Below are 144,179 nucleotides of genomic sequence, written 5' to 3'. Positions count from 1 at the left end.
AGGATAAAGATAACTTCGCCCATACCCAGCAGGAAGCAATTTTAGGAATACGACGCCCACATTCCCAAAGAGGTAGTGTGGGGCAGGTGGTTTTTTGGTCTTTTTAATGGGTTTTGGGTCTGGGATAGTTTTCATTGTTTAGGGGGTTGGTTACAAGTTGTTGTCAAGGGTTAGGAAAAAGGCTAAGCAAAGGAGATTAGATTTAAGGTTCTTATTTAAAAAAAAAGAAAGAAAGAAAGAAGAAGAAAAAGACAATTACTAGTTTTAAGTATTTTACATTGGATTGGATTGTTTTATATATTGGAATTGATATTGTTAGAAAATGCTATATGTATATTTCTAATTGTACTTATACTGTTCATTTAACAATGCAATTTTCTGATCCTTGAATGTTATTTCTACCAACTATTAGGATATATAGAAATGAAAGTTAGTTAGTTATAGTTGAAGATTAGTTAGTTATAGTTGAAGATTAATTAGGATAGAAAGTGAATTAGATACATTTTGGACTTAACAAAATAAGATAAATAATGAAATTATTTTCTCTGAATTTGTCAAATACAAATGGACTAGAAATTATTTAAACATTGTATATAGTTATTGTACTTTTGTATGTAGTTTTTCTTTTGTTAGTTATAACCTTTTTCTTTTTTTTCCTTTTTATTAAATTAGAAAAGGGGAAATGTGGTGGTATTTTAAATAAAGTTGCCTGGGGGTCAGAGCTATTAGAGCCATAGCAAGTGCGTGGCAGTGGTGGCGTACGCCTTTAAGGACCTGGAGGGCGGTACATACAGGCACTGACGAGGCAGTCACATGATTGGGTTTACAACCAATCAGAAGCCAGAACAGAGAGATAGAGACAGACACACAGGAAGGAGGGCTCTTCTTTTGGAAAGTTCTCTGGGCTGAGGAGGATCCCTGAATCAGGAAGGGTGAGGCTCTTGGCTCTGACCTCTTGGCTTTCGTCTCTGAATTGGCTCTGTGTTTCTTGTTTAATAAGACCACTGAATTACATCTACAGCTACTTCCAGTATTTTTCAGGCTAGTCTTCAGAGAAGAGACATTCAAGTCTGTTCAATGTTGTCTGTCTGAAGTTTATGGTGTCTTCAGCAATAGAGACACAATCAAGGGCAAAGTAATAGCCTATATTTCTGTAGGGGACTCTTTAGGAGTCCTCTGACCAACAATTCAAAAGGAGGTTTCCCATTTTGCCACTGGAGTTTTGCTAGACAATTGATGGCTCTTTGGAGAACAATGTCACCATATATGTGTGTGTACTTGAAGTAAACATAAAATAATATGATTCCCTATGGCTTTCTGGTCTTGACAGTTTGTTTTTGGGTTCTTTGTATATTTTGGATATTAATCCTCTATTAGATATGTAGTTGGCAAAGGTTCTTTCATACTCTGTGCTTTCTCAGTTGATTGTTTCCTTTGCTGCACAAAAAGACTTTCAGTTTTCTGATATCCCACTTGTCAACTATTGGCTCTAGTTCCTGAGCAGATGGAGTCCTATTCAGATAGTCCTTTCCTTCAACTTTATTTTGTAGGGTACTGCCAGTGTTTTCTTCTAGCAGTTTCAGTGTTTCGGGTTTCACAATGAAATCTTTCTTCAATATGGAGTTGATTTTTGTATAAGATGATAGATATTAGTCCAGTTTTATTTTCAACATGTGGGCATCCAACTTTCCCAGAACCATTTGTTAAAGATTCTGTCTTTTCTACAGTGCATATTTTTGGAATATTTTTGTCAATATCAGATGATTATAGTTATGCGCACTGACGTTTAGGTCTTCTATTTTGTTCCATTGATCTGCATGCCTGTGTTTGTGTCAATACCATGCTGATTCTATTACTATAGCTCCATAATAGGTCTTGAAATGTGGACTGGAAATCACTTGCAGCATTGTTCTTTTTGTTCGGGATTGTTTTGGCTATTTATGCTCTTTTGTATTTCCATAGTAATTGTAGATTTTTTTTCTATTTTTGTAAAGAATATTGTTAGGATTTTGGTTGGGATTGCATTGAATATTTAAATTACTTTGGTAGGATGATCATTTTCACAATATTAATTCTACCAATTCTTGAGCCTGAGAAGTCTTTTCATCTTCTGATATATCCCTAATACCTTTCCTTGGTGATTTTAAAATATTCATTGTATAGGTGTTACACCTCCTTGGTTAGGTTTATTCATAGGTATTGTTAGAGGCAATTGTGAATGGGAGTGTGTCCATGATCTCTTTCTCAGCTTGTTTGGTACTGGTATATAGAAAGTGTTTTGAGACCTTGATAAGAATTGAAATTTTATCTAACTAGGTGATCAGTGAGTCTCCAAGTTAACTTTCTTCTCAGTTTTATTTAGTAACAATGGATATTAAGATTGCTTGTTGATGCCTAGAATTTGTAATACAGTAGGAATAGGGAAACTGGAGCATCCCAGAAGTAAGCAGGATAAGAACTTTTTGAGGACACACACACACACACACACACACACACACACACACACACACTGTCACAATCGAGATTGACCGTTTCCCAAGACCTTTTCTGTAGCTATCAACATGTCCTTGCTTGTCAGTATTGGTGACTCAGCACTATACTTCGACCTTCTCATTTTCTAGGTACCCAGCAAGCATGTGAGATCAATAATGTTTGCAGAATTGATTTCACTTACAAATCCACTTTTCTACGCTTATACCATTCCCTCTGTGTGTGTCTCTCTCTCTTCCCAGCCTGCTTCCTGTTCCATTCATACATTCATTCAGTGTATACTTAGTGCTAACATACTGTCAAGCTCTATGCTAGTCTCTATCGAGTACTCTGATAATGAAAATTAACTTCTCATTTTTTCCAGTCTCTATCACTCTGAGTCAGTCTCAGTCTCTGTTGCTCTGTCTTTCTTTCATAGCTGTTATGTTATACTGTGATTTTTAGTTCCCCCTCTCAACAACAGGCCTAGTAAAGAGTGGGCCTTGCTGGTCATGTGGGTCAAGATGAATTTCCCTAAAATCTTTGCTAAAGGCTTTCTGTCAACTTTCTAGGGTCTCTAGGGAACCACCTGGCCATTGATACTCCCATCCAAACTCATGTCCCAGGCATGCATTATTTTGCTTAAGTAGCCCTGTTTAGAGTTCTCCAGAGCTCCTAAAAAGTGCTCAAACTAATTTTTTATCCATATCTTCACTCAACCAAAGTTTTATAGGCACTCATTTCTCCTAAATATTTCCAATGCAATACCTCCTCTATCCCTCAAAATAATCCCTCCTTAAATCATTAATAATATTCTTATTTACCAATGAAAAAAATAAGCTTAGAGACCTAGAATGTCTATCCAACAGACCCACAGTCAATAAGTGAATAAGTGGCAGATTAGATCCAGAATTTGTATTACTCCATGCTAAATATCTTTCCCCTCCAACCCTCACCTATCAATAGACAATGCATTTTAAAGCTGGGTGGTAAGTACATATCTCAAAAATATTGTCATTTTGAACAAAAATGTTCTAGAGATCTGTCATTACAACTGACATTACATGCCTTATAAGGACCTCAAACTCAATTGCCTCAAACTAAACCCAATATATCCTGATTCCTATACTCAATCCAGTTTGCCCTTCCCTGCTCATGACCCCTTTACTACTTAATTGCTATCACTTGCCTAGTTGTCTGAACTAGAATAATGACTAGAAGGCTTCTTATGTCCTTTCTCTTCCTGCCAAGCTTCAAAAGCCCATGCCTGAGGATTTTATTCTCATGACACCTTGCTAAACTCTGAAATCACCTCTGTATCTCTATGTCCATACTATAACTAACTCAGTATTTCATTATGATTTGCATTATTTTGAAGGAAACTGTTCAGTAATCATTTGTTGCTAGTCACTTTTGTTTTTCCCTTCTGATTAATCTAAATATTTAACATTGAAGCACCTTAGATATCATCTTTGGAGCATTTTGCTATCTTGTAATCTCATCTAGTTTCATATCATATTGTTAAATACCACAATTATTATATCAACTCCTCAGTTCTTATCTCTACATTAAACATCTGACTTAAACTACACAGACATGCATCCAATCGACCATTTGAGCACTTTATTCGTTGTTTTTGCTATGTATTTGCCTAAGAAAGCAACTTAAGGAAGGGTTTAATTTGGCTCATACTTTGAAGATGCATTCCTTCATGGCAGGGTGACAGGAACATGAGGCAGCTAGTCACATTGTGCCAGCAGTCAGGAAGCAGAGAGAGAGAAATAAGGCAGTGCACCGGCTTTCTCCTTTGTATTCAGCCTCATGGTAAGTGCAGGTCTTCTCTCCTCGCTTAAATCTCTCTGGAAACTGTCCCAGGGGACATGGGGGCATGCAATCTAGTTTATTTCAAATCCAGTAAAATTGGCAATGAAGGTAGCCTTTACAGGTACCTTCATGTGGATGGCTAACAAACCTTTTGAACTTATACTATAAACAAGTTCCAGTTCTTCCATAACTCTCAAGCCTGCTTCTATCTCATGACCCCCTGGAGTGGAAAGTGGCAGCTCAGTTATTCTTGTTACTCAAGACTTGGTGATGTTAGAACACAGCAAGTGTGCTCTTGTCACACGGTGCTCTCACTTGTCATTTTCTGCAACTGAAATGTTCTTTTGCTGCCTATATATGTGATCCACACTTTTATTTCACTACATTGTTTGCTTGCTTGACATTTTTGCAGAAAGAACATCCCTTAACACCCCTAGAACATTTTTCAACATCACCCTGCAATTTTTTTCTTAAACAACATTTTAATACCAAAATATTTATTTACTTATTTATTTTTGTGCTATCTTAGTCACCTAGCATGTAAGCTCCTTGAGGACAGGAAATTTCTTTTGTTATATTGCTATAATGAGAGCATGTTATAGGGCACAGAGAACACAAGTGTACAGATAATGTTTACAAAATTAGAAGATAATTGAAATGAATAAGCATATATACATAGATAAGTAATTATGAATATTATGCATTTTAACCTCCCAGGCACCTGCATCTTTCTTTTGCCTAGACTGCCTTTCCCCTACCTGTGGAAATTTAACAATTCTCTTAAGTTCCAGCTCAACTATTACTACTTCTAAAAAGTTCCATCCAACTTGTCTCACCAAGACAGAATTATTCTTCCTTTCTTATGCTGATCTAACTCAATCATTTAATTCTTTGCATTACTCATTATATTCCGCCTTGTGTTGGAATTATCTATGTACTGGACTGATTCCATGACTTAATATTGAGTTCTTTAAACTATGGAATTCCCTGAAGTGTCTAGTGTGGTGTCTGGAACATTGTTAAATTGAATGGAAGAGAACCAAATGCTTATTATCAAAGTAGACAACTCCAATTAAGGATAATTAGCCTTGAGAATGGCAGTGTTACCAGCAACTCAATTAATGAACTCTAATTGCTCTTCCCAGACATGGACATTAGCTGATATTCAGCTTTGGGCTATATAACATGTATGTATCTTCTTGTTCTTAACTGGATTGTAATCTGTCTGGGTTATGGTAATGCTTTCTGAGCCCCCACCACTTGATGGTAGTTGTAAGCATCAGGGAAACCCTGATAGGTCACATGTCTTTCTCATCACCCCCCGGGGGTAGAATTCCTAGAGAGGTACAGTGTCTCTCTCTTTAGGCTGGAAACTGCTTAGAGTAAAAGAATAATGTCACCCTAATCACATTAGGAGATATTTAGAGTAAAGTGATCATTGCTTCTGCGTCACACTGGTGCTATACCAGGGTAGCAAGTTACTTCCAAAATAAGAGTCTGCTCAGGGTAAACAACTTATCTTCCTAAAATATAAGGCATTATTAAAGTAACCACATTACCTCTATCAGTATTGTGTTTCTACAATGTAGCTCGACAATCAATATAAACTAGAAGAACCATCTCTTGATGAATCTAGGTATCATGTCTTAAAATTCTATTTACATGGTGAAAACCTACATTCGTGTCTGTGGTGGTTTGAATAAGAATGACCCCCATAGGCTCATATATTTGAATGCTTGGTCAATAGTAAGTCATACTATATGAAAGGATTAGAAGGTGTGACCTTGTTGGAGTAGGTGTGACCTTGTTAGAGGAAAGGTGTCACTGGGGGTGGACTTTGAACTTTCAAGGGCCCAAGCCACGCCCAGTATCTCTCTCTTCCTGCTGCCTGTGGATTCAGATGTAGAACCCTCAATTTCTCCAATGCCATGTCTGCCTGTGTGCCATCATGCTCCCTGCCATGATGATAACGGACTAGCCTTCTGAAACTGTAAGCCAGTCCCAATTAAATGCTTGATTTCTTTTTTTATTATTTTTTTATTTTTATTTTGCAATACAATTCAGTTCTACATATCAGCCGCGGATTCCCTTGTTCTCCTTCCTCCCGCCCCCCTCACCTTCCCCCCAGCCCACCCCCCATTCCCACCTCCTCCAGGGCAAAGCCTTCCCCGCTGACTGAGATCAACCTGGTAGACTCAGTCCAGGTAGGTCCAGTCCCCTCCTCCCAGGCCAAGCCAAGCGATCCTGCATAGGCCCCAGGTTTCAAACAGCCAACTCATGCAATGAGCACAGGACCCGGTCACACTGCCTGGATGCCTCCCAAACAGATCAAGCCAATCAACTGTCTCACCCATTCAGAGGGCCTGATCCAGTTGGTGACCCCTCAGCCATTGGTTCATAGTTCATGTGTTTCCATTCGTTTGGCTATTTGTCCCTGTGCTTTATCCAACCTTGGTCTCAACAATTCTCGCTCATATAAACCCTCCTCATTCTCACTAATTGGACTCCCAGAGATCCACCCTGGGCCTAGCCATGGATCTCTGCATCCAGATCCCTCAGTAGTTGGATAGGTTTTCTAGCACGACAATTAGGGTGTTTGGCCATCCCATCACCAGAGTAGGTCAGATCGGGCTGTCTCTTGACCATTGCCAGCAGTCTGTTGTGGGGGTATCTTTCTGTGGGCCTCTCTAGCACTTTGCTTCTTCCTATTCTCATGTGGTCTTCATTTACCATGGTCTCCTATCCCTTGTTCTCCCTCTCTGTTGTTGATCCAGCTGGGATCTCCCACTCCCCCAAGCTCTCAATTGCTCAACATCCCTAATCATCAGGGAAATGCAAATCAAAACAACTCTGAAATAACACCTTACGCCTGTCAGAATGGCTAAGATCAAAAACACTGAAGACACCTTATGCTGGAGAGGATGTGGAGCTAGGGGAACTCTCCTCCACTGCTGGTGGGAATGCAAGCTTGTACAACCACTTTGGAAATCAATATGGCGCTTTCTTAGAAAATTGTGAATCCATCTCCCCCAAGATCCACCTATACCACTCTTGGGCATATACCCAAGGAATGCCCAATCATACCACAAGAGCACTTGTTCAGCTATGTTCATATCAGCATTGTTTGTAATAGCCAGAACATGGAAACAACCTAGATGCCCTTCAACTGAAGAATGGATAAACAAAATGTGGTACATATACACAATGGAATACTACTCAGCAGAGAAAAACAATGACATCATGAGGTTTGCAGACAAATGGATGAATCTAGAAAAAATTATCCTGAGTGAGGTAACCCAGACTCAGAAAGACAAACATGGTATGTACTCACTCATAGGAGGATACTAGATGTGGAACAAGGATGACTGGACTGCTACTCACATCACCAGGGAGGCTACCTGGAAAACAGGACCCCAAGAAGGACACAGGGATCACTCAATGGCAGAGAAATGGAATGAGATCTACATGAACAGCCTGGACATGAGTGGGGGTAGTAAATGCTTTCTTTTATAAGAGTTGCTGTAGTCATGGTGTCTCTTCACAGCAATAGAACAGTGACTAAGACAATATCTCTTTCCCAAGCCTTTCCACAAAACTCAGGGCTCCCCATGAACCTGTGTGATTAATATGTATACTTGGGTACCTAATAGGAATTACACTTACAGTCTCCTGAAACAAACAAACAAAACAAAAATACCCCCTAATTTTTTTTGCAAGTATGTTCTTTTTTCATTTGACAGCAACTTCATTCTTTCCCTTGATCACGTATCCTTTGGTCTGGACTTTTTCTGAACCCATGATCTGTTAATGAAAATTGTATCAAGTTTCAGCATAATTTCAATATTTAAAAAATTCTCACCACCACTACCAGTACCACTCTAGTCTAAACCAGAATCTTCTTCCAATTATGCTACTTAAATAGCTTCTAAATGACTTCCCTGCTTTTATTCTTGCCACTCGTTTATCATTATATTCTCAATAGAACAGTCAAAGTGATTATATACACATATATACTATATATTGTATATTTCATGTTTTCATGTATACATATCATATTATGGAAGTCTTCCATTCAAACATTACTTTGGGTTACAGACATGTTCACTGTAGTGTGTAATAATTAATTTTATGAACACATTCACTGTAGTATGTAATAGTTAATTTTATGTGTCAACTTGAAACCTTATAACTTGATTGAGCTAAGGAATGATCAGATAGCTGCTTAAAATACTGTTTATGGCTATGTCTGTGAGAGTATTTCTGGAAGTTATTAGCATTTAATGTGGTAGACTGAGTAAAAAAATAAACATTTTTAATTTAGAGGGCCAGAACAGAAGAAGAAAAGACCAGGGATATATAAATTTAGTTCTTATTTGAGCTTGGAAATCATCTTGTCTTGTTCTCATACACACATCAATAATTATTGTTCCCAAGACTTCCCACTCCAAACTGAATTATAGCACTGAAAATTCGTGGGACATCTCAACTTCCATAATTATCTGAGCCAACTCCAATAATTCATATAGGCATACACATATGCATAAATACATATATATTCCTATGAATTCTGTTTCTCTGAAAAACTCTAATATACAGTATAATAATATAACATTTGTGAGCTAATCATCACCATGTAGTTCTGAAACATTCTCATTAATCCAAAAGGAAAACTCCAGTTTTGAAGCAATCACTCCTCAGTCCTTCCTTTCCTCAGTCCCTGACACTTACTATTATCCTTTCTGCCTCCACAAATTTCCTTTCCTAAACATTCCATATAAATGGACCCATATGATATATGCACTTTATGACTAGCTTTTTTCAGTTGAAATATTGTTTCTAAGGTTCATCCATGTTGCCGCATTCTTAAAGTATGCAGGGATGTACTCCATTGAATTTTGTGCCTGACTAATGCTTTATCATTATATGGATATGTCACATCTTGTTTCTCTAGTTATTCATTGTTAGTCAGTTGAGCTGTTCCCACATTTCTGTTCTCATAGAACCCAAGGCTGAAATTTGACATCAAGCAAGGTTATTTTCTTGTAAGGCATCAGTAGCTATCATCTATGCTTTCACATAGTCTTTTTTTGTGCATATTCATGCTAAAATTTCCTTATAAGGACAGCAGTCATATTGGATTAGTGGTCATCCTAATGACCCCATTTTAAATTAATGAATCCTTTTAGTTTCTCATTTCCAAATATAGTCACATGCTGAGAAACTGAAAGTTAGGGCTTCAATATATAAATGATATAAATATATAAACAATCCATCCTATAACAGCTGCCTTCTATTTTTCCCTAGAATTGTTTTCTATCAAATAAACTACATATTTCACTCACGTATTGCATTTACCATTGCCTTTCTCCTCTGCTAAACCATATGCTGAGTTAATTTAGTTATGTCTCTTTTTGATCAGTTACATACCCTTAGTGCCTAGAACAGTGCCCAGAACACAGTGGGCTCTTAGAAGAGAGATATACATTGATTTATATTTTTTTCCTTATCCTGGGAGCTGCTGAAAACTAGGACTTCTTAGAATATGCAAACAAACTCTCTCCCTCATCAGCCAGGCCTTTCATCATGATTGGGAACCGCATCTCCTCCTGACTAGGCTGTGATTCTTCTCTCATTAAATAGCAAGAGGAGTGTTTGCTTTATATGAAATTACTCATTGTAAGTCCAATGCTAAAAGAAAAAAATCAATGCCCAGTGAATAAATTCTCTTTAATGTGAGTCATGTTAACAAAATTGGAGATTTATGATCCAAGCACCTACCCTCCCTGCTTTGATATTGGGCTTCTGATGGTAATTTGACTCATTTGTCTCTTAGCAGTGGACAAAGACTGCTGAGCTGAGGAACTTTTTGATGCAGTGGAAAAAGTATTGGAGAAAATGCACTCTAGTCCCCAATTTGTGCCTAATTCCTGTGCAATTTACAGTATACTACTTACCCTCTGAAGGACTGGCTTTTCTCACACCCAAAATGAGAAAGTGGAAAAATGTTCTTCAGTGTTCCCAATCTTATTGGATGCCACCATCATTTGCCTTAAGCCCAAATCTTTGAAGAAACCTAGATTTCTCTCTTTCTCTTTAATTCACCCCTTGGATCAAATCCATCAATAAGTTCTGTCCTTCCATGCCAATTCTATCTCCTCACACTATTTTCTATCAGGCATGTACTCACTATTATACTTTGGTATGAGCCAATATCATCTCTAGCATGGACTACTGGTATAATATCTTGTCTATGTGCCCATCCAAGAATTTTTAAAATATTGTGCTGACTAGTTTTATGTGAAGTTGACACAAGTTAGAGTTATCTGAAAGGAGGGAGCCCTAATAGAGATAATGCCTTCATGGTATCTGGCTATAGGGCATTTTTTAAAATCAGGGATTGATGGGGACCCAACTCAATGTGGGTGGTGCTACCCCTGGGCTGGTGGTTCTGAATTCTATAAAAAAAAAAAAAGCAAGCCATGATGAGCAAGCCAGTGAGCAGCACCACTCCATGGACTCTGTATCAGCTCCTGCCTCCAGGATCCAGCCCTCCCTGTGTTCCTGTTCTGATTTCCTTCAGTGATGACTATGATGTGGAAGTGTAAGCCAAATAATTCCTTTCCTCCCCAAGTTGCTTTAGTCATGGTATTTCATCACAGCAATAGTAACCCTAACTAAGTTAAGTATCATTTCCAGGGCTGTCAAGATGGCTCAGTAGGTAAAGGAACTTCCCATACAAGACTAGATACCTGAGGTTAATCTTTAGAATCCACAAAAAAGTGGAAGGAAAGGATAAACTCCATCAAGTTTTCCTCATATCTTCAGATGCATGTCTTGTTATGTGCATGCACATATACACACTCACATACAATATATAATTCTTTTAATTAGTACAATCCAACTGTCTCATTGTTACATTTGAAATCAATCAAATTTCCACATTATTCAGGGGGAAATTACATAGCCTCTAGTCTTATGTCCTGATCCCTAATATTCTAGCTTCATCTCCTACTACATCCCCCACATTCCAACTTATAATATACTCTCCAAACTAGAATCTTACTTGCTCAAGTTCCTGATCGTCACTTATTTACAACTATATACAGTTGTGGAATATTTAACTATGTAAATATATGTTATATTTGTTTATGCTGTGGAATATTACTTTAGTATATGTGCTGCCGAAGCGAGCACAGGAATATTACTTTAACTATGTGAAGATATGTTACATTTGTTTCTGCTGCATTTGTTTAATGATGTAAGGATGTGTTATGTTTGTTTGGCTGCACTTGTTAACTATGAAAAGATGCATTGCTGTTTCACCTTGCCTGCCTAAGGTACCTGATTGGTCTAATAAAAAACTGAATGGCCAATAGCTAGGCAGGAGAGGGATAGGTAGGGCTGGAAGGCATAGAGAATAAGTAGGAGGAGAAATCTGGAGAATGAGAGAGAAAGAGAGGGACACACCCAGGGCAAAAGAAGCCAGGCAGCTGCTAGGCAGACAGACATGAGAAGCAGTGAAAGTAAGATATACAGAAGAAAAGAAAATTGCAAAGCCCTGAGGCAAAAGGTAGATAAAGAGAAACAGGTCAATTTAATTTAAAAGAGCTAGCCAGAAATGAGCCTAAGCTAGGCTGAGCTTTCATAACTTCATAATAAGAAGTCTCCATGTCATGATTTGGGAGCTGGTTTGTGGGCTAAAAGAAAAAGGCTGGTACAATCTACAACTCTCACCAACTACAAACACATCCATACCTCTCCCCTTTACAAAGCTAGTCCCATTCAGCTATCAGAATTCACCTCATATGATATCTTTTGTAGAAATTATCTACTTTACCTCATTTTGAACCAAACTGCCTCTGATCTTGCCTCTAGAGTTTGTCTCCATCAAGAACATCGCTGCTCCTTTACACTGTAATGACCTCTCTGGTCTCAAGTCTCTACCATGTGAGTAACTATGAAATCTGCCTGGGCAAAAATAATGCCTTGCTCATCTTGATACCCCAAGAATTGAACCCCAGTAAATAAAGTAACAAGGAACCTAGAATTCCCTTCTAGAGCTATTAGAAAGATCCATAAATTCATTTAACTGAGTTATAAGACCTTGGTTCATGTCCCAACTCAGTCTTCTATGAATTGAGTGACTGAAGTACATCTATGTGAATTAGACAATAATTGATAATTTTTTACACTTTCATTACATACCAGGAATTCTATTGAGTAATTTACCCAAAACATTTCAATTAATCCTAAATAACCTTCTGAGGTAGGTCTGTTGTTATCATTGTTTTAGAAACAAAGAAATAGACATCATATTGATATGTAAACTAATCAGGGTCACAAAAATTGGGATATTGAAAATTAAAGATTCCCTACGATGTTATAAAGAGGCACAAAGTCACCTTGTCTCCAAGTCTAGGAATTGGTGGTAAACAGTAATAATCAATTATGACATCTGCTATGGTGAAAATAGTGACTAAGGTTAATCTGTATTCTCTTCCATTTTGTTACTTTAACAAATAACTGATCATGTAATATATTTACAAAGAGATTTACTTAGATCACAGTTTGAGAGGCTCATAGTCCAATATCATACAGTTGCATAAGTTTTCTCTTTGGTGGCTACCCCTGTGACTACACAACATCATGGAAAATAGCATAGTGAAAGTGTTCATGAGAAAGAGAGATTACACCATGAGGGAAGCCAAAGAGAAAATGAGGAGGAAGTAGCCTTGTTCTTTTTATAACAACTTGCACTTAAAAACACTAACTCACAGTCTCATGAGAACTACCTAATAACCTACTGAAGTTAAAGTCTCCAATAATTCCCACTACATTCTACCTCTTCAAGGTCCTACCATCTCTTAAGATTGTCACACTGAAAACCAAATTACTAACCAGTACACCTTTGGCAGACACTCATGTATCATGTCTAAAATGTAGAATCTGATTAAAGTCCAAGAAAAACACCAGGATAAAATGCGATGAATCAAGAAGGAGGGGTTTTTTCTTATTCTTATTGGGACTCATATTTTGGATATGCATCTATAAAATGCTGGATAATAGAGTAAATGCTTCTTGTGGTGCTTCCTTTTCCATTTCTTCTCCAGAAACGCGCTCTCTCTCTCTCTCTCTCTCTCTCTCTCTCTGTGTGTGTGTGTGTGTGTGTGTGTGTGTGTGTGTGTGTGCTTGTGTACCACATGCTTGAGGAGAATAGGAAATTGATATATCTAATTAGGACTAAATTAAATACCAAACACATTTATGACATAGAAATATAGTTATTTTCCTTTGCATTTAGTATCATTTTTTTTCTTGCCTCACATTCTTGGCTAATCTGATTAATTCTGAATGTCTTGGGTAGCTTGCTTTCTGAGCCATCAAGAAACTCCAAAAATGATACTGCCTTTTTTATTTTTGCTTGATTTAAAATGTTTCAGGATGCCTACAAGAATGCAAAAGCTTCATACTAATAAAGATCTTAGAAGAAATCTGCAAGTAGTGTCCGGTACTGGACAAGTATTGTTTTTGGAGCTTCATTTCCTGTAGTTCCCTCAAATGAAGTTCCAAAGCAAGGAAAATAATGACCATACTGAGTCTTCTGACAATAATGACTTGTAGAATAAGAACCTTTCTCTAGGAAGAAATGTTTCATCTCCAGAATTTCAACTTGCTTGGCTTCCAAAAACATCCAGCTACAACCGGTATTTTATACTTTTGTTCCCACTGTCTTGAATGCTCTCTCCTTGTTTCTTATCCTGACACACTTCAGCTGGTTATCAATACTTCACTTAAGATAATCTTCTTTTGTGAAACTTTCTTTAACTTTCAGGAAGCTGAAGGGCTTCTTCCTTTGACTTACCATGGCACTGAGTTCAGAATTGTTTTAAAATCACCTTTCACACAAGTCTTGATCAATGAACCTACCATATTTAAAGTTCTTCAAGGGACATCATCCTATCTTACTCAACCTTTTGTATTACCCTAACTCATAATCTCACCTGTATTTGAACTGGTTGCAGTGTAGTTACTCAACAAATGAGGAACTAGTAACAAATATGAGAAAAACTGAAAGACACTGGGTGTCAAGTGACAGGCCACAGAAACAGGACCATGGAATAAAAAAAATCAAATTTCCAAATAGATCTTTAAGTAGGCCCTGCGTGAGCTAGTCTTGGTTATCAACTTAACTACATCTGGAATTAACTAAAACTCAACCACCTGGGTGCATTTGTGAGAAATTTTTTGATTGAATCATTTGTGCTGGGAAAACCCACCCAACCCTGTGCACACCTTCCAGTAACAGCCTGAATAGAAAGATACAGAAGACGGAAGCTTTTTGTTTTTTGTGTGCTTTCCCTGATTATCATTGGCGAAAGAATTCCTTCACTAGTCTTAGATCCCACTTCTTTGGGATTTCAACATAGAAGACCAGCTGAGATATCCAGCTTTGCGGACAACCAATACCAGGTTCTTGGTCTGTCTGTTGGGAGACAGCCATTATTGGAGTAGCTGGATGCCTGATCTTTCAAAGAAATTCTGATTGACCAGTATGAGGTTCTGCATAATACCCCCTTGCATTAATGGGTTCACTTTACTGAAAAAGCGTCACACAGTCTGTAACTCTACTAAATTCCATTTTAACATCTATTCATTCTGTTGTTTCTGTTCCTCTACAGAATCTCCACTAATACACCCTATTATAGACATCCAGTCCCTCCACTAGGTAACAAGGGTCAAATATTCACAAGCTGCAAAAATATTCTTTGAGCCACCACTAAAGAATTCCTTCCCTTAGGTTTTGGGATAAATGACCAAATTCAATATGTGCCTTATTTCCTATCATTTGGATTCCTGCTTTCGTATTTTAGCCCACAGTTGTTGAACACATTTCTTCCTCTGAAAATAGAACCAATCAGCCTGAACATACTTGGAAATGCTTTGTTTCAGTGGCTTCCAGGTGGATACACCAACCCTTCTTGTTATATTCTGAGATCATTGCTGTGGATGTAGAATCAGTTCTAAGGAAATGAAGATCTCTGTGAAGCTGGGTGTGGTAGAAAGACAATGGTCCTCTCAGTTCTGTGATACCCTCTTCCCAGGATCACTGACTATTTAGTGTTATTGAATATGGAAACATTGATTCTACCTGCTCCTGATTATCAAAGCCAATTACATTGGCCAGCATTGTCACTCTTTCTATTTGTTGTACCAGTGGAACAAGACACCTAAACTTCCCAAGAGGCAGCTGGAGCTTTTAGTAAGAATCTTACAGTGTCCCCTAGTGGAAGAAATCACCCTTTAGCAACCACAGCCTCTACAGAGGCAGAGCTGAATGTTTTCAAGTGATGATGACTGAAGCCACTTCGAGTTCCACCATTTCCACACAGATCTGTACATACCTTTTAGACATAAACTACCGTATAACAACATTTGGCTCAATACATAGAATCCCTCATGAAGAACAAAACCCTCAATCATAGGCATCTCCAACACATTACCTTATCTGCTCATCTGTTTTTTTCGAGTGTCATGCTGACACTCTACTAGTGTGGTAGCTTCTGGTAAATGTGGTATGCTGTACATGTCTATGCACCCACCACTATGACTCTTTTTCAGTAAAGTGAACCCATTAATGCAAGGGGGTATTATGCAGAACCTCATACTGGTCAATCAGAATTTCTTTGAAAGATCAGATCACAGAGTTGGCTGATGCATTACAGACAGAAAATTGCAAATCTATATCCTTGATTCAAGTAAATTCTAGTTATAATAAACCACTGTCCATTCAGAGGCAGGGCATAATTAACCATCAAGTGGCTAGTTTGTCTCTTCAAGGACATATTGAAAGTTTAGTACTTATCTCTGGTGAGAAAGATGAGAAAGATTTATTCAAAGTGCGAAATGATAGCAGCTAATCAGCCTTGATAAAAGGAAGCCCACTTTGTTGATCCAGTGTAAAGTCTCTGTCTCTGATATCCTGATTACTCAATTAATAGGTGAACAGCAAAAGCTCATGTGACAAATGCAGACGCTGACTGAACTCTATGGAACAAGATGAACTACTGACCTGTTCTTGATTGCTTATTTAGTCGATAATCTCTCCTAAACATTACTGTGAGGTGTGGAGATCCTCGCTCTGTACAACTTACAATAGATGCGAGGAAAATGCCAATCTATGTACCTTTTGTTTGGCCTTCCAATACTGCTTTTCTCAACACCTTGACCAACAAGTTAAATTATTACTCACTGTACCGGACTTCCATATGTATGACTTTAAGTTCTTATACTTTCACTTAAAGTTTATGACTGGCCAACTCCTTTGCTTCTTGTTCAGTTACCTTTGAATGGGACTGTAGTACCACTGTCATAACTTGTTGGCTTATATTAACACATGAACTTGACTCATTTTCTTTTCTTTTTCTATCAACTGGTCAGGTGGAATATCCTATGAAGACACTGACATGAGCTGAAAGAGAGAGGCCTTAATGGGAACAAGAAAATTGGTCCATTAGTTCATGTAACTTATTCACATCCTCTGGACTAACTTAGATATAATTCCAACTATGCTACTTTTATCATAGTAAGAACTGCTGCTGTGACCTACCTATATCGTGACCTGGTAAGTCTGACAAAACCCAGTTATCGATAGGAAGTCTGCTTGCCTAGAAAACTGATTCCTCTGAACAAGTAGTCTCTATCAGAGCCTAATAGCACATCTGGAACTTATTTTTTGCTTTTCTCCCTTTTTTAAAAATTATATTCATACTTTTGTGATTTGAAGCTATTTAGATCAGTAAAACGGAAGTTTTTCTGTACTTGTGAATTATATACATACCATAACAACTTATAAATACATTTATCCATCACATATTTTTGTACAGTTAAGAACACTATTTTGTACAACACACCAAATCCTGTAGGATGCAATGGCAGCAGTCCTAAGAGAGAAGTATATAACTCTAATTACCAACATTAAGAAATCTGAGAGATCTGATGTAGATGTAACCAATCTTCTTATTTAAATAAGAAACACAGAACCAATGCAAAGAAGAAAGCCAAGAGGTCAGAACTAAGAGCTAAAACCTTACCCTTCCTCCTGCAGTGGTCCTACCTCTCCGAACCAGAGCTACCCCTGTGTTAAAGTCTTTATATAGAGTTCCTGTCCTGCCTTCTCATTGGTTGTAAACCCAACCACATGACCGCCTCCTCACGGCCTGTCTGTATAGGCCTCCAGGTTTTCCATGATTGGTATTGAGATTAAAGGCATGTGTATCCAATAATGGCTGTATCCCTGAACACACAGAGACTTACCCAGCTCTGCCTACCAAGTGCTGGGATTACAAGCGTACGCCACCACTGCCCTGCTTTCCTATGGCTTGTTAATAGCTCTGACCCCCGGGCAACTTTATTTATTAACATACAAATAACATTTTAATACAAATAAAATATCACCATAATCTGAAGTAAATATTTTATTGATTTATCTTTTTAAAACAATGTTTCATGCTGTGTGTAGCAGCCCATATCTGAAATCCCAACATCTGAGAGTGGACACAGTACAATTATGTACTCAATTTATGACTGGATACATAACAATTGGAGAGGAGTGTGTATGTGTATGAACTCAGAGACTACTCTGGGTGTCTGACATTTCTCAGGTACCATCCACTTGTTTTTTCTGTTTCAAAAGAAACTGGTTCACTTTGTTTTGTTTTGTTTTCCTGTTTTTGAGACTGGATTTCTCACTGGCCAGGAATCTGTCAAGTAAGTTAGATTGGTTTGCCAAAGTGCGTCGCAAGGATCTGCCTGTCTCTGTCTCCCTAAGATTATAATCATGTATCATTATTCCTAGTTTTTTTTCTTTTAATGTTTTTTCTAAGGATTGAACAGAGGTCCTCGTGCTTTCCATGTCACAGCATGGAAAGCAGGCTATTTTACTGGAGCATGGGCAACTTGTCAGCAGTTATACTACTGAAGAAAGGGACACTCCTCACCTCAGGGAAGGTGGTGCCTCATGGACACATGGCTTTGGCATGGTGAAATGTTCATGGGCCCAGTCTTCTACAAGTTTTCAGATGACAACTGATGAGTGCAGTGAGCTCACAAGTACATCAACCATGTCATGTGTGTCCAGGAAACAGAGTTTTGTAGCAATTCTCCTCAACCACTGGCTGATTACAAGAGACAGTATTTAGCTTTTTAACAGAATTTATAATCACATTCACACTGTTGTCACATATTATACATTCACTGGAAAGAAGAGTTTTCAGAGAAAGAAAATGAGGAAAAAGAATGAGATGCACTAAACATTCTACTATAAACTGTATCACTTATTAGAGCTAACCTATTTCAGCATTACCATTTTGTTTTTCTCATCTACAAAAGATAAAAGGGATCTTGCTCCGGACGTCCCTTTTGGAACAATCGTGAGTACCCTTCCTTGCCCCAGACCCCATCCCTGGGCACCAGCCACTCCAGGGAAGACCTGCCCAACTCGGCCCCAGGTTCTGGCCACCGGGCAGGTTCCCTGCTAGCCCCACCGGGAAGGATCCCCTTCTCCAAGACCCCTGGCAGACCCTGCAGTCTCCACGCCCTGCCCCCACGCCCATCCCCCTGAGCCCCAAGCCTCTTCCTGAGACTCAGAGGCCGGCCCCCAGCTCCCATCTTGCTCCGGACATCCCTTTTGGAATACTGGTGAGTACCCTTCCTTGCCCCAGACCCCATCCCTGGGCACCAGCCACTCCAGGGAAGACCTGCCCAACTTGGCCCCAGGTTCTGACCACCGGGCAGGTTCCCTGCTAGCCGCACCGGGAAGGATCCCCTTCTCCAAGACCCCTGGCAGACCCTGCAGTCTCCACGCCCTGCCCCCACGCCCATCCGCCTGAGCCCCAAGCCTCTTCCTGAGACTTAGAGGCCGGCCCCCAGCTCCCATCTTGCTCCGGACGTCCCTTTTGGAACAATCGTGAGTACCCTTCCTTGCCCCAGACCCCATTCCTGGGCACCAGCCACTCCAGGGAAGACCTGCCCAACTCGGCCCCAGGTTCTGGCCACCGGGCAGGTTCCCTGCTAACCCCACCGGGAAGGATCCCCTTCTCCAAGACCCCTGGCAGACCCTGCAGTCTCCACGCCCTGCCACCACGCCCATCCGCCTGAGCCCCAAGCCTCTTCCTGAGACTCAGAGGCCGGCCCCCAGCTCCCATCTTGCTCCGGACGTCCCTTTTGGAATACTGGTGAGTACCCTTCCTTGCCCCAGACCCCATCCCTGGGCACCAGCCACTCCAGGGAAGACCTGCCCAAATTGGCCCCAGGTTCTGACCACCGGGCAGGGCCGCACCGGGAAGGATCCCCTTCTCCAAGACCCCTGGCAGACCCTGCAGTCTCCACGCCCTGCCCCCACGCCCATCCGCCTGAGCCCCAAGCCTCTTCCTGAGACTTAGAGGCCGGCCCCCAGCTCCCATCTTGCTCCGGACGTCCCTTTTGGAACAATCGTGAGTACCCTTCCTTGCCCCAGACCCCATTCCTGGGCACCAGCCACTCCAGGGAAGACCTGCCCAACTCGGCCCCAGGTTCTGGCCACCGGGCAGGTTCCCTGCTAACCCCACCGGGAAGGATCCCCTTCTCCAAGACCCCTGGCAGACCCTGCAGTCTCCACGCCCTGCCACCACGCCCATCCGCCTGAGCCCCAAGCCTCTTCCTGAGACTTAGAGGCCGGCCCCCAGCTCCCATCTTGCTCCGGACTTCCCTTTTGGAACACTGACTTCCCTTTTGGAACACTGGTCTGTCTGAACCAAGTGTGCGGATAAGGCCAAGAAGGAACCACAAGGAGATGGGCAGACGTCAAGGCAGAAACATATACAACAAAATGAATAGCAGTACAGCATCACCAGGCCCTAGCCCTCCTCCAACACCTAGACCTGAACATCAGAAATTGGAAGAAGCAGAAGAAAACAGCCTTATGAATGACATCATGAAGAAGCTAGAGGCTTGCGTAGAGGAAAAGACAAAAAAATGTGAAGAACGCTGTAAACAACTAGAGGAAAGGGCAAACAAATTAGAAGAAATCAATAAAGTCCTGGAAGAAAACAATAAAATACTGAGAGAAAATCAAGAAAAATCAATGAAACAAATGAAGGAAACAGTCCAAGACCTGAAAAGGGAAATAGAAAAAATGAAGAAGACACAAACAGAGGGAATGCTGGAAATAGAAAATCTGAGAAAACGATTGGGAACTTCAGATGCAAGTATAACCAACAGAATGCAAGAGATGGAAGAGAGGATCTCTAGCGTTGAAGATACAGTAGAAGAAATACATTCATCAGTCAAAGAAAACACTAAAACCAACAAAGTCATGAACCAAAATGTCCAAGAAATTTGGGACACCATGAAAAGGCCAAACCTAAGAATAATAGGGGTCGAAGAAGGAGAAGAATACCAACTCAAGGACACAGAAAATATATTCAACAAGATCATAGAAGAAAACTTTCCCAACTTAAAGAAGGAAATGCCTATGAAGATACAAGAAGCTTATAGAACACCAAACAGACTAGACCCCCAAAAAAAGTCCCCTCGCCACATAATAGTTAAACAACTAAACGTACAGAATAAAGAAAGAATATTAAGAGCAGCAAAGGAAAAAGGCCAAGTGACATATAAAGGCAAACCCATCAGAATAACACCCGATTTCTCAATGGAGACTTTGAAAGCCAGAAGAACCTGGACAGATGTAATGCAGACACTAAGAGACCATGGATGTCAACCTAGACTAATATACCCAGCAAAACTTTCAATCACCATAGATGGAGTAAACAAGACATTCCATGACAAAGCCAGATTTAAACAATACTTATCCACAAACCCAGCCCTACAGAAAGCACTAGAAGGAAAATTCCAACCTAAGGAAGTCAGATACACCCTCGAAAACACAGGCAACAGATAAAGCCACAGCAGTAAACCCCAACGTATAGAAGTACCCACACATCACCACCAAAAAATAACAGGAATGAACAATCACTGGTCATTAATTTCCCTCAATATCAATGGACTTAATTCACCTATAAAAAGACATAGGCTTACAGAATGGATACGAAAGCAGGACCCATCTTTCTGCTGCATACAAGAAACACATCTCAAATTCAAAGATAGACACTACCTAAAAATAAAAGGCTGGGAAAAGACTTTCCAATCAAACGGTCTTAAGAAACAAGCGGGTGTAGCCATCCTGATATCCAGCAAAATAGACTTCAAACTAAAATCAATCAAAAGAGATCAAGAAGGGCATTACATACTCATCACAGGAAAGATCCACCAAGATGAAGTCTCAATTCTGAATATTTATGCCCCAAACACAAGGGCACCCACATATGTAAAAGAAACATTACTAAAGCTTAAATCACATATAAAACCCCACACGTTAATAGTGGGAGACCTCAACACCCCACTTTCACCACTGGACAGATCTCCCAAATTGAAACTTAACAGAGAAATAAAGGACTTAACTGATGTCATGACTCAAATGGACTTAATCGATATCTACAGAACATTCCATCCTAACAAAAAAGAATAAACCTTCTTCTCAGCACCCCATGGAACCTTCTCTAAAATTGACCACATACTTGGCCACAAAACAAATCTAAACAGATACAAAACAATTGGAATAACCTCCTGTGTTCTATCAGACCACCATGGTCTAAAGTTGGATTTCAACAACAACAAAAACTACAGAAAACCTGCAATCTCATGGAAACTGAATAATACCCAACTGAATCACCAATGGGTTAAGGAAGAAATAAAGAAAGAAATTAAAGACTTCCTAGAGATCAATGAAAATGAAGTCACCACATATCCAAATTTATGGGACACTATGAAAGCAGTACTAAGAGGGAAATTCATAGCACTAAATGCCCACATAAATAAGTTGGAGAAATCTCACACTAGAGACTTAACAGCATACCTGAAAGCTCTAGAACAAGAAGAAGCACAGTCTCCCAGGAAAAATAGACGCCAGGAAATTATCAAAGTGAGAGCTGAAGTCAATAAAATAGAAACAAAGAGAACAATACAAAAAATTAATGAAACAAAGAGTTGGTTCTTTGAGAAAATCAACAAGATAGACAAGCCCTTATCCAAACTAACCAAAAGACAGAGAGAGAGCATCCAAATCAACAAAATCAGAAATGAAAAGGGGGACATAACAACAGACATTGAGGAAATCCAGAGAATCATCAGGTCATACTTCAAAAACCTCTATTCGACAAAACTGGAAAACCTAAAAGAAATGGATAACTTTCTGGATAGGTACCACATACCTAAGTTAAATCAAGACCAGATAAACTATTTAAATAGTCCAATAACCCCTAACGAAATAGAAACAGTCATTAAAAGTCTCCCAACCAAAAAAAGCCCAGGACCAGATGGTTTCAGCGCAGAATTCTACCAGATCTTCAAAGAAGAGTTAATACCAATACTCTCTAAATTGTTCCACACAATAGAAACAGAAGGAACATTACCAAACTCCTTCTACGAGGCTACAATTACCCTAATTCCTAAACCAAACAAGGATACAACAAAGAAAGAGAACTACAGACCGATCTCCCTCATGAACATAGATGCAAAAATACTCAATAAAATACTGGCAAACAGACTCCAAGAACACATCAAAACAATTATCCACCATGATCAAGTAGGATTCATTCCAGGGATGCAAGGGTGGTTCAACATACGAAAGTCCATCAATGTAATACACCATATAAACAAACTCAAAGAAAAAAACCATATGATCATCTCACTGGATGCAGAAAAGGCATTTGACAAAATCCAACACCCCTTCATGATAAAGGTATTGGAGCGATCAGGAATACAGGGAACATACCTAAACATAATAAAGGCAATTTACAGCAAGCCAACAGCCAACATCAAATTAAATGGAGAGAAACTCAAAGCAATTCCACTAAAATCAGGAACGAGGCAAGGCTGTCCACTCTCCCCATACTTATTCAATATAGTACTTGAAGTTCTAGCCAGAGCAATAAGACAACATGAGGAGATTAAGGGGATACAAATTGGAAAGGAAGAAGTCAAGCTTTCCCTATTTGCAGATGACATGATAGTATACTTGAGCGACCCCAAAGATTCCACCAAGGAACTGATACAGCTTATAAACACCTTCAGCAACATAGCAGGATACAAGATCAACTCAAAAAAATCAGTAGCCCTCCTATATACAATGGACAAAGAAGCGGAGAAGGAAATCAGAGATACATCACCCTTTACTATAGCCACAAACGACATAAAATACCTTGGGGTAACACTAACCAAGCAAGTGAAGGACCTATATGACAAGAACTTTAAGTCCCTGAAAAAAGAAATTGAAGAAGATGTCAGAAAATGGAAAGATCTCCCATGCTCATGGATAGGCAGGACTAACATAGTAAAAATGGCAATCTTACCAAAAGCAATCTACAGATTCAATGCAATCCCCATCAAAATACCAACACAATTCTTCACAGACCTGGAAAAAATAATACTCAACTTCATATGGAAAAACAAAAAACCCAGGATAGCCAAAGGAATCCTGTACAATAACACAACTTCTGGAGGCATCACGATCCCTGACTTCAAGCTCTACTATAGAGCTACAGTAATAAAAACAGCTTGGTACTGGCATAAAAACCGACATGTGGACCAATGGAATCGAATTGAAGACCCTGACATTAATCCGCACACCTATGAACATATAATTTTTGACAAAGAAGCCAAAAGCGCACAATGGAAAAAAGAAAGCATCTTCAACAAATGGTGCTGGCAAAACTGGATATCAACATGTAGAAGGCTGCAAATAGATCCATATCTATCACCGTGCACAAAACTTAAGTCCAAGTGGATCAAGGACCTCAACATAAATCCAGCTACTCTGAACCTGCTAGAAGAGAAAGTAGGAAGTAGTCTTGAACGCATTGGCATAGGAGACTACTTCCTAAATAGAACACCAGTAGCACAGACTCTGAGACAAACAATCAATCAATGGGACCTCTTGAAACTGAGAAGCTTTTGTAGAGCAAAGGATACAGTCAACAAGGCAAAGCGACAGCCTACAGAATGGGAAAAGATCTTCACCAACCCCACATCTGACAGAGGACTGATATCCAGAATATATAGGGAATTCAAGAAATTAGACATCAAAATGCCCAACAGTCCAATTAAGAAATGGGCTATAGAACTAAACAGAGAATTCTCAACAGAGGAAACTCAAATGGCCGAAAGACATTTAAGGAACTGCTCAACATCCCTAATCATCAGGGAAATGCAAATCAAAACAACTCTGAGATACCACCTTACGCCTGTCAGAATGGCTAAGATCAAAAACACTGAAGACACCTTATGCTGGAGAGGATGTGGAGCTAGGGGAACTCTCCTCCACTGCTGGTGGGAATGCAAGCTTGTACAACCACTTTGGAAATCAATATGGCGCTTTCTTAGAAAATTGGGAATCAATCTCCCCCAAGATCCAGCTATACCACTCTTGGGCATATACCCAAGAAATGCTCAACCACACCATAAGAGCACTTGTTCAGTTATGTTCATATCAGCATTGTTTGTAATAGCCAGAACATGGAAACAACCCAGATGCCCTTCAACTGAAGAATGGATAAACAAAATGTGGTACATATACACAATGGAATACTACTCAGCAGAGAAAAACAATGGCATCATGAGGTTTGCAGACAAATGGATGGATCTAGAAAAAATCATCCTGAGTGAGGTAACCCAGACTCAGAAAGACAAACATGGTATGTACTCACTCATAGCAGGATACTAGACATGAAACAAGGATGACTTGTCTGCTACTCACATCACCAGGGAGGCTACCTGGAAAACAGGACCCCAAGAAAGACACAGGGATCACCCAATGACAGAGAAATGGAATGAGATCTACATGAACAGCCTGGACATGAGTGGGGGTAATGAAAGGCGAGGGTTGAGGGAAAGAGAGCTTGGGGGAGCGGGAGATCCCAGCTGGATCAACAACAGAGAGGGAGAACAAGGAATAGGAGACCATGGTAAATAAAGACCACATGAGAATAGGAAGAAGCAAAGTGCTAGAGAGGCCCACAGAAATCCACAAAGATACCCACACAACAGACTGCTGGCAGAGGTCGAGAGACAGCCTGAACTGACCTACTCTGGTGATGGGATGGCCAAACACCCTAATTGTTGTGCTAGAAACCTCATCCAACTACTGAGGGATCTGGATGCAGAGATCCATGACTAGGCCCAGGGTGGATCTCTGGGAGTCCAATTAGCGAGAATGAGGAGGGTTTATATGAGCGAGAATTGTTGAGACCAAGGTTGGATAAAGCACAGGGACAAATAGCCAAATGAATGGAAACACATGAACTATGAACCAATGGCTGAGGGGTCCCCACTGGATCAGGCCCTCTGAATGGATGAGACAGTTGATTGGCTTGATCTGTTTGGGAGGCACCCAGGCAGTGGGACCAGATCTTGTGCTCATTGCATGAGTTGACTGTTTGAAACCTGGGGCCTATGCAGGATTGTTTGGCTCGGCCTGGGAGGAGGGGACTAGACCTACCTGGACTGAGTCTACCAGGTTGACCTCAGTCTGTGGGGAAGGCTTTGCCCTGGAGGAGATGGGAATGGGGGGGGGGGGGTTGGGGGGAAGGTGAGGGGGACGGGAGGGGGGAGAACAAGGGAATCCGTGGCTGATATGTAGAACTGAATTGTATTGCAAAATAAATTAAAAAAAAAAAAAAAAAAAAGATAAAAGGAAAAGGAACGTAATCAATGCAGAATGATTTAATATGAATTAAAATCATATGATTTCTGCATCTTTATGTCAGGTTATATTATGATCTCATGTATATAACATTGTTTATTACTAACTAAGGATTAACCTTTAAATTATACTGACTTCTGCAGATTTGTATTGTCAAATTGTCAAATCATCAATGATATGACTATGCGCTGCATGTTACATGGCAATCGTAAAAGATACTTTTGTATAAATTTAATACTCATTCTACTAGTTTTATATATAATCAGAAAAAAATCATTTAACATTTCATTAAACATGCATTTACATTTTTTGCAGGTCACTGTCTATAAAAGATCTCCAAATTAAGCACTTCACACTAGACCAAACTCTCAAAATTTACAAAGAAGCCCTAAGTAGGTGATTATGAGAAAACTTAAGAATACTACAATAAGTTCATGGTATAAAAGAACTTTTCCCCATATGAACAAAGTTTAAGTTTTACTTTTTACTTTGAATAATCATGGTTAATATTTTATTCTTTCTCATACCTGCATCCTGCTCATCCAAGAATCTACATTATTTTTATTTAAAATAATATACCTTGAGTATTACATAAAACAAATAATTATATAATAATGAGTAACATATATCTCAACATACATATGTTAAACATACAACACACATATTGTATATATGTACACATACAATACATACAGTATATATTGTACAATGTTAAAATCAGGATAAAATATCCATTGTTATTTATTTATTTATTTGGTGGGGAGGTGCCTATGTACCATGGAGCATGTGCGCAAAATGACTTGAGAGAATTGGTTCTCTTTTACTACCATGTGGGTCCCAGAGATTGAACTCAAGTATTTAGGTTTTGCAGCAATCATCTTTATCTACTAATCCATCTCACTGGCCGAAGATGAAAACTTTTAAAGTTTTTCTCCCAGGTTTTTTTAAATGTACATACATTACTGTTATTAATAGAGCAACAACACACCAGCATTTCTTACTCTTAACTGTAACTGACTGTCTACTGATCAACCTTTTCTCATTCCTCCTTAGTTCCTGAAGTTTCTTTAATAATGGAATATTCTTCTCTGCTACACACAATATATATTTGCTCCAAAACATTTCTGATTCAGTTCATTAGAGAGTCTGTAAGTATTTGTTTGTAGTTGGAGTTTTCCTGCCTGGCCCACAGTCAGGACAAATCTCTGTCACCCGCCAGTCCCACAGCCACTCAGACCCGACCAAGTAAACACAGAGACTTATACTGGTTACAAACTGTATGGCCACAGCAGGCTTCTTGCTAACTGTTCTTACAGCTTAAATTAATCCATTTCCATTAATCTATACCTTGCCACATGGCTCGTGGCTTACCGGTATCTTCACATTCTGTTTCTCATCGTGGCGGCTGGCAGCGTCTCTCTGACTTAGCCTTCCACTTCCCAGCTTTATTCTCCTCCTTGTCCCGCCTACACTTCCTGCCTAGCCAATGGCCAATCAGTGTTTTATTTATTAACTAATTAGCAACACATTTGCCATACAGAACATCCCACAGCATTTGTTTCTGTTGCAAATACCTCTAGAGCCATGTGATCTACCAAGTTATCTGCCCCATGCATCAGTGATACTTGTACTATAGCCTATACAGTCTTCAGTGCCCTTTCTGGTTTATAGACCCATAAGGAGCTTGAACAACTTAATAGCAAAAAAGCCAAATAATCCAGTTTTACTTATTCTTTAGTGAGGGGTGTTGTGGCGCTGGCACTGATGATCGTGGTGGTCATGGTGGTGACAATGTGTGTATAGATGAGGGGGCAACTTTGAGGAATTGGTTCTCTCTTTCCACTATGTGAGTTCTGGGGACTGAACTCAGGTCATCTGGGGACTGAACTCAAGTCACTCAGCTTGGCAGCAAGTATTTTTTCCTTGCTGAGCTATTTTACTGGGCCCCTAAATAATCAATTTAAAAAGTGAGCAAATAACCTTAATTATTTCTATAAGAAAAACATGCAGATTGCCAAGGTACACACAGGGCAAGGATCAATATTATTAACCATCAAGAAAATGCAAATCAAAATCATTGTTTACTCGCACCTCATCACAGTTAGGAAGGGTGTTATTTAAAAATACAGCAACAGTTTCTGATGAGGAAGTAGAGAAGGAAAAACCCTTAAGCACTGCTGGTGGGAATGTAAATTGGCACAGTCATTACTGACAGTAGTATGGATTTTCTGCACAAGATTCAAAGCAGAAATACCATATAATCCAGCAATCCTACTCCTGAATACATATCCAGAGGAAGTAAATCGGAATGCCAAACACAGATTTGAATTCCCATGTTTATTGCAACAATAGTTACAGTAGAACAGATATGGAATCAGTCAAAATGTTCATTAACACATGAGTGAACTAAAATTACAGCATATACACACTGTGAAAGATTATTCAGCCGGATAAATGATAAAATTCTGTGATTTGAGACAATATGGATAAATTTGTAGGACATTATATAAAGGTTTAAAAAACAGGCATGGAAAAAACAAATGCTGCATAACCCTTTCATATTTAAAATCTAAGAAAGATTGATCTCATAGAAATATAGAGCAGATATGGGGAGGTAGTTGGGGGGAGGGCGGGGGGGGGAAGAGGAAGGAGGATAGGGGAATCCATGGCTGATATGTAAAATTAAATTAAATTATAAAATTAAAAAATTTTAAAAAAGAGATAGAGAGCAGAACATTGGCTACCAGAGGCTGGTAAATGTAGGTGGCAATCAGGGAATAGGGAAGGGTTGTCCAATGGGTATAAATTTATAGTTAAAAAGGAAGAGTCCATTCTGGGGTGGGTTAGAACAGTAGGGTAATTATAGGTAATAATAATGCTTGTTTCAAGATAGCTAAAAGAAAAGATGCTGAGTGCTTTTGGCACAAGGAACTGATAAGGATTAATGGACATTACTAATTGTTCTGAATGATTATTCACAAAACATACATATATCAAGACATTACATTGTAACCCATAAACATGTCTAATTATTTTGTCAAATAAAATACTAAAAAATAATTACACCCTCTCTAAGTTTGAAAATTTCGAAGTTGGCTTATAAATACCTCATAAAAATAGGCAGTATATGCACTCTCCAAAATCCTATGAAAACTACCAAGCACTGTGCTAATTTCTTAGTACTGGGGTTGTTAAGATGCAATAACATGCACTTTAGATCGCATGCTGACATACTTAAATTTTTACCAATACCTCCAAATTACATTTTATATCCTTTGGAGCTAATTAATCTATAATTTTTGCCATTTTTTATTAGACAGTCAATTAAATTTATGTTATTGACATAGTGGTCCAGCATGAGACCAGATAGAAATTCTAGACTGTCACAGTCCCTTTGAACTCTATTATATTAAAGAGTAGGAGAGTTAAAGTAGACCTGTACCAAGACCATGATTATACAGTGAACAATCCACTCAACCAATGGGAAATGGAACTGAAAAGATAATTTGCAAATAAAGAAGTACCAATGGTCAATAAATACATGAAGAAATGTCTAGTATCCTTTAACCCACCAGGAAACACAAATCAAACTACATTGATTGATCATCTAACTCCAGTAAAAATGGCGATCATCAAGAAGGCAAACAACAAATGCTGGCAAAGATTCAGGGGCTGGGAAAGAATCTTATTCATGGCTAGTGGGAACATAAATTACACCAGTCACTCTAGAAATTGGTACAATGTTTCCTCAAACTAAAAATAAAGCTTCCATATGATATGGTATAACACTGCTGGTATAAAAAAAAATCAACATCAGCATGCAATAGAGATTCTATTAATACCATAATATCTACACTGTAATATCAGACTAAGATAAAGAAAAAGTGATGTATATATGAATATGTCTGTACACTGGAGTTGTATTCAATAGGAAGTTAGAATGAAATTGTAACAATTATGGGGATATAGATGGACCTGGATTTATGTCATCATGTGAAATAAGTTAGTCTCACAAAGACAAACATCATGCACTTATCCTCATGTGTACAATCTAAAATAAGAAGGACATGAAAATAAAAGGGGAACTACTACAGCTGTGCAAAAAAGGGGACAAGTGGGGAGGGGAGTAAGTAAGAGTCATATAGAGTGTCGATATGACCAAAGTATATTATATGATTTTATAGAAATGTTAAAATGAAATATATTACTTTGTACAATTAACATATCCCTTTGCAAGGACTCTGTACTGCTACTCACCCTGATGTGAATGTAGTTCATTAATAGAACTATTGCCTAGTAAGCACAAGAACCTGAGTTCAATTCATAACACCAGAAAAAACGAACTGTTAAGACTTTATTCCTTCATTCACTAGTGATTACCTAAGGTACAAGAGGGACATGATTTCTCAGCTTTGTCTGCCTCTTCATACCTATGAGAAAAATTATGATAATATAATAAGTATAATATCCCATTAAAGAAATTCTGATAAGTATAATTATAACCCACCAAAATATTCAAACACCTACTGCTAGAACAAAAAATCACACCAAGGTCAAAAGAGGAACAAAATTATCTGAAGAGATCTAATTGGAGCACTAATGTTGTCTGCCACAAATGGTGATGTTAGAAACTGTATTTTGTTGAAATGGAAATATAAAAGGTTGATTACTAGAGTCTAGGGAATATGCAGGTAGCAATGTAATAAAAAGCATGTATAAATTATTTAACACAAAAGTTGAGTTAGTAAAAACAAGGAAAAAATATTTACTGACAAATTACTCTGCCAGATACTAAGCTATGGCCTGAGAAGTATAGAATATACAGAATTACATTTTTTTAGCACAAAATGTTTTTGGAACAGCTAAAAGAGATACACTACCATATGTCAAGGGCTCTTATGAGCAGACAATAATTAAGATAGTTTGCCAAGATTGACTAATGCTCCAATGGAAGTGAAAAACTAGTCTAGAAATAGACTCGTGCATATAAAGACATTTTATTATGACAACAGTGATGCTGCAGTATAGAGCAGAAAACAATCATTTCATTACATGATGCTCTGTCTATTGACCATCTGTTAGGCCTAAATACTGACCAATTTCTCATATTATATAAAAGAGCAAACAATACAGCTTTCAGAAGAAAATATAGAACTCATCATGACCTTGTGGTTGACAAAGATATTTTTTCATTTTCTCCTTTTATTGAAAACAGATTCTTTTCTCATACAATATATCCTAATTGTAATTTTCCCTCCCTCTACTCTTCCCAGGTCCTCCCCACCTCCTATCCATCTACATCCACTCCCTTTCTGAATCTCATTAGAAAATAATAGGTTTCTAAGAGATAACAACCATATATGACAAAATAAAATATAATAAGATGAAGCAAAAACTATCATACCAAAGTTGCATATGGAAACCCAACAGGAGGAAAAGAGTCCGAATAGGAGGCTTAGCAGAGACCCCAGAGTCCTGCCTCTAGGACCTAGGCCCTGGGACGAAACCAGTTCCCAGGAATCCTCACTCATCACTGCCCCAGTTGACAGCCAGCAAGGAAGTCTCCCACAGGCAGGCTCCCCCACCAACCCCCCCCATTAGACCCTGCAATCTACAAGACCCATGCCCTACCCTAAACACACCCATCCTCCTGCGATCCCAGGGGCTTCCTGAGACATGGAATCTGCCAGCTCTCATTGGACCAAGGGGTGAGTGACTCTTCTCCCACCCAGAGTCCCACCTCTAGGACCTAGGCCCTGGGACACAACCAGTCCCTGGGAACCCCTACCCATCTCTGTCCCAGTTGCCAGCCAGCAGGGAAGACTCCTGTGTGCAGCCTCCCCAACTAAAATCCCCCACTGAACCCTGAAACCTATAAGACCAATGACTTACCCTAAACATACCCATCCCCCTGTCACCCCAGTGGCTTGCTGAGACATGGAATCAGCCAACTCTGACTGGACCACGAGCTCTGATAAGACCAAGAGCAGCTTCCTGAGACACAGAATCAGCCAGCTTGGATTGGACCAAGAGCAGCTCTCTGAGAACCAGAATCCGCCAGTTGAAATTAGACCAAGAGCTAATATTGAACCCAGAGTGGCCCCCTGAGACATAGACACAGCAAGCATAGATTGGACCAAGAGCAGCTCACTCAGACACAGGCACCTCTTGCACCTATTGGAGGAAGAGATAGGAAGATACCAGTGCAAAAATGCATACAACAACATAAAGTGCAATAGGGCATCACCAGAACCTAGTGGTTCTACAACAGCAAGACCTGAACATCACAACATAGAAGAAGCAGAAGAAAGTGACCTTAAAAATAACTTTATGGCTTGACTGTGGTGGTGCACACGTTTAATCCCAGCACTCGGAAGGCAGAGGCAGGTGAATCTCTGTGAATTCAAGGCCAGCCTGGTCTACACAGTAAGTTCCAGGTAAGGCTCCAAAGCTACACAGAGAAACCCTGTCTTGAAAAAATAAATAAATAAATAAATAAATAAATAAATAAATAAATTTATAAAATGATAGAGGCCTTTAAAAGAGGAAATGAAAAATTCCCTTAAAATTTTTGAGAAGACAAACAAAAAATTGGGAGAAATCAATAAATCCCTTAAAGAAAGCCAAGAAAACCAAGAAAAAGCAATTAAACAGGTGAAGGAAACAGTTCAAGACCTGAAAATTGAAATAGAAACAATGAAGAAGACACAAACTGAGGGAATGCTGAAAATAGAAAATCTGAGTAAAAGAATAGGTGTTGCTAGAGTTTTCCTGCCTGGCTCACAGTCAGGACAAATCTCTCTCACCCGCCAGTCCCAAGCCGCTTAAACCCGATCAAATAAACACAGAGACTTATATTGGTTACAAACTGTATGGCCGTGGCAGGCTTCTTGCTAACTGTTCTTACAGCTTAAATTAATCCATTTCTATTAATCTATACCTTGCCACGTGGCTTGTGGCTTACCGGTACTTTACATCTTCCTTATCCTGATGGCGGCTGGCAGTGTCTCCCTCTCCAGCTTCCTGTTCTCTCAATTTTCCTCTGTTAGTCCCGCCTATACTTCCTGCCTGGCCACTGCCAATCAGTGATTTATTCATTAACCAATCAGCAACACATTTGACATACAGACCATCCCACAGCAAATAGGAACTACAGATACAAGCATAACCAACAGAATACAAGAGATAGAAGAGAGAATCTCTGGTGTAGAGTATACAATAGAGGAAATAGATTTGACAGTCAAAGAAAACAACAGAGCCAAAAAAGTCATAACACAAAATGTTCAGGAAATCTGGGACACCATGAAAAGGCCAAACCTAAGAATAATAGGGATAGAAGAAGAAGAAGAATACCAACTCAAAGGCACAGAAAATTATTTTAAAAATCACAGAAATAAACTTTCCCAACTTAAAGAAGGAAATATCAATGAAGATACAAGAAGCTTATATAACACCAAATAGATTAGACTCCCCAAAAAAGTCACCTGGCCACATAATAATTAAACAACTAAACATACAGAATTAAGAAAGAATATTAAGAGCAGAAAAGGAAAAAGGCTAAGTGACTTATAATGGTAGATTCATCAGAATAACACCTAACTTCTCAATGGAGACTCTAAAAGCCAAAAGGTCCTGGACAGATATAACGCAGACATTAAGAGACCACAGGAGCCAGCCTAGACTAATATACCCAGCAAAACTTTCAATCAACATAGATGGAGTGAACAAGACATTCCAAGACAAAACCAGATTTAAACAATACCTATCCACAAATCCAGCCCTACAGAAAGCACTAGAAGAAAAACTCCAACCTAAGGAAGTCAGATGCACCAATGAAAACACAGGCAATAGATAACCCCACAGCAGTAAATCCCAAAGAAGAGAAATACATACACACACTACCACCAAAAGATAACAGGAATTAACAATCACTGGTTATTAAAATCCCTTAATATCAATAGACTCAATTTGCCTATAAAAAGACACAGGCTAACAGAATGGATACAAAAGCAGGATCCATCCTTCTGCTGTATACAGGAAATACACCTCAACTTCAAAGACAGACACTACCACAGAGTAAAAGGCTAGGAAAAGACTTTCCAACCAAATGGACTTAAAAAGCAAGCTGGTGTAGCTATCCTAACGTCTAATAAAATAGACTTCAAATTAAAATCAATCAAAAGAGATTGGGAAGGACATTACATATTCATCAAAGGAAAGATGCGCCAAGATGAAGTCTCAATTCTGAACACTCATGCCATGAAAAAAGGGCACCCTCATATGTTAAAGAAACATTACAAAAGCTTAAATCACACATCAAAACCCACACATTAATAGTGGGAGACTTCAACACCCCACTCTCACCACTGGACAGATCTGCCAGACTGAAACTTAACAGTAAAATAAGGGACCTAACAGATGTTATGACTCAAATGGAATTAATAGATATCTACAGAACATTGCACCTTAACAAAAAAAGAATATACCTTCTTCTCAGCACCCCATGGAACCTTCTCTAAAATCAACTACATATTTGGTCACAAAGAAAATCTCAACAGTTACAAAAAATGGAATAATCTCCTGTATTCTATTGGACCACCATGGCTTAAAGTTAGATTATATCAACAACAAAAATTACAGAAAGCCTACAATCTCATGGAAACTGAATAATGCTCTACTGAATCACCAATGGGTCAAAGAAGAAATAAAGAAAGAAATTAAAGACTTCCTAGAATTCAATGAAAACAACTATACTACATACCCAAAGTTATAGGACACTATGAAAGTAGTGCTAAGAGGAAAATTCATAGTACTAAATGGCCATATAAAGAAGTCGGAGAAATCTCACACTAGAACTTAACAGCATTCCTGAAAGCTCTAGAACAAAAAGAAGCAAACTCACCAAGGAGGAACTGACTCCAGGAAATAATCAAATTGAGAATTGAAATAAATAAAATAGAAACAAAGAGAACAATCCAAAGAATCAATGAAGCAAAGAGTTGGTTCTTTGAGAAAATCAACAAGATAGACAAGCCCTTAGCTAAACTAAAAAAAGGCAGAGAGCATCCAAGTTAACAAAATCAGAAATGAAAAGGGAGAGATAACAACAGACAACGAGGAAATCCAGAGAATCATCAGATCACACTTCAAAACCCTGCACTCCACAAAATTGGAAAATCTAAAAGAAATAAACAATGTTCTGGATAGGAACCACATACCAAAGTTAAATCAAGACCAGATAAACAGTTTAAATAGACCAATAACCCCTAAGGAAATAGAAATAGTCATTAAAAGTCTCCCAACCAAAAAAAAAGAACCCTGGACCAGATGGTTTCAGTGCAGAATTCTACCAGAATTTTAAAGAAGAGTTAATACCAACACTCTCCAAATTGTTTCACACAACAGAAACAGAACGAACATTACCAAACTCCTTTTATGAGGCTACAGTAGCCCTGATACCCAAAAGACACAAAGATGCAACAAAGAAAGAGAATTACAGACCAATCTCCCTCATGAACATTGATGCAAAAATACTCAATGAAATATTGACAGACCAAATCCAAGAACACATCAAAAAAATTATCCACCGTGACCAAGTAGGCTTCATCCCAGAGATGCAAGGATGGTTCAACATATGAAAATCTGTCAATGTAATATACCATATAAACAAATTGAAAGAAAAAAAACCCACATGATCATCTCATTAGATGCTGAAAAAGCCTTTGACAAAATCTAACACCCCCTCATGATAAAGGTCTCAGAGAAATCAGGAATACAAGGAACATACCTAAACATAATAAAGGCAATTTACAGCAAGCCGACAGCCAACATCAAATTAAATGGAGAGAAACTCAAAGTGATTCCACTAAAATCAGGAACAAGACAAAGTTGTCCACTCTCCCCATATGTATTCAATATATTACTTGAAGTTCTAGCTAGAGTAATAAGACAACAAAAGGAGATCGGGGGATACAAATTGGAAAGGAAGAAGTTAAATTTCACTATTTGCACACAATATGATAGTATACATGAGTGACCCCAAAATTTCTACCAGGGAACTCCAACAGCTGATAAACACCTTCAGTAATGTGACAAGATACAAGATTAATGAAAAAAAATCAGTAACCCTTCTATATACAAGTGATAAACGGGCTGAGAAAGAAATCAGAGAAATATCACCCTTTACAATAGCCACAAATAATACAACATATCTTGGGGTAACTCTAATTAAGCAAGTGAAAGACCTACATGACAAGAACTTTAAGTCTCTGAAGAAAGAAATTGAAGAAGATATCAGAAAATGGAAAGAACTCCCATGCTCATGGATAGGTAGGATTAACATAGTAAAAATGGCAAACTTACCAAAAGCAGTCTACAGATTCAATGCAATCCCCATCAAAATCCCAAAACAATTCTTCACAGACCTGGAAAGAACAATACTCAACTTCATATGGAAAAATAAAAAAAAAAAAAACAGGATAGCTAAAACAATTCTGTACAATAAAGTCACCTCTGGAAGCATCATGATCCAGGCCTGACCTCAAGCTCTACTATTGTAGATGTAACCAACTGTCTTATTAAATAAGAAACACAAAACCAATGCAAAGAAGAAAGCCAAGAGGTCAGAGCTAAGAGCTAAAACCTTACCCTTTCTCCTGCGGTGATCCTACCTCTCCAAACGAGAGCTACTTCCTGTGTTAAAGTCTTTATATAGACTTTCTGTTCTGCCTTCTCATTGGTTGTAAACCCAACCACATGACTGCCTCGTCATTGCCTGTCGGTATAGACCTCCAGGTCTTCTATGGTTGGTATTGAGATTAAAGGTGTGTGTATCCAATGCTGGCTGTATCCCTGAACACACAGAGACTTACCTAACTCTGCCTACCAAGTGCTGGGATTACAAGCATATGCCACCACTGCCCGGCTTTCCTATGGCTTGCTAATAGCTCTGACCCCCAGGCAACTTTATTTATTAACATACAAATAACATTTTAATACAAATAAAATATCACCACATACTATAGAGCTATAGTAATAAAAACAGCTTGTAATTTTCATAAAAACTGACATGTGGACCAATAGAATCAAATAGAAGACCCTGACATTAACCCACACACCTATGAAAGCCTGATTTCTGACAAAGAAGCTAAATCTATACAATGGGGGAAAAAGTATCTTCAACAAATGGTGTTGGCTTGTGTAACTAGATGTCAACATGTAGAAGGTTGCAAATAGATCCATATCTGTCGCCATGCACAAAACTCAAGTCCAAGTGGGTCAAAGACCTCAATATAAATCTAGATACACTGAACTTGATAGAAGAGAAAGTAGGAAGTACTGTTGAACACATTGGCACAGGAGACTACTTTCTAAATATAACACCAGTAGCACAGACACTGAGAGCAATAATTAATAAATAGGACCTCCTAAAACTGAGAAGCTTCTGTAAGGCAAAGGACACAGTAAGACAAAACAAAAGCCTACAGAATGGGAAAAGATCTTCACCAACCCTATATGTGACAGAGGGATGATCTCCAAAATATATAAAGAATTCAAGAAACTAGACATCAAAATAATGAACAATCCAATTAAAAAAATAGGCTAAAGAGCTAAACAGAGAATTCTCAACAGAAGAATCTAAAAGGACCGTAAGACATTTTAGGAATTGCTCAACATCCTTAGTCATCAGGGAAATGCAAATCAAAATGGCTCTGAGATACCATCTTATACCTTCCAGAATGGCTAAGATCAAAAACACTGATGACAGCTTGTGTTGGAGAGGATGCAGAACAAGGGGAACACTCCTCCACTGTTAGTGGGAATGCAAACTTGTACAGCTACTTTGGAAGTCAGTATGGCGGTTTCTCAGAAAATTGGGAATCAATCTTCCTCAAGACTCAGCCATACCACTCTTGGGTATATACCCAAGGAATGCTCACCATATCACAAGGACACTTCCTCAATTATGTTCATAGCAACATTATTTGTAATAGCCAGAACCTGGAAACAACCTAGATGCCCCTTGGCCAAAGAATGGATAAAGAAAATGTGGTACATATACACAATGAAGTACTACCTAGAGGTAAATAACAATGACACCATGAAATTTGCAGGCAAATGGATGGAACTAGAAAATACCATGCTGAGTGAGGTAACCCAGACTCAGAAGGACAAACATGGTATGTACTCACTCATAAGTGGATACTAGATTTTATATAAAGCAAAAAATAATCAGACAACAAACCCAGAACTCCAGAGAAGCTAGCTAACAAGGAGGACCCTAAGAGGAATGTGTAAATCACCCTGGGAAGGGGAAGTAGATGGGATCTCCATGAGTAAAGTGGAGATGAGGAGTAGGCAATGCAGTGTAGCGGGTAAGGATGAGAACATAAGGGAAGAGGATGGTTGAGCTAGAACAGAGATGAAGTTGGAAAGCAATGAAAGAGATACCATGATAGAGGGAGACTTTACGGGGATGGTGAAAAACCAGGTGCTAGGAACGTCCCCAGGAATACCCAAGGATGACTCCAGCTTAGACTACTAACAATAGTGGAGAGGGTGCCTGAACTGGCTTACCCCAGTAATCAGATTGGTGAGTACCTTGTTATCATAGAGCCTTTCTCCAGTAACTGATGGAAACAGATGCAGAGATCCACAGCCAAACACCAGACTAAGCTCCAGAAATTCAGTCGAAGAGAATGAAGAGGGATTCTGTGAGTAAGGGCATCAAGATCATGATGGGAAAACCTACAGAGACAACCAAACCAAACTAGTGGGAACTCATGAAATTTAGATCAACAGCTGTAGAGCATGCATTGGACTGGACTAGGCCCTCTAGATAAGCGAGACAGTTGTGTAGCTTGATTTGCTTATGGGGCCCCCTGGCAGTAGGATCAGAATCTATCCATGGTGCATGAACAGGCTTTCTGAATCCCACTACCTATGATGGGACACCTGACACGGCCTTGAGGCAGGGGGAGGAGCTTGGACCTGCCTCTATTAAATGTACCTCCCCATGGGAGGTTTTACCTTCTTGTAGGAGGGAATGGAGGTAGGTTGGGAGGGGGAGGCTAGAGGGGTATGAGGATGGAAGAGGGGGATCTTTGATTGGTATGTAAAATTAATAAATTTTTTTTCTTAATAAAAAGAAGGACAACAACAACAAAAAAAAAGAGTCAGAGACCCACTCATTTTCACAGTCAGGAGTCCCATAAAAATACTAAGCCAACAGATATAATACATATGCAGAGGACCTGATGCAGACCTATGTAGGCCCTTGTGCCTTGTGTTACTCCTTCAGCCTCTGTGAGCTCATATGCACCTTGCTTAGTTAATTCAGAGGGCCTTGTTCTGATGCTTTCCATACCCTCTGACTCTAAAAATCATTTGACCTCTTCTTTCTAGGGATTCCTTGAGTTCTGAGGGGAGGGATTTGAGGGGGGGGGGCTCCCATTTAGACTCTCTCTTCAAGTAATGTCTCGCTATGGGTCTCTGCATCTGTTCCCATCTGCTGCTGGAGGAAGCCTCTCTCAGGACAACTGGATAAGGCACTGGTCTTTGAGTATAGCAGAATATTAGGAGTCACTTTATTGATACTTTTTAGACCAGTAGTATTTGGCTTTACCCTAGGACTCTGGGTTGTCTAGTCTCTGGTTCTTTGTTATCCAAGCAGTGTTGGGTATTGGTTCCTTCTCGTGGAGTGAGCCTTGAGTCAAATCAAACATTGGATACTCCCACAAGTTTTGTGCCACCATTGTCCTAGCATATTTTAAATGTAGGACAGATTGTAGCTCAAAGGTTTTGTGGCTGGGTTGGTGTCCATGTTTCCCTTTTAGAAGCCTGCAGAGACTAGAACATAGAGGTGAAAGCTCCATGTAGGCATCAGCTCCACTTCTCCAAGTTCAATAAGTTGTATGGGTGTTGCCCTCAGCAATAGTGCCCAACTGTCAGTTTGCAGAAAGCAATTCTTTGTCTTAGCAACAGCCTGAGTTGTTTGGGAATTTCAATGTGACCCCTTTGGTGAACAACTCAATTGAATGCAACTCAGTCCCCGCTACTGGAATCTTTTCATAGTGTCAGACAAGAAATGGCTAGTTGAAACTCTGTTTTCTCCATTACTAAGTGTTCCATGGGTGTAATGGTTAGCACCCTGGACTTTGACAAAGATATTTTTAAATGGAACACAAAATTTGCTAACCATAAGAGAATTTTTTGATAAATCTGATTGTTAAAATTAAGAATTTCTATGCATGAGATGATGTACACGTAAATACTCAGCAGAAAAGTACTTCCTGCCAATTATCAGTAAACAAAAACCTTTTGATTTGTAGTCACAGATCAATCATCAAATTTCCCTCCATAATCTGATATTTTGTTTAGTTAATTTTGTTTGTTTGTGTGTGTGTGTTTTGCATTTAAGATCACTAAATTTGACTTAGTTTAGCCAAAATTTTGATTTGTTCTCACAAAATTAAAAAAGTACAAAGCACTCTATAATTAGGAAAAAACAAAAAATACAAAAAAAATGCCAAGAATATATAAAGTTCTGCAAACATTATATGATAGTTAAGAGATGGAATATTTTGGTTGGAAAGGATTGAACAAGGATGAGGATGGCAAAGGTGTGGAAAAGAATGAATAAAGAAGGTTCCAGACCTTTGGACACTTGAAAAATCCAAATGTAAGTTAATTAAAAATACATCTAAGAAAAGAAGTACACACAGGAATGCACTGTATAGCAAGCTAATGCTATTCCCAGACATCATGTGCTATTAAATGAAAATACAAGTATCAAGAGTCTATAGCTGCACTATGAGTTATTGGCTAGGGAGGCTTCAATGCCTCCAAAACAATACATACTAGGGCTATTGCTAATCGGAACTGAATAGTAAGCTCTTACTTGCTAAAGATGTCACATACTTTGGTTCTAGGACATAGACAAGTCAAGCTGAAACTAAGCAATAAAGCTTCGTTATGCTGACTTACACAGTGTCATAAAAGGCTATGCAAGCCACCAATGGTTTCACCCAGCTATAGATTTTGCATGTTATGATACTGATCTGCTAGACAATGTGTGACTACTAGTGCAATAGTAGCAAGACTAGTAATAGTTAATACTGATTGTCAACTTGCCTGGATCTGGAATCACACAGGAGACAGCCATCTAGATACAACTGTTATGGATTATCTGTCTTAGGTTAATTGAGGTGGAAAACTTAATTGTGCACAGCAACATACCTTAGACTAGGATCCTAGATTGAATAAATCCTAGACTGGATAAAAAGGAAAAACTGAGCTGAACATGAGTACTCATCATTTGTTGTTTCCTGACTATGAATGCTAGATGTCTAGCTGACTCATGTTCTTGTCAATTGACTTCCCTGCCATGATGAGCTACACCCTTAAACTCTTAGTCAAAATACCCTTTCTCCATTAAGTTGCTTTTGATTATTATTTTATAACAACAAGAGAAGTAACAAACCATTTCTTGATTGGATTTGAGGCCTTATCTATAAGAATGAGTTCATGCTTGACCATGTAAGTCTAATCAAAAGTCCATGGCTGTGGAGTTCATGGTCATAGGTACTCAGAAAGAACGTACTACTATTGTTTTTGCTAAAAAAATGTTGTCAAGTTGCCTTGTAAGTACTTATGGTTATATCCATATGCTAGTGCTACTATGAGCTTTGGTCAGAGAAGCTCCTCTTTGCATTAGGAAATGGTTAATGAACAGATTCCTAACTGGTCAAAGTGTTTAGAAGAAGTAAGTTTGAGTGTTTAGAATATATGTGGCATTTATATTGCCCACTCAAAGACTGAAGGAATATTACAGAAAGAGGAGAAGAACTAATATAAATGCTGGAAGATGGGAGAGGAGCTCATGGGGATGGGGGAAGCTATTGACAGGTAATGATTGTTGGGAGGAAGGGAAATCACTTTCTTCAGTGGTGTGGCCACTGGTTAGTTTTCCATGCTCCAGTAAATAACCCCCAACTCATTATTATGCAAGCAACCCTGAACCCTGATTAAACTCAGTGGGTTAAAAAAAAGAAAGGAAAATAAAAGGTGATATTTTGAAGAAGGGTTTTGAAGTGGGAGTGGGAGAAGGTAATAGGGATGTATATGATCACATGAAAATGTCAAGGAATAAATAAATAATATATATGATGCCCTAGTATAGATCAGTGAGAAAAAGAAAGAGCATAAAATAGAAAGCAAAGAGTCACCTCACAATAGAGTATATATAAATATTCAATGAGCACACAAAAGATGTACAACTTCATTGGCCATCACACAGATGAAATTAAAATCAAAAGGAATAAACACTCATCAACTTATCTGCACTGTCTAAGAGTGCAGAGAAGCTACAAAACTTAGTTTATCAAATTGGTGAATGTATAAGGTAGGAATATGTTTATATGTTCACCTAAACATGATTATAAGTGTTTTCATGATAGTATACTTTATGATAGATTCAAACCAACCAAATATCTATGAAGAAAAAAACTACTAAATAAATTTTAAAAATAATTTTACTTATTATTTGAAATTTTCATACAAATATACAATGTATCTTTTTTAACTTTTAAAAAATATCTATTTAGTGTGTGTGTGTGTGTGTGTGTGTGTGTGTGTGTGTGTGTGTGTGTGTGTGTGACTGAGTGTATGTATATGCACCATATGCAGGAGGGAACCCATGAGATCAAAAGATAACACTGGATACCCTAAAACTGGAGTTACAGGTGGTTGTGAGTTACTATGTGGGTGTTAGGACCTGAACCCAGGTCCTCTGCAAGAGTAGTAATTGTTCTTATAATTGTTCTTAACCTCTGAGCCATATCTCCAGCCCCATATACAATGTATCTTGATCATATCCAAACTCTGCTCTCCTTCCTGCTCCTACTGGACCTCTCCCAACACATTACCCTCCAAACTTCACATCCTCTTTACCTTATTTTTATGGTACCTAAACCATTTTTAATTAAAATTCATATAATACATTCTTACCACTGTTTCTCTTTCCCCATCTCCTCCCAGATCTTCGCCCACCTCTCCTCCTTGCTCATCCAATGCCACATCTTCTTTCTATCTGTCTAGAAAAAAATAGGCAAATAAAAACAACAACAACAATAAAATAATAAACAGTGAAAAGGCACAAGAAACACACACCCAAAACCCATAAAAACACAAAATTGAAAACCATTAATATATAAACAAAAATACCAGTAAGACAAAAGGCGCCCAACAAAGCAACATGAGACAAAATATCTGCAAAACACTATTGAGTTCATTTTGTGATGGCCATCTACTGTTAGGCTTACCCTTAAACGTGGTTTATATACCCAGTAAAACTCCACTAGAGAAAACCATTTTTTCCTTTAGCAGAGGTTGTCACTTAGAGATAGCTCCTTGGTTAGGGATGGGACCTCACGTTCACTTCCTCCTCTCAGAGCTGGAAACCCATCTGGTTTGAACCTGTGCAGGCCCTGGGCATGCTGCCAAATCTCTGTGAGTTCATATTTGCATCAGTCCTGTTGTGTCTGCAAGACACAGTTTTCTTGATGTCATTCATTTCATCTGGCTCTGACAGTCTTTTCACCTCCTCTACTACATGGCTCCCTGAGCCCCAAGGAGAAAAGTTTGATGCAGACATCCCAGTTAGGACTGAGTGTCTCAAAGTCTCCTCACTCTTTGCACACTGCCCAGTTGTGGGTCTCTGTGTTTGTTCCCATTGACTACAAGAAGAAGCTTCTCTGATGAAGTGAGTAAGACACTGATTTGGGTCACATACTGGTGTAGTCATTATGTCTTTGTCCTTTTAAAAATAACTTTCTGAATCCAATCAGTGCTGCCATATGCACAGGTGTGTGAGGCTGAGGCAATACACTGGGAAATAGGCAAGCTATACATACATACATTTTTTTTTTTCAAAATGGAAAGGACTAGTCTTATGAAAAGCTAAGCAGATACCTCACCAAAGAAGATATTTGAGGACAGATAACAATATTAGAGTCTTAACATCATTTATCATGAGAGACATGAAATTCAATCAACAAAGACACATGGGAGACTGGTTAGAATCCAATAACAGGGACAACAACAGTAGCTTCCTGGCAAGTAAATTATTCAAGGACTCTTAGTCATTACAGGTGAGAATTGGAAAATAGTAGATAGGAAGCTATCTGAGAGGAAGGCAGCAAAATGGATGCCCCCAAGATTACTTTTTTTGGTTCAGGAATGAAAAAGGAACTACTGAAGCAGCTGAAATTTTCAGAATATCTAGGAGGGAAAAAAGATGGAGCACATGTGTGCTTTGGACTGTACTCAGACCCTTTGGAAGAGCACCCTTAACCACTCAGCTATCGCTCTAACCTCTAGACCCTAGTCCTATCATTCATGCACATCCTTAGACATCTGCTTGACTCATGTCTTTCTTATCCCTACTGATACTATTCCACTCTATGCCATTTGAGACCTTATGGGAGCTTTTAACTGCCTTTGCCTTCCACACAAAATAGAATTACATTTGAAAATAATAAATGTGACACTTCTGCTTAAAATCCTTAAAATGCTTCATACTACCTTCAAGATATATTTCAAATATCTATTTTACAATAATGTTCTTTTTTGGGAAAATTTTCTTGAATTCATCTCACTCTTTTGTCCACTTAGAAAATATGTTTTCTCTTTTGTGCATGAGTTCAAGTATCAAGGTTTTTTGTACACCCTACTAGAATAGTTTTTACCATTGTTCCCCAAATGTGTGTAATATGGCTTTCTAGCATAAAACATCTAACAATTTGTTTCACTTACATTTCATGTCTGAAACATCGATTCATGTGTAAATTCTGAAAAATTCAGCATCATGAACTCTGAATGCTTCATCTTTTTAGAACTCAATATTGAACTGTCAATATACTGAACATACATAAATGTTGATTGACTGCATAAATAGCAATTCAAAGGCCATACAGTGTTATATTTTCACTCATTTGTTAAAAATCTCATCAATGTTAATCATCTTAAGCCATTAATATGATCATCTCCTATAGCAACTTTTAAAAGAATCTTGTTTTGTGAATTGCTGCTTTCTGTCTATGAATTTCTTACTGCTATAGGCTATGACTGTTATTTGGGCTAATCAATTAAGCTACCATAGGAATAAGTGAGAGGATAAATGATTTAGACAGAATCGTTAATGTGACATCCTTTACATGAACTGTTTCTTTATTTTACAATGTAGCAGAGCAGAGAAACTAAATAACAGCCACATAGGGTGATCCTGATAATAGCTCTCTTTAGAAACCCCACAGGCTAAACTCATTGCCTTCCCACAGTCTGCTCCTTTCCCTCATTTTCTTTCACAGGAGCAGAGTCACCATTCATGCACATACAAAGTCACACACTGTAGTGCTATCCCCTAATCTGCTATGAAGTTATATTGATATTCATCCATAATATATTCCAAGCATAGCCATTTTCTTTAATTTCCACACCTACCATCTTTGTTCAAGGTAGAATGATCATATACCATTATGTAAACCCTTACCTTAGTAAGCCTGTAGAATTCATTTCTTTTTTTAAAAAAAAAATATTACCAACAGACTGTGAGCTCCTTGAATACAATGCATATGTCTGATGTTTTGTTCACTCAGGAATGTGTTTTACACCAAATATGAAAGTGGATACTAAGAGTTAACATGTTACTTTTACTAAGATATCATACTTACCTTTTTACTGGATCTTGCAAAAGTAAGTTTTTAGGACAATGCTTCCCAAATGGTGGTCTGCAGAATATTTGTTATATATTCCAGTCATAATAACCAGGGAAAACAGCAAACTTTATCTCTTTGAATAATTACAATACTCAGTCATTATATTAAAGATTTTAAAACATACAATAAATTATAAAGTATAGATATTAACATCATGTAGCCTAACATTTTCCACTTATTTGTCCAGAGAACTTCTATTTTATGGCATCCCCATTAAGATCCTGCCATGGATCTTAATGAATAGTTTATTCTGGATGCAGTCCTACAGCATTGACACCTAAGACCAATGTCAGATCCTGCCATTGTCCAATATAGTAAAAGTATAAAGGGAAGGAAGGGTGTTATGTGATATATTGTTTGTGTTCTGACAAATAAACCTTGTCTGAAGATCAAAGGGCAGATCTAGCCACTAGTTAACCACAGAAGCCAGGCAGTGGTGTCACACACCTTTAATCCCAGCACTTGGGAGGAAGAGGCAAGAAGATCAGGAGTTCAAGGACACCCTGGGCTACATGAGTTTGAATCTAAAAGAGAAACAGAGCCAGGCAGTGGTGATGTACACCTTTAATCCCAGCACTAAGGAGGTGGAGGCAGGAATATAAGGCAGGTGGAGACAGGATCTAGGCCCCCTTTTTTGGTCTGAGAATTTGGAGATGTAAGAAGTGACTGTAACTGTATGTTTGCTTCTCTGAACTTTCAGCTTTCACCCTAATATCTGACTCTGGGTTTTATTTAATAAGACTAATTAGGATAGTGCTTCAGAAGGACATAGTTAAGACCTGACGTAATCTTGGAAAGTCACTTTAACAACTTGACAGCTTGGTGTGACTTATTGTCAAAGGATCATGATTTGTCTTCTGGTCTTTTAAGTGTTTTAGCTTAGAGTAACCAAATACCTGGGGTAGCTTTATACAAAGGGTAGTCTTGAGAGTGCCAGGTGATCTGTTTTGTTCTCACAAATTGATGTCTTTTAAAAATTGTATCATTATTTTTCATTAGTGCTATTATTTTTTTCCTTTGATAGACTGAAAGTCTTTTGAGTCAAATTACTTGTCTTTATTGCAAGAAAACATGGTATTCTTTGGGAAAACACATTCCTTACCATAGTAAGAGGGATTTTTTTTTTAAGAATATTCCCTTGCTCTTTCCATATCTATTCAATATGGTACTTGAAGTTCTAGCTAGAGCAATAAGACAACTAAAGGTGATCAATAGGATACAAATTGGAAAGGAAGATATCAAAGTATTGCTATTTGCAGGTGATAGGATAGTATACATAAGCAGTCCCAAATATTCTACAAGGGAACTCCTACAGCTGATAAACACCTTTACTGAAGTGGCTGGATACAAGATAAACTAAAAAAAATTACAGTAGCCCTCTTTTTTTGTTCTTTTTATTTTGTTTGTTTTGTTTTGTTTTGTTTTTTCAAGACAGGGTTTCTCTGTGTAGTTTTTGTGCCTGTCCTGGATCTCACTCTGTAGACCAGGCTGGTCTCAAACTCACAGAGATCTGCCTGACTCTGCATCCTGTGTGCTAGGATTAAAGGCATGTGTCATTGCCACCTGGTAGTAGCCCTCTTATATACAAATGATATATGGACTGAGAAAGAAATAAAAAAAAAACAACTGGTAATGCCACGACCATGTAGCAACATATAGATTAATAGAAATGGGTTAATTTAAGATGAAAGAGCTAGCTAGAAAGAAGCCTGAGCCATAGGCCATACAGTTTGTAATTAATATAAGCCTATGAGTGATTATTTTATATGCAGCTATGGGACTGAGGGTGGGACAGATTCTTCCAGACCATAGGGCCAGGTGGGACTGGAGAAACTACTAGCTACAATTGGCATCCCAATTTGCATCACCTCAGAGTTTCAGAATTATCCATTTGACTTTGGGACCAAGCAGCTGTGGGACTGGACAGGACACAGGAATACTTCTGGCTACATCTGGTGTTCTAACATGGGGCAAGAATTTCCACCTAAAACCTGAAAAGCTTTAAAAAAGGGTTCTAAAATGGAGCCAAGAAGAACTTCCTAGCTTATGTCTCTTATGCAGGCCATGGCACAAAGACGCTGTGGCATTTGAAGCTTGAGCACAGCATGGTGGATTCCTGTTCCCATACACAGATGTGTCTCCAATCCACACAGTGCACTGTGTGGGTGGATTTAGCTTTTGCTAGTACAGACACAAAAAAGGTTTCTGAGCTGAATGCTGCTTGATGGAGGCATAGACCAACTGCTTCCCAGAGTTGGCAGTGAGTATGGCTCCCAGAGCTGGCGGTAAATGTACCTCCGCCATGTTGCGAAGCCAAATGGGACAGAGCCAGCAGCTAGGACTGCCTCTTTGGTCCTAGTCATGCTTAAGTTTAAAGCAATGGTCAGAAAATGATTGCAGATACACAATAAGAACAAATTAAGATGGAAAATACTCTAAACAGGTTACAGTGTGTTTAAAAATATACTTAGGTATGGGAAAATAAAGAGAATGTATAGACAGTCATAAAAAAGAAATATATAGTTTTAAATTAAAAAATAAAGTCCTTAGAAAGGGGAGTAAAGTAATGTAGAGAAAATGAGCCACATGAGGATGGGAAATGCACAGAAAGTCTGAATTATGTGTATTATTGTGTTGCCTTTAAATTGTTTGACTGCTATGAGACATTTGATTATAAAAGCTGCTGAATTAGGCCAACCTACATATTTTAAAAATATCTTCACTCCAAAATTTAAGTCAAAAGGTACACCACTTTGGGGGAGAGTTTATGCTTTTATTTCCACAGGAAATGAGAGGCTGTGGAATCATTCTGTGTTAAGAAAAATCAGATTTGATCAAGGAAGACCCCTTGAAATCCTGATTACAGACATAAAAGCATAAACCTGAAAGAACTGCAAGACACATGGTGTATATTTTACCTGCTCAAACACATAATAAGAAATTATCTTTGGCTGACTTGTATATAATGGGCAGTCTATTCTTGTATTCATGCAAATATATATGTTACCTTTAAAAGTTTATGTATTTTTAGGATAAGGGGACCAGAAACCAATGAAAACAAATGACCTAGATGAATCCAGCATCTCAAAATGCCTCTGTAGCAGTTTGCTCTGAGTTCTACATCCAGAACAGGTTCAAGGCTGCTGGCTGTTGCTGTGGAATGTTCTGTATGGCAAATGTGTTGCTAATTAGTTAATAAATAAAACACTGATTGGCCATTGGCTAGGCAGGAAGTGTAGGCGGGACAAGGAGGAGAATAAAGCTGGGAAGTGGAAGGCTGAGTCAGAGAGACACTGCCAGCCGCCACGATGAGAAACAGCATGTGAAGATGCCGGTAAGCCACGAGCCATGTGGCAAGGTATAGATTAATGGAAATGGATTAATTTAAGCTGTTTAGAACAGTTAGCAAGAAGCCTGCCACGGCCATACAGTTTGTAACCAATATAAGTCTCTGTGTTTACTTGGTCGGGTCTGAGTGGCTGTGGGACTGGCAGGTGACAGAGATTTGTCCTGACTGTGGGCCAGGCAGGAAAACTCCAACTACAGGCTGTAATGATCCAGCCTCATAGACTACTCCAGTCAGGACTTTATTATAATCCTAAATTTTCTGAGGGTCCCCATAAGAATAATAGCACCCACAATCAACAGGAAGTAGCCTAGGAAACTATAACCACATTCCCCCAAAATGGATTGTGGATGTTTGTCTTTGTTTAGGTGTTTGGTTATAAATTGTTATTGATCATAATCAATCTCTTTATAAAAGAAGAAAGGAGGATATGATATAGAAATGATGAGAAAAAGGTAGATTATTGAATCTACTTTAATCCAAAAAACAACGGTTAAACTAAAAATATTTTACATTGGTATGGATTTTGCTTTAGTAATACAGATTTAAAATTAATTTTGTTATACTTTATGCATATTTCTACTCTTACTTAAGGTATTATATTTATGCAGTTCATTTAAAATTGTTATTTATAGTTAAGAAATACAGATAATTAGTCATCTATGATAATCAAACTTACAATCATGTTAGTTAAGTTTTTTAGGTATACAAAGATATATTTCAATTAGTTAGCTAATCTTCAAATACTTCAAAGACCTGCAGAATGTAGTATTTAAAATGTTTGAAAAACTTAGACTTTTCTGTACAGTGAGACACATCTATTCCTGGTGGCGCTAATTTACTTCAAAGAGGATGATGGGCATTGAAGACATTCCATATGGAGTTTATCTTTTTGGTAAACCTGGCCATATGGGCAAGAAAATGCTCTTGCCTGGACTGCTTGACAGTATGTTGTATAAACTGGACATATAGAACCCATAGGAACGTGACCACCAAACTTTGTCAAAACAGGGTGAGATGGTCCTTCAAGTTCCTGCTTCACAGAAGAAACTGCCAGACATTCTGCAGGACACAGAGAAAAGTGATTGATGAATTTTGCCAATAGGCAACACAGTCCTTCAATTTCTTGCTTCACTGAAAAGTATGCCAGAGACTCTAGGCCTTTAGGCAGAAGATAAATGACCCAAATTTACAGAGGAACCTTGGGTAACTGTCCAAGCAGCCAGCTGTCTCTGTCATTTCTAGAATTTTGGAAGTTGCTTACAATGCACTTCCTGTTTACTTAGGTAATAAATCCTTCTGGGGTCTTTGATGGAGTTGAAGACTAGATAGTTATAGTTTTCCTTGGTAATAATAAAAGGTAAATTAGATATGAAAATTAAGACTTATAGGATAGATGATAGAGTATTTTCTTTAATTTCCCAAATACAAATAGTTTAGATACTGTAACTATAATTCTTGTTTGATAACTGTTTTATTATATATAACATATATATATAATATATAATTTATGTTAAAGTTAAAACATTCCTTTTTGATTAGACAGAAAATGGGAAGTGCTTTGGGAGGTATTCCTGTATGCTGTGAATATGTGTTGCTCTCATTGGTTGATAAATAAAGCTGTTTGGCCAGTGGTGAGGTATAATAAGGTTAGGCAGCACATTCAAACTGAACACAGAGATGAAGGGTGGAGTCAGAGAGATGCCAGCCTGCAACTGGGGAACAACAAGATGCCAGCAGACTGGTAATGAATCTATTTCCTCTATTGTATCTTCAACACCAGAGATTGTCTCTTCCATCTCTTTCATTCTGTTGGCTATGCTTGCATCTGTAGTTCCTGCTTTTTTACTCAAACTTTACATTTCCAGCCTTCCCCTCCCTTTTGGATTATGCAAAAGGTGTGGCAAAGTCAAACATTAGACTAAGGAATATAGATCAACAAGGGACAGACAAGGTAATCCTTTGCCTTTGCCATTGGGAAACTCCCTGAGGGACCTCTTGCAGGCCCCCATGTCAATTCTGTTCAGTCCTTTCCTGTCATCATGGAGGAAACTCCTAGTGCAATTAAAGAACCTAATGCCTATTGTAAAAGTCTATATTGCTCTGGATGATAGAACAGCTATGGAAGAAAGAAGAAAAAATTCAGGAGAAACCATAAATCAAAATTGATAAAGATTAGATCTAGAATCTCTGCAAAGTTAGGGCCGGGGAAGGGTTTTTTTTTGTTGTTGTTGTTGTTTTTTTGTTTTTTTGTCTTTTCAGAAAAATAAAAACAACCATCTTGAGGAAGTTAAAGGCCTTTGGACAAATAAGTGCTGTGGATATTGTTCTGTATGCTGTGAATGTGTTTCTCTGATTGGTTAATAAATAAAATGCTGATTGGCCAGTAGCCAGGCAGAAAGTATAGGTGGGACAAGCAGAGAAAAGAATTCTGGGAAGAGAAGAGCTGAATCAGGAGTCATCAGCCAGATACAGAGGAATCAAGATGTGAAGACAAAACTAAAAAAAGGTACCAAGACATGTGGCTAAATATAAATAAGAATTATGGAGCTCCCATCTTGCTCCAGACTTCCCTTTTGCAACACTGGTGAGTGCCCTTCCTTGCCCTGGACCCCATCCCTGGGCACCAGCCACTCCAGGGAAGACCTGCCCAACTTGGCCCCAGGTTCTGGCCACCGGGCAGGTTCCCTGCTAGCCGCACAGGGAAGGATCCCCTTCTCCAAGACCCCTGGCAGACCCTGCAGTCTCCACGCCCTGCCCCCACGCCCATCTGCCTGAGCCCCAAGCCTCTTCCTGAGACTTAGAGGCCGGCCCCCAGCTCCCATCTTGCTCCGGACTTCCCTTTTGGAACACTGGTCTGTCTGAACCAAGTGTGCAGATAAAGCTAAGAACGAACCAAAAGGAGATGGGCAGACGTCAAGGCAGAAACATATACAACAAAATGAATAGCAATACAGCATCACCAGGCCCTAGCCCTCCTCCAACACCTAGACCTGAACATCAGAAATTGGAAGAAGCAGAAGAAAACAGCCTTATGAATGACATCATGAAGAAGCAAGAGGCTTGTGTAGAGGAAAAGACAAAAAAATGTGAAGAACGCTGTAAACAACTAGAGGAAAGGGCAAACAAATTAGAAGAAATCAATAAAGTCCTGGAAGAAAACAATAAAATACTGAGAGAAAATCAAGAAAAATCAATGAAACAAATGAAGGAAACAGTCCAAGACCTGAAAAGGGAAATAGAAAAAATGAAGAAGACACAAACAGAGGGAATGCTGGAAATAGAAAATCTGAGAAAACGATTGGGAACTTCAGATGTAAGTATAATCAACAGAATGCAAGAGATGGAAGAGAGGATCTCTGGTGTTGAAGATACAGTAGAAGAAATACATTCATCAGTCAAAGAAAACACTAAAGCCAACAAAGTCATGAACCAAAATGTCCAAGAAATTTGGGACACCATGAAAAGACCAAACCTAAGAATAATAGGGGTCGAAGAAGGAGAAGAATACCAACTCAAGGGCACAGAAAATATATTCAACAAGATCATAGAAGAAAACTTTCCCAACTTAAAGAAGGAAATGCCTATGAAGATACAAGAAGCTTATAGAACACCAAACAGACTAGACCCCCAAAAAAAGTCCCCTCGCCACATAATAGTTAAACAACTAAACGTACAGAATAAAGAAAGAATATTAAGAGCAGCAAAGGAAAAAGGCCAAGTGACATATAAAGGCAAACCCATCAGAATAACACCCGATTTCTCAATGGAGACTTTGAAAGCCAGAAGAACCTGGACAGATGTAATGCAGACACTAAGAGACCATGGATGTCAGCCTAGACTAATATACCCAGCAAAACTTTCAATCACCATAGATGGAGTGAACAAGACATTCCATGACAAAGCCAGATTTAAACAATACTTATCCACACACCCAGCCCTACAGAAAGCACTAGAAGGAAAATTCCAACCTAAGGAAGTCAGATACACCCTCGAAAACACAGGCAACAGATAAAGCCACAGCAGTAAACCCCAACGTATAGAAGTACCCACACATCACCACCAAAAAATAACAGGAATGAACAATCACTGGTCATTAACTTCCCTCGATATCAATGGACTTAATTCACCTATAAAAAGACATAGGCTTACAGAATGGATACGAAAGCAGGACCCATCTTTCTGCTGCATACAAGAAACACATCTCAAATTCAAAGATAGACACTATCTAAAAATAAAAGGCTGGGAAAAGACTTTCCAATCAAACGGTCTTAAGAAACAAGCGGGTGTAGCTATCCTGATGTCTAGCAAAATAGACTTCAAACTAAAATCAATCAAAAGAGATCAAGAAGGGCATTACATACTCATCACAGGAAAGATCCACCAAGATGAAGTCTCAATTCTGAATATTTATGCCCCAAACACAAGGGCACCCACATATGTAAAAGAAACATTACTAAAGCTTAAATCACATATAAAACCCCACACATTAATAGTGGGAGACCTCAACACCCCACTTTCACCACTGGACAGATCTCCCAAATTGAAACTTAACAGAGAAATAAAGGACTTAACTGATGTCATGACTCAAATGGACTTAATCGATATCTACAGAACATTCCATCCTAACAAAAAAGAACATACCTTCTTTTCATCACCCCATGGAACCTTCTCTAAAATTGACCACATACTTGGCCACAAAACAAATCTAAACAGATACAAAACAATTGGAATAACCTCCTGTGTTCTATCAGACCACCATGGTCTAAAGTTGGATTTCAACAACAAAAACTACAGAAAACCTGCAATCTCATGGAAACTGAATAATACCCAACTGAATCACCAATGGGTTAAGGAAGAAATAAAGAAAGAAATTAAAGACTTCCTAGAGATCAATGAAAATGAAGACACCACATATCCAAATTTATGGGACACTATGAAAGCAGTACTAAGAGGGAAATTCATAGCACTAAATGCCCACATAAATATGTTGGAGAAATCTCACACTAGAGACTTAACAGCATACCTGAAAGCTCTAGAACAAGAAGAAGCACAGTCTCCCAGGAAAAATAGACGCCAGGAAATTATCAAAGTGAGAGCTGAAATCAATAAAATAGAAACAAAGAGAACAATACAAAAAATTAATGAAACAAAGAGTTAGTTCTTTGAGAAAATCAACAAGATAGACAAGCCCTTATCCAAACTAACCAAAAGACAGAGAGAGAGCATCCAAATCAACAAAATCAGAAATGAAAAGGGGGACATAACAACAGACATTGAGGAAATCCAGAGAATCATCAGGTCATACTTCAAAAACCTCTATTCGACAAAATTGGAAAACCTAAAAGAAATGGATAACTTTCTGGATAGGTACCACAGACCTAAGTTAAATCAAGACCAGATAAACTAGTTAAATAGTCCAATAACCCCTAACGAAATAGAAACAGTCATTAAAAGTCTCCCAACCAAAAAAAGCCCAGGACCAGATGGTTTCAGCGCAGAAGTCTACCAGATCTTCAAAGAAGAGTTAATACCAATACTCTCTAAATTGTTCCACACAATAGAAACAGAAGGAACATTACCAAACTCCTTCTACGAGGCTACAATTACCCTAATTCCTAAACCAAACAAGGATACAACAAAGAAAGAGAACTACAGACCGATCTCCCTCATGAACATTGATGCAAAAATACTCAATAAAATACTGGCAAACAGACTCCAAGAACACATCAAAACAATTATCCACCATGATCAAGTAGGATTCATTCCAGGGATGCAAGGGTGGTTCAACATACGAAAGTCCGTCAATGTAATACACCATATAAACAAACTCAAAGAAAAAAACCATATGATCATCTCACTGGATGCAGAAAAGGCATTTGACAAAATCCAACACCCCTTCATGATAAAGGTATTGGAGCGATCAGGAATACAGGGAACATACCTAAACATAATAAAGGCAATTTATAGCAAGCCAACAGCCAACATCAAATTAAATGGAGAGAAACTCAAAGCAATTCCACTAAAATCAGGAACGAGGCAAGGCTGTCCGCTCTCCCCATACTTATTCAATATAGTACTTGAAGTTCTAGCCAGAGCAATAAGACAACATAAGGAGATTAAGGGGATACAAATTGGAAAGGAAGAAGTCAAGCTTTCCCTATTTGCAGATGACATGATAGTATACTTGAGCGACCCCAAAGATTCCACCAAGGAACTGATACAGCTTATAAACACCTTCAGCAACATAGCAGGATACAAGATCAACTCAAAAAAACAGTAGCCCTCCTATATACAATGGACAAAGAAGCGGAGAAGGAAATCAGAGATACATCACCCTTTACTATAGCCACAAATGACATAAAATACCTTGGGGTAACACTAACCAAGCAAGTGAAGGACCTATATGACAAGAACTTTAAGTCCCTGAAAAAAGAAATTGAAGAAGATGTCAGAAAATGGAAAGATCTCCCATGCTCATGGATAGGCAGGACTAACATAGTAAAAATGGCAATCTTACCAAAAGCAATCTACAGATTCAATGCAATCCCCATCAAAATACCAACACAATTCTTCACAGACCTGGAAAGAATAATACTCAACTTCATATGGAAAAACAAAAAACCCAGGATAGCCAAAGGAATCCTGTACAATAACACAACTTCTGGAGGAATCACGATCCCTGACTTCAAGCTCTACTATAGAGCTACAGTAATAAAAACAGCTTGGTACTAGCATAAAAACCGACATGTGGACCAATGGAATCGAATTGAAGACCCTGACATTAATCCGCACACCTATGAACATATAATTTTTGACAAAGAAGCCAAAAGTGCACAATGGAAAAAAGAAAGCATCTTCAACAAATGGTGCTGGCAAAACTGGATATCAACATGTAGAAGGCTGCAAATAGATCCATATCTATCACCGTGCACAAAACTTAAGTCCAAGTGGATCAAGGACCTCAACATAAATCCAGCTACTCTGAACCTGCTAGAAGAGAAAGTAGGAAGTAGTCTTGAACGCATTGGCATAGGAGACCACTTCCTAAACAGAACACCAGTAGCACAGACTCTGAGAGAAACAATCAATCAATGGGACCTCTTGAAACTGAGAAGCTTTTGTAGAGCAAAGGATATGGTCAACAAGGCAAAGCGACAGCCTACAGAATGGGAAAAGATCTTCACCAACCCCACATCTGACAGAGGACTGATATCCAGAATATATAAGGAATTCAAGAAATTAGACATCAAAATGCCCAACAGTCCAATTAAGAAATGGGCTATAGAACTAAACAGAGAATTCTCAACAGAGGAAACTCAAATGGCCAAAAGACATTTAAGGAATTGCTCAACATCCCTAATCATCAGGGAAATGCAAATCAAAACAACTCTGAGATACCACCTTGCACCTGTCAGAATGGCTAAGATCAAAAACACTGAAGACACCTTATGCTGGAGAGGATGTGGAGCTAGGGGAACTCTCCTCCACTGCTGGTGGGAATGCAAGCTTGTACAACCACTTTGGAAATCAATATGGCGCTTTCTTAGAAAATTGGGAATCAATCTCCCCCAAGATCCAGCTATACCACTCTTGGGCATATACCCAAGAAATGCTCAACCACACCATAAGAACACTTGTTCAGCTATGTTCATATCAGCATTGTTTGTAATAGCCAGAACATGGAAAAAACCCAGATGCCCTTCAACTGAAGAATGGATAAACAAAATGTGGTACATATACACAATGGAATACTACTCAGCAGAGAAAAACAATGGCATCATGAGGTTTGCAGACAAATGGATGGATCTAGAAAAAATCATCCTGAGTGAGGCAACCCAGACTCAGAAAGACAAACATGGTATGTACTCACTCATAGCAGGATACTAGACATGAAACAAGGATGACTTGTCTGCTACTCACATCACCAGGGAGGCTACCTGGAAAACAGGACCCCAAGAAAGACACAGGGATCGCCCAATGACAGAGAAATGGAATGAGATCTACATGAACAGCCTGGACATGAGTGGGGGTAATGAAAGGCGAGGGTTGAGGGAAAGAGAGCTTGGGGGAGCGGGAGATCCCAGCTGGATCAACAACAGAGAGGGAGAACAAGGAATAGGAGACCATGGTAAATGAAGACCACATGAGAATAGGAAGAAGCAAAGTGCTAGAGAGGCCCACAGAAATCCACAAAGATACCCACACAACAGACTGCTGGCAATGGTCGAGAGACAGCCTGAACTGACCTACTCTGGTGATGGGATGGCCAAACACCCTAATTGTTGTGCTAGAAACCTCATCCAACTACTGAGGGATCTGGATGCAGAGATCCATTACTAGGCCCCGGGTGGATCTCTGGGAGTCCAATTAGCGAGAATGAGGAGGGTTTATATGAGCGAGAATTGTTGAGACCAAGGTTGGATAAAGCACAGGGACAAATAGCCAAATGAATGGAAACACATGAACTATGAACCAATGGCTGAGGGGTCCCCACTGGATCAAGCCCTCTGAATGGGTGAGACAGTTGATTGGCTTGATCTGTTTGGGAGGCATCCAGGCAGTGGGACCAGATCTTGTGCTCATTGCATGAGTTGGCTGTTTGAAACCTGGGGCCTATGCAGGATTGTTTGGCTCGGCCTGGGAGGAGGGGACTAGACCTACCTGGACTGAGTCTACCAGTTTGACCTCAGTCTGTGGGGAAGGCTTTGCCCTGGAGGAGATGAGAATGGGGGGGGGGGGTTGGGGGGAAGGTGAGGGGGACGGGGGGGGGGGAGAACAAGGGAATCCATGGCTGATATGTAGAACTGAATTGTATTGCAAAATAAATTAAAATAAATTAAAAAAAAACAAGAATTATGGGTTAGTTTAAATGTAAGAGCTAGTCAGTTGTTGCACGAATCTTAAAGGTCTTATTAACAAAATCAAACCTGGAGCCAGGTATTGGGGTGAATGCTGGTAGATCAGAGAAGCAGAACAAGCCACAGCCACCTCACCTTGCCAATTCCTCAGCTGATCCTGTTTCCTCAAACTGGAAGCCTCTGAGTCCTCATCCAGAATGAATCTCAGCTGAACTGCTGCTCAAAAGCCTAAAAGCTTAACCAGCTGTGGTTCCTGGTCCTTATGCTTTAAATACCTTTCTGCTTTCTGCCATCACTTCCTGGGATTAAAGGCTCTTGTTACTACCCTGGCTGTTTCCAGTGTGGCCTTGAACTCACAGAGATCCAGGCAGATCTCTGCCTCTGGAATGCTAGGATTAAAGGCGTGTGTGCCACCATTTTCTGGCCTCTATATCTAGTGGCTGTTCTGTTCTCTGACCCCAGATAAGTTTATTAGGGTACACAACATTTTGGGGAGTACAATATCACCACAGTCAGTGGTATGCCTGAGCTAATGGCTGAGCAGTTTTAATTAATATAAGCCTCTATGTGTTTACTTAGTTCCAAGCAGCTGCAGGACTGGCAGGTGAGAGAGATTTGTCCTTCATGGGCCAGGTGGGACACAGGAAATCTTCAGCTACAAATAAGCATCCAAAGAAAAAGAGAGAACTACCCAGAAAAAAATTACCAGGAATAATCTGACCTAATGCAATCTCTGAATTCTCCAAAAAGATGATTGGATCCCACAATGGTGATTCCACACAGACTTTAATAATGCCACTAAGCTGACAAACACCACCTAAAGATCTGCTTTAGACTACAAACTTCTCAGGATAATTTCGAGATAGCTAGCTGAGATGACAGCCTCACAGACTACTAGAGCAAGGACTTGAGATAAGCCCTGTACTTTCACATTATGCAGAGATATGACAACAAATGATACAGCTACCTCTCTCAGGACTTGACAATTAACCCAAATTTTTTCTTTTCAGGATCCCCTAAAAATGTCTTTACCTACAGCAGGAAGTAATTTTAAGAACATGACACCCACATTCCCAAGAGGTGGGATGGGTGGTTTTTGGTCATTCAACAGGTTATGGATAATTGTCATTGTTTAGGATGATTGTTACAAGTCATTAATTGTTAATGGTCAGAAAAAAAGCTAAACAAAGGAAATTAGATTTGGGGTTCTTGTTTAAAAAACAGAGGATATAGATATGATAAGATAAAAGGTAGATTTTTGAATTTATTATCAAAAAAAGATATAGACATGATGGATAAAGGGTATATTATTAAATCTTCTCTGAAAAGAAAACAGGGAGGTTATAGATATGATAAGATAAAAAGGGTACATTATTGAATCTACTTTTAGAAGGCAACTGCTAGTTTTAAATATTTTACATTGGATTATATTTTTGTATATTGTATACAAATTTTATATATTGATACAAATTTGAGATTGATTTTGTTAGACAATACTATGTATATATTTCTAATCTTGTTCAAGGTATTGTACTTATACAGTTCATTTAGCAATGTAATGCAATTTGCTAATCCTTGAAAGTTATTACCAACTATTTAGGATATAAAGCATTGCAGGTTAGTAGTTAGTCATTACAATCAAACTTGTAGTCATGTTAGGTATGTTTTCAACATCAAAGAGATATATTTTACGTAGACTGGTCATCTTCAAACACTTCAGAGATCTGTAGAATATCACATTTAAGATATTTTAATAACAGATTTTTTTCTTTTTTATGACTTTGAGACATGTCTGCTCCTAGCAGCACCAATCTACTTCAGAGAAGATGATGAACACTGAAGAAACTCCATAAGGAGTTTACTTTTACTGTGGCAAAAGTCAGCCACTGGGCTAGAAAGTGCCCTCTCATTGACTGCTGACAGTATGCTATCTAAAATAGACAAGCAGGACACTTAGCAAAGGACTGCCAATCCTTGCCAAGACAAGGTAGGAAGGCCCTATAGAAATCCTGCTTCACAGATGAGTCTGTCAGATATGCTAAGCCTGTAGGCTGAAGATGATGCCCCAACATTGCAGAGAAACCTAGGGTGACTGTCCAAGCAGCTGGCTGTTTCTGCCACAACTCACATTTTTTGAAAGTCACTTGTTTGGACTTCCTGTTATACTAGGTAATATTATTTCCTTCTCAGGTCTCTGAGGGAGTTGAAGATTAGATAGTTATTAGATAGTTTTCCTTGTTAATAAATTCAGAAAAGAAACTCACTAAAGAGGTGTGATGTGTATAAGTTTGAAAGACATCAAAAGATAGTTTTCAAGTTAGGATAGAAAGTGAATTAGGTACATTTTGGAGTCACCCAAACAGGATAGATAATGGAATATTTTCTCTGAATTTGTCAAATGCAAATGGACTAGACATTGTTGATGTATTTATTGCTTGTATATATTGTATATAGTTATTGTACTTATTGTATATAGTTTTCTTATATAGATTATAACTTTATTTTTTATTTTAGACAAAAAAGGGGAAATGTGTAGCTAGAGTTTTCCCACCTGGCCCACAGTCAGGACAAATCTCTCTCACCTGCCAGTCCCACAGCCACTCAGACCCAACCAAGTAAACACAGAGACTTATATTGGTTACAAACTGTATGGCCATGGCAGGCTTCTTGCTAACTGTTCTTATATCTTAAATTAAACCATTTCTATAAATCTATACCTTGCCATGTGGCTCATGGCTTACTGGCATCTTCACATGTTGCTTGTCATGGCGATGGCTGGCAGTGTCTCTCTCCCATTCAGCCTTCTACTTCCCCATCTCATCTGTGAACCGATCGCCCATGGTGGTCAGCAGCTCCCTCAGGTAATCCTTCCTCATCAAAGCAAGCAAAGACATTTCTGATGACATCTTCGGGATCTGTGCCATTCAACTTCTCTCCAAACATGGTGAGGAACATGGTGAAGTTCATGGCTCCCAGAGCTGGCAGAAAATGTACCACCACCATGTTGGGAAGCTGAAGTGGGTGGAGCCAGCAGCCACAGCGCCATTTCAGTCTTAGAATGCTGCAGTTTAAAGCAATAGACTCAAGGTAATATAAAAAATAAGCCACGTAAAGATGGCTACCACACAGAGAATCTGGATTATGTTCTCTTTGATATTCATAACTGAAGAAAAACATTTGATTGCAAAAGCTGTTGAGTTATGCCAAAATGTATATTTTAAAGGTACCTTGACTTCAAAATTTGGATATAAGGATATGTTGCTTTGGAAAAGAGGCTCTGCTTTTGTTTCCACAGAAAGCCAGAGGCTATGGATTTGTTCCAGATTAAGATACATCAGGTTTGACTGGCCAAGACCCCCTGAAAGGTCTCGGATGACACCAAGGCCCAGATGATCCAACATCCAGAACTGTTTCAAGGCAACTGGCTCAGACGATACACCCTCATGGACTACTCCATAATCCTAAAATTTTCTTTGTGTCCCCATAAGATATAGTACCCCTCCAGCAGGAAGTAGTAAGAGAAGCTATGCCCAAATTCCCAAATATATCAAGCTGACTTTGGATATGTGTAAAAGTTAAAACCTTCCTTTTTTAAAAAAAAAAAGAAAGAAAGAAAGAAAGGGGAAGTGCTGTGGGGTGGTCTGTATGTCAAATCTGTTGCTCTGATTGGTCAATAAATAAAATACTGATTGGCCAGTGGAAAGGAAGTATAGGTGGGACTAACAGAGAGGAGAATTGAGACAACAGGAAGGCAGAGGGAGACACTGCCAGCCACCACCATGACAAGCAGCATGTGAACATGCCGGTAAGCCATGAGCCATGTGGCAAGGTATAGATTTATAGAAATGGGTTAATTTAAGATGTAAGAACTAGATAGCTAGAAGCCTGAGCCATTAGGCGAAATAGTTTAAATAATATAAGTGTCTGTGTGTTTATTTTATAAGTGAGCTGTCAGACTGCCGGGGCTTGGCAGGACCCGGAGAGAATTCTCCAACTACAGAAATGTGATGATATATTGTGTTCCCCAATATATTATACACCCTAATAAACCTTATCTGAGGATCAGAGAAAAAAGCCAGCCACTATATTCAACATAGAACTCAGGCAATGGTAGTACACCCCTTTAATCCTAGTATTCAGGAGGCAGAGTCTCATCCGGATCTCTGTGAGTTCAAGGCCACATTGGGAATAGAGCCAAGCATGGTAGCACATGCCTTTAATTCCAACACTAGTTAACTATAAAGGTCTGGAAGTCTGTACAGACAGACAGGAAGTGACAGAGCTGGGCAGAAAGAGGAAGTAATGTAGCTAGGTAGAGATAGGAAGTGAGATGGCAGAACAGAAAGGCATATAGGCATGGGTATACAGGAAGTAAGTCTCTGGAAGCTGAGGAGTTGGTAAGGTGAGGTTGGCTGTGGCTTGTCCTACTCCTCTGATCTCTCAGGTTTTCAGCCCTATACCTGGCTCTGGGTTTTTTATTAATAAGACCATTTAGCAATTTGTCTTACCAATTCTATCAAAATATCTTTCATTGCTCTCCCTCCATCCCTCCTCCAACTCGACCACCTCCTTCCCTCATGGTCTCATCCCCCATTCTATCCCCTTTACCTCCCTCACTCCCTAATTGCCAAGAAGAGCTCATCTCTTTCCCCTTCCCAGGACAATCCATGTATCCCTCTTAGGGTCTTCCTTGTTACCTAGCTTCTCTGGAGCTGTGGATTGTGGTCTGGTTATCTTGTGCTTTACATCTAGTATCCACTTGTGAGTGAGTGCATACTGTGCTTGTCTTTGTGGGTCTGGGTTACCTCACTCAGGATGATTTTTTGTCTGGTTCCATCCATTTCCCTGCAAATTTCTTGATGTCATTGTTTTTGTTTTTGTTTTTTTTCAGCTGAGTAATACTTCATTGTGTAAATGTACCATATTTTCTTAATCCATTTTTCGGTTGACAGGCATCTAGGTTGTTTTCAGATTCTGACTATCACAAGTAATGCTGCTGTGACCATATTTCAGAAAGAGTCCTTGTGGTATGATTGAGCATTCCTTGGGTATATGCCCAAGAGTGGTACTGCTGAGTCTTGAGGTAGATTGATTCCTGGGCTAGGAAGAAACCTGATGCTAGGGAAATTCCCAGGAATCTACAAGGATGATCCCAGCTAAGATCATAACAGTAGTGGAGAGGGTGGCCTTCACTTTAAATGGCTTTCCCCTGTAATCAGATTGTTGAATACTGTATCATCATAGAACCTTCATCCATTAACTGATGGAAGCAAATGCAGAGATCCACATTCAAGCACCAGGCCAATCTACAGGAGTCCAATTGAAGAGAGAGAAGAGGGATTATATGAGCAAGGGGGGTCAAGATCATGATGAGGAAACCCACAAAGGCAGATGACCTGATCTTACAGGAGCACACGGACTCTAGACTGACAGCTGGGGGGCCTGCATTGGATTGAACTAGGACCTCTGCATGTGGTTGGTATGTAAAATGAATAAAAAAGAAATTAAAAATAAATAAATAAAAGAAATCTAAGAAAAAAGAGGCAATTCATAGTTGTGAGTTCTCATATTAAAAGTGAGAAAAGACTGAAAAGCAACAACTGAAGTTTGTACATTCCATGAAGTTAGGAAGAAAACAAATTTAGTCCTGCAATATTATTAGGAAAAAATATAAAAGAAACCTAAATAGTCAAATATATAAAAGGAAATTTAATTATTTAGGACACTCATAAAGAAAAACTCAGAACTGGCATTTATGGAAAAAACAACACAATCATATATGGAATTTAAAAAATAAGGATAGCTTCATTTATTTAAGAACCCCCCATAACTTTGATTCCAAATCTGGCAAGGATATTTCAGGAAAGAAAAATTATGGACAATATTTCATGTGGACAAAGTGAAAAAAGGAAGTATCATTTTAAATATAGCAACAAAAATAGAACATATCACAATTAGATGATACTCATTCCAAGCATTCATGGGTGGCTTATCATTCAAAAATCATTCAATGTGAACAAAGTTAAAATGAGAACAATCACATGAGACTCTCAGTAGAATTAGAAATGTCATTTGGAAAATTTCAAAACTTCTTCATAATAAAACCTTTTAGCTAGCTATAAATGGAAAGAACTTACTCATTCTAAGAAAACAAATTACAAAAAAAATTTAGCAAACTACATCACATTCAATCATGAAAATGACCATGACATTTCACTATGACTAGTTTTTTAAAAGCTTACTTCAATTACCATTTTCGAACAAATGTATACTGCAGGCCCTAGCAGTGCAACACAAATTAAAGACATAAGCATTGAATTAGTTCTTATTATCTGCAGAAAAGATGATTTTATACCTACTGATTCAAAGAAATTTATGCCAAACTAATATCAGAAGTGGATTTAAAAAGTCAAAATACAAAAGTCATTTTATTTCAGAAAAAAATCAAATTAAAAAATATTTAATGACATATGTCCACTTAGCCAGGTATAGTCCTCAATTTTTAACACTAATCTGAGTATGGCCATGAATGTATTTTTTCAGGTATGATTAATATCAATTATCAAATAATCTTAAGTAAAGAAGGGCATTCTAGGTATATAGCTCTACATTGTAGGTAATTCGTATGTACCTAGTTAAATTATTAAGACAACTATTTTGTCTGAAAAAGTTACTTTGCCTGTGGGCTTGATCATTAGCTTTTGTTCAAGATTTTCAGTACACTTGTTACACTGTTCCTGTGGTTTTCAGACTTACCTAGTCCTTCATCTTCACATGTCCCAAGCTAGCTATAATCATGGATGGATGCACACACACATGGATGCAGACAGACAGACAGACAGATGATAGATAGAGATAATATTTATATACACATTATTAGAACTCTGGCTTATATCAATATCTCTAACAACTACACAAAATCAAATGTTTAAAATAAATTTGGTAACTGGATCAGGCCCTCCAAATGGGTGAGACAGTTGATTGGCTTGATCTGTTTGGGAGGCATCCAGGCAGTGGGACCAGATCTTGTGCTCATTGCATGAGTTGGCTGTTTGAAACCTGGGGCCTATGCAGGATTGCTTGGCTCGGCCTGGGAGGAGGGGACTAGACCTACCTGGACTGAGTCTACCAGGTTGACCTCAGTCTGTGGGGAAGGCTTTGCCCTGGAGGAGATGGGAATGGGGGGGGGGTTGGGGGGAAGGTGAGGGGGACGGAAGGGGGGAGAACAAGGGAATCCGTGGCTGATATGTAGAACTGAATTGTATTGCAAAATAAATTAAAATAAAAAAAAATTGTAGAGAGAGCTAGACATGTCTCATCTTTGACTATTAGGTCTGAATTAAATATAAGAAATTTTTTTGCTATGAAATCTAAACATACAAACTGTAAAAAAAAAAAAAAGAGTTTCATAGAAAAGTCCAAATCTCTTTCTTAGAAGTTATTGACATCACATCTATGGTGTCTGTAAATGAAAACTACAGAATAACAGCTCCTGCACTGTCTGAGGATATACATGTATCTATGGATAGGGAAATATTCCCCTGAGATTAAAGCAAAACAAATGCAGAAATCTGGCCTGCAAACCACAGTAGTTCTAAATAAGCCATTTCAGAAAAATATGGCTCTAACTTTACATTAGGTGTAAGGAGTGATTGTCATCAGACCTAGAACAACACACAGCACTGGTATAGACTGTGGTATAATGATAGAAATGTAAGGTTAGATTTGTTACACCATACTGTATATGCTATTCAACTCTGGTTTAGAGTATACTCTATATGGTGATTTAAAAAATTTAAGGTTATAAAGGTCTATTCAGATTTAAAAAAGCTACTTAGAGATTTACGCCTAAGTATTTATGTCTTTGCTAAATGTCCAAGACCAAGCTTCTAGAAATTTAGATAAGTAGGAACAAATGTTTGATGAATATGATTTAGAAGATTTATTTTGATACTAGAAGAGCTTCAATTTAGAATCATTATCTTTATGACTAAACTGACAGGGAGGGAGTGTAAAGTTCTAGTCTTATAAAAGCTGCTAAGTTACTGGTGGACTGTTAAGGAATTTGTGAGATAAAAATGTATTATATCATTAAAATAAAATTTATAAATGCCAAAAAAAATAAAAAAAAATAAATTTGGTTAAAAAAAATTATGAATGAATATATATAGAAAATTACCATGATTTGAGAAAAATAAAATAATCAGAGAGATAATTAATAAAATGCAAATTCTCAAAAAGAGCTGTAAAATATGCTCCAATTATCAGATAATCAGCCAAATCCAAATAAAGATATCAGAAAATACTTAGAAAATTAGCAAATGGTCTCAGAAAGTGTTACAAAAGTATTTTTATAAGTATTTTTTATACCAGGAGCAATCAAGAGGGATTTGCTGCTAGATTAAAAATTTCTATTATAAAGAGATAACAATTAAGAGCATGTAAAATTGGTGAAAGGATAAGAAAATTAATGGAACAAAATTTAAAGTCCCTGGTCAAACTAACAAATAAATATCCAGTCATCTTATTTAGAGTAAGAAGTCCCTACAGTACTTTGGAGAGACATTTTATTTAATAAAGTGTTCTGGGTCAAGTGAATATATTTATGAGAAAATATCTAATGTTGGGTAGATTTTCACAATAATAATGGTGAGCATTGATAACATCTCTCCAGTAAAAGAACTATAAACTGTTGTAAAATATTTTGAAAGTGTTTACGGTATCTAGAAATTTCCCTAAGAATCCAAAGGAAAAAGCATCTAATTAAGAATGTAACCTAAATCCTGGTATGAGAAATGAGGTTTGCAGAACTGGACCCTTGACATGTTGATATCCCAACCAGTACCAGCTCATTGTGGTGGAAAATCTATTCTAGTAATTTGAAGTTAAGAAGATGACTCCCTCCATCATCACTTAATCCCCAGCCTTGGGTCACAGTTTCACTCTGGAAGTGGGATGCAACCAATATTGTTCATCATACTAATTTTTGTATTGCGAGAGTTCTATTGTGAGTGTTACAACTGACTACTCATCTTTCTCCCACTCAAACAGTGGGGTCTCTACTCTAGGCATAGTACTCCATGGTGTGATTTCTCCTAAACTCACTTGGATTGAGCTTTCCAGAATTGTAAAGGTTATACACTAAGAAGGTCAAGTAGAGAAAAATAGGTGCTACCTTAAACACTCACAGCTCAGCTCCTAGATGTGGAAGAGAAACAAAATTCCTTATGTCCTCCTCCCTTAAAATAGCACAGAAATCCTGAACATTGTAAAAGATGAGCCAGAGGAACATAGAACTCCACAACCCAGATGAACTTTTACTTAGCAATATGTTTAATAAAAACACATATGATTTTTATACTAAAAACACGTTGGTGAGAGAAATTAAAGAAAATGAAAACAAATTGAAAGACAAAACATTATCAACTAATATTAAAATGTTTATTCTTTCCAAACGAATCTTTTGATATAATGTAGCCACAGTCAAAATGTTGTCAGATGTTGTTAAAGAAATTAATAAGCAATATAGATAGGAAGATAAAGGAATGGGAAATAACATCTTCTAAATACAACACAGGCATAATGATCACAAAATCACAACAGTCGTGCCTGCTAACACTGGGCCTAAACAACTTAAGCCCACACAACAGTCAGCTGTGGACGGGGAAGAGGCTTTCAGAGTCCCTTCACTTCAAGGATTTCCAGAGTGGCTGTACAAGCTTGCATTCCCACCAACAGTGGAGGAGAGTTGCACTTGCTCCACATCCTCTCCAGCATAAGCTGTCTTCAGTGTTTTTGATCTTAGCCATTCTGACAGGTGTAAGATGGTATCTCAGAGTCGTTTTGGTTTGCATTTCACTGATGATTAGGGATGTTGAGCAATTCCTTAAATGTCTTTCAGTCATTTGAGCTTCCTCTGTTGAAAATTCTCTATTTAGCTCTATAGCCCATTGCTTAATTGGACTATTGGGCGTTTTGATACCTAATTTCTTGAGTTCTTTATATATTCTGGATGTCAGCCCTCTGTCAGATGTGGGGTTGGTGAAGATCTTTTCCCATTCTGTAGGCTGTCGCTTTGTCTTGTTGACCGTGTCCTTTGCTCTACAAAAGCTTCTCAGTTTCAAGAGGTCCCATTGATTAATTACTTCTCTCAGTGTCTGTGCTACTGGTGCCCTGGTAGAGATGGGAATGGGGAGTGGGCTGGGGGGAAGCAGGGGGGCGGGAGGAGCAATGACAGGGGAATCCATGGCTGATATGTAAAATTAAATTAAATTATAAAATAAAAAATTTACATACCACTAAAACAGTCACACAAAGCATAAAGGTTTACTAAGAAGAGACATTCCCATCCATTTGGCAATTTCTACACTGCTTTCAGTAACTTATGGAAAATGTAGGCAGAAAGCCAGTAATGTTATAGAAGATTTGGACAATATCAACCAATTTACTTTAACTGAAATTCAGAGAACACTGGAACTTAGAACTGTTGAATATTTTTTCAAATGCATATGAAACATTTCCAACTATAGACCACATGTTGTGCAAATTTTAAGTGGCTTTCATACATTTGTAAGTTAAAAAATTGCACACAGTATGCTATCTAATTATAATGGACTTAAATTAGAAATTAATTGCAGACTAATAACTTTTAAACCTTTGAATATTTGGAAAATAAAACTCATTCAAGTATCTCAGGAATTGAAAACAGAAGCCATAAGAGAAAATGGTGAAATATTTTGAAATAATGACAATAAAAATACAGCATATCAAAATTTGTGGGCTGTAACTTAAGCAAATTTTAAAGAGAAATATATTGCTCTAAGTGCTTAAAATAGAAAGAAACATTTGCAAACAATTACTGTGACTTCCAACCTGTAAGACTAAGATAAACAGAGTAATTTAAGCCCAGAGTAAAAAAGAAGAAAATAATATAAATAAGGTGGAAAATCAATGAGTTATAAAATTAGCAACCAATAAAAATCAACAATGCCAAAACAGAACTGCAAAATTGTTTCTTTGACATAATTAATGAAACAGATAAAATGCTTATAAGAATAGCTGAGTGGAAAGAAACCAACAGCACAAATTACAGCTATCAGTACTAAACAAGATGCAAATACAAACAGCACAAACAATAAGGAGATAAGAAAAATGACTCCACTCCAATACATTCAGTAACTGAGATGAATAGGTCCAATTGTTTAAACATAGGAGTTTTTTTAAATATCATAAAAGAAATAAAAATATCAAGGGGACTATATGTACTTGAGAAATTGAAATTGTAACAAAACCTTTCCTAGTCTCATAAGGAAAATATCAAGCCCTCATATCTTTAAGTTTGTGCTATCAAAATTAAATGAATGAAGAATACCAAGTTTCCTCAAGTTTATTCAGGAAAGAATAAATTGCTCCACAAATCTCAAAGACAATTATCCTTAAACAAATATCAGACAAAATATAATTGATATAAGCATCAATATTTTCATAAACATAATCAAAAGAAGTGTTAACACAATGTTAGAGATTTCAATTCAAAAATATGTAAAAGAGAAACCTGTTATGGGAAACTGGGATTTATTCTGAGCATGCAAAGTTGATTTAAAACGTGAAAAACTAGCTAAAGCAATCGACCATTCTTATATAATTACAAACATAGCCTTTTTATCTCAATACAGATAATATATGAAAAATACAATTTTTAAAAAAAATTTAGGTAACTAGAAATGAATCAATTGTTCTCAACTAATGAGCTTTTAAGTTACATCGTACTATTGATGAACATTGAAATCTTCCTACACTAGGGAACAACATAATAATATTTTCTTTTACTACTCTATAATGAGTTTCATGGTCTTCCTGTCTAGTACAATAAGACAATAAAAAAAGAAATATATGTTTAAAGGCATACAAACTGTAAACAAAGAAGTAAAGCACTCATTTGCAGATAATTATGTGAAACCTCTAGATGTGTGTGTGTGTTGCATGCATGTGTAAATGTTTCTGTGGTGTGTATCTATGTGTAGAGGTCAGAGGTCAGTTCATGTGGCTTCCTCTGTCACCCTCCCCCTTAATTTTTCAGAAATTTCTCACTGAACCTGAAGATTACCAACTAGGTGATAGTAGCTGACCAGTGGGCCTCTGACATAGCTCCTGTTAGTCATTTGCCAGAGGTAGGATTATAGGTGCACACCACTGTGGCCAGCTTTTACATAGGTGCTAGAAGGTCTGAACTCATGTCCTCATGCTTGCGTGGCAGGGACTTTATCAACTGAGTTATTTTTCTAGTCTAAAACCTCTAAATCTTAAAAAAAAACAAATTTAAGAAACTCAAAGGATATAATATAGTCAAAAATAAAATGTGTTTCTATATGTTACAAATATACAACTGGAATTCCAAAAGTATCAATAATCATTAAGCATGTAGGATTAAATTTGTCTAGAATATGAAAAATACTGAAAAGTATTAAATATTGGTGATTGAAAATAAGGAAAATTGAATTTTTAAAGATATATTTCATTTCACAGGAAATATTCAGTATTAAAATATCAATTTATTCCATTAAAATAGCCAATATACTTCGTATAACACTGATATAAATGACTGCACATTTTATTAGAATTTAATGTACTTATTTTCAAATCTATATAGAAAGCAAAGAATTTGGGATAATGTGCACAATCATTTTAAAAAAGAACAATGCTGTGGGATGGTCTGTATGTCAAATGTGTTGCTCTGATTGGTCAATAAATAAAACACTGATTGGCCATTGGCTAGGCAGGAAGTATAGGCGAGACAAGGAGGAGAATAAAGCTGGGAAGTGGAAGGCTGAGTCAAAGAGAGACACTGCCAGCCGCCACGATGACAAACAGCATGTGAAGATGCCGGTAAACCATGAGCCACGTGGCAAGGTATAGATTTATAGAAATGGATTAATTTAAGCTGAAAGAACAGTTAGCAAGTTAGCCTGCCACGGCCATACAGTTTGTAACCAACATAAGTCTCTATGCTTACTTGGTCGGGTCTGAGCGGCTGTGGGACTGGCAGGTGAGAGAGATTTGTCCTGACTGTGGGCCAGGCAGGAAAACTCTAGCTACAGAACAAGGTTGAATAATGCAACATGATTTCAAGGCTACAGTCAGCAAGACTTTATAGTATTAGTTTTACCATAGACATATAGGTGAATAGAAACAAATAGACAGGAAAACAGATTTACACATATATGGCCAATTAGTTATCTAGTTTTTAAAAAAATTACCAAGGAAGCAAGATGAAGGAAAACTCATCCTTTAATAATACTGTGCTGGAAATAACAGATGTCCATAGGAAATCAATAGTTAGTCACACTACTTACCATATGTGTGAGCCAACACTCTTTTTGCCAAGAATATCCTAATTAAATGAAAGTGAGTGACCACATAGATACGTGTACATGAATATGTATAAGAGTTCAGTTTATCTGGGCATGGGGGGGGCAACAGAAGGGAGGGGATGGAGAATGAGAACATGAGGGAATGGGATGGTCAAGCTGGGGGAGGGACAGAGTGGGAGAGCAATGAAAGAAATATCTTGATAGAGAGAGACATTATGGGGTAAGGGAGAAACCTGATGCTATAGAAATTCCCAGGAATCCACAAGGATGACCCCAGATTAGGCTACTAGCAATACTGGTGAGGGTGCCTGAACTGGCCTTCCCGTGCAGTCAGATTGGTGACTACCCAACTGTCATCATAGAGCCTTCATCCAGTAAATGATAGAAGCAGAAGCAGAGATTCACAGCCAAACACCAGGTCGAGCTCCAGGAGTCCAGTCAAAAAGAGGGAAGAAGGATTATATGAGCAAGGGGGGGGGGTCAAGATCATGATGGGGAAATCTACAGAGACAAATGAACCAAGCTTGTAGGAACTTGCAAACTTTAGACCAACAGCTGTAGGACCTGCATGGGACCAGACTAGACCCTCTGCATACAGAAGACAGTTGTGTAGCTTGGTCTGTCTGAGGGGCCCCTGGCAGTGGGATCAGTATATATCCCTGGTGCATGAGCTGGCTTTTTGGAGCCCATTACCTGTGGTGGGATGTCTTACTCAGCCTTGATGCAGTGGGAAGGAGCTTGGACCTGCCTCAACTGAATGTACCAGGCTTTGCTGACTCTCCATGGAAGGCCTTACCCTTTTGGAAGAGGGGATGGGGGATGGTTAGGGGGGGAGTGGATGGGGGGAGTAGGAAGAGGGATGAGAGGGGGATTTGTGGCTGGTATGTAAAATGAAAAAAATTCAATTAAAAATAAAAAATTGTAAAAGAAAAAGAGTTCAGTTTATAATAAACCCAAACTTAAAACAATTCAAAAATCAGTCAATTAATTATTATATAAATTATGGAATATACATAATATGTATAATTATAATTATAAATAATTCTATGCAATGAAATAACATTTGGCAAATAAGAAGGAGCAAAACATTGATCCAGCCAATCAAAAATGATGAACATCAATAGCAGTATGCTAAACAAAACTACACTGACACAGAACAAAGATGTACTGTCCAATTCCAATTGAATGGAACTACAGAACTATAAAAATGAGTCTATAATGATGGGAAGCATATAATTAGATGCAGAAAAGAATTAAACATACAGGGACATGATGAAAAGCAGGGGGTAATGAAAATTCTCTGTATCATAGTGATTAAATGAATAAATTAATTATTGGCATCAAACTGGGCACATAAAATGAACTTGTTTTATATTGTATAGCTTATGATTCAATAAGGATGATTTTGAAGAATATATATTTAAATGGTATGAAATTAGAAATCTCACACAGTATTTTTAGGGATACAAAATGTAATTTTTAAGACGTATTGGCTAGTTTCTCAAAAAATTATAAAGTTACTATATGCTGCAACTAGCTCACTCCTGAATAAATACTTGAATGAAAACTGCTGCATAAAAAATATCATGTTCATAATAGCAATATTAACAATAGAAAAATACAATGGCTCTCAATTAATGACTAGAAGTACACAAACAGAAAATATTCTGGGATAAAGCAAGACAAAATAAGACCAGGGATGGTGTGATTAAAAAAATATTATAGGGTACAAAATTTTGAGATTCTGTCACTCTCTGAAACTTAATCAATCCAGAGAGTCAGTTCCACTTCACTTTTGTTCTCTACATCCCCTTTCTTCTCACTCTATTGTCAACCCTGAATGATGTCTTGTGATCCTGAGTTAAGCAGATTTCCTAGCAATGTTATCAAAAGAAAGATTCACAGGATTTTTAAATGATACACTAGACTTTACAAAAAATTATAAATTCTAGTCCTCAAAAGACACAAGAGAGGGCTTGGGGATTTAGCTCAGTGGTAGAGCACTTGCCTGGCAAGCACAAGGCCCTGGGTTTGGTCCTCAGCTCTGGGGAAAAACAGACACAAGAGAATAAAAGTTGAGTCACAAACTGGAAAGAATTATTCATATTGTACAAAAAAATAATTGATTGATACTCTATTTAAAATGCCACATAAATTATGGCAAAAGATTTGGACAGATACATCACCAAAGAGTGGAGGAAAATGTGAAAAATGTTTAGCATCATAATTTTCTTGTTGAACGCAAATTAAACATAGAATAGCCATACAATGAAATATTAGTCAGTATTAAAAAGGAATCAAGTTCTGATTCAACATAGAGGAATTTAGAAAATATGCTAAACAGAATGAAATCACTCACAAAAAATCATATACTACATGATTTTACTATGGAAAAAAATACTTAGTAGGCACTAGTAGAAATACAATGTTTGGTGGTTACATAGACTTGGGATTTGGGAAGAATAGGGAGTGACAGCTAGTAAGTCCATGGAGTCTTTGTGGATGATGACAGTATTATTTTAAATTATAGGAATGTAAGTCTTCACGTATTCTAAAGACTAAATTATACATTCTAATTCCTAAATTGTATATTACAGAAATTTCCTAAATATTTTTTAAACATCCCCAAGGGAAAAATTATAAGAACCTTTCTTTACAAGTTCTTCTATACTAAGTACAACTCTAAACCCTACAAATCAGTGATATAGTGAATGACAGCTTTGGAAGATGGCAAAGGGTGTACAAATTTTGGACTCCCCCCATCATGAATAGAATAACAACACAGAAACAGAATATCTATGAGCTCCCATTCAACAAAGATCTGTGATCCAAGCCTTCCATTTCTTAGCTAGAAGCTTAGCAATAGCAAGTGGCCCACCATAGCCTTATTACTCCTCTATATTACGTGTGCCACATAGAGTGGATGGGACAACCAGTATTACAAATCAATAGGAGCAAGATCAGAAAAAGCATGAATGCTGAGAAAACACTTGCAAATTTAAGTCAGCATCTAAACAAGCCATGAGTCAATGAAAATGTCTCAGAGGTAATAAAAAGGTATCAATAGAATAAAAATGAAAGAACAACAAATCAAAAGCTAATAAAATGAAGCTAAGAAAAAATTATAGCTGTAAACTCTTCAGCTTGGAAAAAACTCACTCTTTGCAAGTCAACAAACTAAATAAAATGAAATGGATCATAGGAATATTTCTATCATCATTAAATTAATTAGGTTCCTAATTTCAAGATGCCCCCCAAAGAAAACTGTACTTTCAGGTGGTTTCACAGGAGAATTTTACAAAATGTATAAAAAATGAAAATCAACTCTGCAAAGGAGGGATTAAGAATATCAAACTTATTTTATGAGACTAACATCTTAATTCCAAAATCAGATAGAAATAGTAGCAAAATAAAGTGCACAACTCAGATTCACATCAATACATGCACAATATCTCTTAAAATTAGCATTGTAAACCTACCAGTGTCAAAAGTAACCTTCAGTGCCATAATCAAGTATACTTTATTCCATGAGAAAGCTGGCTAAAAATGTATAAATCAAGCAGTGTAATCTATCATATGACCATATCAACAGTAACATTTAATGCACTTGAAAAAAATCAGTCTTTCATAATAAAAATATATGGTGACATTTTATTTGTACTGAAATGTGATTTTATTTGTATGTTAATAAATAAAGTTGCCTGGGGGTCAGAGCTAATAGCAAGCCATAGCAGAGCTGGGCGTTCATGGTGCACGTCTTTAATCCCAGCACTTGGTAGGCAGAGCTAGGTAGATCTCTGTGTGGTCAAGGATACAGCCAGCTTTGGAGACACATGCCTTTAATCTCAATACCAACCATAGAAGCCCTGGAGGTCCGTACAGACAGGCAGTGACAAGGTGGTCACGTGGTTGGGTTTACAACCAATGAGAAGGCAGAACAGAAAGTCTATATAAAGACAAACACACAGGAAGTAGGTCTCTCTTGGCTGAAGAGGATCACTGAAGCAGGAAGGGTAAGGCTCTTAGCCTTGGGCCTCTTGGGCTTTTATCTTTACATTGGCTCTGTGTTTCTTATTTAATAAGACAATTACTTCTACAAAAATATTCTGAACATTAAGAAACAAGATAATGATTTCAATGTAATAAAATGCATATACAAACCCATCTAACATCACAATTAATGGCAAAATACTAAATATTTTTTCTTCCAAGACTTAGAAAATGTAAGTGTGTATTTTCTTAGCATTCATACTCAACATAATATGTAATTGGAATTTTCTGTGGTCACCAACCAGGTCCCAAATAAAGACACTGAGACTTATTATTAGTTGTGAATACTGGTCCTTAGCTTAAGCTTATCCAATTAGCTCTTTAACTTAATTTAACCTGTTTCTATTCATCTACATTTTGCCTTGTATCTTTTAGCCTTTCTTTCATTCTGTATGTCCTACTTTCTTGCTTCCTCTGAGTCTAGCCAGCTGGCCTCTGGTGTCTCCATAGAATCTCCCTAGTAACATTTTCTTTCTTCCTCTGAGCTTAAATTCCTCCTCCTACTTACTCTCCCTGCCTGGAAGTCCCACCTATATCTCCTCCCTTGCTATTGGCTATTTAGCTTTTTATTAGACCAATCAGGTACATTATGCAGGCAAGGGAAACAGTAACACATCTTTACATAAACAAATTCAACACATCTTTACACAGTTAAACAAATATTCTGCAACATAAACAAACGCTACACATCTTTACATAGTTAAATGCAGCACATCTTTGCATACTTAGATAAATATTCTGCAACATTTTCCCCTTTATGTCTAAATAAAAAGAAATGTTTTAACTTTAGCATAGTAAGACTATATACAATAAAAGCAATTATCAAGTAAGAATTACATTTACAAAATCGAGTCCATTTGTATTTGGAAAATTCAGAGAAAATACTCCATTATCTATCCTATTTTGATGAGTCCAAAGTTGTGTACTTAATTTACTTTCTATCCTAACTTGTATTACCAACCCAAAATTATCTTTTTAGACCTCAAAATATTTTCTTGGATTAACAATTTAAGCTTTTATTTCTCAACCTTATAAAATTTACATCTCTTATGTAAGTTTCTTTTCTGAATTCGGTGACAAAGAAAACTATAATTATAACTATCTTGCCTTCAATGCCATCAGAGGCCTGAGAAGGATATAATATTACTTGAGTAAAAAGAAAATGCAGAGCAAGCAACTTCCAAAAGTATAGAAATGACAAAGGCATCCAGCTGCCTGGACAGTCACCCAAAGTTCCTCTGCAATGTTGGAGCATCCATTTTTGGCCTACAGGCCTAGATTATCTGAGAGACTTTTCTATGAAATAGGAATTTTGAGGAATTTTTCCACCTTGTCTTGGCAAAGTTTGGCAGTCACTTTCTTTTGTGTCCTGCTTGCCCAGTTTGTACAGTATACTTTCAGTAGTCAAGGTAAGGGCAGTTTCTTGACCAAATGGCCAGCTTTGTCACAATGAAAGCAAACTTCACATGAAGGTTCTTTGATGCCCATCATCCAATTATATCTATTTATGAAGTAGATTGGTGCTGTTAGGAGCAGACATGTCTCAGTGTCATGAAAAACCTTAGGTTATTAAACATCTTAAATGCCATATTCTGTAAGTCTCTAAAGCATTTGATGATCACCTATCAGTCTGTTTAACCTTGAAAATTTACCTAACATGATTACAAGTTTGATTGTTATAGATGATAACTACTAAGCTACATTTCTTAATTATCTTAAACAGTTTGTAATAATAACTTTCAAGGAGTAGAACTTCATATTACATTTTTCAATTAGCTGCATGGGAACAATACCTTAAACAAAAGTAGAAACATACATATGGTATAACAAAAATAACCTTAAATTTGTATCAATATACAAAAATCCATACCAATGTAAAATATTTGAGATGAATAGTTATCTTTTTTCTATATTTTTATATCCCTACTAAATGATGACAAACATCCATAACCCATTGGATCACCAAAAACCACCCATCCCACCTTTTGGGAATGTGTTATATTCTCTAGACTGCTCCCTGTTGTCTGGGGACAACAGCACCCCCTGAAACAACTGAGATAATGATCAAGTCCTAAGAAAATTAGCTATAATGTTTGTTGTCCAGTCTCTGTGTGATGGGAAAGTGCAAGGCTTATCTGAAGTCCTGGCTAGAATAGTCTGTGAGGCTGGACCATCTCAGGTAGCAGCCTTGAAGTTGTTCTAAATGCAGAACTCTGAGGAAATTGCAACAGAGGCACTCTGAAAGGCTGAATCACCTGGGCCACCCATTTTCATTGGTGTTTGGTCCACTTGCTCTGAAAACACACAAAATTTCAAAGGTAACATGCATATCTGCATTAACACAAGTATGGAATGCATTGTACACAAGTCAGGCAAATGTGATTTTTTGTTTTGTGTTTGAGCAGGTAAAAGACATTTGTCAACTTTATAAGTTTGTTTGGGCTGTGTAACCAAACCTCTATCTGTGCCATATGAAAGGATAGCATAAGAAGTCATGAGGACTGTGTAACCAACAAGATTTATGGTGTCTCATCTAGTCTCAGAGCTGCTCCCATGTCAAGGGATCAGCATATACATGACCTGTCTTGTAGTTTTTCTGGGTTTATTTCTTTATGTCTGTAGCCAAGATTTTCAGGGGGTCTCCCCCAATCAAATCAGGTCTCTATTAATTTTGAAGGAATCCACAAGATTTCATTTCCTGTGGACACAAAAGCATAATATCTCCCCCAAAGCAATACATTTTCTGAATTCCATCTTAAAGTCAGGAGCTACATGTGACCCAAATCTGCACCCCACCTGGGCCAGAATGCCTACCCCACCATCTAAGTTTTTGTTGCAGCCTCTCTGCAGCAAACTCCATAGGCTATTGGGCTCCAAAAACCACAGGAGTTAGCCACTTTTGCGCATTTTCCCTGGGCAAGACAGCTGACTCCACAGGTGCAAACCCAAGATCAAGCTCAGGCTTAGGCACAAGTGCAAGCCCAGGCCTAGGCTCAGGCTCCAAACATGCCAGAATTAGCTGCTTTTGCACATTCCCCTGTGCAGACAGCCCAATATTTCTCTTCTTTCCTCTCCCAGTGGGTTTTGGCTTTCTCTGGGCCCCCTCCTCAGGCTGCTGCCACACCATCATCTGAATCATCATTATCAGATTTGGTGAGTCAATTGATATTTTTTAAAGGGAGAAATTAGTTAAATAAGAGTTTTTTCCCCACATTAAAAAAATGGTAAACACTATTACAATGGAAGGAGTTTGGTCTCTGTTTGACTATATGCTACATGGTTTGAAAATGGAACAATTAGGGGTTGGGGATTTAGCTCAGTGGTAGAGCACTTGCCTAGCAAGTGCTCGGCCCTGGGTTCAGTCCTCAGCTCCAGGGGGGAAAAAAGAAAAGAAAATGGAACAATTAAATGAGAGGATAATTAACTTAGATGGAATTGATGTAATGTCAATTATAAACATTATCAGTTTGATCATTCTTATTTTATCCCTAAAAATGTTGTTTGATATGAGTGCCAACTTGGTTAATATGAGTACCAAGATACAAGTCTTGGAAAAACTTATTAAAACAGATCATAGAGATATTCAGACCCAAACAGAAGAATTTAAGGGAGAACCAAATTCATCATTGTGTTATAAGGTTACAGAGAAACAGCATAAGGCTTTCAAACAGTCAACCTTAATTTATCCAGTAACCTTACAGGAACTTCCAAATGATAGATATCCCCAAGACTGGTTAGAGCTGAATGGACTCCTGTGCAAATGTTAGATTTGAGGAAATTCTAAAAAGCAATAGTCTCATATGGCATGCACTTACCATTTGTGAAGCAGATGTTAAACTTGTGGTAGAATTATCCCTCAAGACTGGAGAGATTTGCTTACCACAGTCTTAGAGGCTGGTCTGCAATTACAATGGAGGACCTGGTGGAAAGATGAGGCTAAGACCATTGAACAATGAAGTAAGCCTAGAGGTGTTGAAATATCCCAAGATCAACTTCTTGGGAGGGACTATTATGTTGATGTACAAAGACAATCTTTATATGATGACCATACTCTGGCTTTATGCATCATAGCAGCCTTGAATGCATGGGACAGAATTGAAGAAGTAGGAAAGAAAATTGAGTCATTTACAACAGTTATACAGGGCCCAAAAGTAACCACTGATTTCATACAAAGATTGGCTTCGGCAGTAAATAGAATGATAACAAATTCAGTAACTAGACAAATAATAATTGAATCTCTGTCTTTTGATGTGCAATGCAAAAGGGTAATTAAGCCATTAAAAGCAAGATCAGCACCCTTGGAGGAATGGATCTGAGATACAATAAATATTAAAAATCATAATGTCAAGTGTTTCAATTGCAGTTAACAAGGTCACTTAAAAAGGGACTGTAGCCGGGCGGTGGTGGCGCACGTCTTTAATCCCAGCACTTGGGAGGCAGAGCCAGGCGGATCTCTGTGAGTTCGAGGCCAGCCTGGGCTACCAAGTGAGTCCCAGGAAAGACGCAAAGCTACACAGAGAAACCCTGTCTCAAAAAACCAAAAAAAAAAAAAGGGACTGTAAATGCTGGGTGGTGGTGGTGGCGGCGGCGGCGGCAGCAGCAGCAGTGGTGCATGCCTTTAATCCCAGCACTCAGGAGACAGAGGCAGGTGGATCTTTGTGAGTTCAAGGCCAGCCTGGTATACAGAGTGAGATCCAGGATAGGCACCAAAACTGCACAGAGAAACCCTGTCTTGAAAAACCAAAAAAAAAGAAAAAGAAAGAAAGAACTGTAAACAGGGCATTCCTAGAAACAATGTTTTTTCAAGGAATAATTCCAACAGAATGCAGCCTCCCTTTTGGATTATACAGAACGTGTGGCAAAGGCAGACATTGGACTAATGAATGTAGATCAACAAGGGACAGACAAAGTAATCTCTTGCCTTTGCCATCAGGAAACACCCCAAGGGGCTTCTCCCAGGCCCCCACATCAAATATGGTTCAGTTGTTTCCTCTCATCTTGGAAGAGACTCCTTCTCAGAGCAGTTAAAGAACCTAATGCCTGTTGTAAAAAAAAAAAAAAAGCATACTGCTCTGGATGATAAAACAGCTATAGAAAAGAGAACAAATAATTAAGGAAAAAGTATAAATCAAAATTGACAAAGATTATATTTGGAACCTCCCAAAGTTAGGGTTGGGGAAGGGTTTTGTTTTTGTCTTTCAGGAGAATGAAGGCATCCAGCTAAGGAATCTGAAGATCACTGGACAAATGAGACATCTGAAGAAAAAGGATGAATCATCCAGAAAACTTATCCCAAGAAAAAGATTTTCTGCAGTGAACCATGACCACTCCTAATAGTGACATTTAAAGTCTTAAAAAAGATGATGGGACCCCACAACAATGATTTCACATGGACTATGATAATGCCATTAAGCTGACAAACAACACCAAAAGGTTGGCTTTGGATTACAAACTACTCAGGACAATATCAAGATGGATACCTGAAATGATCCAGCCTCAGAGACTTCTCTAGCTAGGACTTGAGACAAGCCCTGCACTTTCCCATTATGCAGAGACTGGCCAACAAATAATACAGCTACCTCTTACAGGACTTGACAATTAACTCAAAATTTTTCTTTACATGATCCCCTAAAGATGCCTTTGCCCCTAGACAGCAGGAAGTAATTTATGAACATGATGCCCACATTCCCAAGAGGTGGGGTGGGTTGGTTTTTTATCATTCAAATGGCTTATGGATAATTGTCATCATTTAAGGTGTTTGATTACAAGTTGTTACTGGTAATAGTCAAGAAAAAAAGCTAAACAAAGGAGATTTGATTTAGGGTTCTTGTTTGAAAAAAAGAGGCTATGGATATGGTAAGATAAAAGGTAGATCATTGAATCTACTCTGAAAAAAGAGATATAGAAATGATAGGATAAAAAGGTAGATTATTGAATCTACTCTGAAAAGAAAAAAGGGAGAATATGGATATGATAAGATAAAAAGGTAAATTACTGAATCTATTTTTAAAAAGCAACTACTAGTTTTAAATATTTTACATTAGATTGAATTTTTGTATATTGTACACAAATTTTGTATATTGATACAAAGTTTAGATTATTTTTGTTGGAGCATACTGTACATACACTTCTACTCTTGTTCAAAGTATTGCACCTATACAGTTCATTTAACAGTGTAATGCAAATTACTAGTCCTTGAAAGTTAATATTACAAAATATTTAGGATAATAAGGAAATGAAAGTTAGTAGCTAGTCATTACAATTGAACTTGTAGTCAGGTTAGGTGTGTTTTCAAGGTCAAACAGAGATATATTTTAGATAGACAAGTCATCTTCAAACACTTCAGAGAGATACAGAATATGGCATTTAAGATGTTTTAATAACATAGATTTCTTTATGACAATGAGACATGTCTTCTCCTGGCAGCACCAGTCTACTTCAGAGAAAATGACGGGCATCAAAGAAACTCCTTTCTTGTGGCAAAAGTTAGCCACTGGACAAGAAAATGCCCTTGCCTCAACTGCTGACAATATGCTGTTCAAATGGAAACAAAAAAAGGACTGCCAAACCTTGCCAAGACAAGGTAAGAAGATCTTTTAGAAAATCCTGCTTCACAGATGAGTCTGTCAGATATGCTAGGCCTCTAGGCCAAAGATGGATGCCCCAACATTGCAGAGGAACTTTAGGCAACTGTTTAGGCAGCCAGCTGTTTCTGTCATTTCTCACATTTTTTAGAAGTCACTTGTTTTCACTTCCTGTTTACTCAGTTAATATTATTTCCTTCTTGGGTCTCTGAGGTAGTTGAAGACTAGAAAGTTATAGTTATAGTTTTCCTTGTTAACAAATTCAGAAAAGAAACTCACTAAAGATGTGTAAAGTGTGTAAGTTTGAAAGACATCAAAAGATAGTTTTTGGTTGGTAATACAAGTTAAGATAGAAAGTAAATTAGGAACAACACTTTGGGTTCACCAAAATAGGGTAAATAATGGAGTATTTTCTCTGAATTTGTCAAATGATAATGGACTGGGCATTGTTAATTGCTGTGGGATGTCTTTCTGTACACTGTGAATATGTGTTGCTCTGATTGGTTGATAAATAAAGCTGCATTGACCTATGGCGGGGCAGGATGGAGCCAGGTGGGAAAATCCAAAAGGGATAGGGAGAGAAGAAAGGAGAGTAAGGGAAGATGCCAAACTGCTGTCCAAGGAGCAACATGTAATGGTAAAACCATGGAACATGTGATGATACATAGATTAATAGTTATGGGTTGTTAAGTTATAAGAGCTAGCTAGTAAGAAGTCTGAGCCATAGGCCATATAATTTGCAATTAATATTAAGCCTCTGGGTAATTATTTTATAAGTGGCTGCAGGACTGTGGGGCAGGGTGGGACCAGAGAAACACTGGACCATGGAACTGGGCAGGATTGCAGAAACATGAGACTGTTGGGCTAGGTGGAACCGGAGAAACATTCAGCTACAATCAATGTAATTCTTGACTGTATATATTTTATATAGTTATCGTACTTATTGTATAGTTTTTCTTATATTAGCTATAACCTTTTATTATTTTAGAAAAAAGAGGGAAATGTATTGATAATTTGTTGAACTTTAATAAAACTTGCCTGAAGATCAGAGAACAGAACTAGCCACAGAATTATCCATAGAGGTCAGGCAGTGGTGATACACACCTTTAATCCTAGCTCTTGAGAGGCAGAGATCCGTCTGAATCTCTGTGAGTTCAAGGCCACCCTAGACTACATGAGATTAATGCAGTCTAAAAAAAAACAAAAACAAAAACAAAAAACCACAACCAAGCACGGTTGTTTGAATCTTATACGGTCTTTTAATAAAAAAAAAATTCCAGAGCCAGATATCAGGGTGAAAAACTGAAAGATCAGAGAAGCAGAACAGACAGCCTCTAGTTCTTACTTCTATGAAATCCTCAGCTTAAAGAGAGTGAGTTCCTTTTTCCTCATGCCTTATGTACCTTTCTCTGCCCTGCCATATTTCCTTGGATTAAAGGCATGTGTGCTTCACAAGCAAAGGCATGAGATCTCAAGTGCTGAGATTAAAGGTGTGTGCCACCACTGCCTGACCTCTGTCTAATCTAGTGGCTGGCTCTGTCCTCTGATCCTCAGGCAAGTTTAATAGGGTACACAATATATGACCACAAGGCAGTGGTAACACACACCTTTAATCCCAGCACTTGAGATCCCATGCCTTTGCTCCCAGTATTTTGGAAACACACACACACACCATTAATCACAGCACTAGGAAGGTTGAGACAGGAATTGATATGACTGTGTGGAGAAAGGCATACAAGGCATGAGGAGTCAGGAACTCGAGGCCCTTTTGGCTGAGGACTCAGAGGCATTCAGTCAGAGGATTTGTGGAGTAGGTGAGGTGAGAAGTAGATGTGGCTTGTTCCTTTGTCTCTCTGATCTTTCAGCATTTATCCCAATATTTGGCTCTGGGTTTTTATTATAAGACCAACTAAGATTTGTGCAATATGGTTTAGTTCAACAGTTCTTTTCACAATCCCACGTGTCTTGGGTGGTTTTTTTTTACCTTCTTTCATTCTGTATGTCCTACTTTCCTGCTTCCTCCCTGTCTGTCTGGCCCCTGACATCTCTCTGGCATCCTTTTTTCTTTCTTCCCCCAAGCCTTCTCCTACTTACTATCCCTGCCCCAAAGTCCCATCTATACCTCCTCCCTCGCTATTGGCCATTAAGCTTTTTATTAGACCAATCAGGTACCTTAGACAGGGAAGGTAAAACAGCAACACATCCTTACATAATTAACAAATGCATCATAAAGAAATGTAACACATCTTTACAAAGTTAAAGTAATATTTTGCAACATAAACAAATGCAATACATCTTTTCATAGTTAAAGAATGCAACACATCTTTGCATAGTTAAACAAGTATTCCACAATAATATTGGTAAATTTTGTAACTGTACCTAGGTAAGAATAATAAATAAAATGCATACAAAATGAAAAGCTTATCTAAAACTGTAACTATTTACAAATGACATGATTATCTACATGAAAAATATAAGGTAATGTATAAAAATTACCTTCTTTGAAATAAGTTAAACAATGACATAGAATACAATATCAACATACAAAATCCAGCCCCATTTCTACATATTAACAATGAACATGAGAAGATAATTTTTAAAAAGATGGACCATTGAGACAGCTCAGCCCATAAAGGTACTTGTTGCCAAAGATAAAGGCTTGAGTTTAATCCTAAGGAACCACATTGTAGAAGGAGAGAATTGACTGCCCCAAGTTGTCTCTAACATGCTTCATGACATGTATGTGCTTACACATATACATACACACATAATTAGTTAATTATTTTAGTTTTTAAAATTTTATACTGGGTTTGGGGATGTATGTCAGTGGCAGAGCACTTGCCTAACAAGTGTGAAATCTTGGGTTTGGTTCTCAGCATCAGAGAAAGTGCTATACTGGACATCTGGTCTTGGCTTCAACACATAAGCAGCTTGAAAAAGTTGGACAAACTAAAAGACTACTATTTCCACTGTTCTTGGTCACCCTCTAAAATTTGTCATAAGACTATTATTGAGAATACCACAAACTCAAATTGTAGAAAAGCTGGTATTGACCTGGAAACTATATGCTACTTACTATTGGAGAAAAGTAATCATCAGTCATACCCAGCTACAAGCCTATAAACTGCAGTAATGATTGACTTAGCAAGATACTCCCCCAGTGCAATTGTGGCAGGCATATCATTGGAGTAATCAACCACTTTCTGACTCAATTTAAGTCCCTCTCCACAAGGTGAAAACCATACCTGGTATCATTATCAGGTCAAGAACCTATGGTTAGACAGGCGTAGGACCTAGGGGAGAATTTAATATTATTATTTTGCTAAATGGATATAGTATTAAACTGACTTGCTGTTTATTGTTGACTTACTGTTATACCCATAGATAAATGCATCTCTCACCCACATCTGAGAAGCTTCTTTTTTCAGTAGCTGGTGATTAACATAACTGGTCAAGGTACAGATGATAAGAGACTTCAGAATGCTCAGTCCTAAATGAAACATATACACTACATCCTCTCCTCTGAAGGCTTAGAGATCATTGAGGAATAGGAGGTGGGAAGAAAGGGTGTGAAAGTGAGAATAAGTGGATGAGTATAAGGATATAATGTCTTCTAGGCATAGCAGCATGGTTGCTGTCTTCATCAGTGTTCTATTGCTGTGAAGAGACACTATAGCCATGGTAACTCTTTTAAGGAAAACATTTAATTGGGACTGCCTTACAGTTTCAGAGGTTTAGTCAGTTATCATCATGGCAGGAAGCATGGTGGCAGGCAGACAGACATGGTGCTAGAGAAATAGCTGAGAGTTCTTTATCTGGACCCACAGGCAGCAGGAAGAGAGAGCCACTGGGACTAGCTGGTGCTTTTGAGACTTCAAAGCCCATCCTCAGTGACACACTTCCTCCAACTAGGCTACACCTCCTAATCTTTCCCAAAATAGTGCTTCTTTGTGATGACTAAGCACTCAAATACATGAGCACATGGGAACCACTCTTATCCAAACTCCACAGCTGCATATATGAAATTACAGTATTTGTGACATCGTGAAAAAGAGCAAGTGCAAACCAGATCAAATCTCAGCATGGACTTGAGTTAGGAATGAAATACTGTGTTTGTCATGTATTTGAAATTTTTAGCTTCTGGGAGAGTAAAAGACAATTTTCTCTAAGATCACACATTCAAGAATATTTGGGCCACAAAAACTGGTCTTGATGGGTTAAAGGAAAAAAGACACAAAATTGAGTGGGTAGGGAATGGTGTGAATATGGAAAGAGTTGGGTGGGGTGAATATCATCAAAATACACACAAAACTCTCAGAACTAAAAATAAAAATAAAGTGAAATAGAAAGTGAGGAAAGGCAGATATGGGAGCACAGGAAATGGAGAAAGGAGTAGAGGAGGAACAAAAAAAAATACCATAATGAAGTCTATTATTTTATATTCTCATTAGAAATAAAAAATGTTGGGAAAAAAAAGAACAACTTTTCCTGGATTCATCAGCTATCCAAAGTACTAGTAGAAACTACCACAACTGGAGAAAGAGACACATGTAAAGCATCTGCTTTACTAGTGGGGAAACCACTGGGACCATAAGGTGGTAGGAACATTGAAATGGTAATTTTGGAACATTTATGAGTGTGGATTAGAACAAGAATGAGGAACTAGGAGGAGCCACAGCTTAGGAAGCGGCCACATTTTTATACACTTTCTGTCTTAGTTACATTCCATTGGTGTGAAGAGACACCTTGACCAAAGCAACTTATGAAAGAAAGCATTTAATTAGGGCATTGCTTGTAATTTCAGAGGGTGAGTTCAGAGGGCAACAGGCAGATGCTAAGAGTTTATATCCTAATCCACAAATTGGAGGCACAGAAGATAAGACCAGGCCAGGTGTGGGATTTTGAAACCTTAACTCTTATCTGTAGTGACATATCTCCTCCTCCACCTAACCCTTCCCCCAAACAGTCCCACCAACTAGGAACTAAGAATTCAAATGTATGAGCTTATAGAGGCCATTTTCATTTAAATAACTCTTTCCCCCTAGGAATCTTATCAGGATTTTACAAAGAGGTCCCAGAACCAAAAAAAAAAAAAAATCTGATGACTTTGGGAAAAAGTCTAGAAAGTCACCATTCTGAAATGTATTTAAAGAAATTCTACACAATAAATCTACTTCTCTAGGTTTCTTAGAACCATTAACAGTAATTCTGAAACTTTATCCAGCACTCTGCAAATTTCCAGCACCCTCTAAACTTACATAAAGGAATAGTACTCAAAAAAGACAAAGTTTTGTTTCTGTTGTTTTAGAAATTTTACTGTTGTTAAGACAGAATCTTAGTCTGTAGCCCAGGATGACCTCTTTTGTAACCTACTGAATTCCCAGAAAACCTCCAACCTCCATCTTCAAAGAACTGGCCTTACAGCTATGATCCACCCATCACACCTGGCTGAAGGGTGAGAATTTTAAGAAAATTGATTAGAAACATTTTCAGCCAAGGAAAGTAGTAGGGGACAGAATAGGAACCTCTCACGATAAAAACCCTTTGAAAAAGATCGTATCTCAGAGGCACAGGCCCATTAAAAATAGATTTAATCAGAAGATTATAAATTGCCTCCTGCAAGGATGAGAGGGAGCAATAAGGGGTGAATAAGAATAAAGTATGTTATACACATGCACAAAAATGTCATGATGAAACTCAATCTTTTATGTGATTAAGATAGGCTAATTAAAAATTTTAACCCTCCTTTCACACCTTATTACCATACCAGGCTTCAGTATAATATTAGTGGATTGCAGCTGAAAGCTGCAAAATACAGATTATCTTTCACAGGACAACCTAGCAAGGCACAACGTCAACTGGGGAAATACAAATAAGACCACTAGAAAAAGTGGAAGCTCGAGGCACCTATAACTATGGAAGGGATTAAATACAACCCAATTCCTGGTGAGATGAACATGAATTCTCAACTAGAGGCTTAGTTACCTTAATTCCTAATACCAAATATGTACTGAGTTTTCAACAACAATTACAAAGTACACCAAAAGGCAAAAAAAAAAAATCACAGTCTGAAGAAACAATATGAGCATCAGAACAAGACTCCTATGTACTATTGATTTGGGACTTTTCAGAGAAGAATTTTAAATTAAGTATATTACAGGATTTAATGAAAAAGTAAGCAACATGTAGGAGTAGATGAGTAATATAATCAGAGTGACGGGAATTCAAAGTAAGAATGGTTTAAATACTCTTTAAAATAAAAAACACTAAAGAGAAAATGAAGAATACTTTGAATGGATTCATTAGTGCAATCAACAGAACTCAGGAACTGATAAAGTGATCTTAGAGGTAGGTCCATAGACATTTCCCAAACCTTAGTGCAAAGAGGGAAAAAAGAAAAACAAAGAACATCAAAAATTGTGAGAAATATCCACATGATGGATTATATGTAAATGATTACCAAAAAGATAAATAAGAAAGAATGAAGAAGAAATATTGGAAATAATCATTGCAGGTAACTTTTAAAAATCAATGTTAGACACTGAGCCATGAATCTGGAATCTCAGAAAAGAGTAAGCAAAATCAAATATTCAAAATATTATACAAAATCAAATATTCAAAATATTATATAAATATATTATAGTCAAGTGCAGAAAAGCAAAGATAATGATAGTTTTCGAAGAAGCCAGGAGCAAAGTCACTTTGCCTGTAAAAGAACACAAACAGGAATCACAGTGGACTTCTTATCAGAAGTTGTGAAGCAGAGGGAAGGCAAGACCTGCCAACACTGAATTCAATACTTAATAAAATTGGCTTTCCAAAGGGAAGGGAAAAGAAGAGTTCCTAGGATGAAGACAAAAAGCATTTTGTTCCAGGAGTACCTTTCTACAGGAAATATTCAAAGATATCCTAAGGTAGAATCAAAATAATATAGTCAGAAATGCAATGTCCTCCTATTTTAAAAGAATATTGGGCTAGTTTTATTATCCTCAGATTATGTAAAATTGAACTTACAATGTTTTTCCTTTTTATTTATTGTTTGGTAATTTCACACATGAATATCGTGTGTTTTGATCATACCTGCCATCATGACAACTTCTCTCACAACTTCAAATACTCTAACTTTTCAACAAGATTTCTTTTTATCTTATGTGCCTGAGTGTTTTGCCTGCGTGCTTATATGTGTAAAACATGTATGCCTAGTGCCCACACAAGTCAGAAAGAACATAGGATCCTCTGGAACCGGAGTTTCAGAAGGTTGGGAACCATCATGCAGGTGTTGGGAACTGAACCCAGGCTCTCTGCAAATACAGCAAGTGTGCTTTACCCCTGAGCCATCACTTCAGTTCCTACTCCTTTTAAAATTTTTTATTAAAGTATGAATTGTAATATGTGGGGTGATATTAACATGTGGATAAGTGAAATAAAAAACAATATTGCATTAATGGACCAAAGGGAGGAATTCGAAATACACTGTTGTGAAGTACCTTCACTAAATGATAACCAATAATCCTGTTTTCAGGTAGACCTAAATTAATTAAAATACATGCAGTAACATTTAGTACAATCTCTGAAAATTTTTGAGATATGTATGTATAATTAGTACTCTAATGGTGAGCTAAAAATGGAATCATGTAAAATGCTCAATTAAGATCAGAGAATGCAGAAAAGTACCTCTTACAATAAATAGAAAATATAACTATGGTCAACATTAATCTAAACATAGCAAAAATAATTCTAAATGTCACTGATCAAAATGCAGCACTAAAGACCAATAAGAACAGACCAGTGTTTATGGAAAAACTCTGCTGGAAAAGATAAAAATAGGTTAAATTAAAAAAATATGAGGAAAGATATACCACATTAGCACTAGCACTGTTATAGTTAAAGAAGATTGACTCTGGAACAGGGAAAATCATTATAAAAAAAAAGATAGATTAAGCACACAGAAAATCAGTAAGGATAAAGATTATCTCAACAGCACTATTAGTTAAATTGGCCTATTAGACATTTATTAAATATCTAACCCCATAGCAGAATTCACATTCTTCTCAAATACACATGGAACATCAAGATAAACCATATTTGGTGCATAAAACAAAGATATACTTCTATAGATGAATGGATAAATTGTGGTACATCTAGACAGAAGAATATGATTCAGTGGTAAAAGGAAATGAGCAATCAAGCCATGAAAAGACCTGATGGAAATGATAATAGTAAGCGAAAGAAGCCATTGTAGAAAGGTCATATACTGTATGTTTTCAACAATATGGTTTTCTGACAAACTATGAAGACAATAAAAAGAGAAGCATTAGTGGTGATCAATAAATGGAAGGACTAAAAGGCAGCAGAACACAAAGCAAGTTTAAGACTGTGAATATACCCTAGATAAAACCATCATGAAGGATACGTGTTATTCATTAAATACTAGTCCAGACTCACAAATGTATAATACCAAGAATAAGCACTAATGTAAAGAATAGCCTTTGAGTGGTAGTGATGGGTCCACATAAGTTCATCACTTACAACAAATATACCACCCTGGTAGGAAATATTGATAACGGGAAAGGTTCTGCACACATGTACATATTTACAGAAATATCTGTAACTACATTTCAATTTTGCTGTGAACTTATGAGTGATCTTAAAACATTTTTTAAATAAAAAAACACCTTAAGATTCAAAATAATTGAAGTCACACAAAACATATTCTTAGATGGTAATGAAATTAAACTAGAAATCCATAACAAAAAGATAGCTTAAAATCTCAAGTATTTGGAAATTGAAAATTTACTTTTACATAACTATAAGCCAATAAACACATCTAAAGATAATTTTAAAATAGTTTAATTAAGTAAAAAGAAAAATTATATTTATAAAAGTTTGTGGCAAACAACAAAAGCAAGCTAAAAGGAAAACAGACAGCATTAAATACATATACTAGACAACTATGTCATTCTAACATAAACAGTGCTTAGGAAACTAAAATGAACAACTAAAGCAATCAGAAAAAATTAAATAATTTTAAAAATCAAATGAGAGGGAACTAAGGAGTTTAAAGGGTATGGGAGAGAAGAAAAGGGGGAATAGAATAAGGTCACATGACATGAAAAGGGGGGCCTATTTGAGGGAAGGAAGGGGACCAAGAAGAGGGGGAAAAGAATGGTTGGGGGAGGGTAGTAAAGGGAAATAAATAAGAACAAAGTACAATGATATATGTATTTCAAAATGTCATAATGTAACCCATTACTTGGCATTCTAACTTAAAAATTAATTTTAATAATTGAGCACAAACTGATAGTTTAGAAAACAATTAATTAAAACAAAGGCAATTCTTTTTCAATATATTTATTTTTATTTTACAAGTTTTATTAGAATATGGAGTGTATTGTGATCATATGTATCTCCACTATTCTCTCTCATCTGCTTTAGTTGTTCATTACTCCCTTCTTCTTCCTGACTAGCCCTCCTCCTATTCCCATGCCTCTTTCCATTTTTGCTGCTGTTATAGATGTCCAGTGCTGGTAGCCAAAGTTGCTATATGTTTATGGTTGGAACAGCAATGTGATGTCTGGAACACAGTGTTTCATAGATCTCCTCTTCAATCTCCAACTACTTTCTTTTTTCATTGTGTACATTCATTGTGAATGGTTCTGTGTTACATAAGCACATTTTCATTCAAGTATGTACTGTACATTGATCATACTCTCCCTTTTTTCTTCCTTTTCAATTCTCCCTCCCATTAGTTCCCTTTGTTTCCCTCGAAAGTTTGCTTCTACTTTCATGTCATATATGCATACATAATTTAATGTAGATACGAAATCTAGGAATGACAAATGAGAGAAAATTCATACTTACCTTTCAGAGGCTGGCCTAATTCACTTATGACCATTTCCTACAAACAACATAGCTTTGTTCATGGAAAAACAAAAAATTGTGGGCCTATACTGAGTTTTCTTTATCCATTCCTCTACTATTGAACATCTGGGTTAGTTCTATAACTCAGCTATTGTTACAATTAGTCTTGTTACATTACACACACACACACACACACACACACACACACACACACACACACACACACACACACACACACACTACTGAGTCCATTTAGTGTTGCACATATATACTTGTGTTTAGGGCTGATTGTTTAAGGTTGATTGCCTATCAGGGTTCCTGTCCCCAGAAAATGTTATTCTTCCGCATTTAGAAGCTACTGATTATTATAGCTCTTTATCTAGGGATGAGGCCTTGTGAAATTTCCTCTATTTACACTGGCTTGTCAACTGATGTTGTCATTATCCTGGTCTTGTTTCTGCAACCATATTGCTGAGATTTCATGGTTGCTGCATTTTCTGTAAAATGTCTAGAAGACACTATCTAGCAGGAGACATTGTAGCATGAATCTTAACTGGTCTTTTTAATAAAAACAAACCCAGAGCCAGGTATTGGGGTGAATGCTGGAAGATCAGAGAAGCAGAACAAGTCACAGCCACCTCACCTTGCCAATTCCTCAGCTGATCCTGTTTTCTCAGACTGGAAGTCTCTGAGTCCTTATCCAAATGGATCTCAGCTGAACTGCTTCTTGAAAGCCTGAAAGCTTAACCAGGCTCTAGTTCCTGGTCCTCACACCTTATATACCTTTCTGCTTTCTGCCATCACTTCCTGTGATTAAAGGCTCACTTCCTGGGATTAAAGGTGTGAGTCACCATGCCTAGCTGTTTCCAGTGTGGCTTTAAACTCACAGAGATCCCGATGGATCTCTGCCTCCCAAGGATAGGATTAAAGGCATGTGTGCCACCATTTTCTGGCCTCTACATCTAGTGTCTGTTCTGTTCTCTGACCCCAGATAAGTTTATTAGGGTACACAATATTTTGGGGAACACAATATCACCACAAGACATCTTGGTCCTCTGGCTCTTACAAACTTTCTCATCTCTCTTCCATGATTTTTCCTGAACCTTGGGTTTAGGGGTTACATTGTAGATGTATCAGTTGGGGTTGCCTGCCTTCCATGGTCAGTTGTTCTGTGCATTTTGACCAGTTGTGGATTTCAGTAATGGTCTCTGCTACAGAAAGAAGCTTCTTGATGAAGAGTGAGAGCTACACATGTTGGTGAGTATAAATTTAAGTATTTAGAATGCAGTAAGAAATTATACTCATTTGGAAAATGGCAGCAGTAGGGTCTCCTCTAGAGTGTATGATCTCTCTGGTCATGAGTACTTGGTTAGGTTTACAGTACCAGGCATGAATTCCCTCCTATTTAGAAGACCATAAGTCCAATTAGATAGCTGTTGCTTACTCCCAAGATAAAAATGTCAGTAATGAGCAAATAAACATATCTTACCAGGCTGCTCATTGCTGTGGTGTAGGATTTACAGCTGGGTGGGGCTTTTGACTGCTTTTCTCTCTTGGCAGCTTGCATAGTATAAGAGCTAGTCCTCTGAGAAGAGGCTTCCAGGTCAGTACCAGCCCTATTCTTCCAAGTCCTGTGTCCATGTGAAGTTTGTGGTACCTTCAAGTTCTAGGACGCACTAAAGGCAACATTAATAGCTTATACTGTTTAGGGAGCCTCTTGGACCCCACCAACCAACAACTTAAAAGAAGAGTTCCCATGTCTGGCACTGTGGTTTTTTAGATAGTCTGTCTCTTAGGGAGAAATGATCATCCAATGTGGGATAAGGCATAATTCCATTATAAAAAATAAGCTTATAAAATAATGTGCTTTCCTCTGGCTTTCTCAAACATCCTTAGTGTTATTTACAGTCCTTTCTCCCTTTCCATCTGTATTACCCTTCCGCTCCCACTTCCAGTTAAAGTCTTCCCCATGTGCCCCATTCATTCCATCCTCCAAATCTTTGAAGACAAGTAATATTGAAAACTTCATAACCAAGTTCACCAACAATAAGATTATATACACAAATTTCCAATGTCAAAAATGAAATAAAATTTACCATTGCTGATTCACACGTATAGTAAAATAATAATAAAGGAATAACTAAACAAAACCTATACTTGAACATTTTATAACTTTGGATAAAATGAAATGGAAACTAAAACTCAAGGGAAAGGAATAGTGCCTGAATAGAAGCAGATAGCCCAAATATCCTTATATGTGTTAATCATTCAAAATCTTCTAAAAAGGATATATTTGTCTCTCTTAGTTTCAACTATGAGTTCTTCCAAATATTTAAAGAACGATTAATATCAATTTGCCATAATCATTTCCCAGAAAACAGCAGCAGAGAGAACACTATTCTATGAGGCTAGAATTACCTTCACACAAAAAATTAGAGTAGAATAGTATAAGAAAGGAAACTTCAGAAAAAAATTTATGAAAATGAACTTCAAATTTGGCAACGAAATCAAATTAAATATAAAAATAGACACCATTAACAAATGGGATTAACCTCACGTTAGCGAGGATGGTTCAATACTTGAAAATTGGCTCTTATAATCCCTCACATTAAAAGCTAAAGCAGAAAAATTATATAGTTACATAAACAAAAAGTCTCTTGAGAAAACTAAACTCCTACTCATGGTCAAATCCATAGACTAGGAGTAGAGAAGAAAGTCATTCAACATGAAAAAAAATCATAAAGAAAACTCCATCCAGTATCATGTAGTGTTAAACTACATGATTTTCCCCTAAAATAATCATTGTCTATATAGAAAACTCCAAGAAATCTAACAAAAAGAGAAGAATTCAAAAAAGAAAGAGAGGGAAGAGATGAAAGAAAAGGCTCCTTGAACAAACTAGTATTTCAAATGTACAGCATAGACTGTCAATATATAGGAATCGACTGCTTTCCTTTATATTCTCAATGAACAATTGGAAATTTTTAAAGTCCAATACCACTTCTAATAGCAGTAAAAAATGAATGATATTTATAAATGTGTGTGTGTGTGTGTGTGTGTGTGTGTGTGTACACACAGAAGAAATTGAAAACACTGATAAAAGAACCTAAAGAATATAAGAACATATAAATAAATGTGTTCATAAATTCAATATTGTAAATGATACCAATTCTTCCCAACTTTATCTACTCATTCAATGCTATCCTAAACAAGCCAACCAAGATCCTAGCTATTTTGCTTATCAATGAATAAACTAATATTTCAAATATACAAAATAGAATGTCAGCATACAGCAATTCATTGCTTTCCTATATATTTTTATCAATGAACAATTGGAATTTCTTTAAAAGTGTGATCCATTCATATAGATTATAACGAAGCAATAAACATGAAGGACATGTGTAAATGCGATTTATACACTTATCTATTCTGGTATGTAAATGAACATGAAATAGCCAAGGCAATACTGAAGAATAAAGTCAGGCGACTTTACACTGCTCAATATCAAGACATAGTCTAAAGCTACAATGAGGAACACAATATGTAGTTGGTAGAGCAACAGGCACAGTGCAATGAAATAAAAATTAAAGATAGTACCTCCAAAAGACTCAACTAACTGATTTTGTTAAATGCACAAAGGCAATATGATAAAGTGAAATACACTCTTTCAGTAAATATTGCTGGAGTAAATATCCATATGAACAAATGTTTCTCTATAGAACATATAGGTGACCCATAAACTCACAGAATGATGTCCAAAATCATTAAGTATCAAGTAAATACAAATAAATTGAAACCATAATAATTTATAACAACACAATTATCAGAGTGGGTAAAATAAAAGAGTAACAACATCAAATGCTAAAATATGCAGAGTAATTGTATCACTCATACATTGCTAGTGAGTATATATAAAGTCATATATATATAAAGCTCTGAAAAACAGTTGGCCAGCTGCTCATAGATATAAACACACTATTATCTAGGACCTACAACTGTACATCTGAACATTTATTCCAGAGAAATGAAAACACATTATCTGCCCCAAATCTCTATATGTCCTCAATAGTTTTCTGTTGCTATGATAAACGTGACCAAAAACAACTTAGGGGAAGAAATGGTTTATTTCAGCTTACAGGTTACAGATCATCATCTAGGAACCCAGTGCAGGAGCTCGAGGCAGAAACTGAAGCAGAAGCCATAAAGTGTTTGTTTGCATTTCTGCTCACTCAAATAAAGAAACCCCCACCAAACTATCAAACATACACAGATAATTAAGGAAAAAGCAAATCATTTCGATACAATCCCTTCACTTTCCAGATTCCCTAAAATGAAGGTTTCTTATGTTCTTTACCATCAGACTACTAACTGAGGAACTGTGGCTGAGTTGGCATAAATGTAGACATTTTTTCTAAACCTTATTATAAAGACCAGCACACAGACTTCCTTGATGTTTCAAGTCCTGTGCTCAGCCCGAGTTACATGACAGACACTGCCCATACATTCTGACTTCTCCAATCTATAGATTTCAGCATTCCAACAACCCCCATCACTTGACATCTCTAGGCATGTACCTCTAATGAGCTGAGCTTCCATCCCTCTGAGAGCCAAATCTTCCAACAATGTTTGAGTCTCTCAGCATTTACTCTTGGTCTGGAATGAGGATTCTAGGGACCCAGTGTCCCCTCTTTCACTTATTTCCTATCTAATCAGGATCTTGGGGCGAGTGGATTTAGCATTGAGTGCATTTTTATCCCATGGTTCTACAAATGCTACATCTGTAGTATTTAGCCTCAGCTTTAGGTCCCTCTAAATGTAAGACCACATCAGTCCCATCTTGAACATTGTGGGGGTAAGGAACAGCACCTGAGATATTGGTACTTCTACCAGTGAGAAGCTATTCTTCATGTGCCCCAGCATTGACTTTCTCTCTTTACTTCCCCATTTGTATTTATGTTTCATCATCACTCCCCTTGAGTAAGGACCCCTTTCAGTGTATGCTAACTCTACACCATAGAGTGGTGTAAATTCTTTTCTTAAAGGAAGTCAACACCATTTGAACTCATTTCCTGAAGTGCACAAATCAGTACTGTAGTTCAGGTATTGCACTCTCATTCTTTCCCTTCTTTCTCCATTCCCCCACAATAGCCTATATACAATAAAGATCCATCACTACCGGCATCACTTCTGCTGCCCTTTATAGCAAAAGAAATAAACCTACCTTTCATTTTCAACTGTCCTCTCTTCTTCTCTGGTAATTAATCTGGTTTTATTGTTATAATTTTGCATTTTCAAGATTGTTAAGTAGAATCATATATATGTCACCTTTAGGGTTTGAGTTTTTCATTGAATATGATTTTCTTGAGGTATATCCAGGTTATTGTATGCAACAATACTTTGTCACTTTTTGTGCTGAATTGTATTTCATCCACCTGTTGAAGGACATTTTGGTTGCTTTTTGCTTTGTACTATTATAGGAAGGCCTCTATAAACAATTGTGCAGTGTGATGGCTCATCCTAGTTATCAACTTGACATATTTGGGAAGAAAGAACTTCAATTTAAGAATTGTCTTCTTCACACACGCTCTCCAGGGTGTTTGCAGAAACATCTGTTCGTTTCCTGCACAGCAACCCGGCTGCAAGAAACAAACCATGTCTATTCTCAAGATCCATGCCCGAGAGATCTTTGACTCCCGTGGGAACCCCACTGTTGAGGTTGACCTCTGCACCTCAAAAGGTCTCTTCCGTGCTGCCGTGCCCAGTGGTGCCTCCACAGGCATCTATGAGGCCCTAGAACTCCGTGACAATGATAAGACTCGCTACATGGGGAAGGGTGTCTCAAAGGCTGTTGAGCACATCAATAAAACTATCGCACCTGCTCTGGTTAGCAAGAAACTGAGTGTTGTGGAACAAGAGAAGATCGATAAACTGATGATTGAGATGGATGGCACTGAAAATAAATCCAAATTTGGTGCAAACGCCATCCTGGGAGTGTCCCTGGCTGTCTGCAAAGCTGGTGCCGCAGAAAAGGGAGTGCCCCTTTACCGTCACATCGCTGACTTGGCTGGCAACCCTGAAGTCATCCTGCCCGTTCCAGCTTTCAATGTGATCAACGGCGGTTCTCATGCTGGCAACAAGCTGGCCATGCAGGAGTTCATGATCCTCCCTGTGGGGGCGTCCAGTTTCCGGGAAGCCATGCGCATTGGGGCAGAGGTTTATCACAACCTGAAGAATGTCATCAAGGAGAAATACGGGAAGGATGCCACCAATGTGGGTGATGAGGGCGGGTTCGCACCCAACATCCTGGAGAACAAAGAGGCCCTGGAGCTGCTGAAGAACGCAATTGGGAAGGCCGGCTACACCGACCAGGTTGTCATCGGCATGGATGTGGCTGCCTCTGAGTTCTTCCGGTCTGGCAAGTATGACCTGGACTTCAAATCTCCTGATGATGCCAGCAGGTACATCACGCCTGACCAGCTGGCTGACCTGTATAAGTCCTTCATCCAGGACTATCCAGTGGTGTCCATCGAAGACCCCTTCGACCAGGATGACTGGGAGGCCTGGAAGAAGTTCACAGCTAGTTCAGGCATCCAGGTGGTTGGGGATGATCTCACGGTAACCAACCCTAAGAGGATTGCCAAGGCTGTGAGTGAGAAGTCCTGCAACTGCCTCCTGCTCAAAGTGAACCAGATTGGCTCTGTGACCGAGTCTCTGCAGGCGTGTAAGCTGGCCCAGTCCAATGGTTGGGGCGTCATGGTGTCCCATCGCTCTGGGGAGACAGAGGATACTTTCATCGCTGACCTGGTTGTGGGACTCTGCACTGGGCAGATCAAGACTGGTGCCCCATGCCGATCTGAGCGCCTGGCCAAGTACAATCAGATCCTTAGAATCGAGGAAGAGCTGGGCGGCAAGGCCAAGTTTGCCGGCAGGTGCTTCAGGAACCCCCTGGCCAAGTAAAGTGTGTGTGGAGATCCCTGGAGCCACCGGCTGCTTTGACCCTGTCCCTGATATCAACGAGGCGGCTCAAAGCTGGCCCAGCGCCTGTCCCTCCCATGCCGCCGCTTCCTTAGACGTCCTTAGACAGCCACACCTGACCACCTTGAGCCTGCTGGAAACCCCAGCTTTGTAATCATGTGATTGGTCTGAATCATTGTTTCTGTCACCTCACTTCCAAGCTAAGTGTCTGAAGCCCATTGTAATCTTTAGGGTGGCCGCAGGTAAGATCCCTGCCCCAGCGGTTCTACATGTAAAATAAAAGCCTCAGTGACCCATAAAAAAAAAAAAAAAAAAAAGAATTGTCTTCATCAGATTGGCCTGTGGGCATTCCTATGGGGGGGATTTTCTTGATTACTTATTGATGTGGGAGGGTCTAGCCCTCTGTAGGCAGTACTATCTCTAGGCAGATTGGCCTGGGCTGTATTAAAAATATAGGTGAGTAAACTAGTGAATCTTATTCCCAGACTTTTGGCCTTGAGCAAGATAGCCTTGGTATGGCCATTAACATAGTAGAAAGATTGGGATAAATGACTGTTAATAACTGTAGTACCTGAATGCAACTGCAAAATCTGTTAGAGATAGCATAATTTTTTGTTCAACAGCTTATTCTGTGTGGAGAGCAAAGATGTATTTGAAGAAAAACCTGAAGCTTACTCACTGAAATTGAGAACTCCAACTTCCCCCGCCTCTACGTGACTGGGCCAATAGACGCTACTATTTAAACAACCCAGTTTTGTCTACCAATGAGCTTTGTATTTGGGCAGGTTATTCAACTTCTTTATGTTTCAGTTTTATGAAGATGGCAATAACATGTATCTCCTAGAATTAGTATGACTATTAAGCTAAATAAATGCATGTAAAACTTGTAATGATATCAGACACTTTGGAATAATTCCACATGTATTAACTATCATTGTAATTATTACAAAGCTATTATTATAGGAGAAACCCTTGTTAAATGCCTGCTGTCTATATACCTCCATTAAAAGAAATAAATAACACTAAATAAACCCAGCAGATTGTGTGTGAGTGTGTGTAAAATAATAATTAAAGAGTAAGAGGCCAGCGTTTTCAGAAGTAGTTGATGAGATGTGAAAGTAATTGGAGGGAGATGGAAGGGGAAATTATGTAAATGCAGTATCCATATAGGAAATTCTCAAAAAATAAAAAAATTAAATAAACAAATAACACTCATTATTCCACTTTGTACATGGGAAATTTCTCAGTGTGTCCTAATGCCATAAGCTTTCAGAAGGGTTAGTGGTCCCCATCAATCAAGCAATAATTTGACATTACTCTTATGCTTGGAGGTCATGTGTTTCCAACTGCTTCTACATTTTCATTTGTCAGAAAATTCAAAGAGAATGTCTCAGTTGAGGAAATCTACCATTTTCCCCATTTATGCCTCCCGCTTCCAAACTATAGACTCTCCCATTAGTTTATTCATTTTTTCTTACTTCTCCTTTCTTTAGCTATTTATCTTATTAAACTCTTCAATTCTCTTTATCAGATCAATTTACTTTTTTCCTTTTATCTTATTTATTTATCTATTTCTTATTATTTCCCTTCATCCCACCCTATTATTTTATACCCTTATTTCTCTTTATCCTATGTTATTTACTCTATGATTATAAGTTGTTATATCCTTATATTTCAACCAATACCATTTTCCCAGTTATTCTATACAACCCAGCCTCTTTTTTCTATATCAATGGGTCCTAATGCTGCAACCCTTTAAGACAGTTCCTCATGTTGTGGTTCCCCAACCATAAAATTATCTTGTTGCTACTTCATAACTGTAATTTTGCTGCTGTTGTGAATAGTAATGTAGATATCTGATATGTAGGATATCCCAAAGGGTCACAAACCACAGGTTGAGAACCTCTCCCATCTATCATACCTTTATATCTTTCCAAAATCACTCCCCCTTTGTTCTTTGTCATCTTATGTTTTTTTATGTTACCCCATCCTCTTTAACTTATACCATCCCTTATTCTTTTTCTCTCAACCTTTACTTCACATCATCTTTTCTTTATTGTCTTACCAGTTCACTTCATCATCCATCATCCTCTCCTATTATTCCATGTTGCCTCCTCCTTCACCCTATCACCATTCCTCTTATATCATGCCCTCCTCTTAATTCTCCATCACTCCCCTTATCTCATGTCATACATACTCCTAACTCCCTAGTGCCCTTCCTTCTTATCCCTTTCCATCCCCTCTACTTTATTCTCCATTGCCCTTCATTCTTATCCCATATTATCCCCTCCTCTTTATCCACCATCATCTCTCCCCTTTATCGCATACCAACCCCTCTCTTTTTTCACAATCATCTCCCTCTTTTTCTCACATCATACCCTTGTTTTTACTCTATATCACTTCTCTCTCTTATCCCATGTCATCTCCTCTTTATTCTCCAGTATCTTTCCCCTTTATTTCATTTTCTCTTCTCTTCTTTATTCTTCATTATCCTTCCTCCTTATCTCAAGTCATCTCCTCTTCTTTATTCCATCATTCTTCCCCATTATCCCACATCATCCCTTCCTCTTTATCCACAACCACCCCTCCCCCTTATCCTATGTTCCCTCCCCCTTATCCTATGTCAGCCTCTCCTTTTTATTCCCTGTCATCCTTCTCTTATACCATCACCCCTTGTTCCTTATTCCTGAACACCCCCTTGCCCCATGTCATCCCATCTTATTTCCCATCATCTCTGCTTCTTACCTCATATCATCCTGTCCTCTTTATCCACCATCACCCATCCCCTTTATCCCATACCGCCTCCCCCTTATCCTGTATCATTCCCTCCTCTTCATACTCTATTATCTTTTCCCATTATCTCATGCCATCTTCTGTTTGTTACTCCTTATCACTCCATAATCCTGTTATCCCCTCTTCTTTATTCTCCAACACCCCTCCTTCTTACCCCATATCAAGCCATTTTCTTTATCCACCATTGTCTTCCCCCTTAATTCCATGTCACATCTTCTTTATTCTCCATCACCCTTACACCTAATCCTATATCATTCTCTCTCTTCATACACTATTATCTTTCCATTTATCCAATGTTGTACCCTCTTTTTGCCCCATCACTCCCTCAACCCATCTCATCCCTTCCTCTTTATCAACCGTCTTTTCCTTTTAACCTATGCCATAGCCTCCCCCTTATTCTGTCATCCCCTCCCCTTTATTGCTCATCTCATCTCCCTTCCATTTTATTCCCCATCATCCTTCCCTTTTGTGTTCCTCTTCTTATTCCTGATCACCCCTTATCCCATGTCATCCCATCTTCTTTGTTTTCTATCATCTTTCCTCATTACTCCATATCATCTGTTCCTCTTTTCCACCGTTATCTTTCCCCTTTATCCCATGCCATCCCCTCCTTTTCATCCACAATCACCCCTGCCCCTCATACAACAGCATCCTCTCCTCTTTATTACCCATCATCCTTCCCTATTATCCCATGCCATCCCCTCTTCTTTAGTTGCCATCTTCTCTCTCCTTTATTTTGTGCCATCTCCTTTTTATTCCCCATCACCCATCTACCCTATGCCATATCATTCCCTCCTCTTTATCCACCATCATCTTTATTTCATGTCTTTATCCCCCATCACTCTTTATCCCATGCCATCCTCTCTTCTTTATTACCCATCACCCCTTCTCCTTATCTCATATTATCCATTCCTTCTTTTCTACTCCACATCCCCTCCTTTTATATTGTGTCATCTTCTCTTTTTCATTTCATATCAACCCCTCCCCTTTGTTTCTCTTCCCTGTCTTATTTTCCCCTGTAGATCTCCACTCAGAGCTTCCCAACTCACCCCAAAAGTTTTAAGTTAAAGAAACCACACTGTACACCATGAATATGGTGGGGTCACAATACAGATGTTTATTAATGATGAAATGCCAGAGAAGTTTTAACAATCACAAATCTTCGAGCTCTGTGGTTGTTACCCATTGTATGATCAGTTTCTATCCCTCAATACAATACATTCTTCATTCTAAGGACCTTAGCGGTTGTTAGCCATAAATATCAGTTATAATTTGGATGTCATACATAACCCATACCTGTGTTTTACCAGAGCAAGTCCCGCAAATTTCTACCGTCCTGTATAGAGGAAGTACAGAGACGATAGGTAAGAAAGTTTGTAATCTGGTGATGTTAACTACTTGGAACTATGTGTCTGTGCCTAACTAGTTGTTTTACTGACAACGGGGGCGTGAACACCTGCTGCCTTTAAAACAGGTCCAGGACTAAAATCTAATTTTTTCCTCTAACTTTTGACCCCAGAAAAGCTAGTTAGGCTTATACTTGAGGTTTCTCTGTTGGCACATCCTGAGCAAAACTGCACAGAATTTTGGGAGCGGCTGCTTGACGAGCCAATGGTCTAAATAATTTGAGCAGGGGAAAGAATCCTGAGGCGGTGGAATTGCTGCGGGGACACGGCAATGAGTTGGTGTGACACAGTTTAGCATTAATTGTTTGTCAGCTGTCTGTAGGCTGACCTACCGTTCTAACATGCCTCTTGAGGGCCTTTCCAGTGAGCTCTTAGGAGGAGGGTAGGAAAGTCAGGAAAAGCATGCAATCCCCTGGGGGTGGGGGAGGGAAAGCACCTCGAGATTTGTGAGCTTCTCTGGGACAGATGTTTATCACAAATGTATATTAATTAAAGGAAGGGGCTGTAATGAGAGAAAGCCTGGATCAGGGGTAAAAGAGAAGGCAAGGTAGCACCAGGGAGCCTGGGCATGACACAGAAACATCTCTGCTTTTACCAGCTGAAGATACCAAGCATCCCCAGTAATGGGGCTGGCAGTGTATTTGGAATTCCCATCCTGACCCGAGCATCAGGTGGAACTCCTTCTTACCCTCAGGTCTTTGACTTCAAAACTTCTGAATGTTTCCTGTGACATTCCAGGTCTACCCCCACCCTTTTCCCCTGTCTGGTGCCTTATGGGAGGGAAAACATCTAAGGAGAGAAGCCGATGCCAGATTTGCCCTCCTTCTCTTCTTCCTCAGCCTTGGGGGGGTTACCCGCTCCTTCCTCATCGTCATGGGAACGGGTGCCGGGAGGCACAGTGGGCTCCTCAGAGGAACCTGGAAAATAGTAACAATGTTAACTTGTTATGTTTCTAAACTTCATACTTTGCACACTATCCAAGACACTAAGACCTATTCTTTTCAAATACAATATGAGTTTCAAATATAATATGAGGCAAAAAGGCAGAGCAAGGAAAATCACCCCCATCTAACATGTAAGAAAACTTCAGCCTAATAGAAAAACAAAGAATTTTGAATCTAGGAGCATTATGGAAGTTGGCATAAGATTTGGGTTAGGAAACACAAAGAGTGAGGCAGATGCCCCATGCGCAAAGCAAATAGACCATACCACCACAGATACGGGGGAAAGGGTGAACTCCTAGCCATGAACACCACCCTACAAGTAGCCTGGTTAACTTTACCAGGCAAATGAGTGACAGAGCTGGAGCTGGAAGCTTACAACACTGTGTGGAGGGCAGAAAGCAGGTGTTATTCTTCTGTGATTCTTGGAAGGACATGTAGCCCATGACTTGGCAAGACAGAGACTTGTTTTTAAGCAGAGTAGTACCTACAGGGAATGTAATATCTGCCCCATCTTTTTGAAACCAAATTGCCTTTTGATTCTGAACTTCTTCCGAGTTGAGATCTTCTGGCACAGGAACTTTTACATTCATGACATCTTCAAGATTGACAAGCACATCTTGTGGAGGATCTAGAATTGTACTGAGAATGGAGGCATCTTCAGTCTCTGAAACCACCATGCTAACTTCATCTTCATCGAAAACACCTACTCCGTCTCTCTTCAAATCTGGAATCTCACTGTGAATTTGAACATACTCAGGCTCAGGTACTGCACTCATAACCAAGTATCCTTCAAGATCAGGGTTTTCTTCAGAGTCCTGGTTTCCACTAACACCGGAGGCTTCTTCATGTCCTTGTATTTCTTCATTTGAGGCTTCTTCATTGTTTGGGGCCCTACTCACCTCTGAGGATTCTTCCTGTTCTTGAATTTCTCCAGAATCAGAGGTATTTTCAGGACCTGTGATCACATGGAGAGCTGGAACTTCTTCAGGGTTAGGGGTTTCTTCCAACTCCACAACTCCATTGACTTCTGAAGCTTCTTCATGATCTGGGATTTCCTCAGCATCTGAGGTTTCTTCATCACTTGGGATGCCATCAAAATCTGGTACCTCTTCAAGATTTGGATCTTCATCAGAGTCTGAGAGTCCATTAACTTCTGGGAACTCTTTATGATTTGGGATTCCATGTCCTATGGGGTCTTCTTCAGGACTTGGGACCACATGAAGAGCTGGAACTTCATCAAAATCAAGGTCTTCAGAGTCTGGAATCCCATTAATTTCTGGATATTCTACATGGTCTGGGATCTCTTCTGCATTTGAGGATTAATCATTTGGGACTTCAACTGCTGGGATATCTTCAAAATTGGGAACTTCTTCTGAATCTTGGGGTTCATCATTATTTGGGACATTTATATTATCTGAGATTTCATTAATGTCTGGGGCTTCATTATTACCTGGGATTGCATCAGCGTCTGAGTCGGAATCTTCGTTGTTTGGAACTACATCAAGATAGGGAACCTCTGCAAGATACAGATGGTCCTGGTCTTCAAAATCTGATCCTTCTTCAAAGTCATAGTCCAAGTTCTCTCCAAGGTTCAAGATATCATGCACATCTGGGGCTCCTTCAGGGTCTGCAACCACAAAAAAACAAGGTAATTCTTCAAAGTTTGGGATCTCAATGAGTTCTGGGTTTTCATCAAGTTCTAGAATATCCTCAAGGGAAGGAAGACAATCAAAATTTAGGGTGTCATCATCATCCTCACCAGCACCTCCTCATCCTCACCATCATCTTCTTCATCAAACTCTGATATGCCCTGAAGATGAATGTCATGAATATCAAGGTAATGTGGGATTTCAAGATCTTGAACTTTCCCCAAAACTACTCCCTTGCTGAAATATTAAAATACTAACTCTTCATTTACAGACATATTTTTCTCAGAGGATTCACCTTCCTTCCTCAAAGGGCTTATCTTCAGCAAGGACCCTGTTCTCTGGAAGGGCTTAGCCTTCTTCAAGGGACTGACCTTCAGGAAAGGCCTAACCTTTAGCAGAGATCTGATCACTAGAAGGAAACTGACCTTCATCAAAGGGCTGGCTCTGGGCAAGGATAGCAGCCTCAGCTTCAGTAGAGTTTTCCACTGGATCAGAAAGCAGAGCATCTTCTTCCATCTTTATGCGAGCGCTCCTAAATGGGAAGGAATTTGAAAAGGTTAGTATGTTTGCCCCAAAGTTGATTAATATCTAAATGGTATGAAATTGTAAGTCCTATAGGCTAAACATAAACAAGCCAGAAAGTTAAAACCACACTCACTGAATCTTCCTCAGATTCCGGCGTCTGATAAAATCCAGGGCTTCAGGGCTAGACTTCCACACACGCTTAGCAACCTGCTTCTGAATATGGGGGGGCACCTGGAGATAAAAATAGTAACCTTAATTACATATCACTTTTCATTTTTACTCATCTTTATTAGGTATTTGGGACTGAAGACACTGTGATCAGCAAACGTGGGAGGAATTTCTAGAATAAGAGACTTGTTATCCATGTAGAACTCTCCCTTATCTTGTGAACAGAAAAGGGATGTGTAGAATAAGTATAGTAAAAAGCCCTGCTTACCTGGAAGAGGATATCCCAGTTATCAATCATGGCACGGACCACATTGACAGATGCAACATAGTGATCAATCCCCAGCTTTGTGTTCCTGGATTCCTTCTTGGCCACCTTCCCCTTCTTCAGGAGAGAAGTTCCAAACACCAAGGCCAAGTTGGTGGAAGTCATCCGGTTACCTGGAACCTAGGTGAAGAAGTGAAATCAACCTTGAGGTAGCCCTAGAAGCTGTACAATAGGTGTGTGTCTTTTTATTGTTGGTTTTCTCTCTTTACCCACTTTACAACCAACTTGATTTCACTACCCAACAAATTTTTACCAGCTGTCCATCAATGCCAATGGAGTCTTCGCAGTTCTCCGTGATCTTATGCAGTGCCTTCAGCAGACGTTCAAGGGTATCACTGTGGCAGGGTGGCATCAGGTAGACCAGCAGCTGCAGGGCAGAAACCTGATCCTTGGGCTTCAGAGCTAGAGGAAGGAAAATGAGGCTGGTTCAGAGGGCTAGTCTTGGCAGCAGCCTGATATCAAAGGAGACCCATTTCTGCCTCATGGTTGCTGGTGATTGTAGAAAAAAGTACTCAGGCAACATGCTTTTGCTTCCTTCCAAAATATCTGCCTAGATCAGGGTCTCTGAAAACAAGAAGTGCCCTTCTCAAACTCAAAATCAGAATCAAAACTCTATAGAGCCTGGTTCTTCTTTGCCCTGAGAGGGTGAGCATATCCAACAACTTCCAGAAGCTTAAGAGAAATTTTCAAGCAATAGATTTGTAAGGGAAGAGCAAGAGGCACAGAAAAAAAACATAGAGAGGGCTTTATTAAATTTTTATTTTCATTAACAAATAATGACTGTATATTCTGGAAATGTATGTTTCATATTCTGATGTTCATTCTTTCCTAGATTCATGAGGGTCATATAGCCTGAGCTCTCTCAATATGCTCCCTAGATTTGTGTATTGCTTCTTTTTCTTGCACTAACAATGGAGGACAGAAGACTCACTTGCAGTCAGGAGGAAGGACATGTACAGATCATCAGGCAGCAGTGAGTCCTTCATTTCACGGAAAAACTCCTTGAGGAGTTCGGCCACATCATGTACATTCACATTGTCATCCAGCACAATATCCAGACCTTTTTCAAATAACTCACGAAGCTAAAAAAGGGGAAAGAAGATGTGAAAGGTCTGCCTTGCCCACCATAGGCACCTCAAGAAGTGACAAGCTTCAGTGAAGATAGCTGTGGAGTGTGTCTAGGGGTCTGTAAAGAAGATCTTACTCTCAACCATGATACTACCCCATGTCTACGAAAGAGCCCTTATTTCTCTCTTCCTTTTCTTATCTAAAGAACAAGCATGTAAATACAGTCAGTTTACCTCAAGCACTTTCCGCACAGAGTACTCAATGGTGAAAATCCCCACGGAGGTTAAGCCTGAAAGAAAAGATCAGAGATCCTAAGCATCTGTGACCCCTGTTTCCCAATCAAGTTTCCCCTTTTCTCCCTTAGTAGTTGCATCCCAACTTTCAGTGGTATCAGGGGGATGCTACTCAAGCCCTCCATCCTTCTCTCTCGCTTTCTACAACATTCTTCCTTTTCCCTTTACCCTTCAGTTGCAGCCTTCCTTGATTGAACTGCTTGTGGCTTCCTTACCATGTTTCTCAATGAATTTGCAGCAAGTCTCAACAATCTGGGGGACCTGTTGAGCAATTGGGTTGAGGCTCATCTTCCTTTTGGATCCCAAAAGTCGCTGCCCGATAGGAAATGAAACGTTTGAGAGCTGCAGGTTCTGCATCAGCTGGGTCCCATTCTCCAGTTCAGCCATGCTATCCACAGACACTGCACCCTGTGGAAAAAAAATCCAGTGTCTTGAAATGAAGAAGAAGGAGCATCCATTGGGACCTTCCTAAGTGCTGAATGACATTCAGAACCTCACAGTCTCTCTGTGGTAAGATAGGCCTACCCCTTCTATTTCTGTTCTGTCCCCACACCATAAGGACACAAGCCTTAAGTCTTCTCCACAAAGGGCCCCTGCCTAAAACCTCTAAGACTGAACTCACTCGACGACCACGGCGAGTGAACTCTCTGGGCAGGGTGGGCTCATTCCTCCTGCGACTGAAAAAGCGCCTCAAGCGTCCAAACATCCTTTGCACCACGTTTCCCCGACGACGGCGGCCTGCAGCGGGACCTGTGGCATCTTCAACCTGCATTGCAGCTGTCAGTTCAAGGTGCTTGCGGCGGGTAAGCTCATTCATCAGCACCTCTTCCAGGCGGATGCCAAAGGTCTTGAAAGCTGCAGCTGGGAAAGAATGAGAAATGTCAAAGCCCAGCAGCACTTGTATTAGGGGGGCTACATGGGCTTATAGTCCTCTTCCAAGCAACCATCAATAATCAACCCCTCCCCCAGGCCCGCAGTGCCCCTCTCTGTGGAGCGAGACCCTGCACTAGTTAGGTAAAAAGGACTCAATGTCACTCAACTACCCCGACGGATGGCTTAAGGTCTCATTCCTGTTTATGTGTTGTCAGTGCTTGACCACCGTGAAGCAATAGGGGACATTTCTTCTCGGGTTGATCTGTCTGGGGTACATCAACGGGGAAGCTAAGGCAGATCTGAGGGGACCACCCCAAGAGCCAGCAGTTATTCCTCCATTTTCTGATAGAACCCTCTAGTGGGTTTCTGGGAGGGAGGGGGAGGAGTCTTCCGGGGGGAATAAGCACCAGCAAGAATCCAGTATCCAGGGACGCTACCAGATGGGGTTTAGCCTTTTATTTATTTCCTAAGGAAAAGAAAAAAGCCCCTTTACCCCTCTCCTGTCCTGTCAGAATCAGAAACCACTTCTCCAGGGTGTTTGGACGGTCATCGGGTAGAGCTATGAAAAAAAAAAAAAGATAAAAGAAAAGACATATATATTCATATAGGAAGTGATAAGTAACTAAAACATCGCAATTAATTGATCTGCAGAGTGGGGAGGGGGAGGGGGAGGCTGTTCAGCTCAAGAAAAGTATTTTGCTTTGGCCCAGCCTCAGTTTCCCCTCCTTACAACAAGACTTGTCCTACCTAGCACATGCAAGATTCCAAGAATTTGACCTAACCAGTTTAATGCGCCAGATGCATCTTGCTATGAACCAGTAATTTCTCAGCACAACACTTAAAACATAAATTCAAAAGCTCAGAGCCGCTCGGATCATGCAACAGGCGAGAGGAGGGGCTCTGCCTGCAGCGCCACCATGGGTGAGGGTCTCCAAGTTACTGCAGAAGCGCTCACGCGCGGATTTGCCGTCGGCTCCTTGTGCTGCGGTGAGAGAATCGGCAACACCTGGCTGTCTCTCCGCTCCAAATCCCGCAGTGGTGACTGCCAGCGGGGTCTTCTCGCCTTTTGCTTCACCCAGTTCAGGCTGCGCCAGAGGTGCGCGCCTGGCGAACCTGGCCCCCACCCGGTCTTAAGGGAGCGCCCCTCGAGCACGGCGAACATCTCCCACGTCTCCCACCTCCCCTGTAGCCTGCAGCCAAATCTGTGCGCGTACCCCTGAGATCTCCCGGAGCGCTGGGACCCGATCCTGCGCCTGGTCCCCTGGCTTCCCCACAGCCAGTAGAGCTGGGTTGCGCTCTGAGCGCACCGCCGCCAACCCCCAAGCCCGGCACAGCCCTCCTGCTCTTTGCGGGGCTTGGCGCGTGTCTCTCTGCCTCTTTCCCACCGTCTCTATCTCTCTCCAACGTGCAGTCTCTTCCCGTCCCAAACCTCTTTAGAGTGCCTCTTTGAGCCTTGATCCCTCTTTGCCCGATTCTCCCACTACACCTGGTGAACCCAGTTTCCTCACCTGTCCTCGGTCCTACCGGGCTTACCGTTCCCTCAAAACCCCAGGCTTCGACTCTACTCAACTAATCTTTTATCTCTTCTGAAATTCAACAAGCAGTATTCAACTCCTGCTTCCTCCGTTCCCGGGGCGCCAGGAGATTGGTCCGATTCCGAGACCCCCTCTCACCCTCCAGGACCTCCAATCTGCCCCATCCCGCCCGGGGGGTCTACTCGCCCCGAAGGCGAGGACGCCACACTCCGGGTATAGCTCACCTCTGTCCGGCTTGAAATCAGAGAGGAAATGTCTGGCCAGGAGTTCTTGGTAAGCAGTCTCCTGCAGCTTCAGGCGCTCCAGCTCGGAGAGGCTGTGAATGGATACCATGTCCATCTTGCTGTCCGGGTTCTGTCCTGGTGCTCCTCCCAGGACGCTCACTAAAAAAATGAAGGCAGACAACAAGAGCAAAAAAAGCATGATTCTGGGACACTGTGTCCTTGCTGCCTTCAGAAAAGGCATGCAGCCACCCATTCTGGAATCGGATGATTATCAAGACTGCATCATCCAACTGTCACTGGACCTGGTAGAGGGAACTATGGGGGGGAGGTAAAGAGGGAGGGAAAACTGGGAGGCGGCTTCACCCTCAAGCAGGGCTGCCTCTAGTAGATTATTCAGAGGGAGAGGAAGAAGAAAAAAAAAAACAACTTGAAAAACAAAACCAGCTCTGAACAGATAGGCAGTTCAGAAAAGAGAAAAAAACTAACAAAAAATTAAAGAAAACAGGTTTTTTGAAAATAAGCAACCTTATTTTTTAAAGCACTTTGATACAACAATAAGACATAATAGTTTCTATTAATTAATTAAAACACTGATTTTTTTCATGATGATGCTCTAAGCTGTCTGGGTTAGGTAAAGAGAAGGCATCTATCCAAGCTAGGAATACTGTAAGTTTAAATAACTCTTTCAGAAGACAAACTGGACACATGGATCTGGAGCCAAAATTTGTCCCCAGGCCTTTTGACCTAGTAATTCCCCTTCTAGGAATCTATTCTAATGAAATTTTGCTACAGACAGGAAACATCATATACAAATGAACCATCCAATAAAAAAAAAACTAGCCCAGAAATGAGATTAGCTATATAGATTATGTAATAAACAGTATGGAAAATGATGCAACCGTACATTGATGTTTATAAGGAGATTTTTTCAACAACAAATACAAAATATAGACATTATTATCACCTCTATGTGAAGAAAAACATGCATAAAACACTGAAACAAACACACTTAAATTCTAACAAATAGTTTTTAGCAGTAGTATTTTGTTTGCTTTTACTTTCTCTCATTTATTAAACCTGATTATATTGCATTTCTTGGAGGGGGTCAACTTTTATGAAAACAAACTTCATCTCTAGCCCATTTCTAGTAAGACTTTGGACAGAATTAGGGATCACAGTGAAGTTTGTCTTAATGTAATGGCAAAAGTGTTTTATATGGATTTCCTCCATGGCCCTATCTGATACTGTGCTCAGGCTGCACATCCCTCACTGGAGACCTCCCTGGACCCCACATAGCATCTTTTATCACATCCTCTGTTATTCATTTGTTCTTTCAACCATTCATTAAAAGGAAAAAATAAATCTGTATTAATTGTCCACTTTAATGCTGCTCCTTTCATAAAAGATTGAATAGTGCAGTGAAAGACATGCACAGGTTAGCAACAGTTTATAAAACCTTTTGATATGTCAGCTGGCAAAGGTATAAACACAGTCCTGTGAGAACAGAAAGGAGAAAATATCACTGTCTGCCTGGAGACAGGATCAGGAGGAGGAGGGCGGAGAAGACAGAGACAGAGATAACAACCTGTGCAAAGGCAAAGAGATGGAGGAAAGACTGACATCTACTTAAAGCAATATACAGAAGCTACAAGATAAACCATGAAAACCCTATAATGTCATGCTAAAAAGGTAGACTTTTTTTTCTCCAGGCAATAGGGCACTACTATATGGTTTTAGGCAGAAAGTGACAGAGTCAAAGCTGTACCTTTGAAAAATCACAAAGAGCCATGAAAATTATAGTTTGAGTAGAAAGCCTGAAGCAGGTAGATCAGCTAAGGGGCAAAGGATTGGTTACATATGCCAGAGACCCATCATGGAAATGATAAGATTTAGGGTAAAATTAATTATAATGAAAAGAAAAAGTTTAGGATAGCTTCCAAATTTATGGTTTGTGTGGATATGTTTATGGCTAGTTTCTAGCAGAGAAAGTAATTTGGGACATGGAGAACTAAGCCTTTTGACAAAAGGAAGCAACCTCATACCATTTTTCTAAGCTTTCCTCTCATATGGAGGTTTACAAATATGTTCTATATATTATTCGGGGGGGGGGGCGCTTAAAATTAAAAAATTCAGATAACATGGCTGTTGACAGAGAAGAGATCCAAAAAATATTTATCATACAGTAGTCTAAATAAATGAGCTATACATTCTAGAAAGAATATATACTTTTTGAGTTTTATCAACAAAAAATCTCTTTTACCCACTTACCTTAACAGAAAGTCATAGATACCAGAAATGACTGCCAGATAACTGAGGTCCAGCATGAGAAAGAACAAGGGCTATTTCTGTGGCTTTTAGATGAAGCCAAGAAGAAAGCCCATAGATTCTAAAGCTTCTTCAACTGCAGAGCACATACCTGAACCCAAGGTGAACACCAAAGCTCAACCACCAAACAACCACCAAAAGTGACCATTTAAACCAAAGGCATATGCATTGAAGCTACAGACTGAACTTCTAGCAAACCCCACCCACAATAGCAAGCCTAAAATCTATCAAACAAGGGTCTCATCTTGACAAAGAGTCTAGCTTTGCCTTCAAATTTCTAATATCCCAGTCCTCCTCCCCTATCCCAGTCCAAACATCTTTGTACCTCTCTTGGAGTTTCAGCTATTTCTTCTTGAGGCTTACCAGAGCTGTTCACCCAAAGAGCAGAGCTGGTTCTTTCCCCAAAAATACAGGATGAAAATAAATCCCTCCCCTCCTCAAAAAAAAGGTGAGAACAAACAGTGAAACCTCAAATCATCATCAGCCTGAAAAGGAGAGGGGGGGGGGGAGAGGGAGAAGCCTTGGAGAGATGAGTCAGCCTAGATGCTTACAATTCCAAAGGAAATCAAAGGCCTTACAATAAACCGTTTGTCATTTGCCTCTCTGCTTGAACACACAGGGCTGAACTTAACAACAGTCATAGGCTGCAATACTGCCAACAAAACTGACTCCATCTTATGTACCTTTAAGCCTCTCAGATCACCAGTAGGCCCCAAGACTATAGCAGAGCTGGGAAGATCAGAATGCCTCCAAAAGAAGCAAATAGGAAACACAAGGCTTCAGCACTAAGGGACAGGCACAAAACAAGTTCTTTAGGTTTAACCAATCTACTTGTCCTCAATCCTGACTTGCCAAGCTGAACACAAAAGAAGGCTCACCACAGGGAACAAAGTGCCAAGAGACCTCTCTTGCTTCTGTGTCTTCCCCTCCCCCATTCAGCATGCCATGTTTGATAAAAAGATACCCAAGGAGGAATGTGAAAACAAATAATCCAATATATTTGCAAAAATACTTTTTTTTTTTACACAAACACCTGTAGTGGGCAATAAAGTTAGAGCCAAAGCCAAGCCTTATTATTTCTTAGCTGTATAAGCAGAGAAAAAGCAATTGAATTCTGAGATTTGGTGAACTGCTCTGTGAAATGGGGAATGGCATGGCTTCTATTTCCACAGTTACGTGTTAAATGAATACTGTGTGTGTGTGATAAGTAGCAATAGGGTTTTTTTTTTACTTTTTTTTTTTTTTTACTAATTTTTAGTTTTTTGATACATGTAGTATCAAAGATCAAAGATTCTTTGCAGAGCACCCAAATCTTTCTGAAACTGTCAGGCTGCAAAAATGATTACATAAAATGGGAATCTGTATTGATGCATTGATTAGTCTCCTCTGCTCAATTTCTACTAAGTTTGAATCAAATTAGCACAGATAAAGAGATCTGGGGATCTATTAGGAAAAAGCTCTGTCTTCTTCACTCTTCAACCTCAAGCATTTTAAACCATCTTACAAGAGTCAAGAAAACTCACTGCATAATTAAATATTGCAAATGCTGTTATTCGAATCAGTAAAATGCAGCTATGTCCCCCAATGTATTTCTCTTTCAAACCACCCAGTTTAACAATATTACCAGCAAAAGATCATGTAATACCATTTAGCTCAGTAAAGGAGTTCAGAAATTAGCAGATACCAAGCAGGAGAATCTTAACAAATGGCAGAGGAACAAATCAAGTATTGAGGAGTGCGAAAGGGGGGGGTGCACCCTTGGGTGGCATCAAGACTGTTCTCCAGGTCCTCCTGAAATGCATGGCACAGATGGGGAAACAAATTAATGTTGAAAAGGTCAACCATTTCAACATGGAGAGGACAGAAATGTTCTCAGCTAACCATAAATCCACAGCCTTCACAATTTGGGGGCCTAATTTACTTTATTGCTCCCCTCAAATAGTTAGGATTGGTCTACTTCTCACCAGTACACATGGATGAAAAAAAAAACGGGGATCACACTGGCTCTGTGGTCTGAATCTCTATTAATTAGGCACCTTGTGGCATCATTAGAATTTTGCTGCAAGCCACTGAAAGCTCCTTGGAGTTTGAGAAATTGATAGTACATGGGGCTGGGTGCCCAGAAGGTATTGCATCTACATTATTCAAATGTGAACAGGCAGTGACAATGGGTAAAGACACCCCCATTAATATATCACAACCTGGGAAAGAGATACAGAGCTCTAGCTGAACACATCTGGGCACTGATTTGGTCTGCTGACACATTACCTCATTCATCTGGAGCATTAATGGTTAGCCTTTAAGTTGTTATCCATAACCTCCATTTCAGCAAAGGCTGCAGATGCAGTGAACAAAATGACTCATTTTAGCCTATGCGGTGGTGATGCCCCAAGATAATTAAATCTGGGGACAGAGTTCTTCAGTCTATGCAGTCAGCCCATCATGCCACGACAGAAGCTCATAAACTGGAGATAGTATTGTTAAAAATTCTCAAGAAAATCCCTGGGTTTAAAAATCTGTTTAAAGAATAGTGTACTATGAGGACTGGAGGGAAACTTATCTGTCACCTAGTCCAAAATCTCTTTTCCTCATTTCAGAAAACTGAGACTCAGAGACTAGACATGAACCCATTTCTCAGTGCCAGGGCATTTTCTACAACCCCATCTCAAGAGCTGCAATATTTTTGCATTGCTAGATAATGAACTCTCCAGAATGCACACATAATCAAAGGCTAATTCCATAAAGCCAGAGGAAATCACACAGAAGGCAGGCAGCCACCAGATATTACAGCATCTTTGTACAATAAGTACAATTGTCATTCCATAGAATGAGGGATGCCCTTTTTAAATTTTATAGACTAAAGAAACAACTCCAGCTCAGGGTGGTGAAAGGCAATCTTTATGCTGTAAACATCCCAAAGGATAGTTTAAACACGGCAATGCGACATCAAATACAACACAATCTGGATTTTCTCGCTATTATCTGCAGTATGTGTCAGGGTGCGTCACAGTGCTGCCATCACAAGCTGTGCCATCTCTTCACCCTTCCAGTTGCTACTTCTTTTCAATGGGGGCAGAAGAGGCAAAAAACTAAGATGTTCTATCAATGGGTGGTTAAAAAAAATAATGCTTAATTTGCCTTGTGCTTCTCATTTTCTCCAAAGCTTTCTATATGTCCTTTATGTCTAAACTCTGGCACACAGTAGGTGTTCAGTAAGTGTTCATTGGGTGAATCATGGGATTATAAAGTCTAAGGGTTTGCGAGAACATAAAGCTCTTACAATTAAAGCAGCTATCCATGATTCATGAACAAATGAATCATGCCACTTTCTTCTTACAACAACCCCTGGAAAGGAGGTGGGTTGGGATTATCCCCTCTTTACAGAAAACAACAAACTAGAGTTCTTGAGAGCTTGTGGCTTAACTCAAGTTATACAGAAACCATGGGAGAAGTGGGAAGAAAGGCCCCCCTCTGTGTGTATGTGTGTGTCTCTCTCTCCATTTCTCCCACTCCCTCTCTGTCTCTCTGTCGCTGTCTGTCTGTCTGTCTCTCTCCATCTCCGTGTGTGTGTGTGTGTGTGTGTGTGTGTGTGTGTGTGTGTGTGTGTGTGTTTCTGTATATGTGTGTCTGGCTCTCTCTGGATCTCTCTTCCCTCCCCCCCTCTCTGTCTCTCTGTCTCCCTCTCCTCTCTCTCTCTCTCTCTCTCTCTCTCTCTCTCTCTCTCTCTCTCTCTCTCTCTCTCTCGTGTGTGTGTGTGTGTGTGTGTGTGTGTGTGTGTGTGTGTGTGTGTAAGCCTAGATTCAAATCTCAGCCATACACGTTCAAAAACCAAGTGTATGCCTTAGAGTGAGAAGTATCTCACTTCTGTGAATCTCAAGTCTATGCCATTATAACAAACACAGTATGTGTTAGGGATGCATATTAACCCAAATGTAGGGTGGGACAAAAGAATCGTCTAAAGGATACATTTGTCCCAGATATCTCTCCTCTCTCTCTCTCTCTCTCTCTCTCTCTCTCTCTCTCTCTCTCTCTCTCTCCCTCAAAAAATAAAACCCTTCAAGTCAACTTTGCAAGGACTGCTAGGCTGAAGTACTTTTATCAGGGATTGAGGGAGAGTCTCTCCCTGATGAAGAATACCCCTGACCCAGCTTTAAAAATTGAAAATGAGTACTCACTTACTGCCAGCAGGAAGCACACTTTAGAGGGGAAAGGAGAGCTAGTTCTTCACTGGGTCTTCCTTGATGGGAGATGCAGTATATGGGGAGATTAGTTTGTGAAATGTAGGGAAAAGTAATTGGGTCACAAAAGGAATTGAATACCCACTGGTCTGCTAGAGAGAGAGAGAAAGGGAGAGCTATCTGCATGGAAGGCCCCAGCTCCTGCCCTTGGGATCTTATAGCCTAGTTGAAGGTCACACAAATGTCACATGACTAAAAGAGAGGGATCATCATCCTTCCATGTTTCCCTTCACTAATTTAAATCCATTTCCTCTCCTTTTTATTCCTTTAAGGACTATTAAGAATTGACTATATCTCCAGGCCTACTTGCACTGAACAGACCCTCACTTAACTGTAGGCTTTCAGTACACACTCAGTAAATTCTTCCCGGATATTCATTCTCTCCTCCCACCTATATTCTGCTTACAAACATCCATATACACATTCACATCCCTACACTCTTCCACATACTTACTTACATACTTACACATACACTGTGTTCACTATAATAGAGAGAAATGAGAATCGATTAAAGGGAGCATCATGAACCATTTGCCTTTCCAGATCATATCTGTGGCTTCCACACAGCGCACACAAGAAAGAAAACACCAGTAGAAACAGTCCCCCAGACCATCTGGGCAGACGTCATATCAAGGAAACCTATAGAATAAAGAAATACTCATAGCCTAGGCTCAGGGCTTCTCCTTCATTTCTGTGCCCCTCCCCACTCATTTTCCTTCCCTTCAACAAGCACACATTTTTCTGCCAGTTTTCTTTTTCAAAGTCCTGTCTGAATAACTGTCATTGGGAATTGGGTCTGTGGGAGATAGTTTCCCCATGTAGTTTTCATGAGCAGTAATGGCATTTTAAAACTACCTTCAAATACCATATTTCTAAAATATCAGTGTCAAACTACACATTCTCCCTCTCCAAAGTAGACCACTTTCTTCAAAAAGCCTTAGACCAAGAGTCAGGGGTCCTAGGCAAGTCAGTGTGCACCTCCAAGCCCAAAACTGTCATAATTTGTCATCATTATCTTATTTACCTAAACAGCACTGTAGAGACAGAGTCCTCTGACTGCAGAGTCCTTGATTATTCTAAGTAAGGCCTGAATGAACTCCAGGACAGGGGGGTCACAGTGATGATGCCATACTTCCTACTCAAAAAAGAGCCCCCCTCTATTCCTCAGTGGATTCATGGGGCCCATAGCATAGAAGGTGGGGGGGTACGAATTGGTGTCCTTCTTGTCTTATGCAAGCTGGGGGCCCAGTTACAGGCTCTTGACGGGGGCGAGGGGGGGGGCGGTCAGCACAAACTCTGTACCTCTGAATCAAGGGGTTAACCTCAGCCTGTGGCAGCCACCAGGCAGGGAAGCAAGGCCTTCAGACTGAGTTGGGCTTCGCAGCGCCTGTCCCGCCCCTGTGTAGCTCGTGGGAATACTTAATCTGCAAAGTTAAACCAAGACCCTCCCGCGCCCAAAACTACTCTCTGCTGCCCCCCCCCCGCCACCCACCCAGGGTGAACTGAAAAAATTCCGTCTTTCCTCCGATCTCTCCCCTGATGCCTTTACCCGAAAACCCTGGCAACAGGTTCAACACTCTCTGCTCTCCTCTCCCTCCCACACGTCGGACCCTCCAGTGAGAGGACCCTCACCCTCCCTCTTTCACCACCCCACAGAGGGTCCCACTCGGACCCCTGAAGTCGAGCCCCTGTTCTACCTCTTGGCGACTCTCCTGGTCCGGCCAAGGAATAAGAGGCTTTGGAGACCTGCTAGTCAGCTTGGCAATGCGGCCGCTGCAAGTCCTGAGACGAGCTGCAGGCGCTGTGAGCGCTCGGCTCTGCCACTCGGATTTCCCCCACCCTGTGTACAGCTTTCCGCCGGTGGGGTAGGGGCTGATTCATAGCAATTTTCTACACAGCAGTCAGCTCCGTGCTTTAGGCATACCTGTTTGCTGAATTCTCTGGGCTACTCCCACTGTTTTTTCACGTACCCCACAATCTTTTCTCCTCTTATTTAAAACAATCTCATCTTTAAAAGATTCAGTCCTAAGGGTCCCCTGAGCTTTCCAAATTTCCCCTCTCCTGGTCATGCTTCACAGTCTCACATTACAGATGAAGGAAAGGCAGAAGTGGGGTTCAGAAGGTTAAGAAATGTACCCCCAAACACTCTAGCTAGTTCTAGAGCCAAGGTGAGGGTCCACACCTCTTGGTTCCCAGCTTGGCACCCTGCTTGGTATAGCACATTTAATCCCTTCTAACCTGGCACCTATGAGCAGGAAACATCCTTTGTAGACTCTTGGCATGCAAGGGCTGCTTAAAAACCACCACCCACTACACCTTGCCTCACTTTTTCAGCTCCATGTTTCCCACTCTTGTCCAAGGCCTCTGCTCTAAAAAGGTCAGTTTGTTCAAAGTTCAGTGAGCAAGAGAAGCAAACAGTAGCTGACGTCACAAAGTCCTCCACCCACCTGGATGGCAATGATCTCAGTAACCTCCCTCACCCCATTACTATTATCTTCATTCTTTCTTATTGTTTTTGCATATCTAGACATCTGGGGAAGCCAAATGACCATGCATCTAAAATGTCTTCCAAAACTCCCCTCTTCAAATCTGTAGCCTAACAATCATATCTACAATTCAACATCATATCAAGCAACAACTTATTGACAATGAGAGTGTAGCTCCAATATTCTCCACTGATGCTCCAAAAGCAATATGGTGCTATGTTGCAAGCTCTCCAATGAGAGAAACTTCTAATGCGCAATGGCTTCCCCTTGCAACTGAATTTCTTGTTCTCTTGGGTCAAGTCAATGGGGAAGGGGAGACTGTGGTTGTTAAAAAGGCAAAAGAATAGAGAAGGTGAGAGTCCAGAATGTTAAAGACTATGTATGAGCCCAGCAAGGAAAAAGGAGAAAGAAGCAGAATCCACGCAAAGGAAAGAAGGAGAAAAGGAGAAAAGAATAGTTAGAGAGCAGCTGCTCATTCTGGGTAAACATGGCTACAAAGAATGTCCAGGAAGATATGGCCTTCCTTCTCCAAAGACTAAGTAAGACACGTGACTCTGAAGAATCCAGATTAGAAGAGAGATCCAGAAGCTCAGTGGAAATTTTCTTTTCAGAAAAGGGGGAAGGGAAGAGGGGGATGAGAGGGAATACAGTAGAGCACTGGAGATAGAGATAGAGATGAGAGAGAGAGAGAGAGAGAGACAGAGAGACAGAGAGACAGAGAGACAGAGAGACAGAGAGAAGCTTCTGGGTTTGGCTATATGTGTGTATTGTTTGGGGTTCAAGTACTACTATCACTACTACCAGGATGATCTTGAGCTCGCCCCCTGCTCCCCCCTAAAATTAAATAAATCTTACCCCACTCAGAAGTATAATTGAAATGCTCAGGATGAGTTTGCTCTCCATTGAAGGAGAGGCTGCCTTCCTCTCTTGTTGGAAATGGGCTGGGTGCCTCCCCTTTATACATTCTAGAGCACCAGACCAGGAGATGGAGAAAAGGAGGGAGGGAGTATTTGAGGCTGGTCCAATTGTCTCTGGCATATTCATCCTCATTCTCTCTCTCCCTGTCTCCCTCCCTAGAGTTTTCTGCAGCCCCTCCTTCTGGCCCTGGCAGCCTTGTCCCTAGTCCTCACTGCAGCAGCCTGCAGACAATTCCCTCTTCCTTGTGATAAGGGGCTGATACTGGGGTACATCTTTCTATCAGTATTTGCATTGGATGATACTGGAGACTTGTTTCAGGGTCTTGGGCAAGCTAGGTCGTTGTACAGCCACTGAGCTACACCCTAGTTATGGTGCTTGTCTTTTAAGGTGGAAGTTTAGACTGGCATGACAGAGAAAGACTAGTATTTAGGGAAGAGGGTATGTTATCAGAGATGGAAAAAAAAACACTTAAGTAACCAGCAACATATTAGTGTTGGAAGGCAGCAGGGAGGCATTAATTTAAACCTGAATTCATAGGAAGTCAATTTAGACAGAGGACTGGCAAGTTGCTGGCGTAAATTGCAATGATTGCTGTGGTAACATAAATACACAGAGGCGATCTTAGGTATTAAATAGGTCCAGCAGTGAGTGTTGCTAGGCCTGGCCTCAGGTTTCTCAACTGCAAAATAGGAGAATACATGTTTACTGGCAGGGTTCTTTGTAGAAAAGCGAGCAGATAGCATCTGCAAACACTGAGCACTTGCTTTAGTACTGAAGCCCTGAGAGGAAAAAGAACTTGTCCAGGATCACCAAACAAATAGTAGAATCAAATGAGAACCCAGCTCTTCCTCACACACCCCTGGCCCTAGGAGGAGTGCTTTGCATCCTACTTTCTTCTCTAAGAAGGCTGCCAGGACTATCCTTGGGGATTTCATGAGGTAGAAGTAGGGAGGCCAGTTAGGAGTCGACTCTGTGCATATAAATGTAGTCCCTCTATCACTTAGTCTCAGCCTCAGGGGACTGAGGCTCAGGCTCCTGTCTGATCCCCCTTCTCATCACCATTCAGGTAATCTCTCTGTGTTATCTTGGACTGATTCATTGCCACTTCAGCACCAACTCTGCTGCCCAACTCCTAGGTGGTGACTCACCCTTTGGCTGGCTAAGGCCTCTGCCCTCCAGGAAAGAGGCTTTCTCCTTAATTGATTGCAGAAGCCTCAGCTGCATTGAAAAAAAAAAAGAAAAAGAAAAAACACCCTTCCAGCCAGACTTAGAGATGAAGGGCTTTGAGGAGGAATAGAATAGCCCCTTGCCCAAAGTCACTACCCTTTATGCCCACAATGCCTGTAGTGCCACTATTGGAGTCCCCCTTCTGTGTTCTTTAGAATATTTTTTGAACCCCCAAGTCTGTGTTGCCAGGGGATTTCACCCAGGACATGTCTGTTCCGCATTACAGTTGGGCTGTGTTTCTAGCACTGTGTTAGACACTGGTAGAACATGAGCTAATGATTGTTCACTATAAATTGACGAACATTAATGTACCACCTTGGGAAGGGGGAGAGTAGGTGAGAGGAGTAGGAAGTTCCTGTGACGGAGCAACTTCAAGAACTAGAGCTGTGACTAGGAGTTTTTGATGGTTGGAGAGTGACATCACTAAGTCATCCACGCAGGCATTTCCCTTCAACACAGAACACTGCTTAAGAAACTGAAAAGTTAGTTGAACCCCTGTCCACTCATTGCCTTCCTGATCTGGCTTAGTGGCATCAGCTAGTGGCCAAGACCTTCAAAACTGTCCTGATTCCTGTCCCCAAGCCCACATATTCTTTTATTTTTGATAAGGGTCCCTGAAGGAAGGAGATGTCTTTTATATGTCAACGCCCCAACTACCCTGCTTCTTAAGCCAGCGACTTGCCAACGTAGTCATCTACAAAGTGGAAGCATGAGAATTCGAACCACTGACCACTTGGAAACCCACAGGCTTTGCACATAACTTTATGCGAACTGGCTCTCGGTATCGGGAAGGAAAGACTTTATCTTCCTCCATTTCCCTTGTCCGTGGTCCATCTCCACAGAAAAAGAACGCAAGCAAAAAAACAGGAGCCGAAACAGTCATCTGTCCATGGAAAACTGTGAAATGACCCCGGTAGCCTGCTTACAGCAGGATGGGACCTTGGAGTTTCCGACTGAGGCTAAGGTGCAAGAAGTGTAAACCACCTTCAGCCACTCTGCCGCCCCCTGCCGCTGGTGGTTCCAAGTCCGAGGTCCATATGTGCAGGGCGCGCGGGGCTTGAGTGCTAAGGAAAAAAGAGAAGGGGGGGGGAGATAGGGGGAGGAAGGGAGGGAGGAGGGAGAGGGAGAAGGGGGGAGAAGGGAGGAAAGGGGGAAGGGGTAGAAGGGGGAGGGGAAGGGAGGATAAGGGGGAGGGGGAAGGGAGAGAGAGAGAGCGCGAGCGCTCTGTGTGAGAGCAGAAACAGGCTCATGCTAGGCTGCAAATAGCTATGCCAGATTTGCTGCTTTAAAGGGAGGGGGGGGTCTTTTATTGCTTCCTACTGTGTGTCCAGAACAGAGTCAGTGATTTCTAATTGCCACTATCTTTTATGTAGTAAATCTGTTGCTGTGCAAAATAATGAGCTCTCCATTAAGAGAAGTCTTCGAGATAGAAGCTAGGGGGTTCGCAAAAAAAGCTTCTATACAAATCTCAACTCTTTACTTTTCGAAACCAATAAAGCCCCACACTCCTCAGATGTCCACTCCTAGGGATAAAAAAGAAGTTGCACACCCTGGGGGAGGGGCAGAGGTCAAATAGATGGGACAGGGGGAGGGTACTTGGAGGAGGAGCTTCCAGCGGGGTCGACCACAATCTGAGTCAGGGTCCTCGCAGAGTGCTCGCGCCTGCTAGCGAAATCCCGGGACTTTCCTGTTTTCCTGGGTTCCGACTGGACCATACCTGGACCCAACTCACTGTCTTGGCCTGGGACAGAGGGGCTACACCCTCAGGTCAAAGGGAAAAGAGCCTCTGTGCCCGCTCCGCCTTGCACGCCCATCCTCCCTCCTTTCTTCCCCGCCTCCACTCCTCGCCCCCTTCCCTTCCGCACTGAGAGAAGGAGGGGGCGGGCTGTATGTGTATGTATGTATGCATGTACGCGTGTAAGCGCGCGCGGGTACCATACATCTGTGTATGTGTTTGCGTGTGGCCAGACGTATGTGTGCAAGGGGGGTGGGGGTGAGGTGCATGTTTTAACCCAAGTGTTTGGTGTGGTGTCTTTGCTCTCTGACAGGAGGAGGCATGTGTTTGTGCTGTTTGTGTGTGCATGCTTGTAGGATGTATGATTCTGCCTGACTGACTGAGTGACTATGAGGGTGCGGTCTGGATATAGGTGTGTTCGATGTGTAATTCTGCCGGGGTCTGTGGTTCTGCTGTGGTGAGTGTATGGAGGTTAACAGTGTGTGTGCCTACTGAAGCTTGTGTGCATATGTATATTTGGTGTGTGCTTACACTTAGATGTAGTATGTCAGTGTTGTTTTACAGGTAGTGTTTATTGTGGTGTGTAGAGTGTGCATCTGTGAGTAAGGCACCTCTATAAGTGTACTGAAATGCTTGTGTTCAAAGATTTGTGCATGTGAGGATTTTATGTGTATTTTAATTGATATGTTCAAGTATGTGGTTTGAATGTGTGTGTCCGTTTCTATGCTTGCACAGAGGATTGAATATAGTGTGTCTTGGAGGGAGATCATGGGAGTGTATGGGTGTGAAAGCACAGGTTATTTAGAAGAACCCAGGTGGTCTTTTACATGCTGTTTGTGTGTGTGTGTGTGTGTGTGTGTGTGTGTGTGTGTGTGTGTGTGTGTGTACAAGCACAGGGTTATTTAGAAGAACCCAGGTGATCTTTTGCATGCTCTGTGGGTGTGGGTGTGTGTATGTGTGTATGAACATTGCACCAAGATTGGGTCAAGGAAGGAGGTACGGGCTGGCTACCCCAGCAGGGGCACCAACAGGCTTGATCTCCTCGGTGGAGGTCAGCTCTCCCATCGCCTCGCTGTGCCTGCCAAATTTGCTGAGGCAGGGTGTGAACTTACCTGCTGCTTAAAGAATGAAGAGGAGGGCTTCGCGAGATTTGACCAGGTAGGGTGCCTAATGCGCGGCACAGGGGCTACTGGGAGGAATCTGGAAAGATCGTTGGTCACTGACCCATGTCACCACCACCCCACCAGGAGGTCCCAGTTTGTCTCCAGCTGAGCACAACTATTTGTTCAAGGCCTGGCTGTTTCACACCTCTTTGACTTTGTGTGGGCAGATTCAGTTGCCTGGAAGCCCTTTCCCCCTGGGCCTAATGACAAACTCCTACTTATTTTTCTAAGACTTAACTCAAGAATCATAAAACTTTCTCTGCTTTTTTCTACCCCTCCCTCCTAGTTGAGGGCTCCCTCCTCTGGGCTATCACAATTACACTCTTCATACTTACGACGTGATCATACATAATTGAATTTATTAGACCCTCCCTTCAAATGTGGGGCTGCTACAGAGACCACCTGGTATATAGGAGGAATGATGATAATCATCATAATACTGTTTTCATTTATTAAGCACTTCCTGTGTACCAGGCATGGTGCTAAGTGTCATTATATGTATTATCTCCTTCAGTCCTCACAATGAGGCTGAGAGGTAGTTAGAGGTATAATTATCACTATTTTACACTTCAGAAATCAGGTTCAGAGAAGTTAAGTCCTCTTCCCAATGTCATGCAGATCATAGGAGGCAGAGCTGGTATTTGAACTCAGGTCTGCCCTGCTCCCTAAAATCATTCTGCTATAGCAGGCAGCTTCAATAAAAGTGCTCTGATTCCTGCTAGACAGTGAAGTCTTTATCAAACAGTATCATTTCCCAGGGCTTCTTTCTTTTGCGTTTACTGACAGTACCAAGAGTACTCAGCATAATTACTTTGTCTGTCTCTCTTCACCATCTAATTGCACCTCACCCCCTCCAGTTCTGGGAGCTCTCCTCAGGCTGGTGCTGAAAGAAAAGCAAGAATGAGTGTTTTTCTCTGGTCATAGCATGGCAGAATTGAAAATGGGTAGGAATGGAGGTAAGGGACAAGGAGGGAGTAGGGGACTGTTTCACAGCTCCCCCAGACCTGTTCTTATAGCAGCCCCAACAGAAGCTGCTACTCAGTGAATTGCATATCAAACTTCACACAGAAAAACAAGTAGAAGCCCCCTCAAAATAATTACTGAATGGGCCCTATTTTGTGTTGTTCATGCTTGGGGGGGCACTGTGCCTGCCTAACAAGGCTCATGCTGCTCCACTGCCTCCCAATCGGCTTCATCTGAGAAATTCTAATTAAAACAATACATTGCATTTGGGAGAACACGTTTATGGGGGGCGTGGTGTCAGCCTAGTCACAGCCAAAGGATGGCTGGAAGCACTGGCTCCCAACTGAGCCCCCAGGGAACCATCCTGGACTGCTGCAAAGAGGTCAGGGGGTGGAGAGAGAGGGACAATTCATGGTGGTGAGTCACTTTGCCACTTTTCAGGGGGGAAAGTGAGAAGCACGATTTAAATTGCCACTGTTATTATTGTGCCCTTTCAACTGGCACAAATGAGCCTCGTGTATGGATGAAAAGCAGTAGGAACATCCATAAAGCTGCCCCCCAGCTGGGCCTAGGTCAGCACCTCATCCTGGGTAGGGCGGGGCAGGAAAAGCATTGCTTGAAGTATTAGGTACACAGAAAGGCTTCTTTGGGGGTAGAAAAAGACTAGAGGTGGAAGGTATGAGATTCACAGGACAGAGACCACCTGAAACCTTTGATTTCACTACACTTACATCTGTACAGGGAGCTCAGACAAAATTCATCTCTCTCAGCAGCTGGTCTTAGGCATTCAGCCCTGCACAGGTCACTCAGACACCCCCACGCTTCCCTTCTGAACATACCAGCTTCATTTCTGCTTCCTTAATGCCAACCAGTTGTGTCCTCTCCGTTCTCTTCCTGTCCTGTGTCCCATTCCCAACACACACACACACACACACACACACACACACACACACACACACACACACACACACACACACACACACCCTACACCAATTTCCTTATATCTTAAAATAGCTACCATAAGTTTCCCTTTCTTTGGAGTATGGGAAGTTTGTCCCTCCAGAATGAGGACTAAATGAAGTATTGTAAAGATGAAAGTACCTTAGTGCCTCCAGGTTACTTTTCAACATAAACTGAGATTTGTTTGCCTTCATCCTAAAACCATAAGGATCTACAGGCTCAAGGCAATAAAATGTGAATCTTACTGAGGAAAGAGATCTTCATTTCCTCATGAAAATAACGTCATTGAGCATCAGGTCTTTTATCTTTTCTGTGGGAGCTGATAAAAATCACAGACATTGGAGTAAGAGAGCTCTGAAGTTGTATTCCAGGTAGGTGACACTTGCTGTATAGTCTTGGGAAGGTAACTTCATTTCTCTAAGCCTCAGTTTCCCCACCTGCAAAATGGCTGCCTTAGAACTGCTTAGATGACAAAAGGAGATAAACCATAGAACGCACCAGCCAAAAACCTGACACTCAAAACCAATGTTCAAGAAAAGGTTAGTTAACTCCCTTCTTCATTTCCCCGCCCTTTCTCATGGAGCACAGAGTATCTCAGCTAGGAGGTTAGTGCCACTGACTAAGTTGACAATGTTTCTCATTACTAGTTTGTCTGACACTCTTGAAACACCCCCCTTCTTTTCGGATGATGTATTGGCCAGCCTAATGCAGACCCAGAAGAACTGGACCTTAAGTCCAATTCTCACTCAGCAGTTTCTCCTGGCAGTGTTAATGAGACCTGGGTTTGAGATGTAATACTCCACAAAAGAATGTCTGAAACCTTTTACTACATGTTCAGACTTCCCTAACCCCAGCTGCAGCTCCAGCCCCAATCTTGCCTCCTAAATAGGTGCTATTGTGCTTTTAAAAATGAGAGACTATTTCTTGCCAAGATTGCCTTACAATTTTTTCGTATTTTCCCCTCATCTCTACCCTGGAAATCAAGAAACCTTTCCTAAGTTCTAGCAAACCCCAAGAAGAAGAGGAAGATGGGGGGGGGGGAATCATGGTTCTCTGAGAGATATGACAGAATCAAAGTTAAGTCTCTATTGAGTTCATATTTGTTCCCAGTTAAAGGAAAACTAACTCTCCCCTTTGTCAAAAATGGTGACATGGGACAAGACCCTATTCTGTGCCCCTTCTTCCCTGATGCTATTGTCTCCCTCTAGAGACCAAAGCAAGTTTACTACAAGCTAAAGTGAGTTACACTTGAGCCAAGAGTAAGGCTAAGAGATGGGGGTGGCGGATGGTCTGGGTGGGTATATTTCTAGAGAGGGACCAAAACTACAAAAGATGAGAAAAGTACTGATATTCACAGGGGCCAGAGCTCTGAGAGGCCAGCTTTTTTATGTTCTTTGTCTTTGAAAGATGCTTTAAATCCCACCCTCTCCTTTACCAAAGTGTCCTACATGTTCCCGTCCCTCACCAACCCTTGGCACCCATTCTGCAAGATATTATTATAGCAGTAGTTCTATGTGCATCTGAGATGGTCCTGAGGCCTCTGCTTTGAGAGGAAAAGTGAGAGGGATAACAAGAGTCAGCCAAACCATACAGAGAACAGTTGGAGCAGCACTTTAGGACAAGCCCAAAGAGCTGCATGGGTTCCTTATAAAGCAGAGACCTACCAGCTGCTAGGTACTGCGTGCCCATCCGAGGAAGCCGTGTGGTTTCTCAAGAGGTGTATCTGAGACGTGACAGGCTCTGCCAAGGCTCATCAAACATCCCATCTACCACTTCTGCGCATGCATGTGAGAACAAATGATACTGCCAGAAGGAAACAGAAATCGTTTCCTAGTGACTCATAGTCCCAGCTCTAAGGACACAGGTGGTGTTTGCACTGCACCTCCCCATTGAAATGTGCACTTGTTCACAGAAAGGGATCTATAAGCCATCAGAGAATTCAAACTCCAGAATTTGGAGCCTGGGCAAGGCGTCGCCAATGATATCATATTGACTACTTTGGAAATATCTGCTGTATGGCAGTAGTGTATTTGGAGTTTTTGTAGTTACAGTCTCTTCTACTTTCATTCAAAGTTTTAAGTTAGACCAAAAGGGATTGTAATTTTTCCCCAGTCACTGTGTAAAAATGAACAAATTACAGAACTTTTCTGGCTTTTTCTTTAAACCAGGGAGAATAATACCTTGGAGAGTTGTTCTAGAGGTAAAAAGAAGTAGTTTGTGTAAAGTGCCTAGTTGTTGGTAAATATTTGGAGAAGAAACAGAATATATATCTTTTGATACCTAAAACATAAGAGTCATTTCATATAATTTCATGTACAACAATAATGATAAGTATTACTGTCATTAATAAGTCAACAATGTAGGCATGTCACTTTAAGAGAAGTGAAGTAACAGGCTTGTAACAACACTGTAGGATCAGGCTTAGGAGGCTAGGACTCCAACCAGCTGTGCCTTTTTCTCACCCAGCAATAGGGGACATTTCACAGACATCAGGAAGATAATGATGAGCTGACTTGATGTAGTCATTATAATTAAACAAAAACACAAAGGGAAAAATGTTTAGAATGAACTACGTATAATGGAACTTATGTTTAGTGTATAAATTGATTGCATGTCATAGCTCTTTGATTACTCCTTTTATCACCTTTTAAAGCTTATAGAATAATTTAAGGACAAATTTTATGCAGATTTAAGAAAACAGTGCAAAAACAAAAGAACCCAAGTACTGGTTTGCTACTTTTATGGAATCTCCCAGTTTACCTCCTGTGAATTTTCTTCTGGTCTTTCCCAAATGCACTTGTGACAGCTCTGATCATGCCATTTTCCATGCTGTGATGTGTTCTTCACAGACCCCATTTTTATGGTTGTATACTATCTATCAAGTAGATATGTCCTAAAGTTTATTTAGCCACTGCGCTATGGTTGGACATTTAGGTTGTCTTACTAGCTAAGTGTGAAAACAAGGGAATGATGTTGATTTCACAATTGCCATAATCACCTTCAGGGACCTGGTGTCCTGCTCTCCCAACGTTCAATGTGCTTTGGGTCATTTGATATTTTAAGCTTGATGAATGTGAGCTCTACTGCTAGAGTCTGGGGTACATTTGCAAATGAATTATTTCTGCCAGTTTTCATCACGCAAATTCTGCATTTCATCCTCCTGGTAACTAGTGTGTGGCTGGACCTGTTAAGCTTAACTCTAGCCCTCATACTTTTTTTTTTCTTTATGAGGAAATGTCTTGAGGTGGAAAGAAGTCATTCACAAAGAAATTTTTGAAATTGATGTCCTTAGTGAATTGCATATTTATCTGATCCCCTGATCAGGGGAGTGTGATGTCTCATTGACAATTTTGCTCTTGATCTGGAAAATAATCTTACTGTAGCCCACTTAGGCCTGGCCTCAGCAAATATATTAGGTATCATCTATAGGAAAAGATTAAATTTGTATGTGAAGTGGACCTCAGGGTCCCTCCAGTTTCAGAGTTTGGGCTGCAATATGGAAGTCCTATTGCTTAAGGCCATATCTTAAGCCAAGAGTGAACTGGGAAGAGAATTTCAAATGGGTCAATGGTGCTGTCCCTTTCCTTGAGAAAGAAGGCCTTTCTGCCACCCCCATGTCTCCCAGATCTTAGTGATATCTTTTCCAAAGGCCTTCATTTAATTATCCATTGACACTGCCAACCTCAAAAGATTGCTCTGATAAAGGAACTATTTAGAATACCTCTCACATTCTGCTCAATCTGTAGCCATCTATCTCTCACACCTCTGATGTCTACAGATTTTTAAAAGGCATTTGGAAAGAGGAGCCAAGGGCAATTATAATGTCATAGACTATCAATAGTTATTCCACTCCCAAAGTTACTCTCCATGTTGCTGTTGCAGTTTTTTTTCCAGTGGGGGTACAATATAGTATACTCTTACCTGGTCAAAATTTGTACCCTTGCCTTTATTTTATATTTAGAAGTGATATTGTGTAACTTAAGTGAGACCATGCATGTAAAGCTGAGCTCAAAGCCCCAGCATTTAGGTAGCACTTTTTATACACTAACTGTTATTGTGTGGGTAATAGACCTGGTGTAGGCAGTGCTGTGTACTATAGAAACATTTGATGGACAGAGCTCACTAGTTGGAAATGCAGCAGAAAAGAGAAAGTCTTGTACTTGTGTTTAAACACTGACTAAACAGAGAATGGCCACTGTGAAAAGAACTTGTGTTTACTTAAGTTTTAAAGTAGCTTTACTTGAAAATAATTGCACTATGAATAGTCTTTCTATCAAATGTGTAGAATTTGCATAGGATGTGTGCACGACACATGTGTATGATGTGAGTAGTATTGTGTTGTATGGGAATTATGCAATCCATGTATAGTGCATTTATGTTTGTTCATGCTTTGTGCGGAGTATGCATGGATTTGGGATATGTATGAATACACACATTCATGGCTATGTACATTTGTGCTTTGGGTGCAGTGTAGGCTTCCAGAAGAGGGTAAGTCAGCCATTCAGGGCTATATTTACAGGGCACAGCTGGAAATCCTCTTTTGGTCTGGTTGTTGGCATTTGTAACTTGGCGCATGTTCCAAGAGGAGCAGCTAGAGGTGGGCCCTGCCAATATCAAACCAATGAAGAAACTGGGGAGGTTAGAATGAGATAAGAACTGGACAAAAGTGGTAGGATAGAGACGGTTGACAGTGTTCCATTCCAGAGTCACAAGTAGAAACCCCCAGGATATAAATTACCCTTTGATTATGATAGACCTTGTTTTATGATGGGAATGGGATTTCTTGTGTGATACTGACTTCCTCCTTCATAAGGAGGAGCCTTCATAACCTTGAATTTATTGGAGTCACACAACAGCCTTCAAGGGTGTTCAAGACTTAAGGCCTTAAAAGGCATAAGACTCCTTCTTCTTTTCCTCCCTCCCTCGTGCCCTCTTTCTTTGGCCTCAAACTTCCTACTTAGCCTAGGTGGACCTTGAACTCTCTATCCTCCTGCTTCAACATTCCTAGTTCTGACTTTAACAGGCTAATGCCACTACACCCAGCTTCTTTCTTTCTTTCTCTCTCTCTCTTTCTTTCTTTCTTTTCTTTCCTTCCTTCCTTCCTTCTTTATTTTTTTCTTTCACCAGGGTCTCACACTTTACAGACATAGAAAAGAAAACCTTTAACCTTCAGTGGCTGCACTCTCCTTTTTAAGCTCTGAGGGCTTATGACCTCTCAGAGTATGTACTTGAACTGGCTAAGCTGTTCCAGTCTCTTAGCAGGAAACTAGACTACTGGGAAGGTTGTCAGCAGGGTGCTGGGGTTGGCAAGAACTAAAATCAGATCTCTGATGAATTAAGTTTCTTTGGCCTCTCCTCTTGCTGCCCCCCCTCCCTTGCCTGTGAGGGGGCAGAAGAAAGCAGAGACAACTTCAGGTTTGGTCTATGGCGGGCGACCAATGACGCATTCTCACCAATATAGATTTTGGAGTTGGAGACTATGGGAAAACAGGTGGCTGGGGGCAGGTGGCAGCATGAAGGGGGTGAGGCTTGTCAAAGGGAAGTGAAGGACAGTGTGGATTGGAGTGTGGGGGCTGATTCCTAGGGAATCTCCAAAATAACGCACCAGCCTCCTGAAACTTTAAAAAAGAAAAAGTTTTCCCAATCTGCTTTGTGGAAGAAGGCATTTCCAGAAGGGTGAAATGGGATTCACAACTTTCACAGGAGCCGTGAAGTTTGCATATTTATGCCCTCTATTCCATGGGGGTAAGGGAACCAAGCACTGATCTCAGTTACCCAAGAAAAGACCCAGAGTAAAGACCCCAGGCCTCTCTACAACTGAGAACTTGGAGCAATGTCCCAGGTTGACTGCCAACTCCGTGGGTGACCTTGGGCAGGCCTTTCCCTTGTCTGGGCTTCAATGTCATCATCTCTTAAATGGAGGGGTTGAATTAGACGACTCAAATGGGCCAGGGCTGCTATACTTTAATTGAGATTGGGACAGTGGGGACAAGCTTTAAGGGAAAAGGAAACCCCACCTCCAAGTCGGAGTCTCTGGGTTCTGGTTGCCCCTCAAGAGAAGGTCCTCCGGGGACCTTTAGAGCCCCTGGGTTGCGGGATGGCTTGCTGGCCAGGAGGCTCTGGCTGTCCTGGCCTGAGCATAGAGCCAGGGACTCCTCCCCCGCACTCGCCCCGCGTCCCGCCGAACCATTAGTGCGATTGCTCTGAGTTCCCGGCAAAGCTGGTGATTTATGCGGGTCCTCGACGGGGCAGTCCCTGGAGCCAAGAACAATTAGCTAAAAGCCAGCGGGAAAGGAGGCAAGAGGGGGTGGGGAGCCAAGCCCTAGGGCACCCAGCCGGGGCTGCAGCCCCCAGCAGCCCCCAGCTGAGCACCCCAGCCCTGCGACAAGGTGGGCCCCACTCACCACGGCGGGGGCGGGGCTCAAAGGCCGATGCGAAAAGGCAGTCCAGCATCCACGCCATAACCAGTGCTGAGTGCCCGGCAGCCTCGCAGCTAACCTCCGTGCAGTCGCCCAGCAAGGGTTGCTCTAAGTAGCCCCCGGTGACCACGCCCTAGGCCGTACCCTGCACCCAGCTCTGAGAATCTTGGTCACCGGACACCTCAAGCGTGTCACAAAGGGGGCAGGGCCTCATGGGAGGCCCCCCTCCCGCCGGAGGGGAGGGCCTCTGGCCCTGCAGCCCCTTCCCCCACCCACGCAGAGGGAGTCCAAGACACAGCTCCTGTCCAGAGAAGCTGTGACTCTGAAGACAGTACCCTGCCCCTACCCTCTGGCAGCTCACATTTTGAAGGGTAAAGGCATCTTAGCCCTGGTGAGCCCCAAATCTGAGAAGGAGTGAAGGTCCATCCTGGACCCCCAGTTGCCCTTGGTGGAACATTTAAATTCAGGCTTGTTTCCAGAAGCTCCGCTTGAGGACAACATGGTGCACCTGTCCCAGGGAACCTCAGCTCTGAGGGTGAGACTTTATCCTAGCCCCTAGAAATCCCACGTTTTAGGGAGGTCATCTCAGCTGTCAGGAGGCCCAGTCTCAGCGGAAATTAGTACTATACCCCTAACCCCTGAATGTAAATGAGGCCTGAATCCTTGGGAACATTTCCCACTCCTGTCTACGACTCCCCTCACCCATTTTAGGAGAATTCTCACCTCAGATATGTAAAATCCTATATGGATTTTAAAGCACTGATTCTTTGTAGAGGACCCAGAGTGTAAATAGAAGAGATGTTTTGTTTTCCCCCAGGAAGAATCGGAGAGGAATTTTATAACCCTGGCCTTGAGATTTTCTCAGGAAAGTGAGCAATGTTCTACCTGTGAAATTTTGTTTTAAGGAGTTTGATTCCTACGTACCCTAATGTCGAGTACCTATAAATGTGGTTTGCCTTCAGTTGCTTCTAACTTACAGTCAAGGCCTATGCTTTTGTCAGAGCACTGGCACAGGAGGGGCATCCACATTTATTTTTAGAAAGAATTTGATATTCGATATTTCAGTGAGGAGTGGTACTTACTATATTAGATTTCTTTGCACTTCTCTTAAGGCTTTGTATTTTTAATTTTTTTATACATATGCAAGGCATGTGCTGCGGTGGGCTCAGTGTCTGGGACTCCTGGTGGAGGTAAACCAGCTCTACCCCTCCCCAATCCTAAGGTAGACGAAGCCACCAGAGATGGACTACGTTGCAGAATACACTGGGCAAGAAGAATTTCTAAAGCCAGTTTCTTTTTTCCCTTCAAGTCCAAAGACCCACATTATTTTCTGCCCCTGTTCTTCATTGCTAGGTGTACAGATGTGACTCTGCACCCAGGTTTTTCTCCACTGGGAAAACGGTGCTCTGTCAGTCAAAATGCAGGAGAAGGTGTAAAGAAATAAGCAAAATCCTATTCCAACAGCTAGTTTATGGACCTGAAGAGTGGAAGCTGCAATCACAGGTCCTTTGAGGAGGGTAGTTATTACATTTGCTTGGCTAACCACTGATATTAGTGTTAATGTGGCAAAAGGGGTGAATAAAATCACCTGTACTCAGCCATGCAATTCTTAGCAAAGTAGAGCTATGGTTAGAATTTAAAGGGCTTCAACTCATTTTCCTTTCTTTCTGGGAAACATAGTACCCCTCACCCTTTGCACCATTTTCTAAACCATTTGCAATTTCCCATATCTTTTCAAAGCAATCAAAGATAGCAAACATTCACTATACCTCCTCCTTTACCAATTTCTGCTGTGCAAATACCCCAAGCCAAACAAGGCTGCCACCTAGAAAAGCCCACCTTCAGGTTCTGAATATTGACCTGACCTCCTCTCAGAGCTCATCCAGCACCAGCCTCTTTAATGACCTCAACAGATTCCCTCCTTAAAAAAAATTCAACTAAATGAAATTTTGTTTGACTTGCTCTTGACAAAAAGGCTACCTGCACCTGTTCTAGGTCTTTGGTAACGGAATGTCTTGCTTTCAGAATATCTCAAACTGAAGTCTAAACCCAGAAAGTGATCCTTCGCTATGGTCATTTTTTGTTTGTTTCTTTGGGTTTTGGTTTGTTTTTGTTTTTGTTGTTGTTGTTATTATTGTTTTTCAAGAAGTGTGATGTGATAAAGGAAAAAAAATGCCAGAATACTCACAAACCTAGATGGAAAATCCAGCAGTGCTGTGTGCTAGGTATGTAATCTTGAGAGAATTATTCAACTTCTTGGTTTTCTCATATGTAAAGTGTGGATGCTAATAGTCATTAACAAGCCTCAGGCAAACCAAAGCATCTACACTTTTGACAGTAAAGGGAGAAACAGAAATCGTGGAGTTCACGATTCTAAAAAGAAAATAATAAAGTTCCATGTGAAAATGTTTATCTTTAACTAAATGTCACATGATAGGGCAGTGTATTCATCCATCAATCTCCTAATTTATTCAACAAATATTTGCCAAATGTCCTCTTGATGCCAGATACTTAGCCATGCAAATAATTCTGGTTCAGTGGATGAATTATTATGCAATTATTTTTAAATATATAATTTGGAAGCTTATATGATAATCTGAAAATACACTTATGATATTTTTAAGTGAAAATAAGTCAGAATGCAAAATGTGTGAACACTATAATCCAGACAATGCAAATAAATAATATGTCTATATGTAGAAAAAAAGCCAAGAGGTAGCGCAGAAGAATCTTAGTCATGATTGTATTTAGGCAATGTAATTATGGACAATCTTAACTGTTTTATTATTTTCATATTGTAGCATCTTCCAATTTTTCTTTAATAAACACATTATTCTCTAGAGTTAGAAAATTCTACTCATAAAAACAAAACAATAATATCTCTGCTGATCAAAGGACTAATCCAGATATACTAAAGACTTGTGACTGTAGTTTGGGGTTATGCTAGTAGCATTGGTCACTTTGGAGACTAGGAAAAAGCTGAAGAAGTTGGTTTATGAGTAAAATGCAGGGCTCACTTGCTGTATGGGGGCACATACTCAGGGCATCTTTCCTAGTACACAGGAGTCCTTAGAAGCCCCATCAAGGAGTCAGGAGTCTAATGGCATGGACCTGCAACCCATCATTCCTAAGTGTATGCTAATAAAGGACATACTGGGTATCTTTGTCCTTGTCCTGAGAGTTCAAGGCCTAAAGCTTGACTGTTAACTGTCTCAGTCATGAACTCTGTTCCTAATGTAGGTCATAGTCTACTGTGAGGTCTTTAGCCACAGTGATGAAGTCATTCTAGGGACTTGTTGGCCAGTAGTAAAGGAAAGCTTCAGACTTTTCTTCCCCTGAAGTAAAAACGTACGTGTTACCCAGGTAAACAATGAATGATAATTAAGTACAACTCTAAGACTCAAACTTGTCATTGCTCATTGTTTCTCAAGGTATGGTGTTATGGGAAAGAAGCATCAACTGGGAGGTGCTATAACAATGCACACTCACTACTTGCTCTCACTTTAGTTCTGCTGAATAAAAATTTCTGGCCTGGCATGGTGACACACACCTGTAATCCCAGCCACTCAGGAGACTGAAGCATGGGATCACAAATTCCAAGCCAGTATAGGCAACTAAATAAGACCCTATCTCAAAATAAGAATTTTCTTAGCATGTGAGACATCCTGTATTCAATCCTCAGGAAATCCTCCTTGTAAAACAAACAAACAAAAATATTTTGGACATAAGGACCAGAAAAAAATATATTTCACAGGTTACTCACTGGAGTTTTTATGGTTGCTAAAATTTGAAAGGGTGTAATACCAAGGAAATAAATCTGCCCCTGCGCACCCTCTACCATTCTTTTCCCACTGCATCCAAGCTACAAGAAAACTTGGGGTAGCCATCTTGGAAAATTGACCACGTTAACTTCACTCCTTTTGGGGAAATGGATAAATATGTACTATAAGAAATAGACCAACTCTTAATACTTAACCTTTATAGTCAGGGTGTATTCAAAATGAGCATACTTCACACCAACTCATCTGGTTGAATTTTCTGGGAATCCTTGTATAGTGGTACTGCCTAGTCAGGTCATTTGAACATCCTATGTGTTGGGCTCTTTGCAATAGGGAAGAGGGAGGTGAAGCAATGTAGAAAGAGCAGAGTGTTTTGAGTTAAAACATCAGGAGTGAGGCTGAAATACCACACTACATGATCAGGTGAATAAATATGGGCATGGTGGCTTCCCTGACCTCTATGAAATGGAGGGCAAGTCTATTGCCCCCCTCCACCAGTCCTGCAGGAGAGATAACAGTCCTCTACCTATGGGCCTATGAAGGGAATGGTGGATTAGCAACCTTGCTTCCCAACACATCCTGTTTTGAGAAGACCTATCAGAATGTCCATATGGCAATCATACATACTCAATAAAGGAAACCCCAGTACCAAGGACCTCAAGATTCTCCCTCCTTGCTTTTCTGCATGGGAAGTCTGTCTGGGATCATGGTTACTCTATCCATGAAATCACGAGGGAATTTTGTGGAACTTGAGCCTCAGATGGTCTTGTCTTTCTTATCTGCTATGTAGAATTGTACAAGGAAAACTGGACCTTTCATTCTAGCTGTTTAATAGCATTCTGGAATATACTGCCTCCATGGAATTTCCACCCTATTGTTTTATTACTGCCTGACAAAGTCCTCTACTAACCTTTGTAATATAGAAGTGGAGAGATTTGTTCTTGTGTTTTTAAGTTACGAAAGTGAGGTAAACTAAGTGACTGCTCTAAAGTCACCCAGGGGAAGAAAGATGAGCTGAGAGCAGTCTCCAGTTCTCTCGCCCTCTGCCCGTTCTTTGCCAGTACTCCTTGCTAGATCCCAGGAGTTGTCTGTCAGTGTGCTGACACCACTCAAGAAAATGCAAGTTTCATCCTGACATCAGAAAGACAGAGCCACGATTACGCTTCAGTCCCCAAGGAGGCAGAGAAATTGCTTTTAGTTGACAAGTGCATCTCCCACACACATACCCCTCTGGTTGAATGAAAAGATAAAACTCAAGTTAAAATTCCCAAATATTCACTTAATTTTGTAAAGCATTTTGTTCTTTGAGTAAGGGGGTAGGCAGGATGGAAGAATTTTCCTACTCGTTAAGTCTCAACAGGGTGGGGCAGAGAGAACAGTACAAACTGGGGGGACACAGAAAATGTCACAAAGAAGAAAAATTGGGGAGGTGATCATTTCTTTTTTGCCACAATCAATAAGAGCAAATGGCATTACATAAAGAGAACTAGATAGAATTACATCGTATGCTTACATCCTTGAAAGACCATAAAAGATGCAAACTATTGAGATTTTTTTTCATCTAGAAAATTCTGTGGCTTCTAGTTACAAGTGCTTGGGGAGTGAGCAAGGGAAGCATCCACTTCAATGTATTACCAGAGTCTTCCAGACTTGTGGCCAGAGAAGCACCTGACCTTCACTAGCTCTGGAGCTCATCTCTGCAAATCAATGGCCCTTATGTGTTTAAACAGCTTACAAAGTGCTCTCATCTCTATTTTCAAATCTGAGTCTCCTACAGCTTTGGGAAGTTTGGAAAGCTGGTGAAGGAAAGAATAACATAACCCCTGGTGTACAGATGAAGAAACTATAGCTCAAGTAAGATAAATGACTTGTCCAAGGTCACTGCCTTTTATTTTAAGCCTATATTTGAACCGTCATCTGTGCTTCCTCCTCTTGTGCCTGCATTCCTTGAATATGCTATTCACATGCGAACAGAAATCTACACATTATGTACTTATCGACTCTCTTTAGACTGTATGTACCTCCAGTGTCAGATATTGCAGACATTCCCCTTTCTTAGAGTTCGGAAGCCTAACAATCTTTCCAACTACAAATTTTCTTATTCTTAGATACATCCCAAAATGTTTAGGAGCAGAATTGAAACGCAATACACTTCCCAACAAGGGGGAGGAAACAGTTGTTAATATGGTGGTATGTACAAGTACTTTTCAATTTCAATTTACTTTTGACTGGTACACAGTAACATAAAAATGTACTTATTGGTAGTGCTTTGATACACACATGCATTATAATATTTAAATCCCAGCCTCTGATAACAATCACCTTGTTTTCAATTTCCATGAAATCAGCATTTTAATATTCTAAACAACTATTTATTGTGCCATTATTTCAACATAAAAATATTTAAAAATATAAAGCTGAGGGGAACCTTCTCTTAGGCAGCTTCCTTGCTAGCCTAAGTTAAAGTCTGAGTGCCAAAGGCTCATTCCTCACACACAGTACTCCATCAGGATGGCCCAGCCCCAAGGGCAGAATTGGCTCACCAGGAAGGAAAAGGCAAGATATAATCTATAAGGACTCTGCTTCTTAGGTGGAACTTGAAAGTAATGTTAACAAATACTAAGTGACCATTTGGGAGTGAAAGATTTGAAGCCCTAGAGAAGGTATCCCCAAAGAAATTCCAACTAGAGATGGAGATTTAAAAAAAAAAAAAGGTGATTTTTTTTTTCAGTTTCAGGATTTATTAAGGCTGAGAGTGTTATTAGAGACAATCTAGTATAACCTCACACCACAGGGGGCATCACAGAAATCTAGAAAAGGGAAGTGACTTACCCAAATTCATCTAGCAATTTCGTAGATAAAATGAGACTAGAAGCCAGATGTCCAACCTTCCAGCCCAGGGCTCATTTTGTAACACCACATTGCCATCCCACCTTGAGTTCCTGAGTTCTCGAAAGGTCATCTCCCCAGCTCAGGGCTTGCTCTCCTCAGACAAGCATAGCACTTGGGGGATTTGCAGGCAGCGACAGTCCCTGCTGCTGGGGGTAGAGCCAGGCGCCTGAAGATGGCACCTGTCACATCCCATTGGAATGAATGAGCTCCCTCTGAAACTGAGACAGGCCAGGCGGAATCTGGGAGCGGCACCTTGAGAGCAATCAGGTCTCGCCTGCCTGTGTGGCTGGTGTACCATGGGCATTCAAGGCAGAGGAGGTCATGGTAAATGTCCTGAGCACTGTTTGCTGGGGAGTTTTCTACTTCTCTTGGACCCCAATGATTTATTTATTACTTTAGGGACAACCACTCTGGTTCATTGGTTTAACTGCCATTACCCTTAAGGGGCGGAGTGAGGAACTGTCTGCCTGCTGCTTCCCCTGCTCTGACTGCTCACAAGATTGGTTCATGGGACAGCTTAGCTGGACTCTCATCTGCCGGTGGGATGAATGGCATTTGACTGTAGATCATGAGAAATCTCATCAGTAACTGTGGATGGAGCAAGCTGGAGGAAAGGACAAGAGAAGAAAGGAGAAGCACAAAAAGAGGAGGGAAGAGGAGAGAGGGAGAAGAATGGGGAGAAGACAATTTGATGGAGGAATTCTTTTGCATACCAACCACTGACATTTCAGGGTCTGTAGCTTCTCTCACTTTTAATCATCCCCTCCATTAATTGCCATTTGTCAATGCAAATAAGCCTTTCTCTACTGTAATTCAATTCTGAGATAACTGAAGCCTTAAAGAGAAATGCAGAACTTGCTAGGAAAGTATTTGCTCTTTTTTCCTCATGTCTCCTCAGCCTGGGCGCCACAGAAGTTAGCATGTGAATATACTGGAGAACTGGTCCAATAAGAAAACAAAAGATGCCAAGGATCCTTTTTTAGTGTTATTAAATCTTCTTTGGATCTGGCACCTACCTAAGGCTCTCTCCTAGCACCCTCTCTTACTTTCAAGAACTCGGGTTATAATTGCCCCGCTGTTCTACCTTCTAGATCCCAGGAGACTTGTTAAACGAGAAAGTAAGAAGGAAGGTAGGGTGGTGCCATTGGAGAGGAACCTACATGAGACCAGGAAGCGGCCATGCTGGAGAAGAGTGACTATAACTGGGCCAGATCAAGTGGAAAGAAGACCATGTGCCACATCCAGCATGCTGTGTGTATATGTCAAAGAGTTGGATATGTAGGAATATCATTTTTCTTTCCTTCAGTGGAGGATGCATTTGGCTAGGTCACAGGACTCTGGACCCCAGTACCTTAACAGAGAAAAACAATTAAGTCATTTGAGTCATTTCAAAGTGACTGTGGGTCCTGACTGATTTTAAGTGGGCCTCTGGGGTGGAAATTTCAGAGCTGGAGAAAGAAGAGACTGGCATGGGTATGGAACATGCTCTGTAGGCTTCCACATCCACAGTGGGATATGGTCTATGGTCTAGTACTCTGAGACTGGAACCACAACTCGCTACCACCACCATAGGAAAATAGAGGGATTCACCAAATTATCCTTCAAGTCATACTGTGTTGTCATCAAAGCTGCCTCTCCATCCTTGTCATTGATACTGAGATAGCCTGTATGCCATGGACTCAGGGATGGGGATATTAGTGACTAGGACTAGGTTCAAGGACTAAAGACACTAGCTATGCTTTTGATCCTTCATCCTCATCCCGTGGGAAGAAGGGAGCCTTTCTGTGTTCAGCCTTCACCATGGATATTCTGAAGCTCAGCTCTCAATGCTGTTGTGTCAACCACCAAGAAGCTTCTCACCTTCTTGTACCTTTAGCCTCCCCTCTCAAAGACTAGTACCCTCTGCCCATATATATCTCAACTCTCTTCATAAGGTACATTTTTCTAGCCTTTTCAAACCTACTTCTAGGTCTATGAATCTTTCATAATGTTTGGTCTCTGCTATCTACTCATTATTTTACCTCTTCCTACTCTGCTCCAGCTACTGAAGGCCTTTGTAGTTGCTTCCCAATTCTAGATTCTGTAACTCCTTGTCACTTCTCAGCTCCACTTGGCCTCATGGCACTATTTGCTACCCCTGGTCCTTTTCTACTTATGAACTGACAGTCTCTCTCTTCTCTTAGTAGACCAGCCCAGGTGTCACCTCTAAGAGTCCTTCTGCCCACCAGCCATCCTGTCTCACACCTGTTCATTCATTTTCTCTTTTCCTGTAAGTTTTTTCATCGTACCACTAAGACAGCAACATCTTCTTCTCCTCAGTCTCCTTCCAGGTCTTATCCAGCCTTCTCTCAGCCTCAGTCCCAAATGCCCATCAAGTACTCCCCCAGAATTTCCACTTCCTCACACACAGTAAGATGACTTTTACCACTCCACACACACGTGCACACTTTAGTCTTCTTAGTGAAGTTGCCAATGTTCTTTTAGAAACCCAATTGAAGAGGACATAGCTCTGTCCTAAATTTGACTTGCCTCTTCTGCAAAATCCCTCACTGTGAATCTGTATTCATGAAAAATGTCTTTTCCCTTGTCTCTGACGACACTGTGGATTTCCCCTTCCACCTCTACAGCCTTCTCTGGTACTCTAAATGAATCATCCCTCAGAGTCCTGTCCCTAATGCTCTGATCTTGTATGGAGAAGCTCATCTCTCTGTTGGCCCTTGTCTCTCTAGCTCATTCTGAGTACCTGAAATAATGTACTAAATAGAGAAGACAATTAATGTTTACCTAATTGACTAACACTTTCTAATTATGTGGTGCCTGATACATAACAAATGTTCCATGAAGGCTATTATTGGAGTTTTACAGTTTACAAGCATTTTCTGTATTTGACTCCATACTCATAATATCCCTGTTGCAGGTGGTTTTGTCTTATTCCCAATTTTTGCCAATGAAAGTTGTAAAATAGAGCAGGCATTTATTTTCAGCCCATTCTATGCCAAGTGTTTTAATACACATTTTAATTAAATTTTCAGAAAGCACTGTGAAGTAGGTGTTCTTAGCTACATTCTACAGATGGGAAAACTGAAACTCAGAAAGGAGTCCAAGATCACAAGGAGCATGTAATTTGCCTCCTCTGCTGTTTTATTGTTCTGCAAATTTGATCACAGCAAATCTAGTGAGCAATACTAAGGAGGCATACAAAAGGTATTATAGAGTGATATAATAATTATTATTTACATATACTATTTTTTGGTTTGCATTCCTATGAAATTTACTGTCAGGCATATAAAGAGCTGAAAGGGAAAATAAAACCTTTCTATTTCCAAACAATCCTTGCCTTTCTCTTTGCATATTACAACTGTAGGAACCAATGGTTGAGTGCTTCCCATGCACCAAGCATTATACTTAGAGCTTTACATGTGTGCTTTCATTTCATCGTGAACATAATTTTATGAGATAGGGGCTATTATTATGCTTCAATATATGCATGAGATAATTGTACCTCATAGGAGTTAAGTAACTTGTTCAAGGACCCCTTATTTAGTTTGTGAAGTATTTGAAATTTTAAGTCAAGTTGGTCTTATCCCAAAGTCAATGTTCTTTCAATGATAGTAGACTGTCTTTCTAAAAGGATAGGGAAATCAAGGGTGAGAATACGTATGTGACATCAAGTCTCCTGACTCTATTTCCTATTTCACCCTGAGTGCTCACAACTCTTTGTTGAAGATATTGCCTTGTATTGTCAAAAATCTTCCCATGTCTGTGGCCTATCTTCTCAGCCACATCATCAGCTCTTCCAAACGTCTTCAGATTCCCCCACAGAGTGTTCTTACTAAATGTGTGACAATTGATAAGCATGGCTTATCAATTATTAGTAAACCATTATGCTTTGAGAAAGCCCTTATCTCCAAAAGAGTTGAGCCCTTGGTGCTTAGGAGACATATCAATTGTTCCTCGCCTCCCTGCAGCTTGAAGTCAGGAGCCCACACTCCCTGCCTCCGCACAGCATCCGTTCTCCAGGGAGCCTCATAGCGTCAGAATCATTTCACTGAAGGCTAAATTATGTGTGTGACTCTGGGAGAGTGAGGCCCCAGAAAAGTCAGGGGGAGGACTGTGAGCTCAGATTCTGCATGCAGATGGACTCGGGGGATGCTTCTGTCCACCTGAATTATGTGTCAACTTCTAGCAGCCACATTCCATACAATGAGTTCTAAAGATTGTGTCATTATTAGTAGGAATATTAATAACCTTATATACTTGGACAGTGAACTTCCATTTATACAAAAGGCTCTGGCACAAGATTTTGTTATTTTTAGTTTGTGATCACTTTCAGTCCTTTTTTGGATTTAGCATTCCCCCC

The 144,179-nt window shown here is 39.8% G+C and overlaps 2 protein-coding genes across 5 annotated transcripts; one reads left to right on the top strand and one right to left on the bottom strand.

Annotated features, from left to right (window-relative positions):
- The first annotated feature begins 97,519 nt into the window (after nucleotides 1-97,519).
- LOC128115937 (alpha-enolase) lies at nucleotides 97,520-99,193 on the top strand. The gene has a single exon (XM_052747132.1). The coding sequence runs from the start codon at nucleotides 97,589-97,591 to the stop codon at nucleotides 98,891-98,893; it is 1,305 nt and encodes a 434-aa protein (XP_052603092.1). The 5' UTR covers nucleotides 97,520-97,588; the 3' UTR covers nucleotides 98,894-99,193.
- Nucleotides 99,194-102,796: 3,603 nt separating this feature from the next.
- On the bottom strand, nucleotides 102,797-133,280 carry Arhgap36 (Rho GTPase activating protein 36). Of its 4 annotated transcripts, none has more exons than XM_052747106.1 (13): nucleotides 133,134-133,280; nucleotides 110,715-110,873; nucleotides 109,449-109,514; nucleotides 108,705-108,943; nucleotides 108,298-108,490; nucleotides 108,023-108,078; nucleotides 107,653-107,803; nucleotides 106,975-107,123; nucleotides 106,665-106,841; nucleotides 106,362-106,459; nucleotides 106,129-106,235; nucleotides 105,505-105,681; nucleotides 102,797-104,027 (listed from the first exon to the last, which is right to left on the bottom strand). In XM_052747106.1, exons 1-13 carry the CDS (start codon nucleotides 133,189-133,191, stop codon nucleotides 103,900-103,902), a joined length of 1,758 nt encoding a protein of 585 aa, XP_052603066.1. In that variant the 5' UTR covers nucleotides 133,192-133,280; the 3' UTR covers nucleotides 102,797-103,899. The 4 variants fall into 4 exon arrangements, with proteins under 4 accessions (XP_052603066.1, XP_052603074.1, XP_052603084.1 ...); XM_052747114.1 differs by lacking the exon at nucleotides 133,134-133,280 and adding an exon at nucleotides 118,975-119,103; XM_052747124.1 differs by lacking the exon at nucleotides 133,134-133,280 and adding an exon at nucleotides 113,365-113,457.
- Between the last annotated feature and the right edge of the window lie 10,899 nt (nucleotides 133,281-144,179).

Source organism: Peromyscus californicus, unplaced genomic scaffold, assembly GCF_007827085.1.
Source record: "Peromyscus californicus insignis strain IS unplaced genomic scaffold, ASM782708v3 Scaffold_10__1_contigs__length_136768540, whole genome shotgun sequence".
NCBI lineage: Eukaryota > Metazoa > Chordata > Mammalia > Rodentia > Cricetidae > Peromyscus > Peromyscus californicus.
This window is presented reverse-complemented; position numbering and strand designations above follow the sequence as displayed.

What these genes read in the sequence shown, in the direction of transcription:
- Arhgap36 (XM_052747096.1), bottom strand. Translation starts at nt 110,967, where the DNA reads ATGGGTGGCTGCATGCCTTTTCTGAAGGCAGCAAGGACACAGTGTCCC. An exon ending in TGATTTCAAGCCGGACAGAG is followed by an intron (nt 109,515 to 110,714) that starts GTGAGCTATACC and finishes TTTTTTTCATAG; the next exon opens with CTCTACCCGATGACCGTCCA. An exon ending in TCACTCGCCGTGGTCGTCGA is followed by an intron (nt 108,491 to 108,704) that starts GTGAGTTCAGTC and finishes TTTTTTCCACAG; the next exon opens with GGTGCAGTGTCTGTGGATAG.
- LOC128115937 (XM_052747132.1), top strand. Translation starts at nt 97,589, where the DNA reads ATGTCTATTCTCAAGATCCATGCCCGAGAGATCTTTGACTCCCGTGGG.